Here is a 137,612-nt window from a genome sequence, read left to right on the forward strand (position 1 = left end):
CTGTTTCCATAGTGTTGCAGTTTAAGAAAGGTATTCCCCAATTTAGTGTTCACACTGAAACATTCCAAATTATGCGCCACCCTGTGGGTGGCTGGAGAGGAGAATTGGAGGCACAAAATGTAAAAATCACAGGCTGAGATAAGAATAATTTACTGGAAACAGCATTGAAATAAGAAACAGAACAGTAATAGAAACAGAATTAATAACAGAGTGTACAAGACAGGAACTATTCCCATGTGAATGCTCACCATGTGGAATCTGATGTTATCCTGGTCACAGGATTCACACTACTCCACCAGAAGAGACCCCTTCTGCTACCCTGTGTGTTATGAATAAAAAGTTATCTGTTTTTTTTTAAGGTTGCAGAGTTAAAACAAGTTAGTCCAGTGCTGTTAAGTTAGCTTCATTGTTAACAGTTCTTCTTCAATTACCTGTTAATGGTTGGTGATTACCATTGTCCCCCTGATGCTTGCCAGAGATCCTGCAGGTACCAGGAGAATGGAAGTGGCATCAGAGCTAGTATGCAGATGAGAAATGCATTGCAACCAAATTTTGCAGTTTTCCAGGAAAAACCCTAAAAATTATGAGCCAACATAGAACTGAGTGACCTAAGTGATGTCTAAAGATGGGAGTGTAGTCCAGTGCCTGCTTGGATCCTTTTTGCTTCTCACCCTAACCTGAAAAGATGTTAACTAGAGAGACGACCCAGGGTGTTGGACCGAAAAGGCAGAATCTCCTACTCTCCCGTGAGGATGGAATCCCCAGCTCTGCCTGCAGACCAGTGGACAAAGCTGCATCACCCTCCTCCTCTGTGCCACTCCTGGGAGCAGCGGCGGCGTGGGCGCGACCTGTCGAATGCTCCCCACCCGAGCTGATTCTTCTTAATAAAGGCATTAAAAAGGAGAAAGATCTCCTGCCCATTTATTTCACTGTGCATAATATGAGGTGGTACACAATAACCCTCATCCTGGCTGTTATAAATGAAAAATAGCCAGTTTTAATAAAAAAACTAAAAATAGAATTTATTTCACGACCATAGTACAGTTCGGACAGCGTACCACCCCGGACGGTGAGCTGGGTGGACGTGAGATTGGTCTCGCTAGCACCAATCTTTCCCCATCCACACTGGCTGCTCTGAGGCAGCAGTTCTTATACAGTTTATTTTGCCTGCGGCAGAGCCTCTTTGTTTCTTTCTGAGTTCTTCATATTCAAGTTGGTTTCTTTCTCTGGTTCGGGCTGCACAAAGCCTTTGTCCGGGAATAGAATGATACACTTCCCCGTTTCCTGGAATCTGGCATTCAGGTGGAAGGTGTAGATAGGTATCTTGTCTGGGCCATCATCACTTGGGGTCACTGCGTGCATGTTTCTGTGAATGCCCATTGTCTTGGTTTAGGGCAAGTTTGGGAGATAACCCCCAAAGGGGCTTCTCTGCAAAAGCAGATTCAATTGCCCCTCCCCCGCCCCCCAACCGGTTCGGGAGAAAATATCTCCCTGGAGAAAAAGTGGAAAGAAACCTGTTTATTAAACAATAGAACCCAAACAATATTAAACAATAAAACTTCTTGCTGCCCCAAGGAAAAAAAAAGGCAAACTCAGAACAGTCCCCTCCCCGGGTTGCAGCTCGGCTCACTCAGTCTCTGATCAGTCTCTCTGGTGCTGGAAACGCCGTGGCCCAGGCCCGGCCAGGGGCCACAGGTGGAGCTGCCGGTGCTCTTCTGGGTGTTCAGTGCAGAGCAGGCTTGAACAGGTCCAAGAAAAAAGAAAATCAGGAAAAAAAAAGTCCAGGGAACTTCTTTGCCTCAGCTAGCTAAAACTAACTAAAAGCAAAAAAAAAAGGGGGATAAAGAGCTCTGTCCTGCTGTCTGTCCATCTGCAGACAACACAGTCCAGGAGCAGGAATGTGGAGGAGTGAGAGCAGTCTGAAAACAAACTGCGCGCTTCTTCCCTCCCCTCCTCACTGTCTGGAAGAGAGTCTTAAAGGTGTAAAACTTATTATTCAGTATAAACAGAACAGGACGATTGGGAATAAAAGCATCATATAGTCAACCCAGGACACCCGTCTCCTGTGCAGCCGAGGTTTCCTTTGCATGTAAATGTTGTGGTGCCTCTCTGCCCATCTGCCGCGGTTTCGCCATCCTGGGGAAGAATCTCTCCCCCCCGCTTCTGTGTACCAGCCATTTATTTTATACATATATATTTGATACATCTTTTATTTCTACGAATTACTAACCACATTTTAACACTGGCCATGCCCCTTGTGGCTATTGCAAAAATTAACCCTGTCATGGCTGGAACCAGGACATGCAGCAATGTACTCTCCATGTGTTTCAGAGAAGGAAAAAATAAAATATGATTCATGAGGCAGAGGCCTCATTTCAACCCACAAATCCACAGAGAGGTGAGGAGCATGTCACCACGTCCCTGAAGCGCCTTTGAGCTTCCCAAACTTGTCATCTCCACTTAGGAAAGTCAAAATTATACCTGAGCTTGATCCAAAAAATCACTTTGTAGATCCCTGCTGCCAGAACAGACTGTCCTGCCCTGACTGGCATGTCCAGCAGCAGGAGATTTGGATCAGTGATGGCATTCAAATGGTACAAAAAGGAACTGACTTTGTGGATATGAAAAATGGGATTTAAAAATATTCTGCTGGTTTTCTTCTGAATGTGCAGCAGCTGCTATTGAGTCAGACTTTCCCTGAAGGTGCAGGGACCTGTGTGTCTTTGTTATTTTTTGTGGGTCTGTCACCTGGATCCTGTGGAGTCAGGTTGCCTGTTTGACCTTTCAGTGGATCCTGTTCAGTTTGAGTAAATAGGCTGGAGAGAAATGAGGGAAAGGTTTGATGTTGGGTTCAGATATTGGGTGCAGATGTGAACATCTGCAGTTTGCTGTGGCTTGTGCATGAGGACAGGCTTTTGCAGGCAGTCTCTGGAGCAGCAGAGACTCTGTCAGGGGGACAGACAGGTCTGAGGCATCAGCACTGGATTGTGAACCAAGGTCTCTTCTAGTAACTTCTCACCAGGTGTGACACTGGTTGTCCTCTGCTGGCATCTGAGTCAGCCATGCAGGGCAGGGCTGAGACTGGATGGTTCAGAGGACTTAGTGCTGCTCTGCACTGTGGGTTCTGCATTAAAAGGTCAGGATTTGGGTGTTGGTAAACCTGACTGCCCTTCAGCAGCAAAAGAAATCACAGAGTCACAGAATGGTTTGTGTTGGAAAGGACTTTTAAAGGTCATCCAGTCCACATCCCTGCCAGCAGCAGTAACATCTTCCACTAGACCAGGTTGCTCCAACCCCCATGTGACCCAGCCTTGGACACTTCCAGGGATGGGGCAGACACAGCTTCTCTGGGCACCTGTGCCCAGAAGCCCTGTGCCAAAAGCCCTGTGCCGGGGCTTCTGTCGTGCTTATTTCCACTGAGTTGTCACCTGGATCAGGTAGAGGTGAAAAGCTGGAATTGCACCACCAAGGAGCTCATGGGAAGTGAATTTAAGGTTGAACATAACCTTCTCCAAAGCACTCTGGGCAATGAGAAGATGGATTCTCCAGGACCACAAAGCAAGCTGTCAGTCAGGACCATCTCTCCAGGATCATCTTCCCAGATTTAAAGTGGTCCATGGAATATGGGCTGGTGTCTATCTTCTGCAAGATAAACAGGCAACAAGGTTTTTATAAGTTTCCATCAGTCTGCCCCTTCTCATTGAGGCTTTAGGAGAAAGGGAACACACACAATGAAATGTTCTGCTTTAGGTGCCATGTGTGTCCTAGGCTCTGGGGTTCAGAGGGCATTGCAGGCCTTTGGCAGCCTTCCTGAGGGCTCAGAAACTGGCAGATCTGAAGGTGGCAACATGGGACCATGAAAATTACCAGACTTCACCATGCAGTGTCCTGCTTGCAAAGCTCACACACCACATACTGAGATGCAGGTGGGTAATGTGTGAGTCCCCCTGGTGTTTGATTGTTGTGGTGCACCAGTTTAGTTGTTCTCTTGCACTGGGTGATTGGGAATTTGCACAGAATAGTCTTATATTGCACTGTATAGCTTATGTTATATCATGTGGTTTGTTACCCCCTTTCCCCATCACATGGTCTTTCCCTCACCTGTCCCAGTACCACCTGGTGGTCTCTCCCCTGGGTTACCCCTCCCCTCGCCACTCCTCACTGGTGTCCCATTGGCTGTGGACCTCTCCCTCTGTCCCCATCCCGGGGGTATAAAAGCTCCCTGCCGCCTGGGAATGCTGTCTTTTTCTCCCATGGGTTTGTCCACCTGATGTGTGCCTTGGAATAAAGGACAAGGTTTCCCACATGGAGGAGAGCTCTTCTCAATCTTTTACCTTCGTCTATGAAGTGTCGTGTGGGTAAGGGTCTATGGCTAGCCGGAGTGGACCCCAACAGCCCAGGCAACACGATTCTTCATTTGATCACATGCAGAGATGACATCCCTAGGGATGACTGGGTGAGAGGCTCTGCTGATGACCAGTCTCCTGGGTTATCTCTGGAGCACACTTTGCTATTAAGTGTGGCAGGCTAATATAATCAGATATAATAGAATAGGCTAGCTCTGACCTCTTGCATCTCACCCCGGAGTGGTTGAGGGGGTGGGCAGGCACAGCCGGCCAGCTCCTGTCCTGGTGGAGCAGGGCAGGGACAGCCATTGCCATCCACAGCTGTCAGAGGTGAAAAGGGCTGGAAACTCTCCCAGCAAGGCAGGTCTGACCTGCTGGGCTGTGATAGAGTCCAGAGGTCACCATAGTAGCTGGGAGGAGTGTGGGGGCAAGGAGAGGCTGGTGGTGTGGAGCTGGAACTTGGGACGTGAGAGAAAGATGAAAGATGCTGAAGAAAAGCAGAGGAACACAGGGAAGAGCAGGGGACTTCAGAGGAAAGGGAGAATTTGGACCTGTCTGGAGAGAGGTCTCCAAGGACCTGGAGAGGTCCTGGGAGGTTGACAGGCTGAAGGATGGTGGATTGGGACTCCCAGGTCCCCATGGCTGCTGTACCTGCGAAGTGGATGAAGTGGGGGAGACGCACCATCTGCACGACCCCGGGCTGTACTTCCAAGTGAAGGAGGAATATGGTGGGCACCTGGTCAGCCTTGCTCAGGTGCCTGTTTCAGGTGTATCTGTAGATGATGATCTGTAGACCTCTGCCCAAAACTGAGGCTTGTGATGGAGCACTGGAGGTCACCTGCACTAGGGAGATGGCTCTGCAGGTGGGAGGGGTGACTAGCTTCTGGAAGAGGCTCCTGCTTGGACTGATAGCTCTTATCAGGTGAGGTACCTCAGAAAGTGTTAGGTTATCTCCGGAAGATGCTTCTGGAAGATCCTGCAATACACATGTAGCCAGTTTGGGTCTGAATGGGGTGTTTTGCACTGGGTGCTGCTTGCAGGGGTGTGCTGGGACTTACAGAGGAAGCACTACACAGCCTGGCATAGAAAATCAGATGATCTTCTATGAAGATCATAGAAGATGGCATAGAATATCAGATGATCACTGATATCAGTGAAAAAATAATTGACTGGCACTTCCTATACCCTGAGACGTGAAACAAGCACTGGGCATGCCTGAGGCTCACCATCTCATTAATACAGATCTCTGTGTGCAGGCATAGGACCCATTTGGGCCAGTGCCACTAGAGGGAAGGCATTGGTTCATCCCTGCATCGCCTGGGCAGGAGAGCTACTGGGATGGCCATGCAGAACAGTTCCTGGAGCTCCAAGCTGTGTTTCACCCACTGATTTTTGGGTTGTATTTTGCTGTTGAAAGTTCCAGATAGGGAAGTTTCTGTTTCCCAAGAGAGCTGTTTCCCAAAATGTTGTTGGTTGCTCACTGTTTTTTTTCAGTAAAGCCTGTGTTGATTCCACTCTGCCTGGTTGTAGCAGCAGGGAGGAAAGTGGCCACAGGCAGTTGAAATATTTAGCAAGAACAAATTAGGGATACAAGCAAGTGGAATTTGCCTTTCCAGAAATTTAAAAAATGGTGCAGTGTGTGCTGAGTTAGTGCAGTGAAAGTGACAAGACCCATCTGGAGAAAGAAGAATTGCTGTGAGTAACAGGTTCTTATGGCACATCTGACCCTGCAGGTGACAGCCAGAATCAGTCTCAGGTTGCCTGCTCTGTTTGTGGGGGTGACAGTGCCTTACCAGGACCAGCAAAGGCCTGATCTGCTGGAGGCAGGAGGAGAAGCCTGAGAACATGAGCAGCATCCCCAGCACCAAGTGTGGTTCTGGCCCGGCTCCTTGCTCCTTCAGGATGGAACAGTCTGGCATGGGCACTGAGCCTGCCTGACCCACCATCAGGGTCTGTCCCTCTCCTGGGATTGAGGGCAGCTCTTGCCAGCTGATGTGGTGCTGCTGTAGCACTGGACCCCCATCCACAGTGACCCATGTGCTGCAGTCCTGCCTTCCCCCAGCCCTGCAGTGCTCCTTCCTCAGGCACCTTAGCTTCAGGTGAGACCTTCCCTCTGTGCTCCTCGAGAAGCATCTGCCAGAGGTGTGTGAGGGCTGATCACCATCTCCCCAGTTTGTGTCCTGAGCAACAGGAAGACATTGTCCTTTATGCCTCATATTTGTGAGAAGAAGCCATCCTCCAGTAATCTTCACCCAGCTTTCTGATCCCATTAGCTGCACAAGTTCCCTTGTATACTCACGTGTATGCTGTGACTTCCACATCCTCCCCATGACCCTGCAGTTCCAGCAGCCCTGCTCACCAGGCTGTCAGTGAGGACCAGGGCATGACCTCACCTGATGATTCCTTATCTTCTCACACCTCCCTGGTGCACACACAGCCACAGCCACCTGGCTCCTTCCCTCCTACCTGTTCTCCTGGCCAGGGTCCCTCTCCAGGAACCACCCCGATCTGCACCCACTCCCCCTCGCCCCTTTGGACAAATCTTCACTCACCTCGTCCAGCCCACCCTGCACTTACATGTTGGTATACTGCACAAAAAGCACTGATTTCACAGTGCTGCAGGGTCAGGTCATTCTCCATCTACCTGCTGCTGTAGTGCAGTGTTCCTGTTTGGGGGCCTGGGAGGAGCCCAGTGCCTGGAGCTCTTGCACAGAGACACTAGCACTGTGGACATTCTACTCTGCAAAGTCCTAATGAAAATGCAGAACTGACTGGGGCTATCAGCAATGGTCTGCTGCTGTGCCCTGGCATCTGTCCCAGCCATCTCAGAAGATCCAAGGCTCTGGCTCTGTTGCTTCCTAAGAAACTGAAAAGCCTCAGGTGACGTCAGGGCTGATCCTCTGTCAAAGTGCCTTCATGTCCCAGTTGAGCATTCCTTCTCTTGCCCATGGCCCTGCCTACACCTGCTCCCTCCCCTGGGCTGCTCCATTTGCACAGCCTCTCTCCCTTGTTCCCTTTCTGCTTCTGTCCCTTACAGGACTTCCCTCCCAGGGGAAGGCAGGGCAGGGCTGTGCAGGCAAGGGCAGAAGTTTTCTTGTAAGGAAACATTGAAGCAGAAGCTTCAATCCAGCCGGGAAAGCAGGGGATGCTGGAAGCTCCACCACTGCGTTATGGGGTCACCTCAGCACCTGCCAGTCACCCTGTTCCCTGCATCACCCTGGCGTCCCAGCGTGTGCCTGGTCTGGGCAGTCTCTGCCTGCCCCAGCCTGCGTGGGACACCCCCTGCCCTTGTCCCTGCTGCAGTGGCATGATGGGCTGTTAATTCTGGGGTGGTGGGAGGTGAAGGGCTGCAGGTTGTCATCTCCTCGAGACCTGCAGAGAAGGCAGAGAGCTGAGGGTTTGCAGTGCAGTGGGCAGCTGCTGGCGCTGCTGGCTCGGCCCCGTCGGGCGCGCAGCGAGGCACCACTGTCCCACTTGGGGCAGACCCACAAACTGCGCCCCAGAGCACCCCCTGCCACCACCAGCAGCGTGGCTGAGCACCCCACCAAGCACCACGGGGTGACTGGGTCAGCTCAGGAGCTAGGCAGGGCCTAGGAGGGCAGGACCTACCGGTGACATTTCAGTGACCAACACTGCAGTGCAGGCAGTGCTCAGTGAGGGAGTGGTGACAGGGTGATGGTGGCAGTGCCAGGAGCCCAAGAAACAACACTCATGGAGACATGCACCATCCAGTAGCTCTGTGAGGTTTCTGGGGAAGGAAGGACCTCTAGCCATCCATCCCTCTGGGTTCCTGTCCGGTCATCCCACTGCAAGCAGAGCTGCATCTCTTGCTGTTCCTGAGGCAGCACGGCCCCACAGTACTGCTCATGTCTCACAGTCCCATCCCTGGCCTGATGTCCTTGGGTGCGTAAGGTGCAGCAAAACAACCCCAAATGTTGGCCACTTGTGGCACCAGATAAGCATAGAATCACAGACTGATTTGGGTGGAAGGGTTTTTTAAAGGTCACCTAGTCCACACCCCTGTCATTGGCAGGGACACCTTCCACTATCCCATGTTGCTCCAAGCCCTATCCTACCTTGGACACTTCCAGAGATGGGGCAGCCATGGCTTCTCTGAGCAACCTGTGCCAGTGCCCCACCACCCTCACAGGGAAGCATTTCTTTCCAATATCCAGTTTAAGTCAACCCTCCTTCATCTTAAAGCATGGCCACCCACAGCTTGTGAAAAGCTTGCTGTCAGGATAATTCCCTGCAAACCCATTTACTGTCTCCTTCCAAGGCTCAGTCCTTGCTGTTTTGTTGCATAGAAACAGTTTTTCACACCACTGGTCAAAAATCCTGCATGCCAGGTAGGGTAATGGAGATCTGCTAGGGGTTCCTGCTGCCAGCAATACCACATGCCATGGAGCTCTGCACCATGCCCCAGGGAGGCACAGCACCACCTGCAGGGATGCTCCTCAGCTGCCTGCAGACACTGGAAATGGGATCATTTCTCCTGCCTTAGAATTGAGGCAGCTCCATGAGGACCCACTGTCGATCTCTCAAGGCTCTGGAAACACCTGGGTCCCTGGAGCTTCTACACTGGAATGCTTCATCCTTGAGTAGTTTCTTTTTTACCAGCAATGAGAACTGCAGATGAACAGCCCAGTTAAGCCACTCATCCCACTTGGAGCAGGGAACTGAAGCTGGATATTGAAGTGCAGTGATCTGCCTGGAAAGCATTGGGAGTTGTATATTTGGGGTGTAAGAGAGCAGCGACCTGAGACAAACTGTCTGGGGGTGGGGGAGAAAACCTTCCTTTGTACCCGGGGTGATCTCAAAAGTCATCCACTGAAAATAAAGAGCAGATGTGGCGCATGTGACAGAAAGAGGCACAGAGAGATGCTGACACTACTAGATGACATGATGGGGAGGGAAAGAGTTTTCTGGGGAGAAGAAAGGTTCCAGGCAGGAGGAAGCGGAGGGTGGTGCAGATTTTTGTCTTCGGGGGGGGGGGGGGGGTAAGGGCAGAGACGTGAATCCAGAAGGAAAATGTAAAAGCAAGTGACCTGGGAAGGGCCGGGCCGCGGTGTTCCAGGTGGGCAGGAACGGCCCCGGCAGCGGCGGCCCCGTGGCACCAAGCAGAACCAGCTGCCCCGGGGGCCGGCGCGGAGCCCCCGCCCGGCGCGCACGGAGCGCGGGCAGGGCCGGCGGGGCCACCGCCCGCAGCCGCGGCGGGGGCGTGTCCGCCCGCCCCGGCCCCGCCCCGGCCCCGGCCCGGCCCCGCCCCGGCCCCGGCCCGGCCCGCCCCGGCCCCGCCCCGGCCCCGCCCCCGCCCCGGCCCCGGCCCCGACCCGGCCCCGCCCCGGCCCCGCCCCGGCCCCGCCCCGGCCCCGCCCCGGCCCCGCCCCCGCCCCGGCCCCGCCCCCGCCCCGGCCCCGCCCCGCCCCGGCCCCGGCCCCGCCCCGGCCCCGCCCCCTCCCCGGCCCCGCCCCCGCCCCGGCCCCGGCCCGGCCCGGCCCGGCCCCGGCCCCGCCCCGGCCCCGCCCCGCCCCGGCCCCGGCCCCGGCCCCGCCCCGCCCCCGCCCCGGCCCCGCCCCCGCCCCGCCCCCGCCCCGCCCCGCCCCCGCCCCGCCCCGGCCCTGGCCCCGCCCCGGCCCGCCCCGGCCCCGCCCCGCCCCGCCCCGGCCCTGGCCCCGCCCCGGCCCCGGCCCGGCCCCGCTCCTCCCGCCGCGCCGGCTCCGCCGCTGCTGCCCAGGTAAGCGCGGGGCGCCGGGCGCCCGTTCCGGGCAGGTGTGAAGCGAGGGGAGCTCCCCGTACAGGGCCGCTGCCCAGGGCCGCACTGCTCCTTGGGCCGAGGGAAGCGGTCGGGGGGTCGCTGCTACCCCCAGGGGCGGGGGCACCGGGGGTATGTGGGGTATCGGGGGCACCGGGGTGCGCGGCGGGCCCGGGGGCTCCTCTACAGCCGGAGCTGCCGGCGGGGCCGGGGCAGGCGGTGCAAGAGCTCCGCATGTCTCCGCATCTCTTCTGAGATGCAGCAAATGCCCAGGAAATCAAAGCGGCATAAAAATGGGTCGCGGAGAAAAGCCGCGTTTGTCCTGAACGGCGTTTAGGTCCCTGTGTCATGTCCTCCCGCCAGCGTGTTCTCCAAGTTTGTTTCCCCCTGACCAGGGATCTTTCCTGCAGAGGGGTGAATGTCTTTGAGCTGAAGAAAGGTAGATAAGATTAAACATTAGGAAGAAATTCTTCACTATGAGGATGGTGAGGCAATGGCAGAGGTTGCTCAGAGAAGCTGTGGCTGCCCCTGGATCCCTGGCAGTGCCCAAGGCCAGGCTGGACAGGGCTTGGAGCAGCCTGGGACAGGGGAAGGTGTCCCTGCCCATGGCAAGGGGTGTGGAAAGGTATGAGCTTTAAGGTCCCTTTTAACCCAAGCCATTCCATGATCCTGTGTGTTTCTTCCAACTCATGACGTTCTATGGTTCCATGAACTGCATGGTCTCCTTTGAGAGGGAACATCTGAGTGTGAGGAATGGAGCTGGACTGTGGTGTTATACTGTAGCTGTTAGTCGTGGAAAACATTGCTGGGATAAACTCCTGCCCTGCTCCAGCTCCTGTGGGGAATGAATGCAGATTGCTTTTGTGCAATGGGGACCTGGCAGTGACAGCACAGCAGGGGCTTAGCTGCCTGTGGTGGAGCAAATGAGAATTAAAGGTCTCTCGTGTTGTGAAATGATTTGATTTTTGCATAGATCACTCTTCATCCGGGGAGAATTTCCAACATTTATGATTTTTATTAGCAGATCTTTATGATCTGAGCCAAATCCCATGATTAATGATTTCCAGTCTAGCTCACAGAGGTGTGTGGAGGGGTGGCAGTGATAGTGCTGCCGAATGAACCTTTAACCTGGAGCCGGTAAATTGCTGAAGCAGCAGCCAGGAAAACAATCCTGCCTTGATTGTGCTCTGACACGGCGTTCCCGCTGCACTTCTTCGGGAGCCGCGGGGTACATTGAACGGCAGCTTTGTAGCTGTCTGTGCGGCCGCTGACACAAACTCCTGGTGACAAGGTGAAGTGCACCAGGGCACGTCAGTCCCTGCCCGCATCCCTGCGCTGAGACGGGGCCGCGCAGCCCATCGGTGCTCCCGCCGTTTTGCAGCGGGACTTCTGCTTCTTGGGACTGTTTGAAAGGAAATCACCCGGCAAAGCCGAACCCGCTGCTTTCTCCAGGTGGGCGTAAATCAAATCTTGGATCCCACCAGGAAGTGGCTGGAGAGATAAAGCTTTGGCAGGGAGGGCTATACTGAGGGAGCTGGGCAAACAAGGTGGAGGCCAGAACAGGAGGCGAAGGAGGGGTCCAGTGCTGCTCTGGGGATGTCAGAGTTACCGTGTGTCAGCAGCTGAGGGACCCTGAAGCAGAAGTCAGGCAGCAGGATTGGAACAGGTATGGAAATAGCAGGAAAGTGGAAATGGGAGGGTTGGGCAGAGGGAAGAGGAAGCTAGCTGGAGAGCTGTCAAGGGGGATGCAATACAACAGGGGGAAGAATGGGGTGAAAAGCTAGAGAGTAAAGAGGAGGTTGGGGTACCAGGGAGACAAGAAGATGGGGTTCCTGTGTGCCAGCCCCCTTGATTTTGGCTCATCTGTTCCATGGGCAGAGGGTGGGCAGCAGTGCATTGCATGTCTGCACAGTGTTACCATGTCCTGTGTGCAGCATCTTTGAGGTGGAGGGACAAGAAGCGGTGACATGAACACAGGGGCAATCCCCCAATTGGGCACCCCATTCTGGAAGGCTGATCTGCTGGTCTGGGAACCACAGCTAGGGGTTGTGGGACTCTCTTTTCATCCTTTGTAGTGTGATTCCTGACAAAAACGGTAACTTCAGGATGGAGACCATCTGTTTTCATCCTCATATTATTTTAAAAATACGAGCTCTCCCTGTCCTAAAAACATCATCCCCTGTCACGCTGTCTTCTGTGTGACTTGATTCTCTTCCCACTGTCTCCTTTTCTCTTGGCAGGCAAGCCCTGTGCCCCTCCCTGGGGTCAGAGCAGGCTGCTGCGGGTGGCGTTGATAACACAGAGTGCACAGCATGGTCCACGGGGTGGGGGTAGAGCCTTGGGCTCCCCAGTGCTCCAACCATGCCTGGGCTGTGCTCAGAGTCCTGTGTCCTGTGGAGAGAGCTGCTTTTTTTGGCAGCAAAGTCTGGCTTGCCCTGGAGACAGGGCAGTTTGATTTTGCTGAGCCAGACCTTGCTGGGAAACATGGGGGTTCCTCATTGAGATCATGGGCTGTGGCACCCAGGGTGTTGCAATAGGTGGAGGATGGACCCCAGGGTGTGCAGAGAGGGGAGCTGCAGGCAACTCAGGGTGTCAGTAGGACTTTGTGCCAGTGGCTGCTGTGGTTTTTGGGGGAGTTGATCTCTGCAGGGTGGTGAGGACGGTAGGAAGATGCCTGTGGTCTGTGGGACACTGGTAGTGTAGCTGTGCTTGGACAAGAGCTGGAGCCCAAATACTGTTTCACCACCACTCTGCACCATGAGGAGTGTGGTGTCTTCACTGTGGGGTCTGTGCTGGTTTCTGCTCTGACAGACTTTGTGGAGACAGACTGGGACTCTGCCACACCAGTGGAGACTGGCTGATTTTGGGGAGGGAAGGAGGTAAGCTGTGGGAGAGTGCTGGTACACCTCTGGGCTGAAGCCTGGTCCCTGGCAGGATCACTAGGACCAGGAGGATACTGGAGCAGAGGCAGGTGTACTGCTTGGTGAACTGCAGGACTTGTGGGATCCACCTTATATATTTTTATTAATGTCCTTTGCCCACAAAGCAGCTGAAACTGGCTGAGGAGTTGGAGGTGGAAAGCACCACTGGTGGCTGGAGTTGCACCACTGAACACAGATGGAGGAGGAGTGAGCATGAGACTGTGCATGGTGGCACTAATGTGAAACAAGAGTGGGCCTTCAGGATACGATGGAGAAGGACAGTCTGGGTGTGCTCATAAAGGACAGGGGGATGTGGAGTCACCACTCTAAAGTCTTTCTAATACTGGCACAGGTATGGAAGAACCTGGTGAGGGTGATGGCTTAGTTCCAACTAAACACTGTGGGAGTCAAACTAGAGCAAATCCCCAGAAAAGTGAGAGAAATGGGCAGCCCTTGAAAGAGCACACCATGACTTGAGTCTGGTGCATGAGGGCTGGTGATGTGCCGGGGGTGTGTGGTGGGTCAGGGTGGGTATGTATCTGGCTGGGATGGAGACAGAAGGTGATGGTGGGGCTGAGGGATGGGGTCCTTGTTAGGTGCCTTTGTGTGTGGTGAGAAGGTAGATGGGAAAGAACGCTCTGGGTCCTGCTGATATTCAGGACCAGGTGGACCAGAGTCCTTGTGTCTAGGGACCAGAGGACATGGGACAGACTATGCTGTGTGGGATGGGCTGGAGAGGCTGTGGTGGGATCTGTGCTTCACTTTGCTTGTAGGGTGTGACCAAAACAGGTCTGCTGCTGGGACTGCTCCATGGCTCCTGCTGGCCTTGTGTTAAAGACAATATTTTGCATGTATGGAGAATTGGCAGGACTGTAGTGGATAGGGTATGGTTTGGGATCAGGGCTTGTTTTTTCCCACAGCAGGGACCAGAGTCAGAGCCAGCTCTTCTCTGCAAGCATGGATGGTAACACCAGATGCTCTGAGGCTCCAGCTGCCCCCTCCTCTTGTGTTCCTGCTTGGGGGATGTGGAACCAGCTTGCAGAGCTGGATGTGAATGGCTGGAACAGGCACATGGTACCCTTCATTCTGCAGAGCAGACAAGCAAGTTTTCCAGATGTTGAGCTCAGTCCTTAAACAGAGCAGAAAAGAAATTACTTGACCTGTACACTTTAGAGACATCCATGAAGGATGTCTCAATAAGAAAGTGCTGAGCTCTTCAATTAGCTGTAACACCATTCTGAGTCCAAAAATTATCTCAGGAACTGAAAAAGCTCCTGAAGGACAAAGTTCTCGGGGCAGAAATAAGCAAATGTTTGCAGACAACAGAATCCAGATTCAATAAAAAGAAAACTTTATTGTATGCAGGAGCAGTTAAAAACCAGCAGCTCCTGTTCAGTGCAGAGCTGTTGGACATTGCCTTAGAAGACCTATGGTACAAGTGACTGAAAGCTAGGAAAACAAAGCTGCCGTGGGGAAGAGAGGTGGAGAGATCACACACACAGCTGGACTCCTGGCCCTACCACAGCAGGGAATCCTGGCCAGAAACAGCCCTGAGGAGCCTGGCAAGGGGAGATGTTTAGAGCTGTAGAGGAAGGCAAACGCTCCCTGGCACTTGTGCCAGTCTCCAAGGGAGACCCTTCCTGACCCCAAACTGGCAATGAGCTGTTACCTGAGCATGTGAGCAACCCCTGTGCCTGACCCCTGTGGCTGTCATTGCTCCAGGGCACAGCACAGCTGCCTAATCCCTTTCCTTCCTCTACTGGAGGCACCTCAGGGGGGCTCAGCACCACAAAATACTTCAGAAATGAGGTATCTTGGGAGTAAAAATTAACTTCCAGTCCCACCACGAAACCATTAGTGCTCCAAAGTATTGAGGAAGTGAAATCTTTGAACATCTCCTTTTGTTCCCATTTTTAATGAGTGCTGCATCTGGCAAATGTGTGGATGGGTACGTCTGTGGTGGTCTCCAGATGCCAGGAATGGATTTTCTTGTTCTTTGTATACTATTGAATCTTTCCCACTGATACCCATCTAAAAAGGTCTTGTACCCTTGAGGACCCTCAGATGTTAGTGGGTCCTATCATGACCAGTGTTGGGTCCATTGTCCAAAGCTTAAGGCAGAATTAGAGTTCGATCCAGGCTGTTATGTCACCCTGCTCACAGCTGGAATTGGGTCAGATGACCACTAGAGACCTCTTCCGGCCTGAATTCTTCCATTATCATGGGCAGAAGGTGCAGAGCAAGAGGTGCCACACAGATGGGAGATGAATACCAGCCAGCATAGTCATGACCACAACTGCCTTGGGGCTGCCATGTTAGTGCTCCCTGCATTAAAAGCTGCTGAGAGGTGTAATGTCTCTTTCATTGGCCCTTTGATCCCACTCTCTTTGAGAAACAGCCATCCCAGGGCTCACACTGTCTACATCTCCTTTGTGGTTTTCATTAGTTCTCCAGTACTGAGGAGTTCTCCCTGGACCTTGGGGAAGCTCTCCTCCTCATCCTGACAGAATGTCTTTGGGACATATCTCTTGTTGACCTCTGCTTTGAGATCCTGGTGTGTATCTGAAAAGAGACCTTCCTCATCCTCACTTGTGTGGACCTTGGCTTTCCATGGACTTTCAGCCCTTCTCCTGCAGACTGGTGATGTCAATGAAGAGGCAGAAGTCATCTCCTTGAGAACAGAGCAGATCCCAGATGTCCCACTTGTTCACTGAATTCCATTGGTTCTTCAGAAACCTCCTCAAAGGTCTTCTAGGTGCTCTGCCAGGTTGTCCCCAGCTTTCCTCCAGATCCTGCTGCAGAGCACTGCAGAGGAAGCAGAGAGCTCACCTGTGTGGAGAAGAAAAAGTCCTTGTAGTCTGGTTTGATGGACTCATTCAGGCATTTCCAGCTGTGGGAGGAAGTCAGCCCAAGCAGTAGTGTCTGGACATGAAGAGAGGAGAAAGGCTAGCTGAGCATCTGATCCTGAGCTCCCTGGGAGAATGGATGTTGGATACTGGTGATGGCAGGATGGGAGGACCCATTGTTGTCTGGTTTCCTTGGAATGATGGGCATGTTTCTGAGCTTTGGGAACCTGAACTGTGTCCCAGCAGACCTAGGGCTAGCTTGGGTTGGTCCTAAGAGGAGGACAGGGCAGGAGGAGATGCAGCTGTGGGAGGACCAGGGCTGTGCAAAGCCTGGAGAATCTGGGATTGTAAGACCCAGGGACAGAGGTGTTTATTATTCTGGTAGCCATATCCAGGATCCTCAGGAGCTGGCAGCTGCTCTAGCATCCTTGTCTCCTCCATGCTTCAGCCCCAGAGCAGGGTCCCTTGTCTGAGAGCATGTGGTGAGTTGTCACCAAACCCTTGCCTTCTCTGGCACCCCCTGCTAGCCCCTGGTGCTGGGAGATCACATCAGTCATCTTCCTGATGACACTGGGAAGTCCCACATTACTGAGGAGAGGAAACTTGGGTCCAGGACTTGAGAGGTGGGGACAGAGGGATTGGGAGGGGACAGAGTTGCCTTGAGAGGTGGAGAAATCCCCTCTGTGTGTCCAGGGGACCGGGAGAGGGGACTTGTGCTGGGCAAGTGGGAAGGGAATGGGAAGCAGCCCTCTCGCCTCTTCTTCCTTTGGTGGCACCCAGAGCTGGTATGGCCAAGGCAATGGGGGTCAGGGTGATGTCCACAAAAAGGTGAGTGTGCAGACAGAAGCTCGATGAGGGGGTCTGGAGGAGCCTGGAGAGGGCACAGGGGCAGCTGGTGCCCATGTGCAGTAGGCCCCCCTCACACAGCAGATGAATCACAGCTGAGGCACTCAACAGTGGCACAAGTGTATCTCTGCTCAGTTGTTCAGTGCTCCACAGAGGTCTCCAGCTGGAGCAAGCTGGGATGGCAAACTGACATCTCTGGGAAATGTCCACGTCACAGGGCATGACCTGGTGCTCATATCTCTGCCAGATTTCTAGGCAGGTGATGCAGGATTACTTACAGCAGCAGGACAGATGCTGCCAGATGCTGCAGCTGGATGGGAGGGACCTGGGATGGGAGGGACCTGCCCCAAATGATACTGGGGCAATAAACACAAACTGATGCTCAGGGGAAAACCATTTTTTATACCTATGGTGTACTAATACAGCTGTGTAGTTATATAGTTGCCACATTAGCTCTTGGAAAGGATTTTGGAGTCACAGCAGAGCACTTGATTAAAACAGGAGCCTGGGGCACTGCAGAGAGCAGAAGCACAGTGCTAATAATAGCTCTGCCAGCACTGCACTGCTCAGAAGTGGTGCAGGCTCTGGATTCTGCTCTGAGCCCAGCAGGAAGTGCGGGCTGGAGTGTCCCTGCCTTGCAGCCCTGCTCCTGCCTGCTTGTGGCAGATGGGTGCTGTTTGCCATGCTTGGGCAGTGGTCACTAGGCTGAGCCAGGTGGGCTGTCTGATCTGATACCCCTGACTCGCACTGAAGCTTGATGTTGCCATATTTTACATATTTTGCTGCCGTGCAGGGGAAGCGCTCACGGTCATAGCACTAGACTGTTTCCCATGTTTCTCCTGTTAGATAATTTTCCCAGTTTTTCCTGTTGGCAAGCAGGCTGGTGTCCCTGGTTGTATGCTTGGGCAGTGCTCTCTGAGGATGATGGAGTTCTGCAGACAGCCTGGTGTAGGGGCCAGGTCTTCATTCACACTAGAGTTTTTAGGGATGGGACTAGTATGTTCTTCAGCACCACATCAGTTACCTCATATTTTGGTAGCCCACTCCTTCTTGCCCCCTCTAAGCAGATGCTGAAGGTGTTACTGTTCAGCTGTGTGCCACAAAGTGTTGTTTTGTTCAGGGAACAGATGATGAACTGGTTTACTGAGCATGGACACCTTGTTCAGGTCAGGCTGTCACCCTTCAGGACCAGCAAGGTTTTACAGGTGATCCTGTGTTCAGCTACATTGTGTTGTATATATGGCCTTATTTCCTTCTCCTAACAGAGCTTATGGTTTTGGCCATGAATCCTGCTGGATCCAGCTCTGGATCGATACCTCTGGATGCCACTAACAGTGACATGGCCCTATTGTGTCCCCTGAGGGTGGGTGGTGCCTTTCTGCAACCATCTGAGTCTCAGGTGATTCTAAAGCATCTCCATGTGCTTGCTGGGACTGAGGCTGGGAGCAGCCAGGTGGCTTCTCCTCTGATGTCATCAGCTGAAATCCTACCAAGAACCATTTTGGTTTTGCCAGGGGAACTCTAGGAGTGGAGAAGGGACACCTCTGATAGCAAACACTTCCCTCTGACCTGCTTTGGGAGGTGCAGATGTCTCAGTTCGTTGGAAAGACTGGAGGGACCATCAGTGAAGAAATCAGGAGATATGCAGTGGGCTTGAGGGGATGGCTGCAGATTGCCATCTTTAAGGTCCAAACAAAGCAAAAACATCTTGGATGAATGGGTGACATTCCAACATTCAGGAACTCTGACATCCTCCTAAGTCCTTGTTAAAACCAGCCAGACCAGCTGGAAACCAGTCCCACATCAGCATCTCTGGGAGGGTTGGAGAAGTTGGAATGCTTCTCTGGTGAGGCATATTTGGGAGCTACCCTTCTGCCATCTAACCCACCGCCTGTCCAGGGGTCCCTGCTGTGGTCCTCCATATGTGCAGCATCCCAAGGGAATGCAGCATGGTGCCAGGGCACTACTTGCGTGGGGCATGATCCTGTCTTGTCGCCACAGTGTCCACTTCTGTTGCAGGAAGTCCAGTGCAAAGAGCTGATCTGGGTTAGTGGGGACTTGGCTTGCTCCTGAGGCACCAGTGGCAGTATTTTATTATATGCACTATATTGTTGTCCTGTGTCACTGATACATCAATGACCCAAGACTTGGTTTGCCTGGTACAAAGCTATTTTTCCTTTCTTTCTGCTGGTTCTGGCAAAGGGCCAGCTACTGCATGTGACATCCCCACTCCGTTTTCCCCCACTGCTCCCAAATCTTCCCACGCATTTATGCACCTTCTTAAATGGTAGCTTTTTTTTGCATTTGCTCTTGTATAAACATTGTCATGCTACTTTCCTTGGATGCTCTTGGGAGAAGAGCTCTTCCTTCTGCATTTAATAATCTTTCTTTGTAGAGTATCAAATAGCACATGCCTGCTTTGCACCATGGGCAAGGCACCAGGCTTGTGTTCCTCTATAGCTTGGATTGCTTATTCAACATAATTCAGGCTCTGAAGCTGCTTCTGCAACACAGCTGGGAATGAGCAGAGGTGATGCTATGCATGGAAGAGGAGCTGGAAGTTGTGTTTCGGAGGGATGTAGCTGAAAATAGAGGGATACATCCTGATATTTTGAGTTGATGTTTAAGCTAGGGAGAGAAGGTGCTTGGTATCTCTCTCCTGGCACTTCTCTAATTTCTTCTCATTGTAAAGATTTTGAGGCATTTTATAAGCTACAGAAAAACCTACTTTGCCTGTCTCAAAATATAATTCAGAAATTGTATTTATCTTCCTGCCCAGATCAGAGGGCTTTTTGAAAAATATATGGCAAAACCATAGTAAATCAGTTGAATTCATGACTGAGTAAAACAAATGAAATATACTATTTTATTGCCAGTGTGTTGGATGACTCTTTGCTGTTTTCAGCCATGGAATGAAATTGGAAAGGTTTATCTAAATTCTTAGTCTGTACCAAATTTGAGAGCATCTCAAGTCAAAGCTAATAAGAGAAACACAACTTGACTTTAAAAATTAAAAAAAAAAAAGGTCTCATTAGTGTAAAAAACGGACATTGATGCAAATGGTCTGATATCAGAACCCCTTTCTCTAAATAATTAATTGTTCCTAAGCCAATGGCATTTCTTCAGGTACGAGCATAACTGGCATAGGGGAACTTCCAGGACAGTACAATAGAATAGAATTCTTTTTTCAATCCCCTAATAATAACACAAAACCCCCAACTGAAATGTATTTATGGTTCAGTCATTGTATTTGTGCTGTGACCTGTGTGCTTAAAGCTTTAATTCCCAAAGGCAGGGCTTTGGGAAGTTATTAAAGTCTGGCCATAAATGATATGAGGGTTTTTGTAATTAACTTTGATGACTGAATTTATAAACTTCATAACTGAATTTAGCGGTGTCTCCCAGCACGGCGATGTCCCCATGTGCCTCGGGGTGCCCACAGTGTGTGTCCGCAGTGCTGCGGGCAGCCTGGGCACGGCTTTGCTTCCCCTGCCTTCCGTACCAGCTCTCACGGAGCTTTTCTACCCAGCGCAGGTGGGGATCGACGCGGGAGCCGGGACTCCTCCTGTACCATGCGAGGATGTGCCCGCGCTGACTCGCCCGCCCCCGCTGCCCGTCCCGCCCGGCGCCATGGGAGGATGCTTCTCCAAGCCCAAACCAGGTGACTGCCCTCTGCGCCGGGCCCCAGCCACTGTCCCCCTGGGAGAAGTAGGTCAGCGGTGGACGCTGGCCCGGGGAATGTTAATGCTTGGCTCCTGCAGGGAGGATTACTGCACTCTTAATCCCCCCAAATTCCTCAGTGCTCTCACTCACAGGCAGGGAGCTGTGGGGGGTTGCAGCAGTGCCAGGGGGGTGGTAGGTGGGTGGGAGGGGACCTCACCCTGTACCGTGAAGGAGGCATTTCTGCCTGGTCACGCTGCCTTGTTCTTCACTACCCACCTGCTTCTACCTTTCTGCCAGATCTGGAGCAGAGTTGCTCCCCTCGTGCCCCAGTGTAGGTTTGGGTGACAGCTATCCCAGCATAGACACATGGGGCTCCTGCACCTTCCTTCTGCCACAGTTTTGGCACACTGGCCAGCCCTTACTTCTTTCCCTGTGGGAAGGGAATGACTTGGGAAGGAGCAGAGCAGGTCCTGGAGCTGCTCTGCTTTGGGGATTTTATTTTCTCGGTGAAGCTTGTCCATCTGTACTGCTTTCAGTGGGGAAAGAGGCTGTAGACACGTGGACATCAAGGATTCTCCCCTTGCCTGGCACATTCCTTCCATGGCTGGGCTGGCTGGGCTCCCTGCTCTCTACAGTTTGGGGAAGGTTGGGTGTATGTGTGAGGGGCAGGGGTGGTGCCAGGCAAACTGGCTGGTTGAGGGGGGCCTGGTGTGGAAGTGTCAACGGTCAGCCTTGTCCTGAGCAGGCTGGGCATGAGCAGGCACTGCGTGATCACCCATACTCTCACCCCTGGTGGCACCTGCACGGCCCTGGCACAGGACACCAGGGTGCGAAGGTTGGTCCTGTCAGTGTTCCTGAAGCTGCCATGGAGGAGTGCTCCCAGCTCCCATCCTGCAGCTTGTTTTGGCCACCTCAGAGGGAGCTTAGGGTGACCTGGTCCTTGTTACTTGCTTGTGTCCTAGGGCAAGGGGAATCAGAGAATAGTGATGATCTATCAGACTGGTCAGCATCCCCGTGTAGCCTTTGTGGGTGGAAAGATGTCTTTTGGGGACCCTTTCTTGGCAGTTCGCCTTCACTGTCTGAGACAGGAGGGATTTCAGGTTGAAGGACTAAAGGGGTCAGAAGGGCAATAGAAGTTGTGCCTCACTGAGCATCCATGGAGTGAGGTCCCTGCCTTTAAGCAAGGCACAATGAGAAAATAAAGGTGGCTTTCTGTCCTTGACCTGTACTGTGATTATGTTATGGGTCACTACTAAGGTAATATGGCACTGGACACTCTGACCTGTAAGTTTTCTCTGTGAGAGACCTGTTTATGTGTTTCCTTAAAATGTTTGAGGAGCAAAAAAACATCCAGGAATAAATGCCTTTGTTGGCTAAACTTGTGACAAACTCTGCTATGAGCTCCTCTTAATTTTGTATCCTATCAGCAAAACTGTTTAATCTTGGACCAGTGTTGGAACACCAATGCTCAGTTTTCCTTAGCTGCAGATTTTTGCAGCTAAGAGAGAGATCTGTATTTGCATAGCAGAGCCAAATGCCTGAAAATGCCACCCTGCAATGCACCTCCATCCCTCAGCTCTGGTTTGGATTAGCATCTTCAAAGGCTTTGCACAAGCCTTCTGCAGCCCTTGGGTAGCTCACCACTGGCTGCAGGGCTTCATCCCAGGCTTATAAAACCTGCAAATGCAAGGAGGTAAACAGAGGCATTTGAGGATACTGATTGTTCTAGCAAAGGGCTTCACTGATGCTTCATATGGGAATTGTACAGTTTTTGAGCTGAGTACTGGACTTTACTATTCGTCGTCTGAATAAGAAGCAGGGACAGAATAGAGCTATTTGCTCCATCAGTGCTCTTTCCACATGAAGGGAATATTTTGGATGCAGCCTGAAATGAACAGAATTGATTCAGGCACTTTTTCAAGGTGTACATGAGATCTTTATCCGCTCCACCTCCTTCATTACAAGAGAGACCCTGAGAACCCTCAAGATAACCTTGGCACTGTGCACATAACACCTTTTGATGGGCAGATGAGTGATACAAGAGCTCTGGGGAATGGAGTCCCTAAGTAGCTGTGCTGACTGTACTGCTGGCCAGCTGTGAGGTCTGGCTGCTGCTGCAGCGCCCATCCCTGTCCAGATATTTCAGTGTTTAATTAAGAGCTTATGTCCAAACAGTGAAGTAATCTGCTGTTATCTCCAGTGCTGCAGTCCCGTGATGCCAGATCCTCTTCTGAAGGCCCAGCTCTCAAACTCTCCTCGGGTTTGTCTCGGCTGTGTGATGCATTGGGGTGAGCTGCCCAGCTGGCAGCCTCCATGGTATCCCAGCACCTGCTCCCACAGTGCAGCCAGATCAGGATAATGGGTGTTAGGAACCATTATGTGGCAGCTCTGTGTGAGCTGCAGCAGCTCTGTCTTTGCCCTGGATATTGGGAGAGTGGCTTCAAAACCTATAAATTTTGATTCTTCTTCTGCTGGGCTCAGTGTTTGATGGCAGGGCAGTCGCTTCCCAGCACATGGGGTGTCTTGGGGTGGGCTTCACCCCTTGCATGGAGGATGCATTTATCAGGGGATGTGCTCCCTGCACACTGCTTCACACTGCTGGAGGGTGCTGGAGGGAGTGCCATTGGCTGTGTTACCTGAGCTTGGCTCTGAGCTTGTCCCCAGCCTTGCTTGATAAGTCCTACCTCATGGTTTTGGACTGTAGCATTTGCTGGCAGAGCATCTGCAGAGGGAGAGCAGAGACAGGCACATTTGACATGATGGTTTTGTCATTGGCTCTGTCATTTTTAAGAGAATGATAGAATCATGGAAGGGTTTGGGCTGGATAGGTCTGTAGAGACCAAGTAGTTTCAACCCCCTGCTTTGGGCAGGACACCTTCCACAAGACCATGTTGCTCCAAGCCCTGTCTAGCCTTGGAAGGAGGGGAGAAGTGGTCCATAGAAATGGTTTGGAATCTCTTTGAGACCACCTGAAGTCACTGTCATTGGAGCTTGCAGTTGAGGTGGGGTGGGCAAGCCCGGGGGATGCCTGGAGAGTACAGCTCTGGCAGGGCACAATGAGCCCTAAACATGTCCCATGGTGGTGGATTTACTCTGTGTTGGCTTTGGGAAAACAAACCCTACTGGGGTAAACAGATTTCTGGCTGTGCCTGCTGGTCCCTCCAACATCATCCCTTGATGCATTTCTCATTTCTACTGCTCCCAAAGCTGTTGGCACCATACAGCCAGCAGCAGATTGTTCCCTGCCCTCAGTGCTCCTCTGCCCTGTGCCTGCAGCCCTGAAGTGCATTGCAGGGTTTTGGGACTGGGGAAGGCAGACACACTGCTCTCCCCTTGCCAGCTCAGCTCCTCCATCCTCTGTAGCTAGGCATCTTCATCTTATTCAGACTTCCCTTGGCTCAGTTCAGCTCTTGGTTCATGTAAATTCTATCTTCCCGTATTAGCTCCATATTTTCCTGGTTTCTAGTATCTTAAATATCTGGTACCTGGAGGTACAACCTCTCAAATGGCCCCATATCCATAATTTAAATTTAGCCTCCAGAGGGGCTCTGAGCCATACTGGGAACCCAGTCCTGTGATAAAGAAGTATTGGGGCATCCATTTGCCCTAATTTTTTAAAAATAATGCCTGTGACCCTGCACTGCAGTCCAGCCATCTGTCAGTACCCTGCTTTGGGATCAATGTCAACAGTTCCAGTCTCATGTCTAAAGTACCTCTCCAAGAGCAAGCAGAGACTTTGACTAGTCCCACCAGGCTGTGAATAGTGATGGAGAAGGAATAAATTTACAGGAGATGCAATGGGATATTAAGGATTGACTGCTTGGGTGAATGACATCAAGGCAAACACAAGAACATTGTGGCCACAATAGAAAAACAACACCTGAGCCAACAGTGATAAATGGTGTTGGGACATGGTTCCTGGTTGCATGTGAAGGATGCTCAACCTAAAGGCTGAAAAACTGAGAGGAAAAAAAAAAAGGTCAAAATTTATAGTCTTGTCAAGAGCCTGCATTTTAAATGATTCTGTGACTTTGAGGAGCTGACTCAGGATTTTCGAGTAGTGAGAGCTTGCAGTGCTGAGGTATATATGAATATGTGTTTATGAGCTAATGCTCAGCTACTTTCTCTGCTTTTTTCTATATTCTTATAAAATACTTCCAGCCCTGGCCTTCTGGTTCTTCATCTATGTAAGTGTGTATCTATAGAGATATCTTGAAAATGTGCATGAACGTATACAAACACCTACACACACGTATGTATGTGTATAAGTGATGGTGGTGGCACAGGGCAAGCAGACACACCTCTGTCTCTTTTTGTCATCTATATCTATACCTATGCATATATACATTTCTATTTATATTTTTATCTATATCATCTATATCTATACCTTTATGCCCATACCTATGTATCAATATCCATATTTATATCCATATTTCTACCTATATTCCTGAGGAGTTGCCTACTGTCTAGATTTGTAGTAACATGCCTAAAATTTTCCAAACAGTTTGCTTTAAGGTCCAGACCCTCTTCTAGCAGTTATAGGATATGACTGTCAAAGAGCTGCAACACACTGGCCCCAGCCCCATTGTACCAGCTGGATTTGGTATTAAATTAAACTTGGGTTTATAAATATTTTATTTAAATGTCATTTTCCCTGATGGTAACTGAACCAGTTTGCTGGATCAGCTCAGGTGCTGCTTAGCCCTGGATTCCTGGAGGGATCACCCCTTGGGAATGCAGGTTTCAGGCCAGAGGGACACTCCATGAGAGGCTGAGAGGCATGAGAAGGAGGAAGAGATGGGAGTAAAAAGGGTTGCTGAGAGGCAAGTGGGATATGCCTCCCACAGAGGCAAGTGGTGAAATGTGGGGCCCGAAATAGGAAAGGGAAGATTTTACAACTCTTTTTCTTTTCCTCTGGACATTTGTACAGCAGTGTTGGTGGATGCCAACTGGGGATGGCTGAGTGCCAGAGACTTGCTGCTTCCTGCATATGTTTTTCTAACTGAGGACGAAGGGAAAAGCTCAGAGCTACATTTCCATCTTCATCCCTGCAGGTTCATTTGCCTGTGAATCAGTGGGCACTCCATGTGCTCACCTGACCCAAATGTGCTCTGTAAAACAAAGTTCTGGGGCATCAGCCAAGTAAGAGATGGGAGTTACCTGCAGGGTGAAGTCACTGATCTCTATGTCCCCCTCACCATTAGGGCTCAGAGCCATCAGCTTTACCCAACCTTTGTCTCATCCTGCGACATGGTTTGGCTCCGCAGTCTGGCTGCAAGGATGCACCAACACATTTACTGCAGATTGACTGTGAAATCATATGACATCAGCCTCCTGTTTCTTGGGGCAGAAGTATTTCACTGGGACTGGCATAAGTGGGTATTCATTATATTTCCAAACTCTGTCCTGGAAAATCCATGTCTGCTTCTCCCAGTGCCCTAGGAAAGAGGTGCTTATGGGGAGCAGCCTCTTCCCTGGGTGCCTGCAGCAGCCAGGCTGCTTCTCTAGAGTTCTAGGAACAAATTTTCTCATAGCAATGTGGGGTTTTTAATTTATGGTGCAAGACCTATTCATTTGCATTAACTCCTGCAGCTGCAAGAGCACAGCAGAAGGTGGTGCTTTCTGTTGGTTCAGCATTCATACACAGAAAATCACTTTCCTGGATCTGTCTGTCACTACCCTTGGTGAATCATACACAGGTGAGCACAGGGATTTGGCACTTTGGCAAAAAGCCATGCATCCCTTGTCTTGCTGAGCAGGCACAAACAGCAGAAACGTGAAGGACTCCTGAGACAGCTGCCTGCCTCCAGGGCATGAATGGCCATGGCCACTCCCTTTTCTCCCTTCCAAAATGAACGACTTTCTCCCTGACTTGTTCTTCCATTGTTCTCTCAATATTCTTGCAATAAAATGCTTGGGACAGCAGTTGAGGCTGGGAAGACCCAGCATCCCTATCATTCACAAGCCTTGCTGAAAGGCTTCCCTTCCTCTGCCTTTCCTTACCTGTTTAGTTTGGGCTTCAACTTTTATCTTCTACACAGATTTTCCTGTTCATGACATTTATAAGATGAGGGAAGCTCAATGATTTCTCATGTACTTGAGTCACTTCACCAGTGTCCGGCACTTTCCCCTGGCTTGCTATAGAACTCCCGGGCATTTATTATTATATTAATGGCTTTAGCTTGATGAAGTCCCTGGGAGATAAAGTGATGTTTTCCACTTTGTGATGTGAGAGCTCATCAGTGGCTTCTGATGCTGCTGTGACCAGCTTGGCCAGCCCAGTGGAACATAGGGGTGTAGCTGGGTGGGCCTGTGGCAGGGGCTGGGTGAGCACTGCCTTCAGGGAGCTCATATTAACACAGGACAGAATGTTTTGGGCTGGAGAAGGTCTCAAAGCTCATCCAGTTCCACTCCCTGCCATAGGCAGGGACACCTTCCATTGTCCCAGGTTGTTCCAAGCCTTGGACACTTCCAGGGGCAGGCACAACTTCTCTGAGCAAACCCATGCCAGGGCCTCACCACCCGCACAGTAACTTCTGCATGTCCTCACCTGGGTGGCTTAGAAGAGCACCTTTGCTCCCCACAGTCCCTGCTCCCACGTGTCTCTGGGTCTTCTGGTCACCAGAACAGGGATGATTTAATGTCAGACCTGTTCACTGGTGCACACCTGAGAAAATAGACTATCCTTGCTTCTTTCACCTACTGTTGAAGAGTCACTCCACACTCAAAACCTCATGTGGAAATAATTTTGGATATTTCTAGTTCCTTATTAATTGGTCTCCATCTAATGAAGCAGTTTTATGCACCATGCAGTGTTGGCTTTCTCTTTCAGTTAACATTACCTACAAACAACTAAAGGGGTTTTTGAAGTCTGTCTGAGCCCCAGAGACCTTAGCATGCCTCATATGGAGCTGCCTGAAGCTGTTTCCCACTAAACAGGACAAGAACTGTAACTGAGAGGTTGTTTTGCTTTCAATAATAAGCATGTCTGCTTTCAAGAATATGTACTTTATGAATGCAAAGTGCCTGATGCAGAAAGAATGGAGGAATAATGGGCTCAGGTCATCAAGCCAAGCTTGATGTTAAATGTTTTATCTTCCAAGTCAAGCCAACAAAAAATACCTGTTTTGATGTCTGTTTCCAAGTTCAGGGAAGGAAGGAGTGATAGAACAGTGAACAGCAGCAAAACCTTTGGCTTCATTTTAACAAAGGATTTGGGTTATTCCTGCAGTTGAAGTGAAAATTGAAGTTGTGATACCTGAGAAGGAGAGAAGCAAGGAGGAGATGTCACCCAATGGGAAAGCCAGCCCTCTGATCTACAAAGTCAATGGGACTGCCCGGCACTACCACCTTGAGGAGCATCCAATTGCCAGCAACCCCTACCACAACCCAAAGGATGTGGTAGAAGCATCTGTGTGCCACGTAAAGGATCTGGAGAATGGACAGTAAGTGCCGAAGGTTTTTGCAGATAAAATTCGAGAAACCTTCTAAGCTAATCTGAATGCCCTGTCTTGTTCTTTAGGGTTGTTTGAGATGATAATTTAACTTAGTAGGCTTTTTTTAATCTTAAAAAATTACATCATGGACAAGTGACAACTATTTTTACCAGAAGGTCTTCTGTTCCCTGCATGATCTGCACTGGGACTTGTCTCAGAAAGAGGTGGTGTTCTGTAGCAGAATTTCTCAGAAGGCTCTGCTCAACTTGTGTTAACCGACCTAGACATTTTTAAATAAATTTACAGCCTCAGTGATTTTACAAAACAGCAGGAGAAGCACATGGGTGGAGCTGATGGGGCAGGTCATGTGCTCCATCCTGTCTGCAGTGCCTGGCTCTTTCAGCTGAGCTCCTAAATTTGCTGTTTCACTAAGGATGCAGATCTTTTGCAAATGACAACACACTTCAGCTGGGCACATTCAGTGCCCTGATTTAATATTCTGAAGTCTAAAGAGTGCCTGTCCTAGTCACTGTGCTTTACAGGTGCCTCTTTTCTGGGGTAGAAGTATAGGTTCCATTGACATCTCAGAAGGCTCTATCTGTATGTAAAAGAAAATAGTTTGGAATAGCTTTTGTTCCAGTGAGGGAGCAATGTAAGATGTGTGGGACACAGCAGGAGTCTGGCAGCTATTTGCTTTAAATTGAAGTATTGCTTGTGATAGTATCCAAGAACAATCCATATACTATGGGCTACTTTGTGCTAAACTTAAGAGGTTTCAAAGGCCATAAATTCATTTTCTTAGGTAAGTTCATCCAGGAATAAATGTGTGTTTTTTTCATTGCAATGAGAATTTATGTATTATGCCATTCTGCAAAGGGATGCACTGGACTCTCTTGGATTAAATTTTCACATGATGTGGAGCAGTTGAGGTTGCTTGGCTTGTATCCTGGTTCCAACCAGGACAAGGCTAATTTCTGCAGTAGCCAGGAGGTGCATGGCCAGGACCCAGAGGTTATTCTATACAACCTCATCCTATTGCTGGGCCAGGGGAAGAGAGTCTCTTGTGGGAACAAGTGTTTCCTTCTAGCTGAGTAACTGTGGGGGACAGAGTGTGGTGCACACCTCTGGGTGAGCATTTTGGCATGTGTCTCGCTCTCTCTTTTGTACACTTGTGTTATTAATATTCTTTCTGTTAGTGTTGGTTTTCTTCTCTCATTGCTGTTTCCAGTAAATTGTTATCTGTGTTGTTATCTTTGCCTTTTGTGACTCCAATTCTCCTCCAGCCACCCACAGGTGGGGCAGGGGGGAGGGAGGGGCAGAAGCAGCATGGTTTTGGTGGGAGCACTAAATTGGGAAATTCCATTCCTAAACCACAGCAGCCTTATTTAACACCCAGCATGCGATGGGAAGTCTTGAGGTATCAACAGATCTGCCCAGAGAGGGTTGGAAACAAAATTTGGTCTAAGCATTTGTTGTATTAGGTGCAGAGCAGCTGGCCACAACATTGCTTGGTCTGTTCACATGGGCATGGTACCTCACCCTGTCTATATTTTCATATAAACTCTCTGTGCTGGGCACAGTGCTCCTTTTGAGAGCAGGGCGAGGGGTCAGGATCATTCTGTTGATGCACTGTGGGATATTGGTTTATGACATGATAACACGAAGGACAATGAGGGCTATTTGGGATGTGTGTTCAGTGTTGATCTCCTGCCTTGTCCTTGGGTGCTGCCTCTGACACTCCATTAATAATTGTACCCAGTCTGTGGGGAGCACAGGGGAGGAAGATTTTTTCCCAGGTTTCACCACCTTTTCTTCCTTCAAGCCCGTGACAACAGCTTTTGAAGGTTTTGAATTTCCCTTGTATGTTAAGGAAAGCCTGTTCTTGTTGCTTCCAGGTCTCCTCAGTGCAGTCCACACCATGTTTAGAGTACAAAAGAGATTTTTAGGAAGGTCATCTAGAGATCTGCCCCAGGGGTGAATAGTCATGAGTGGCATGTAATGTGGCAGAGACAGGACTGTTCTGCTCCAGTGGTTTGGAAGTTCAGCCCTGAACAGCTACAATAAAGTGTAATCCCAATAAAGTGGGAGAATATCTGAAAGAAAAATGCTATGGCAGTTCCAGAGAGGTGCAAAGTTATGCAGTGTGGTAGGCCTGGCTACTATTTATCAGACAGTGCTCCATACTAGACAGCACTCTCAGGGAGAGAAGGAGCAAGGAAGAGCAAGAGGCACCATGGGTACTCCAACTGCAGCTGAACCACAGGAACAGCCCACGCTGGGAACACTTGCCCCTGCATGGAAGAAGACATCCAAGGCAAAATCCATCCACTTAGTGAGGGATGAAGAGGAAGCAGGGCCCTCACAGCAGGGGAAGAGGCAGGGCTAGAGACAATCACCCAGTCCCTGTCTCCGTGTGAGTTGTGGCATATCCAAAACAACTTCAGCTGCCAGTCAGGAGAGCCCCTGGCGACCTGACTGCTCCGGTGCTGGGATATCACGGCCCATGACCTGGAACTAAGTGGTAGTGAAACCAAGGAACTGGGATCCCTGTTCAGGGTGTAGGCACTGACAACGTGTTGGGGGTTAGGATATTTTGGGGTTTTTTCCCCTGCAGAATTTAGTCCTGTAAGTTGATAGGAAACAAGAACGACTGGGTAAAAGAAGTGACTGGGTAAGAGAAGTGACCAAGCTCGGGGAGGAGAGCATCTGGCTGCACGCCTCTTATCTGAGGTATCTCTCAGAGGGGCTGAGATACCAAGAAAATTGGGCTGGTAAAAGACGGAGCTTTAAGAGCTCTAAGAGAAGGGGCAGCTACTAGTTCTCTCCCCTTCTCTCTCTCTCTTTGCTTGGAGAGGTAGGAGCTGCTGCTTGTGAGAGGGAATTTGCTGCCACTGCTAGAGCCCAGCCCAGTCCTGCTTTTTCTGCTGTGGGGTTAGCCTTTTGCTTGGGATAGCAGGCACTGAACCGTGACCTTATCAACTGAATAAAGGGCTTTCACCATCTGCTCCAGAGCTGGGCTGCCACAGCCCCACCCTCACCATTCTTTTACCACTGCTCCGTGTTTTCATGGCACTGTAACCTGCACCCCCTGCCCTGCCAGGATGCCCCGTGGTTCCAGCTACAGCTGCAGAGTTCAGTGCATCTCGTCTACTCCCTGGGGATGTTTTTGCTCATTCCTGCCGTTCACCTTGCTCTTCCCAGAGTCGTGCTGGGGCCCTGGGAGCGGCCGCCCCTTTGTCCACCCCGGCCCGGCCCGGCCCGGCCGCCATCGCCACCCGCTCCCGGGCACAGCGCCCCCTGCCGGCGCGGGGGAGCGCCGCAGCCGCCGGGCCCGGAGCCAGCAGCGCCCCTGGCGGCCGCGCCCGGAACTGCACAGAGGGGAAATGGCCGGCGGCCGAGAGAAAGCTGGGCCTGAGTCTCTGCGGCTGCTCGTGGCTAATGCCACAGCTGCTGTTGTTGGCCTTGCTGCACATACTCGTAAAGAGCTGCTGCTCCTTCTCCCATAGCTTTGCCTGAAAGCCACTTAATAATTTGGAGGGGAGTCATATATTCCATTTCAATGGAGGCTCCTGCCTTCCTTAGAAGACCTGTCTTTCAAACCAAGACACAAGGGAATTGGGAAGAAGACAGAAACTCTCATCTCTGGAGGTGGCTCCATCAAGTGTGAGGGAAAGGTATTCTCTCAAAGATGTCAGATTCCAATGGATGTAGCCAAAAAACCACCTGCTTTGTCTCCACCAGCCAACAAGAAGGAGACACAGGCTTTCCCAGGAGCTATGGGTTTTTGGAGGATGCATATTTCAGAGTACAGTCAGATTTTCAGCCCTCTCATCATGTGACATGGGAGAAGAATTATTTAAAGCGGGGGGTCTTGAAGAACAAGAAGCCTTGAAACAAATTAAACAGGAGATTGTTGATTCAGTAGTCCTTGGGCCAGTCAGAACATGACAGGGTGACAAAAATGTGCTCTACACTACAGCCAGGAAGAATGGTCCTTCTGGAGCCCCAGGCAGAAGGTACCTGGGGAGACTTGAGGACAATCCCTGCAGTTCTGGAGCCAAGTATGCAGAAGATCTGAGGCCTGTTACACCCCAAATGAAAAAGAGATACTTGCAGTTTGTTAAGAGGTTTGATCTGCTTCAGAAGTGACTAGCACTGAAGTACTGCTTCTTCTGGCATCCCAACTATCAGTGCTGGGCTGGGTGTTCAAAGAGAAAGTCTCTGCCATACATCATGCCTCTGATGTTACCTGGAGTAAGTGGATTGGTCTGATCACACAGCGGGCTCGGATGGGAAACCCCAGTACCCCATGGATCTTGAAAATCATCACAAACTGGCCCTAAGGTGAAAATTTCAGACTGCCATCAGAAGAGGAGGAGGAGAAGGTGACATGTGCTGAGGAGGCCCCACCCATATAACCAGCCATCTGAAAATGAGCAGCAGTGTGCTCTGTTCACTGACAGTCCCTGCCTTATTGCAGGGATGCACTGAACACGGGAAGTTGCTGTACGGGGCCCTACATGGCGAGTGGCAGAAGGTATTGAGGGACAAGGTGGATCAAATCAGGTTGCAGAGTTGAAAGCTTTTCAGCTCACTTTGGATGTTGCTGAGTGAGAGAAATGGCTAACACTATCTCTACAATGACTGTGGGGCAGCCTGGAACGATGGAGAAAGACCAACTAGCAGCACAGAGAGAAGCCCACCTGGGCTGCTGAACTGTGGTGAGGCATCAGTACCTGGGCAGAGGAGTTGGCTGTCAGAGTCCATCATGTGGATGCACGTGTCCTTAAGAGTCAGGCACTGAGGAGTGTTGCAACAATGGGCAGGTGGATTGAGCTGCCAAGATTAAAGTGTCTCAGGTAAGTCTGGGCTAGCAGCATAAGGGTACATTATTTCTGGCTCAGTGGGCCCATAATACCTCAGGCCATCAAGGCAGAGATGCAACATGGCCTCATGATTAAGGGGTGGACTTAACTATGGACACTATAACCTGGGTAGTCCATGACTGTGAAAAGTGTGCTGTGATCAAGCAGGCCAAGTGGTTAAAAAGCTCCTGTGATCAGGGGGTGGTGGTCAATGTGAGTATGGGAGGCCTGGCAGATCGATTGCATCACACTGCTGCAAGCTCACTGCCAAGGCAAGCATTATGTGCTGGCAATGGTAGGAGGCATGACTGGGTAGCTGGAGACATACCCCAGGCTTTACACCACTGCCTGGAACACCATTTTGACCCTTGAAAAACTAATCCTGTCAGAATGGAGTCAGACAGTGGGACTAATTTCAAAAATATCCTTATAAACACCTGGGCTCTGTTAAAGGTTCAGAGGAACTGGGCTTATTAACACTGACCAAGGTGTTATACCTTAACAATACAAGATATTGAGTGGGTATACCATATTCCCTGTCATGCACCATCCCCTGGAAAAATGGAACGGTGCAATGCACTGTTTAAAACTACATTGAAATCAATGGGTAGTGGGACCTACAAACACTGGGATCTATGTTTAGTGAAGGCCACATTGTCAATTAATGCCGGAAGGTCCACCAGTCGAGCTGGCCCTGCCCAGTCAAAACCTCTATGTACTGTAGAAGGGCATAAAGTCCCTATGGTGCATGTGAAGAAAGAACGTGTTGAGGAAGTAAGTTTGGATCCATTCTATCTCAGGCAAAGACAAACCTATCTGTGGGATTGTTTTTGCTCAAGGATGTGGGTGCCTTTGGTGGGCGATGCAGAGGGACAGAGAAATGCAATGTATCCCTCAAGGAGATTTGACATGTGGAGGCGTGGGTGACCTACTGCCACCTGTGCAGGTGAGCAGTGGCAGCAGGGCTGGAGGGGAGTAGGGCAGAGCACAGGCAGCAGCTGGAATTGCCTTGATGGTGGAGTGAAGAAAAAGGGGGAGACTTCGAATACTGGTTGCACAGGGAGGGTTCTGTTTCAGGGGCATACCTGGTCTATGGAAGGTGTCTTTGCCCATGGCAGGGGGTAGAATGAGAGGGTCTTTAAGGTCCTTTCCCACAGAAACCACCCTGTGATTCTGTGAAACCAAAATTGACTGGGGAGCAGGGAGTATGATGGACAAGAAGATTTGGAGAGCTCTTCTGGCTTCAGGGAAGGTGAGGAAGAGCTAGCTGCAGCCTGTGAGAACATACTTGGCTGCAGGTGGCCATAGCAGGGAGCTTTAGCTCCTCAGCTAAAGCCTGGGCTAGGAACTGTCATTGTTCTGGGAGCCGGTGTCATGTGCATCAGCTGCTGCAACATGCTATGAGCATGACAGCAGACGTGCCAACACTGGGCATTTTAGGTTGAGAATAAGGTGTTTTCTAGCAGGCTGAGTCCAGGTCAAGGTAGGAGTGCTGTGAGACGGTCCCACAGCTCATGTAAGCAGTAGGCCAAGCTGAAGGAGTCCCCTTGTGCTGGTACCCAGAGTGATTTTCTGGGATGTCCCAAGGAGTGTGCTGGGCAAGGGTGTGTGTGGGCATGGCATCGGCACAGGGCGCTGGCATGAGGCTTGGGGCACCACTGCCTTGCATTAGTGGAGTCTGCAAGCACAGAGTGTGCTTTCTGCCCAGCCTTTATGTGTTTCTGCTACCAGCACAATCTCAGCAGAACTGAGATGCAGAAAGATACTGGAGGATAAACTGGTGTTACTGTACCCATCCAGCCTCCCAGCAGGCTAACTGGAGGGACAGAAAACAGCCCCCCCATGCTCTCACAGCTCTCAAGCAAAGGTCCTTTGCAGGCCAGAGCTGAGATTTACCTGTGCTTCCTGAGTGGGGAGTGGGGTGGGACAACAGGACAAATTCCCAACTGAGTAAACAGCTCAGTGTACAGGGCAGTGTAAATCATTCTCTGGATTACTCTGGAGTGAGTGCAGGATGGGAGCCTTGCAGGTGGCTGTGTGCTGGCTTGAAGACACCAGGTCTTGTTTTTGACTCTCAGTTCACACAGCTCCTTGGGTAAGCTGTAAATTCTTTAACTTATCATATCTTCCCAGGGAGTTATGGTTGCCATTCAACAGGTTTTATCAGCTGAGGAATGCAGCAGGACTTGTACTGCTCCCTTCCCCTTGTGCAGAGAGAAGAGCTCCAAGTGCTGAGTGTCCTACTCGGGGAGGGAGCAGAGCTGCATCTCTGAGGAGCCAGGTGGCCAAATTAATGGGGCAAAGGGCAGGAGTAGTGAACTCTGCTGGTTTTCACCCAAAGTGGCAAGGAAATTAGGGAATTGAACATTTGTCATTGGTTGATGCAGGTGAAGCATTTGCCCAAAGTCTGGCTTGAGGTGGGTTTGAGAGTGGAACAGAAGCGTTGGTTCTGATCTTCATGGCTTCAAAGCAGAGTGGAGCAAGTGTCTGTGTAGCCTGGGGGCAAATAAGGGCATTGAATTGGGATGTTATCTGAGAAGGAATGAGCACACAAAGTCTGTCCTATTCTTCTGAGACCCTGGAACCTGGTGTGCATGACTAGCATTCCAGAATCACACATGGCCAGTGACTTCCTTGAGCAAGTGGGGTTTGCTATGGCCACAGTGATGTGTTTGGCACCCCAAAGGCAACGTGCTGGGATAGCTGTAGAGATGGTGCTCTTCATGCAGTGGTAGCAACCAGGATTTCCAGATTAACATCAAGCTGTGTAGGGATAGGCTTTCTGGCTGGAAGAGGGGAAGTCTCCAGGGAGCAGCAGCTCTGTGTTCCCTGTCCAGCTCTGTACAAAATGAGGGCTGTCTCCTCAGCTCTTTCTTTCATCCATGGTTAGCTGGAAGACTCTGCTCTGGGAAGCAGCTGCTGATAGTTGCACTGGAAAGAGGTTCAGTGCTTCAGGAAGACCATGGATTGCACAGAGTGTGTTGGGACTATTGGTTGGAAAGGGAGCATCTGAGAGGTGGGAAGAGACAGGATATGCTGAGAGGAAGGTCTCATGGAGCTGGTGGAGGCACACTGAGAGGGCAGAGAGTAAACATCTGCTCAGTGCAGAGCAACATCAGCATCACTCAGCAACACTTGGGCACTGCTCTGCAAAGCTGTGGAAGAGTCTCTGGCCAAGGTCTGGGCAGGTGGAGGAGTGGAGGCCTCAGTGCTGGAGCCTTCTGCACCCCAGTCTCCAGCCTGCAGAGGGGATCAATGAGCAGCCTCCTGGGAATGATGAATGGTTGAAAGACTCTTGCTCCTGTAGATAGTGCCACTGACTGGTGTAACATGGCTACCAGCACAGTCTGCAGGGCATGGGAACTCTGACAAATATAAGCACGCTGCAGTGCATAGCCTATGCTCAGACAATCTGCAGCAGGCAGAGCCAGAGTTTCTGGGCACCATGGTGGAGGCACAACATCCCTACGTCCCTGGGAGATGCTGTGGACAAATTCACCTGTGTGCGGGTGGTGCAGAGGCGTGTATTGCTCAGTTTATCCCTACTGGGAACAGAAGGCTATGGAGCATCTCTTGGACAACCCAAGGGTGGTAGAAAGGATTTTCTAAAATTCTGCTTCTGAGTGCTAGTGGCATCATCAATCACTCATTCAGCAGAGGGGTGTGCTCAGTAGCTCTTTCTGGCTTGCAAACAAGATGCATGGTCAACAAGGAGATGCTTTTGTCCAGGATGGGGCTGAATCTCAGCCTGGCTTAGCTTGTCAAGGAGGGATGTGTGGCCCAGTGAGCCTAAAAACTGCCAAGCTCTGTGTTGTAAACAATTCCTGCTGTGCTAATCATGCTTTGATCCAGGATCCCACACCATGGAATTATTGAATCAGAATGGTTGGGGTTTGAAGGGACTGTTAAAGGCCATCTGGTCTAACCCTCTGCCATGGGTAGGAACACCTTCCACTAGACAAGATTGCTCAGAGCCACATCCATAGAATCACAGAATATCCTGAGTTGAAAGGGACTCAGAAGGATCATCCAGTCTGACTCGCAGCTATGCACAGGACACCCCTACAGCCCCACCCTGTCCATCCCTGGCAGTGCTGTCCAAAGGCTCCTGGAGCTCTGGCAGCCTCGGGGCCGTGCCCATTCTTTGGGGAGCCTGGGCAGTGCCAGCACCCTCTGGGGGAAGAACCTTTCCCTGATATCCAGCCTGACACTCCTGGCACAGGTTCATGATGTTCCCTCATAATTGCACTGTACTTCCATTTACCATCAAAGTGTTTGGCTGAGGCATTGGTGAACCAGATGTCTTTAATTTCAGAGTATAATGTCACTGCAGGAACACCAAGTATAGCACTAGGCTTTTGTAGCTGTTGCAAAGCCAGCATATCTGGGATCATGGCTGTCTGTAATTTTGCAGGTTTTGTTGGGCCTTCAGTTATATCCATTAGACCTGTGACTCCTGAGACACGTGCACAGCATTTGTGCACTGTTTGTCTTTGTGCAATCCTACCTCGTGGAGCACAGCTCTTCTTAATACTGGCTAACAGATTAAAAGGTCTTTGGATTTGCACAGATTGGTGCTGTTGATTTTTTCTACTTGTTTAAGAGCTCAGAGATAGTAATCCCGTTTCCCACTCAGAGTGTATCTCTTCTCAGGATCTTTTAATGCTACAGAACTGAGCCCTAATGGTTGTTTAGGTCTGTGTGGGCCTTTCTGGAACATGTTACAGTAAGCCCCATGTTCAGCAAAACCCCATTCAGCTCTTATAGGAACATTGGAATGAACTGGCCCAAGTGATGAATATATTTTTAACTCTTCATTTAGCGTTTGTAAAGCCTTTTCTGACTATCAAGCCACCCCTAAGTCTGGCTTTTGCTCATTAATGCATACAATGGTCTTTTTCTATAGAAAATCCAGGAATGTGATTTCTCCAGTATCCAGAAATGGAACCATGAAGAACATGTATTTTACATCTAGAACTGCCATCCATTTGTGTGTAGCTGCTTGCAGGGTGGCACTGAGACTGGCAGTGTTTGGGATAAGTCTTTCTGTGTTGGCATTCAGCCACCAATAATCAATCATTAAATGCCACCTCATGTGTGGTTTCCTCACTGGCCAAACAGGAGGATTATAGGAGGTATGTGTCCTAAATATAATACCCCTTTGTTCTAATTTTTTAATAGATTAATTTTCTATTTTTTTCAGAAAATTTATTATATGCAGTTTTTGTTGGTTGGGATGACCAAACATTCCTGTTTTGCAATTGCCAAACTTCTTTTGAGGGCACCATATCTTAAAATGTTTTCTTAATGATTTGTGATTGCAAATGTGTGTGAGGTCATTCGTTTTTCCCCAGCTAGCCATAAACAGACTTTGACAGTGAAATATATAATACTTTGTCCTTTGAATCCTGCTAGATGGACTCTCTTTATTTAAAACTTAAATTTATTTTTCAGCATCTGTAGGGGTGATCAGAGATATTTGGGCTCCTGTAGTAATTAAAATTCAAATGTTGCTTTCTAGGTCCTACTGGTAAGTAGATATGGGGCCCATCCTTATCAGACCATTGATAAGTCATAGTGAGCTGGGTGAGAAGGCCCAAAGTTCACCTAGAGCTCAGTATTTTTTTCCTTTTGTGTTTCTGTTAACTCAAAATAACTGGGGAGGTTTTCCTGTGGAGGCTTTCCATTACTTGTGTTCTCCCCATCCTTCACCTCTTTGATAAAGTCTGCTGTCCTGCATTGGACTGTCCCCGAGGGCATCACAAGGGACTCTTGAGGTCACTGCTGTCATCCACATCTCCTTTTGCTCTTCCCAGAAATAAGCAGAGTTTTGATCTTTTGTTTCTCTCAAGTAGGGTATGTTTAAAAGTCCTCACCCAGCATTCTGGAGGTATCTGTATTTAAGTTTTTAGGCTCCTCTCAATAGCCTGAGTTTGCTCTCCAGAATGACTTTCCTAGCCCATTTTCCTTGTCTGGTTCCCAAGACATGCAAGAATTTTGCCCGTGTGGGGATAATCGCCTTCATTAGGCATTACATCTCTTCTAATTTCATGTCATCACCCCACTAAATAAATTTTTATCATTACAGGGGCAGCTCTCGATAGAAGTCTTAATTAGATTAATCTCTGTGGAGATTGGGGTGTTTCTGCTTTCACATCAAAGCTGCCTTTGTAACAGCAGCAGAGATTTCATTAGGTGACCATATGGGTATGGAAGCTGGGTCTCCTCTTCCCATAACATTTATTCCCCCTGCCCAATATGCAGCCTTGCTGGTCATTGAATAGGGTTGATTGGCAAGCTCAGGTGCAAGATTTAATAAGATTTCTGGCTCCCAGTGTCCCTTAGCTTGAGTTCCATTCAGCAATATTCTAGCTTCCCCAGAAATTCCCTCTCGAAAAATACTCGGTTTCTGACTCCCATAATTTTCTTCCATATTTTTCCTGTAGATTTGCTAGTTGCAGGGAGTCCCAGGCCATAAGTTCTCTCTGTGTTCCTCCTCTGACCTCCTTGGGGTTGTTTGGACACTTTGGTCTTAATTATGTGTTGCATTTTAAAATCTGGAACCTCTTCCTCTCTAGGAGGTGAACATTCAGTTGTTTCATCAGAGTTCCATTCTCCCCGTCTTGGTTTGAAAAGACCGGAGTCTGTGAAGGAAGGCAAAAGCCTCCTGTGAAATGGAAAAGGTAAACCCCCTCCTTCCGAATTATCACAATTTCAGAATTAAAAGGGCTCTCAGGCAAAGATATGGGAATGGGAATAACAGTTTTTTACTAGGAAGAAAAAAACTAAATAACAATGTAATTTAGCACAAGCAAAAAAACCACTGGCAGAGTGAGAAAATCCTGACACCCTGAGAAGTCAGGGTGTTGATAGTAGTCCAGCAGATGGTGGCTGCTCCTCCTGGAGCGGCGATCTGCAGAAGGGTGTAGATCCTTTCTGAAAATGTGGCGAAGGAGCAGCTGGGCCTTGGTTCCTGATTCCTCTGGGAAATCCAGCGAAGAAGGCTGTCTGTGGTCTCAGAAATGCTTGTTTTATGGTGGCAGGGATGCTTGGCTCCTCCCTCTGGGTGGAGCATCTCCCAATGGGATGATGTAACTAATCTTACCAGCCACAGTGAGTAATTCAATAGCCCATTAGCAGGAGATTATCTTCCTGGCAGTGTCATTGTTCTTGAAAGAGATAAGAAAAACTGCCTAACCCCCAACAGATGGCAAAAATAGAATACATGCTTATTTTACAAGCCAGGACATTATCCACCCCTTATTCTATTTCCATCTGTGTCACAATGAAATCTTATACTCAGTTCTCACTTAAGACCAGGTTTCCCTGTGGTACACAACGGGTTTCCCCATCTTTCTGCATTACCCACCAAGTGTAACCAGGTCCTTGAGGAAAAACAATCCCACGGATGGGTTTGTCTCTGCCTGAGGTGGGATTAATCCAGACAGTTTTCCCTAAAATACCCTTCATATGTACCACAGGGACTTTATCTCCATCTACTGTGTGCAAGGGTTCAGACTGGGCAGGGCCAGCTTGATTGATGGACCCTCGGGTGTTGACCATCCAGGATGCTTCTGTCAGGTTATTTTCCGAGTTTCTAAATGTTCCCCCACCAAGTGCCTTCAGGGTAGTCTTAAGGAGTCCGTTGCACCGTTCAACTTTGCCAGCAGCTGGAGCATGATAGGGGATATGATATATCCATTCGATACCATGTTCTCTGGCCCAGGTGTTGATAAGGCCGTTCTTGAAATGGGTGCCGTTGTCAGATTCAATTCTTTCAGGTGTGCCATGTCTCCAAAGGACTTGCTTTTCCAGGCCTAAGATGGTGTTCCGGGCAGTGGCATGAGGTACAGGGTAGGTCTCTAGCCATCCAGTGGTGGCTTCCACCATGGTCAGCACGTAGCGCTTGTCTTGGCGTGTCTGGGGCAGTGTGATGTAGTCAATCTGCCAGGCCTCCCCATACTTGTACTTGGACCACCGCCCCCCATACCACAGGGGCTTTACCCGCTTGGCCTGTTTGATGGCAGCACATGTCTCACAGTCGTGGATAACCTGAGAAATACTGTCCATGGTTAGATCCACCCCTCGGTCTTGTGCCCACTTGTAGGTGGCATCTCTGCCCTGATGACCTGAGGCATCGTGAGCCCATCGAGCCTTATGGTGCTAATCTAAGTCTATCTTTGACACTTCTATTCTCGCTGCCTGATCTACCTGCTCGTTGTTTCGGTGTTCCTCATTAGCCCGACTTTTGGGGACATGGGCATCTACATGACGGACTTTCACCGTTAGTTTCTCCACCCAAGAGGCAATGTCTTTCCATATATCAGCAGCCCAGATTGGTTTTCCTTTACGTTGCCAGTTGGCTTTTCTCCACCTTCCCAGCCAGCCCCATAGAGCATTGTCTACCATCCATGAATCAGTATAAAGGTAGAGCTTTGGCCACCTCTCCCTTTCAGCAATGTCCAGGGCCAGCTGAACGGCCTTGAGTTCAGCAAGTTGGCTTGATCCACCTTCTCCTTCGGTAGCTTGTGCAACCTGTCGTGTGGGGCTCCATACGGCTGCTTTCCACTTCCGGTTCATCCCTACGATGCGACAAGAACCGTCAGTGAAAAGAGCGTAACGTGTTTCCTCTGCTGGTAGTTGGTTATAGGGTGGAGCTTCTTCAGCTCTTGTCGCTTGTACCTGCTCCTCATCGTCAGTGAGACTAAAGTTTTCACCTTCTGGCCAGTTCGTAATTATCTCTAAAATCCCAGGGTGATTCAGGTTTCCAATACGGGCGCGCTGGGTGATGAGGGCAATCCATTTGCTCCATGTGGCGTCGGTGGCGTGGTGGGTAGTAGGAACCTTTCCTTTGAACATCCACCCCAGCACTGGTAGTTGGGGTGCCAGGAGGAGTTGTGCTTCCGTGCCAATCACCTCCGAGGCGGCTTGAATTCCTTCATAGGCAGCCAAGATTTCCTTCTCTGTTGGAGTGTAGTTGGCTTCGGACCCTTTGAAACTTCGGCTCCAGAATCCCAATGGTTGACCTCGAGTCTCACCAGGCGCCTTCTGCCAAAGGCTCCAGGACAAACCATTGTTCCCGGCTGCAGAGTAGAGCACATTTTTGACTTCTGGTCCCGTTCTGACTGGGCCAAGGGCTACAGCATGAGCGATCTCCTGCTTGATCTGGGTGAAGGCTTGTTGCTGCTCAGGGCCCCAGTGGAAATCGTTCCTTTTGCGGGTAACCAGGTAAAGAGGGCTCACAATCTGGCTATACTCAGGAATGTGCATCCTCCAAAAACCTATGGCACCTAGGAAAGCTTGTGTTTCCTTCTTGCTGGTTGGTGGGGACATAGCGGTGATCTTGTTGATGACCTCAGTGGGAATCTGGCGCCGTCCGTCTTGCCATTTCACTCCCAGGAACTGGATTTCTCGGGCAGGTCCCTTGACTTTGCTCTTCTTGATGGCGAAGCCAGATTCTAGCAGTATCTGGATGATCCTCTTACCTTTCTCAAACACTTCTGCCGCTGTGTTCCCCCACACAATGATGTCATCGATGTACTGCAGGTGTTCTGGAGCCTCACCCTTTTCTAGTGCAGTCTGGATCAGTCCATGGCAGATAGTGGGACTGTGTTTCCACCCCTGGGGCAGTCGGTTCCAGGTGTACTGCACGCCCCTCCAGGTGAAAGCAAACTGAGGCCTGCATTCTGCTGCCAGAGGAATGGAGAAAAACGCGTTAGCAATATCAATAGTGGCATACCACTTCGCTGCCTTGGACTCCAGCTTGTACTGGAGTTCCAGCATATCCGGTACAGCGGCGCTCAGCGGTGGAGTCACTTCATTCAATGCACGGTAGTCAACCGTCAGTCTCCATTCTCCTTCAGATTTGCGCACAGGCCAGATGGGGCTGTTGAAGGGTGAGTGGGTTTTGCTGACCACCCCTTGGCTCTCCAGCTCACGAATCATTCTGTGGATGGGGATCACGGCATCTCGATCCGTCCGATACTGCCGGCGGTGCACTGTCGAGGTCGCAATTGGCACGAGTTGCTCTTCCACCCTCAGGAGTCCTACTGCAGATGGGTTTTCTGACAGTCCAGGCAAGGTGTTCAATTGCTTAATGTCCCCTGCCTCTACAGCAGCTATGCCAAAAGCCCACTTGAGTCCCTTTGGGTCTTTGCAATAGCCATTCTGGAGGAAGTCTATGCCCAGAATACACGGGGCCTCTGGGCCAGTCACTATAGGATGTTTCTGCCACTCCTTCCCAGTCAGGCTCACCTCGGCTTCCACCAGGGTCAATTGCTGTGATCCCCCTGTCACACCAGCAATAGAAACAGGCTCTGCCCCCACATGTCCCGATGGTATCAGGGTACACTGCGCACCAGTATCAACTAGGGCATCGTATTTTTGTGGCTCTGATGTGCCAGGCCATCGGATCCACACCGTCCAGAAGATCCGGTTTTCCTGTGCCTCTCCCTGGCTAGAGGCAGGGCCCCTCTAACACTGGTTATTATTCCTCTCCTGGGTATACATACTAGAGGTCCCTTCAAGGGGATCTGACAGATCGTACCCAAAAGCTTGGTCATGGGAGGTTGAGGCTACCTTCACCTTGGTGGAACTCCCCCGGTTAGAGTTTCCCTCCTTGAGTTGACGGACCCGTGCTGCCAGGACAGAAGTGGGTTTCCCATCCCACCTCCCCATGTCTTCCCCGTGGTCACGCAGGAAGAACCACAGATTAGCCCTTGGGGTGTACCCTCTCTCTCTAGCTGGGGAATGTTGGGCTCTGATTTTGGGGCCTGTGACTCGTACAGGTGCTGCATTAACCTTCCTCATTTCCTCCCTCATCTCTTCTTTGAACTCCTTAATCACAGCTGAGATATGAGCCTGCATTGGGCCATTAATCATACTCTCATAATTCCTAAGTTTGTTGGCAACAGAGCCCACTGTCTCTCGGTTAGTGTCAGCATCAATTGTTGCAATGAAAGTGGTGTACTGAGATGGCCCCAGATTTGCCAGACTCCACAGCATTTGCCCTGTGCACCTGACCTTGTCGGGGTCATTATTATGTTGTCCATCCCTCCCAAAGAGTACCTCTAATACTGCCACTTCCCTTAACTGTTGGATCCCTTCCTCCAGGGTCTTCCAACGCATTCTATGGTGGTGCTCCTGCATTCTCTCCCTGTGGACAAACCTCTCTCTGACACTCATTAAAAGCCACTCCCAGAGAGAAAGGGATCCTGGCTCCCTTACAAAAATCTGATTCATACCTGAGTCCTGGGTTAAGGGTCCCAAGTTCCTTGCCTCACCACCGTCCAGCTGCATGCCCGTACCCATAAGGTCCCAGACCCGGAGTAGCCAGGTAGTATAAGCCTCACGCCCTCGTCGCACAATGTCTTTGTGCAGATTACGGAGACTTTCGTACGTCAGGGACTCGGTGATGATCGCAACTCCTGGCTCCCCTGTGGGTTGTGAGGTTCCTCCATTCCTATCTCTATCTGGGTGCTCTGCTTTCATCTTAGACCTCCTTGTTTCTACCGGGGCAACTGCTGCTGGCTGTGACTGCCTTTGTGGTTCAGCTGGAACCTGGACAGTTGTAACATTTGTGGGTTCCACAGCTGTACTATTAGACTGTCCCTCTTCAAGGTAAAGGGCGGGTTTCTCACCAGCTGGTGAAATGCACTCCTTCAGCATCTCTTGCATCTCCTGCATCTCCTTAACCAGCACCCTCACCCAATCTGGGTGGTTCGTTTCTGAGGCAGGCTGTGGGGCAGGGTCAGGCTCTGGAGCAGCAGCATCTCCAGTCTCTGGGGTAGTGTCAGGCTCTGCAGCAGCATCCCTAGTCTCTGGTGTAGGTGTCAGGGTAGTTATCCAGGTTAATCTTCTCTTATCTCTGAGTGCTAAACATAACAGGCATATCAGCAACACCACCCATTGTATGATATCATTAGCACTTAGAGTGGATCTTAACCCTTCAAAAACTGGTGGAGCAGACCCAAAAAGATGGTTAAAAGGTTGGGAGAAAGTTTCCCCCCATGTCATTTCCTCACAGTAGGTACCATTATTAAAGTAACTCCAAAAACATGCAGTTAGTGTGTGATAGCTCTGAATCCATGTACCTGCCATCCAGAGGAAATTAAAGATCCATGAATCCTTCACCCAGAGGACAAACTTGATAACAAACACAGTGGCCTTAGTTATAGGACCCATATTTAGATAAGGGCCTGTAAATGGGAAGTATACACTTGCGACCACATGCCACCCAAACCAGGGAAAACTAGACCACATGGCGGTACTTAAAAATTAAACTACCTAAGAACTGTTAATCCCTTTTTTTTTCTCAATGCCCTCATGCCTCACGTTGGGCGCCAAAATCTGTCTTGGTTTGAAAAGACCGGAGTCTGTGAAGGAAGGCAAAAGCCTCCTGTGAAATGGAAAAGGTAAACCCCCTCCTTCCGAATTATCACAATTTCAGAATTAAAAGGGCTCTCAGGCAAAGATATGGGAATGGGAATAACAGTTTTTTACTAGGAAGAAAAAAACTAAATAACAATGTAATTTAGCACAAGCAAAAAAACCACTGGCAGAGTGAGAAAATCCTGACACCCTGAGAAGTCAGGGTGTTGATAGTAGTCCAGCAGATGGTGGCTGCTCCTCCTGGAGCGGCGATCTGCAGAAGGGTGTAGATCCTTTCTGAAAATGTGGCGAAGGAGCAGCTGGGCCTTGGTTCCTGATTCCTCTGGGAAATCCAGCGAAGAAGGCTGTCTGTGGTCTCAGAAATGCTTGTTTTATGGTGGCAGGGATGCTTGGCTCCTCCCTCTGGGTGGAGCATCTCCCAATGGGATGATGTAACTAATCTTACCAGCCACAGTGAGTAATTCAATAGCCCATTAGCAGGAGATTATCTTCCTGGCAGTGTCATTGTTCTTGAAAGAGATAAGAAAAACTGCCTAACCCCCAACAGATGGCAAAAATAGAATACATGCTTATTTTACAAGCCAGGACAATCCCTCATCAGAATTTTCATCAGGGCTTTCCCAAAAATCACCATCCCAATCCTCAGGTGATACTATTAATTTCCACATTTTTTCAGCATTGGGGGCTTTTTATAATATCAGTTCTAATTTTTCTTCCAAGACTTTTGTCTTTTCTTTGAATTCTTTTAGCTGTTTCTTTAATTGGTCATTTTGATAACTGTAAAGACAGTTGTACATATTTTCTGTCTTTTATTTCCTCTCTCAGATTATTAGTTTCTTTTATGATTTGTTCTCTCCATTGCCATACAGCCTTTAAGCATAATCTCACTACATGGCACATGATACCTCCTCCTTTTTTATCTTCCAGTGATACCTCTTTTTATTTAATTCTCTTGTATCCTTTCCCTCTCATACCAATTGCTCACTGACCAAAGATTATCAGTGTCAATGTGTGTCCTGTGCTGCCGTAAATACTCTGTTAAGCCTTTTGTCTCTTTCTCAAAATTATTTGCCATCCTGCTGACTATGTCAATTTGTCACGGGTGGAGTGGGAGTTTCAGACAAAGTTTGTGAGAGAGGCTGTTGTTGAGTCAGGAGGTGCAGAAAGGACCGCCTGCCTTTCTAAAGTCCTTCTCCAGGAGAAGCCTTGGTGTGGCTGGATCCCTCATTGACAATGGTTTAAGTCTAAGGAATTACAAAGGTGTGATTGAACCTTTGTACAACTTTGTCCTGCAGGGATACGGATGGCAAATATATATTTGTATAAAAATAAATTATCTATTATGATAAAGATTAGACAAAAATGTCTTAATCAGAATCATGTACTATACAAGATAAAAGCTAAAACTAATAATAGCGTAGAGTAGAACAGAGTGTATTAAAGTAATTCTATTAAAGCTGGAACACACCATGATTATGAAATAGAGACTGATGTCACTCACCCAGACCAACAAGCATGGGCAAATCTCCTTTGCTCACTCTTGAGGAGTGATCTTGAAGGGTGTCCCCACCCCAGGGAGGAATCTCCACACACACTCCAAGAAGGAATATGTTAGAAGAACCTGTTATTTGTAAGAAGCAGGACTTTTAGAGTAAAAAGTGATTGTCAGTGAGGTATTTGCAGGCCAGCTGTTCCAGCTTAGCATTTTTAGGTAAGGATAATTCACCATATCTGCCCCATCTTCCTCTTGCTATCAGAATGTTTGACTTTGGGGTCAATGAGTCAGACTGGATTTAGCATAATTAAAGACCAAAAGCAGTGTGACACCCCCTCTCAGTTCACCACTGACAGCTTTGCAAAACTGAGTGTTGTTCGAGTTGTCTTACCCTATTCCAGGCAGAGCATCCTGCTACTCACATTATAAAAACTTATTTTTTATATTAATCTAAACTGATCCTCTTTTCATTTAAGACCATTTCTCCTTATTCTGTGAGCAACTGGGAGATTTCAAAGAGAACCTGACCCCCTCCACAGGAATGGCTTGAAGGTTTGCTGGCTCCTCTGCAGAGCAGAGCTGAACCCAGCAGAGCTGGGACCAGGAACCTGGTGCTGGTGGGAGGTCACTGTGTGAGCTCCACTCTGCAAAAGCAGCTGAGGAAAACATCAAGAAGGTCACACACAGGTGTCTGCTGTCCTGAGGGATTTATCAGGAAAAGTGACCCTGGGACATGGCCAGGACCAGAGCAAAAACCCCTGAGGTGTGGGAGGTAGACCCCCAGGTTCAGAGTCACCTCTCCTGGTTTTCAGCTCTGGGAGATGTGTTTGGTTTGAAAAACTAACACAAATCTGGCAGGGGCCTGCTGAGCTGCTGGGGCCAGGAGGGGAGCTGATGTCACAGTAAAACCAGTTTGCTTTCTTGCTCCCACTACCAGCTCCCCCAGCAGCTGAGGAGGTGCTTTGAGCTGCCTCTTGGCACAATGATGCGCAATGGGATAAATTAGATGCTGCCACTGAATGGCCCAGTTTGGAGGTGCCCCAGTCTGGGACAGCAGAGCCACCTCCAAAGCTGTTTGGTGACAAGGAATGACCCACATCTGTAGTCACCTGAAGCCAGTAATGAGCAGGTTGAAGGAGGAGGGGAGCCTGGTGGGACTAGGGCTGGATTGTAGGGTGGAGTGGTGGCATCTGCTGTGAGGTGGGTGCTCTGCCATCTGTTTCCATATTCCTCCTCTCCAGGATGCGGGAAGTGGACCTGGGCTGTGGGAAGGCTCTGCTCATCAAGGAGAGTGGGGAGTTCCACGCCGTGGGACACAAGTGTCCCCACTATGGGGCTCCACTGGTCAAAGGTCAGTCTGCATCCTGTCCTGGAGAGCAACCAAGGGCACCACAGGACAAAGGACAGCCCCCTGACTGTGCTGCCCAGCATGCAGCAGTGCTGCCCTGCACACTCAGCATCTTCTGGCTGGGGAAGGCATGGGAGCAAGCTGGAGTGGCACAAAACTCACCAGAGAACTTTGCCAGCTCTGGTTTGCAGCTGCCACTGCTGATCACAGGGCTGGGGCTTCTTCTCATTGAGGGGAAAGAGGACACTCTTTAAGCTGATGGGATCCTTTCAATAGCAAAAGGAACATTGCTCATGTTATTGACTGAAGTGAGATGAGGTGGAGTGGTTTCTCATCTTGGCACCTAAAAATATGCATCATGGTACTTTCTCAGCACAGGCTTCAAGCAGGTCTCTGCCCTGAGCCTAAGCACTGGCAGCAGTCTGTGTACTGACGTGCATCACCAAAACTGGGGTTGGGATGGCACTTTGCTGGAGGTGGGATCCTGGGGAAGACAGGGGAGCATCCTTTTGAATGTCTTCTGGCCCGTAAGCCTTGCTGGGTGTAGCAGCCATGCTCTCAGCCCCCCCACCCTGGGATGAGCCTCTTGCTGAGCAGGGCAGAGGAGCCCCACACTGCCCTGGAGGTGAGAACTCACCGCCCTTTCAGAGACCTCTGGTGCATTCCTCAGACTGGCTGTCACTCAAGGGTCTCTCTGGGGACTTTGCTGCAGCTGTAGGTGCAGGGAGGCTGCCCCTGTGCCCCACCCATGGTGGTGATGAGATCTTGCTTGTGTCTCAGCAAGCAGAGACACAAGCTCAAGACCACTCCATGGCCACATGGTGGTCTTTGCTCTGCCCTGGCATTGTAGCAGGGAAAGCTGAAGTCCAGTGTAGCAGCCTCTGAGCCATCACCTAGAGAAATGAACACATGGCTTTGGGCAGGCCTGTGCCTCCCAGGTGTGTGCAGGTGTCTTGCTGTGCCAGGGTCTGCTCTGCAACCCATGTACTCTAAATCAATGATGCTGTGCTTGAGGCACCACTTGTTCTGGGTAATAGTGGGGCTTTTAAGAATGACCATGAGACTCTGGGGATGGCAGCCCCATCCTGGCTGGAGAGTGAAGTTATATCCTAGAGCAAACAGCTTTGGAACTGTGCCCAGAGGTACTGGAGGACCCTGCCATCCAGGGCATTTTAGAAGGAATTGCTTGTATAGGATCCCAGCTGGTCCCAAACATGCCCAGTGCGCATGTTGAGAAAACTCCACTGTTGCCCATCCAGGCCCACATCAGCTGTCACGTGTCCTGTAGGAGAGGTGCCATCTCACAGGATGGGAGGCAGCTGCAGGGCAGCACCAACCCTGCTCTGCCATGTTCCCTGCAGGGGTTTTATCCAAAGGAAGAGTCCGCTGTCCCTGGCATGGAGCTTGCTTCAATATTGGCACGGGTGACATTGAGGACTTTCCCGGCTTGGATAGTTTACCCAGGTTCCAGGTGAGATCTTTGTCCTTGCAGCAGAGGAAACCACAGAATCATGGGATGGTCTAGGTTGGAAAGGACATTAAGGCCCACCTCATTCCACCTCCTTGGACACCTTCCACTATCACAAGTTGCTCCAAGCAACAACTACAACCTGGCCTGGAACACTTCCAGGGATGGAGTAGCCACAGCTGCTCTGGGCACCCTGTGTCAGGGCTTCCCCACCTCCCAGGGAACAATTCCTTCCCAATATCCCATCCATCCCTGCCCTCTGGCAGTGGGAAGCCATTCCCCTTGTGCTGTCACTGCAGGCCCTTGTCCAAAGTCCTTCTCCTTCTCTCTTGGAGCCCCTTAAGGCCCTGGAAGGGGCTCCGAGCTCTCCCTGGAGCCTTCTCTTCTCCATGTGAACAATCCCAGTCTGCCTCAGGGCTGCTCTCAACTCCTGCATCCCCCAGCCTGGACAGATAAGGCAAATTGCTCACATCTAGGTGCAGCAGCTTGCATTTGCCCTTATTGAAACCTTATAAGAATCCCATGTGGTCACTTCTCCAGCCTGGCCACATTCCTCTGCATGGATCCCTTCCCTCTAGAGCATCAACCATACCACTCCGTTCCGTGTCACCCGCAAAATGACTCTTTTATTTGGCATAAGTAACGGACTGTATGGCATGGAGCAAATACTTTCCAAGGTTGTGCTGGTGTCACCAGTGGAGGGCAGCTCCTCATCCAGCTCCTTCCCCCCTGCAGCTCCCTTGCACCCACCCACAGGCATCAGACACCTCCTGGGAACATGGGAGTGCCCAGTCCGGGAGGTCTCTGCAGTAGGAGTGGGGTGGGAATGAGAAACCATATGTAAGATTTGGGTAGAAGTCAGGTTGCACACCGAGCGTCGGTGTAGGGTTGATCCAAGGCAGGAGATCCCACAGCCTCGAGCTGGGATGATCTCTGCCATGGCCTGAGCTGCTGCTGCAGGTGACCTGGTGCCATCATCCCTTGCTCCTTAGCTGTTGCCCAGAGGGAGCCCTTGCTGCTCTGCAAACCAGCACTGTTCTGTCACCCTCAGGTGAAGATTGAGAAGGAGAAGGTGTACATCCGAGCAAGCAAGCAGGTGAGCGGCCACTGACATCCAAAAATCAAGGCCAATGCTTTCATTTTTTCCTGTATGTGCATGGGGGTGGGGGGAAATGCTTCTCTTTGATCCTCTGAACTGGGCAGAGTGATGTTTGAGTATCCAGTTTATATGGAGGCACAAGTGGAGCAGGGCAGAGGTGTTGGGTCCCCCTTCCACCCAACCTCCCTGCAGCTGCTGGATGCCTGGCCTGGGCTGTCCATGCTTTCAGGTCTTATAGGTGTTTGTCCTGCACTTGTCCTATGTTTCCTTAAGCTCTTAATTTTGCAGGCCCATGGGAAGAGGCCTTTTGGCATGGTGATGACAGAGGCTACTTGTGCTCCCTGCTGAGCCCACACCTCAGCTACTGCTGGAGTGGTAGAAAGGCTCTCCTGCCCTGATGGAATGGAGAATGAAGCCCATTAAGGCTGCTGCCATCTCTCTTTCCATGAAAACCCTTCTTTTGATGCATGGTTGTATGTACACATGTGCAAATCCAGTGGCTCAGAGCCCCAGTGGGCCCTTAGAGCACTTGGGTTATATCCAGAGATGTCACCTGAATGGCAGCACTTCAGCTGATTTGGGGATGTGATGAGGGAAAACTGAATATATTTACTCTACCAGGAACAGATTTTGTCCTCTCATGCCTGGGAACAGGGCAGCAGGGCTACACTGGCACAGGTCCATGCCTGTGGTCTGGTGGATTGGACAAGTCCATCAGCTTTGGATATCAGGTGTACAAGCTCTGCTCAGGTTCAGGATAAAATTCCTGACAGAGTTTCTTCATTTTTGTCTCACTTTTGGTGCAGAATTGCACAAGGACACACCTGCTTTTTCTATTGCCCCACCACTACCCCAGCTCTGAGTAGTTGCATGGCTTGGCAGAAGATGATGGATTTGTTTTTCTTTTGTACCTTGTAAGGGGCAGTGCACTGGACATTGAGATGGGATTTGGATGAGCAGGGGTTTGGAGTCCTTGTTCAGTACAGGGGTGTGGATGTTCCCTTCCTATCCAAGCTGGTTTATGACATTGCTACAGTTGTCCCCATCCCTGCCTGGCTGCCCAGGGTAATGCTGAGTAAAGATAATTGCTTTTCTTCTTTTTTTTGGTGGTGACACAGGCTCTTCAGACACAGAGGAGGACAAAGATGATGGCAAAGTGCATCTCCTTGAGCAACTACAACCTGAGCAGCACCAATGTGCTGATCATTGGTGCAGGTAAGGGTGGCACATGCTGGGGTCACTGTGTGTCCCCTCCCAGGCAGGGATGCAGGGAGGGGGTGTCTGTGTACCCTGCAGCTTCTGTCACCCCTCCTGCATTCCTCCTTGTGCAAAGGGTGACACCAGAAAGTCATCCTGAACTTTTTTGTACTACATGCTAATGATCCAAAGGTGCCCTGGGGTCCAGTCTGTGGAGCTTTACAGTTCCCTGTTGCCATGCTTTGAAGTGAACCCCAAATCCTCTTCCTGCTGTTACATCAGCAACCCCTGATTTTCACAGATGAAATGTGTGGATGATGATGATTAGTGTAAAGCCTTTTCAGGACCCTGTGGTGTTGATACACTTTTTTATCTTGGACCTTGCACATCACCATCTCATCCCATTGCAGCTCCAAAGTCCTCACCTCAAGATGCTTCTGTGAAGAAGCTTCTGTGTTCTTCCACCTTGCCAGCAAATGTCAGATCCCTGCCAAAAACAACAAAGCTGCCAAATTTTCCCTTCCCTTCCCTTCCCTTCCCTTCCCTTCCCTTCCCTTCCCTTCCCTTCCCTTCCCTTCCCTTCCCTTCCCTTCCCTTCCCTTCCCTTCCCTTCCCTTCCCTTCCCTTCCCTTCCCTTCCCTTCCCTTCCCTTCCCTTCCCTTCCCTTCCCTTCCCTTCCCTTCCCTTCCCTTCCCTTCCCTTCCCTTCCCTTCCCTTCCCTTCCCTTCCCTTCCCTTCCCTTCCCTTCCCTTCCCTTCCCTTCCCTTCCCTTCCCTTCCCTTCCCTTCCCTTCCCTTCCCTTCCCTTCCCTTCCCTTCCCTTCCCTTCCCTTCCCTTCCCTTCCCTTCCCTTCCCTTCCCTTCCCTTCCCTTCCCTTCCCTTCCCTTCCCTTCCCTTCCCTTCCCTTCCCTTCCCTTCCCTTCCCCTCCCCTCCTCTTGTCCCAGCTCTATTTGTGTGCTGCCGTTTTTGTAGAAAGCCTGATGGGGTGAAGTGTATCTGCCAAGTTTCTGGAATGGGTTAGATGCCAGGGCTGGGCCATGTTGGGGTGAAACGGAGGGTGGGAGGAGGACAGGAGCTTCTTTTTCTGGGGCTGGGAGGAAATATCTGCTCCTGGCACATGGGTTGTTCTTGAGTCTCAGGGGGACCAGATCCAAGCTGGATATTGGATCATCAAATTGGGATCATCTTAGGTGCATCTCACAATCTGAGAAGAGGGGAAAACCAGCTTGACTGTTTTTTTCCATGCTGCTGGGCAACATTTTTCCCTTCCTTGTGCCCTTGCTGATTGTTGACTGAATGCCAGGGTGGGACATACTGCTCCCTGAGGTCAGCTGGAATGTCCTGGTGTGTGGCAGGTCTGGACAGTTATCACAGTCCTCAGCAAGGTCACTCCACAGACAACATTAGCCACTGCCAGATAAATTTACAGGTCTGTTAAAGACCAGAGTCTATTCTGGTGGACACCAAAGGAGATTTCAAAGCTGGATTTGTGGGGAAGAAGTGTTGGGGAAAGACTGCCCATCCAGCCCTGTGTCAGGGACTGAGATCCAACCATGCCCAGCAGAGCTAAAAGCAATTGACTGCAGTCCCTTGCTCATGTGAGGGTCATCCTGACATCAGCACAGCATCAGCTCTGGCTCAGGATGCTCCTGGCAGCATGCACAGGATGTCCACCAGCCTGTCTCTTCTTCCACTGTCCCCCACCTCCATCACTGGGAATGTCTCGTTGACGGACCAAACTACATGGTCCAGGTCCATCTTCTCTCGGTGGTGTTACAGAATTTGTGGCCCTAAAAACACTTATCATGGAGTGAGGCTTCCTTGGCTGAGAAGAGACTCCAGACTTCTCACCTGAGCTCTCCAGTCTCACCAGTTCAGTCAGGGAAAAAGGGACGTGCCAGCCATGCTGCCTGGCTGGAGTGGGACAGCATGTCCCAAGGCAGCTTTTTGTTTGATTTAACAAGTTTTTTTCTGTGATTGAAATAAGTGAACAAAAAAAACCCCTTAAAGAAATAGCATGGAAAATGCTCTGCAGTGAATCACACAAACTAAACCTTGGCCATGGAGAAGAGAGGACTTCGTACTCTCTGTGCTTGGCCATAAATTCACCAGGAGCAGGGTGTGCAGACCCTTCTCTGACTAGAGGGGTCCAAGGTTCTAAGTGGCTGCTTATGCCCTGGAGTTTGTCAGAGTTTGTAGGCTTTAGCAACACTCCTCAGGTGTGCTCTTTGTGTGCTTGTGACAGTTTAGGGACAGTCAAGAGGATTAATGTCATGGTCCATAGACAGAGCATCCCTTCTGCTGCCTCATGCATCTGCTCCAACTGGCTTCCCATGTGAGCTGTTTGAGTTAGGAGAGGCTGTGAAGTGAAGCCAGGGCTGGTGGAGGTGGTGGTCTTGGAGTCAGCCCCAGTGGGTTTAGCAGTAAAGAGCACAGACCTCCCAGGGCCACATACACACAGCTGTCACTGGTCTCCTTCTCCCTTAGGGGCAGCTGGGCTGGTCTGTGCAGAGACCTTGCGCCAGGAGGGTTTCTCTGACCGGATTGTGATGTGCACCATGGACAGACACTTGCCCTATGACAGACCAAAGCTCAGTAAGGTTTGTATCACTGGGTACGCCACAGTTCCCTAGTTTTAAAATTTGCTCCCCAGTTTTAAAATTTGCTTTAGGGCATTTCCCCGCTATTATTCATTGCAGCAGCAAGGTTGTGTTTCATTAGTTGTCCTGTCTCTGTTTCCCTTGAATTTTCTTCCCTCTTTGTGACTGAAATATGAAACACAAAAAAGGAGTTGTTCAAACTAAATTAAAATGACTCCAGCAGAAAAATTAAGGTATTCTTCCTTGTGTGGGTGGTGAGGCCCTGGCACAGTGTGCCCAGAGCAGCTGTGGCTGCCTCTGGATCCCTGGCAGTGTCCAAGGCCATGTTGGACATTAGGGCTTGAAGCAGCCTGGTCTAGTGGAAGGTATCCCTGCAAATTGAAATGAGATGAGCCTTTAGTCCCTTGCAACCTAAACCATTCCATGACTCATATGATGATTCTTCCACAGATGTAATGGTAGCTGTCTTAGCCAGCTTGTACTTGGATGGATGTACACTTCTTAAAGTGTTTCTGGATCAAAAATATTTAAGGCAGTGAAATGGAGCATGTGGAAAAATGGTGTTGTCTACCAGAGTTTTTATTAGTGTCTGTTTATTGCTGCCCAGGGATGCTCTGTGCTGTAATTATGGTGATTCTCAGCTGTCATCACAGCTTGATAACTTGATGGAAGTGCAAAGGTTGCTTTTTCTGGCACACATCCCATTTTGCATTCCAGTTTATAGACACAGGATGATCTTTAATCTGATTTTTTTGCTGCTGATTCCTGAGCCTTCTTTGATGTCAGACAGCAGCTCAAGTTGAACAGCAGCATTTGACCTTGGAGCCTGAAGATAACATAAGGTGAACTCATCCTTATATCAGGTATGCTTACCCATGGGGAGTACTACAATCATAGCATCTAACTCTCCTTCCAGCACCCAAAAAAAGGGATTTTCAAAGACAGGCAAACATGCACATGGCTTTTTGGGAGCATTCAGGTCATTCCTGTGCTTCTGCGAGTCCTGCCTGGGGTGAAGAGCAGCTGCTTGGTACTTGCATCCAAGCATCACAGGGGTTGTGTTGAGGAGCTCAGAGAATCTGAGTGTCCCTCTCCCAGGCAGACAACTCTTCCAAACACTTATCCTCATGTATGAGTCTTAGACTGGCTCTTCTTCTCGCTGTTAAGTAATAAGAACAATTCACATGCCAGAGATGTTGTACATGTTTTGTTAAATCCTCCACTGAACACCTCTGGCTGTAGTTGCTTTTGGAAGGTGCACAAAGCCCATGGAAAAGAAGGCAGAGTTTTTGGGAAGAGGGTAGGAAAAATGGAATTTCTCTTAGTCCTATTGTGTGTGGGACTACACCTGTACAAGCCACTGGAGAGGGAGTGCCACTGCTAACTCTGTAAGCAGCAGAGCTCTTGCTCCCTGAAACTGCAGCAGTGTCCTTCCTCTGCCCTGCTGAATGCCTGTTATCAGTCTGCCCTCAGGTCCTGCCAAGCTGTTTTCCTTTGTCTCCTTTGGACCATGACCTGTGCGTTGCCACATCTCTGTTACTGTCTCCAGAGCACTAAACAGCAGCAAAAGCCATGGTGGTTGTGCACTGTTGTGCTTTGCCCTTCCTGCACACTGTCACAGAGGAGTCAGGTGTTTCTCTCTGTACATGTGGAGTATTCAAAGAATTTGCAGTAAAACCTGTATGACCCTGCCCCTGCCTGGAGTCCTGTGACACCAGTCTCTCCTGAGCAGAGCACTGTCTGAAGTCAGAGTAACGGCTTGTTCTCGTTGGGCTTGTTCCAGCCCCTGACCAGGCCACCTCCAGGGAGAAGGATCTTGCACATCCATCTCCATGGGCAAATAGGAAAGCCCTTGATTCCTGCATCCCCTGTCACTCCTGGGTCAAGCCCATACACCATCCCTGCGTGGCATGAGTAGATGCTGCTGCTGGGCACTGTGTGATCTATAGCAGAGCTTGACCATGGCATCTGTGCCTGTTCCTGCTACGCTGCAGGCAGGGAGGGGTGCATCAGCAGGGAGCAGCCTGCACACCCAACAGCTCACTTGATGCTCAGCTTGTTCTCAGCCTGAGTCCAGGCTTGTGTCCACAGAGTCAGGAGGACAGATGTGCTAGGGCTCAACCCTGTGTATAAAGAAAATTTACATCTCACCCCAGTGACCGGGGAAGGCTGGGAAAAGCATGAACTTTATCTTGCAGCTGAAGATGTGCAGCTATGGGCTCCTTGTGTATCCTTGTGTGTTAATGCTGCTTGTTCTTACTGCTCTTCTAGCTTCCATTTGCCCTGTTTTCCAAATAATCATAGAATGGTTCGAGTTGGAAGGGACTTCTAAATGTCATCCTTTGCCACGCCCCTGCTGTGGTTTTTTGTCCTTTTTCTAGACCAGGTTTTGCTCTAGTCCAGCACTTTCAGGGATGTGGCAGCCACAGCTTCCCTGGGCGACCTGTTCCAGGGCCTCACCCCCTGTATTGTAAAATGAGGCTTTTCTCTTGCTCCTGTGAACCTGTGTGTGCTGGGAGGGGCTGCAGTTATGTCTGCTTCTGCTTTGCTGACACTCTGAAGCACTTGCTGTGATCTTGCCTGAGCTGCTCAGCACCAGCCCCACACCAAACTGGCAGAGAAGGCACCAGAGCCCAGACCAGCCTCTTGTGACAACTCCTACTTGAACAGGCTTTATTCTAGGCCTGTAGAACCATTCCCTTGACCCATGCAGCAAGTGCTGACTTGTGCTGGTAGCAGCAGTTTCTCTACTCACCTGTTCAATCCACAGCAGCTGACAGAAAAATGGCTTTTTTTGCAGTCAATGGATTCCCACCCTGAGCAGATCACCCTGCGCCCCAAGGAGTTCTTCTGCACCTATGACATCGAAGTCCTGACTGAAATGCAGGTAAGGAGAGTCCTGTGTGTGCCTGGTATGCAAAGGCTCTGTTTAGGGAATGTGGCTGTCTCTGTTCTTGGCTTACTGGATGCCACTGTATGAATACTGGGTCTCCTCCAGCCCCCCTCTTTTCGTCCCAGAGTGTAGGTTGTCTGTGCTTGTTCACAACACAGCTCCTGTGTTCAAACACAATCCTCCTGTGGTAGGAAGGGCATGCTGGGTGTGACCATGGTGTGGCTATCTGTGGTGACCATCATGTGTTACCTGCCATTCCTCATGTGGATCTGGGGAGCCAGGTGCCATTTGATAAAGATAACCAGCCTTCAAACAGTGCAGACAATGATGGCTTAAATATTTCTCCCCATTATTTTATTTATATTGGGACACCTTCAAGGATTTGTGAAAAGGCAACTTGGATAATTTAAGGTGTGTGTTGGCCAAGCTGTGGACATGGGGGACTAAAACTAACAGACTAACTAAAAGCAACCAACTAACTAACTAAAACTGTCATGGAGGACTAAAACCAGACAAGCTGATTGGGCTGGGACCTCGGTGAAAATCTGGGATTTCTTCCCTTAACGTTATTTAGGAATGATTTTAGGTGGCGGCTGTGGATGTCAAGAGCAAGATAGCTGTGTTCAAGGATGGGTTTAAGATGGAATACAACAAGCTGCTGATAGCAACGGGAAACACGTAAGCTTTGGCAAACATGTTAAAGATCAAGAGAAACTGTTTTATTTGAGAATGTGAGGAGCTAATGCCTGGGGATAAGAGATGAAATGTGGCAGGTGAATTTAAACACTGAATTTGTTTGAGTATGGAAGAGTCAAGAACACAAAAGATATTGGAAATGTCTGTATGTATCTACATCTACATCTACACATCATCATCAATCTATTTCATATATATCTACATCATGTATTATAGAATCACAGAATAACAGGATGTTTTGTGTTGGAAGGGATTTTAAAATTCATCCAGACCCACCCCTGCTGTGGACAGGGAACACTTTCCACTAGACCAAGTTGCCCCAAGGCCCATCTAACCTGGCCTTGGACACTAACAGGGGTGGTACCAGCACCTTGAACATATTTTCTTTAAAAAAAGCTGCAAAGTGGAAGTATCCTAATTCTTTTAGCGGGCATTTTTGCCACATTTCTCTTCTTTTCACCCTTGATAACACTCAACCCTGACAACCAGGTAATTCATCCCTCTGAATGTCCATATTTCATTTTCTGCCAACCTTTAAGATCTTTTTCAGCAATTAAGGCTTAACACTTTGCAGTTGCAGCCTTAATTAGGTGTTGCTGTTGCCCCATTCTAACAGACCCTTTAGGAGCTTTGGCCCCAGAATAGGAATTTTCAGGACTGAACTTGGTCCAGCCATAGGGAAAGGTGGTATTGATGTGCTGGGATGCCGAGCATCACTCCAGATTGCTGTTGTCACTTGTGCCCCTGAAGTAGTGGATCAGTTTGTTTTCGATTGGAGGTTTGTCAAAATCAGCAGTTTAAGCTGAAAATGAGGCATCCTGGCTCTCCTTCCTTGTGTTCTTTACATCAAGCCATAAAATGAAGCAGGAGAAATGCAGCCCCTGCATAATTTATCATCTGGGGAAGGAGTGCTGTAGATCAGCCAAAACAGGGACTCATGCTGGAAACCAAAGTGTCATAGCCAGTGCCACAAGGTGTGAATAGCTGGTGCTAGGATGTACAGCATCACAGCCAAAATGCCATATGCACCAGCCACCCAATTACATTCAAAAGAGGATTAAACCTTTGGCAATAATTTCAAAATCCTCATGCAGAAGCTCCAGGTACACTGGGTTTTTTAGGGTACCTAAATTATTTAGGCGCTTCTGTCCTGTTTCCAGATGTGAGTCAGGTTTGCAGGGGCCAGATATTTAAAAATATATGGGCTACAGTAAGTGCCTGGGGAGGGCACAGTTAAGCTGCTACAGCATCAGCAGTGTGCCCTTGGGAATGGAGAGTGTAGCCTACATCTGCAGAGCCTTATCAAACTTTCAATATCTGGCTCCAAAGTACTGATGGAGGTCAGAGTGAGTTTCCTGTGTCCCATTAAGCTTCTAAAAAATTTGTGATGTGCCAATAATTAAGCATAGGCTTGTAAAGCAATGCCTGTCCTGTGCTGGCTGCACTGCCCTAGCAAGAAGCTCCCCTGGACCTGTGGGTACACCAGTCCACTGTGGGGTCTGGGGTGGCTGCTCAGCATCCCCTGCTCCACTACTGGCCACCAGCATCTGGGTTTTTCCATGTTATGTCTCCAGCCCAGAGAAAGGTAAAAAAAGGAAAATTGGGAATGTTCTTGGAGCCCTGGAAGGAATGTCTGCAGTCCTGACTGGGCACTGAACCACACAGAGTTGAGAAAAGCAGCTGTATCACCCTCAGTGTTTTTCAGGCCCAAAACTCTCAGCTGCAAAGGCAAGGAGATGGAAAATGTTTTCAACATCCGGACACCCGAAGATGCCAATCGTGTGGTGAAGCTGGCCACAAGCAAGAATGTGGTGATCGTGGGAGCATCCTTCCTGGGTGAGTGCTTGCCTGGCCTGTGTCCCTGTCCCAGCTCTCCACCTCTGCCTGCAGATGGGTAAAGTCCTTTGCCCAGTTACAGGTAACACCCCCATGAAATCGGACCTGGGGTAGTCCAACCTCCAGCCCCAGGTGTGTGCAAGGACATTTCCATGCCACAGCAATTGATTTTTTAAAAGGCTGGGCTGGCATTGGCATAGATATTGCTGTCCCAGTCTGAAAAGCACATGGCAGGACAAGTAGTGGTGCTCATGTGGGTCCAAATCTGGTGTGTCTAGAGTTGGCTTCAGTCAGGAGAGCCTTGTTGGTGGGTGGGAGCCTGTGGGCTTTTTCTCTTTTACATTTTAGTAGTGTGGTGAATTTTTAAAATGCACAGGAAAAATCTTGTTTCTTTGATGGCTCTTCTTTTTGCTTGATATGGTTCCAACAAAATTATTGTGGGTCCTAACAAAATAAGAGTGGGTCCTGCAAGCCTTTAATATAAATGGTTATTAGTCAGGGAATTAATTGTAAGATATTAATGATTTGTTTTTCTTCTTTTATAAAAGATAAATCTGTTTTAATGGTTGAATCAATATGATCTACAGAAAAGCGTGTGATGTGGGGGGGCCAATTGCAAACTGCAGGTCATCAAAAATATTCATTTCCAAAAACACCCCACAGACAGAAGATGTCTTGGTGGAGGTTCCCATGCAATTCCCAGCACCAAAATTCTACCATTCGGATGGGAGAAAGCAGCTACTCCCAAGAGCAGTTTTCAAAGCACAGCTGAGGTTGTTCCAGCTGTAGGAGGAAGGTTTCCCATGGCTGAGGTCCCTTGTTCCATGTTTTTCCCAGGGCACTTTGGGATTTCCCGGCTAGTTCCTCCCTTTGGTCTTTAAAACCTACATCTAAGAACCTGAATCAGTGTGACCCCTGGTGTGATCAGGTCGGGTGCCTCCCCAGTTCTCCCAGGAGTGCAGCTCCAGCCTCACCCAGTGGGTGAGGCTGCTCCTCATCTGCAGCCAGGGACACAGGGCAGTGCTGGGTGGGTTAACGTGGCTGCTTGGACCTGCTTCTCTTCCCCAGGGATGGAGGTGGCCGCCTACCTCGCGGAGAGGGCCCACTCGGTGTCCCTGGTGGAGCTGGAGCATGTCCCCTTCAAGAAGTTCTTTGGGGAGAGGGTTGGCCGTGCTGTCATGAAGGTGACCTTGCTTTCCATCTAGTGGGGGTTGGCAACAGAGCAGGTTTTGCTTGTTTCACTTACTGCACTAATTAATTTACTTCACATTTATTGACAAAGCTGTGATGGCAGCAGTCAGTGAGAATGGGCTGTATTTTCCCTGTCATGGTCCATGTGCTATGGAGCACCTTCTAGAGCTGTGTTGGGGATGTGGGGATGCTGACCCCCTTAGCAGTGCAGGTTGAGACAAGCCTGCAGGGTGGGCAAGGCAGTGTAGGGGGCAGCAGGACATCAGGATCAGGGTGGTTCAGGGTCCTGATGCCCCCTGCTCTGTCCCTTGTCTCCTGTCCAGATGTTTGAGAACAACAGGGTGAAGTTCTACATGCAGACCGAGGTGTCAGAGCTGCGGGAGCAGGAGGGAAAGGTGAGTGGTGGGCAGGGGCTCCCTGGGGGAGCTGCTGTGGCATCCCCCAGAGCTGCTATTCCCTTCCCTAGTGGGGTTTTCTCTCCCCTCTTTCCTATCCGCTAAATTCATGTTCAAATGTATGCCAGTGTGGTGTGTGGGGTGACTTCATTGCTCCCACTCACCTCCCGCTGCTTTTCTAAGGAATTATGGTCAATTTGCATTTCACAAACGAGGTGAGCTGCCAGCTTGGCTTCCTCCTGCTACAGAGGGGCTTTGTCCCTAAAATAACTGTGATGTCTCCTGCAGCTGAAGGAGGTTGTGCTGAAGAGCGGGAAGGTCCTGCGTGCTGACGTCTGTGTCGTGGGTGTTGGTAAGGGTTGTGTGGGGGCAGAGCCACGGAGGGAAGGCAGAGAAGAAGTTGGAGGGGACGTGACAGCAGGAGGTCACTGGGGCTGGGTGGCCAGGGGTACTGGCAGTGGTCTGCCAGCCCTGCTGGACTACCACACATGAGTCTGCATATCTAAAAAAGGCATTTCTAGAGCTCCCACCACAAAATGCAACTGAAAATATATTTCAGAAGTAATACTTTTTTTTTCCAGAAAAAAAACCACAAACATTTAAAGCAGTTTCATCCTCTCTAGCTTTTTATTAAATCTTCCCCAAAATGAATTTTTAATGTGTTTTTTTTTCTTTTTAATTGCTGCTGACAGCAATCAAAAATATATCCCATACTATAAAATAAAAGAAAATATCCCATAGAATATTATATATTTCTCCTTTATACTTGGGCAGGGGGAATTCCCTTTCCTTTCCTCTTCAAAACGCTGTGGAGTGAAGGAATCACAGAATTAATTTAATTCTGGTTTTGTTGTTTTTATTGACTACTCTGAATTGTGAAAAGGCTAAAAAAAATTTTAAAAGGAGAAGGAAGGTGAAGGAAATGCACAGGCTGGGGGGAGGCTGAAGAGCCCTGGCTGGAAGCTCAAAGGTTCCCTTTTAAATATAATTTTTTCAAAATATCTATTAAAAATAATTAAATTGAAAATTATCTCTAAGCACTAGAAAAGAGCAGGTTACAGTGATGGCTTGGGCAGAACAGAGATCCTGAGGGACCAGAGGCTGATGCAGTGGGGGCTCTGTAGGGTACCTGGCCCTGCTCCCCATTCCCAGAGCAGCTGCTGCCTGTCCCTGGGGGCAGCCCCAGTGTCCTGGCAGGAGGAAAGGCCTCAGGATCAGCCCCCAGGGCTGTGGAACACTGGACACTGCAGTAGCAGCCTTTGGCTTCCCCCCAGGTGCAGTCCCAGCGACAGGCTTCCTCAAGCAGAGTGGCATCAACATTGACTCCAAGGGCTTCATCGTGGTCAACAAGGTGAGCCCAGGGGCAGCCCCTGTGGGAGGGAGAGCACGAGGAGCTGGGCCAGCTCTTCTGATCTATGAGCTTCCCTGGGGCTCCAAACTGCTGCCACAGGGGCTTTTCATGGCATTTTATCTGCCAAGATTGACAGAATTGGAATTTTTTAATTCTTTGGGTTGGCCTGTGCAGGGCCCGGAATTGAACTCGATGACCCTTGTGGTTGCCTTTCATCTCAGGATATTCTGTGAGATGGTGAAATTCTGGAAGCATCACCAGGAGTGCCTGGGAACACCCTCTGCAATTTGGGTGTTCCCAACTTGCAACCCCAGACCTGGATGCTCTGGCTTGGGTCTGGCTCTGAGCTGTTCTGGAGTGGTATGGATACTTAGAGGGGAAAAAATTGAGATAGATCCATCTTTTCAAGGATCCTAAAGGATCTAATCCTTTCTCCCCACCACCAGTGATTGTGATGGGGGGAGTGGTGTTGGAGCCTTGGGCAAAGGAGCATGTCAGGAGGCTGGGGCTCAGTGCCATGCAGTGCTCATCCCTGCAATAAGCTGGGCTCTATCAGCCAACACCAACAAACCCCAGACTTCTGAGAGAGGCTCCAGGACAACCAGTTCATGTGTCTTTTTACTGGATAACCCACTGGCTGAGGGATTCTGTAGGTCCCTGCATGTGTGTTCTCATTTGGAAGTGAAGAAGTCTGAGTGAAATCTCCCCTGGGGGTCCCACAGCCAAGCAGAGGTTTTCCCTGTGTTCTGAGGGACCGTGGCAGCTCTGGACCACTCCAGTTGTGGAGTTTCTGTTCATGTAGGGTGCAAACCCCACTAATGCCCACCTCTTCCCCCCTGCAGATGATGCAGACCAACATTCCAGGGGTCTTTGCTGCTGGAGATGCTGTCACATTTCCATTGGCCTTGAGGAATAACAAGAAGGTGAATGTCCCCCACTGGCAGATGGCCCACATGCATGGTAGGTACTTTGCAGAAAAGAGCCTTTTCCAGATTCTCAGGAAATTTCCAAACCCTCCAGGGCAAGAATGAGACAACGGTCAACAGAGAGACTGCGTGGTTGTATGGAACGTTTTGAAGCATGTGTATCTTATGCTGCCTGTTGTGGCTTCAGCTGTCAGCATTCTTGCCAAGCGTTGCCTAACAGTGCCTCATCACCAGCACAGAGGGGCCCAGGGACAGGCTTTCCCATGTTCCCTTTGCTCCCTGGCACTGCTGCAGGAGCCTGCTCTACTTCTTGCCCTAGGACATTTAGGAGCTCACATCCTAAGCTCAGGTTCCAAGCCTGGGCTCAGGTTCCAGCTGGGCTTCCCACACTGCCAGGCTGGCCTGGGAGTGTTCAGCAGAGCTCCCTTCTCACCTCTCATCAGCCTGGAACTCCTGGTGTGATGGCTGCCCTCATGGCCACAGTCACACAGGGAGGTTTCCTGTGTGCTGGGTGAGAGGTTTTGGAACCACAGCTCCAAACTCAGCCTTTGGACACCTCTCCCATGTCCAGATATGCTTCTGCAGCAGGGACTGTACCTCAACAGTCTCCATGCCCTCCAAGGGTTTGTCCATCCCATCCCATCCGGGTAGGAGCTCACCACACTCTCAAGCCTGTCACTATTGCACAAGTTGGGGGGAAAGAGTCTCATGGGTACATGGCTCATGGCAGTGAAGGTGACAAGTAGGAGATGCACTATAGGAAGGAGTCGGAGCCCATCCTTTTGTGCTTCCTGCTTTGTCTTGGTTGCTGTGTGGGTTTTCTCAGCAGCAGTTCTTGGTATCCCCATACTCTGTGACTGCTGGTGTTGATGCTGTGACCTGAGTGCAGAGCACGGAGCTTGCCCTGGAGTGGCAGTTCCCCCATCCCTGTGCTCTCTTGCAGGCCGCATCGCCGCTCTGAACATGCTGGCCCACGGCACGGAGATCAGCACTGTCCCATACCTGTGGACAGCTATGTTCGGGAAGAGCATCCGATATGCAGGTAAGGGGCTCCCTGGGCTGCTGAGAGTTTGTGCTGGTGGAGGTGTCTTGGGAGAGAGAAGCCAGGGTCACCTCCTTCACTGTGAACCCTCCCCACCGACCTCTGCCACAGGGCTGCTTCCCTGCCTGGCTCCCGAGGGGGTTCAGTGTCTCCTCTGAAACCCATCTGCCATGAAGTGCACATCCTTAACAGGATGGAGGATTCACTTAAATTAGATATTGGGAAGTAATTCTTCCCTGTGAGGGTCATGAGTGCCTGGCACAGGTTGCCCAGAGAAACTGTGGCTGCCTCATCTGTGCAAGTGTTTAAGGTCAGGTTGGACAGAGCTTGGAGCAACCTGGGATAGTGGAAGGTGTTCCTGCCCATGGTAGAGAGTGGGAACAAGGTGTTTTTCAAGGCCTCTTGCAACCCAAAACTCTCCTGTGATTCTGTGGTTTTTGGTACCTGCATCTCCTGGTGCTGTTCTCTTGGTTACTGCAGGACATTCTCCTTGTAGTGCTGGCATGAAACATCCTATCTTAGAGCTGGATCTGGAGGAATTGCTGCTGATTTCACTTCTTTGCCTTCCAGGCCATGGGGAAGGATTCGATGATGTTGTCATTCAGGGAGATTTAGATGAACTGAAGTTTGTGGCATTCTATACCAAGTAAGTGTTTCTCTTGTCCATATTCCTACACAGGCATTCATCTGAGATTACTCTGCTAGGCTGGAAAATAATTCTGCCAGAGCTTCTGTCAGTCAGTTTTGTTCATCTATGCACAATGAGTTTGTGGAACACATATACAAGGCCCTGGAGAAATGATGTTCTGATTGTACAAGTTAAACTGGTCTTTGGACCCGTTGTCTCTGCTCTTTGCCCTCATAATTGCTGTGAGCAGATGATGGCTTCTACTGCCAATTCCTATCAAATATTGCCTTCCCATCTAATCACCATGTTAATGATTTGTGACCAGTGCTGGACAGAGTGCTCAGGCATCACTGTTTCTGCTTTTGGTTTGACAAATTGAGCTCAAAAAACTCTTCTGTCTATCACAAGCTGTGAAGGTTTGAAGGAACACGGGAGCTTTTTTCCATCTATAGTGAAACCCAGCTCTCCCCCAGGTTGGGACCCTTCCTGGGAATGCATTCTTGAGATGTGTTGGCAGCTGGGATGTGTTGCCTCAGCTGTTCTGGAGCCATGCTGGCTGTTTAGACTGGAAAGTCAGTGCACCATGAATTTATCCCAAAAATATTTGCTGCTGTTTATTCTTCTGTTTCCTTTGTCCATCCCAGTCTGAAACCGGTGGCCACAGAACATCCTCATGCTGGAACCAGAGGGATTTCTCCAAGTGCTTTCTGATATTAAGGATAGGGAGAGGGAAACCAGAGAAGCAAAGGGCTGCCCAGCTCAGCTGTCAAATCACTTGGTAGCAGCATCCAGGCAGGGATCAGGAGGGAGTTCAGGACAGGAGCCAGCTCCAGCTCTGCAGACATCATCTCACTGTCCCTCTGTCCCATCTCCAATGTACCCCATGCCTTCTCCCTCCCTGAGGGTGGCCCACTTGCCCATGTCACTCAGAATGGAGCCTGGCGGTTGGATGTGTGCATTGGGCTTGAGGAGGTATGGGGCTCACTGCATCACCCTGGGGAGTGCTCACCCTCCTCTCCCTGGTACCTGCACACCTTGGGTAAACACCTGCTGCAGGGATGGAGCTCCAGCTGGCACCCAGGGGCCTTTGCACACTGGATACAGCTCAGAGTGTGCTGGAACCTTGGTCAAAATTACCTAAAGGGGTGGGTTTGTGCCAAGGCACCACCTGTGCTGGGGAGAGCTGCTGTGAGGATGTTCCCCTCCTGCAGCCTTTCGACATGAGAGCCTTTTATCTCTTTATCCCACCCCTAACTTGAAAGGAAACATCAGGTTACTTTAATTAAACATCTGAGGAGGCTGTTCAAAGGGAACACCCTGAGCAAGGTGCATAATCCCTGCTCCATGCCAGGGCCCCATGCTCCGTGTGCCATGGTGGCTGCAAGGGACAGGGGCTGCCAGGGGATCTGGGCTTGCTGGGCAGACCTGGAGGTCCCTGCTGAGCGCTGTGTTGTTCTGCCACCCAGGAGGGTCTCCCGGAGCTGGCGTGTGGGTACCAGGACGGCATGCCATGCTGAGAGCCGGAGGTACTGGGAAGCACTGGCTGCTGGGGGTCAGCCAGTGTGTCCCCCACTGCTTGGCTCCCTGTCTGTGAGAGGCAGAGCTGGAGCATTTCTTTCTTTTTTGGTGGTGGTTCTTCTAGTTGGTGCTAATGCTTTTGGACTGAGGACAGTCCCAGGCTGACCACTTCCTCCTGCTTTCTTCTGCTGTGCCCACACTGTGTTTGGACTCTTCTCCTCCTCCTGGTCCTCCTTAGTAGTTGCAGGAACCACTGGTGGTTCCCGCTCCTACAGCCTGTCCTCAGCACTGGCTTTCACAATAAGGCTTCTTCTGCCCCAGAGTTTGAAGAGGAAAGGAGTCTTGTCAGAGCTATGCAGAGGCCAATAAAAGGCCCTGTGCTGGGAGGTGTAGGGGACAGCACTCTGCAGATGTCCCTGCCTTGACAACAGACTGATATCCTCCTGCCCCTAAGACCTTGGAGACCAGGGAATTGCTGTGGTTGTCTTCTTCACAGTTCCCCACCTCTGTTATGTTGAACGCTGCAGAGGAAGGGAAGACCATGTAGACACATCCCCTGTGCTTCCCTCTTCCATCAGTCTTCACAAAGACTTCTGATTGCTCCAAATCCCAGGTTCAGGATGGGAGTTCTTGTTACCTTTGAAGACCTTTTTGAAAAAGGGATTCCTCCTGGCTTCCCCCATCTGCCTGACAAAGTATTCAAAAGCCACTGCTGATGCTGGGTGCTCCAGCTCACCAGCACCCCATGAACCATTTTGCAAAAGGAGTAGCTACCCTATGTCCTGCTGACAGAAATGTTTGGGCTGCATCTGCCTTCCTGGCTGGCCCCTTTGGGCACTGTCTGGGTTTGAGGCTGAGCCAGAGGGCAGCTGGTGGTAGTGCATCTGGTTCCCTTGCACACCTTGGTTATTCATTGCTTGGAACAGCACATCTCCCCCAGGTTTTGATGGGTAGGTCTCTCCAACCACTTTGTGTTTCCCAGTTTGGAGCTGGCTCTGCTCAGGAAACTGCTCTTCTTTATTTGCCATGGGCCTATTTAGGAATGGGAGTTTTTTTAAACAGTCTGTGATGGAGCTGCCCCATGGTTTAGTAGACAGTTGTGAGAGATACCTTTAACTCTCATGGCTGCACAGTGCTGAAGTGTCCTCTGAAACATGGCTTTGCTCTCCTTGTCCTGGGAATTAGGCACATATCCCTCCCCACCCCACCTCAGCTGCTCTTTGCTCTGTTGATCCCAGAGTTCTTTGGCAGTCAATTTAAGAGCAGATCTTGGTTTAGTGGGTGCTTCTACTTTTCAGTTTATTCAACAATATCACCAGAGTTTAAAATCTTACCCACACATCTTCCCTGATTTCACATTGTGCATTCAGTTATCTCTTCATGGGTCAGGCTTTGAAGGTTTACACTTGGATTGACCTCGGCAAACCCCAAACAAGAACCCACCTTCTCGTTTGCTTATGACCTTTAGCCAAAGCTCCTCCAGCAGTTTTATGTCCTCTTCCTTCTCCTTCATTTGTTTTCCTCTCAACCTTTGAGGCTGCATTGGGATCCTACTAGGGGAACAGCCAGCCAATCTGGACATCCTATATACATGAGGACTTCCTTGCTGGGGCTGAGGACCCAGGGGTTGGACACTCCAGCTGTCCCAGTGGCCGTGGAGCAGCTCAGAGCGGGGCACTCTGCTTGTTCAGAGGTGGGGATCAGGAAGGGGATGTGGAACATCCCAACTGACTGTTCCACAGGGAAATCCTGACCACCCCTCCACTCCCTCAGCACAGGGCAGAAGCACAGGGATCACAGCGGGCATCCTTCCTGTTGTCCAGGTTTTTATCCACCATCAGATCTACCACTGGTGGTGTTTTCCCACAGATGCCAGGGTGCCAGAGCTGGCTCCATCACCCAGGCACCCTAGTTGATGCTCATGACATCACCTCCAACACTGGTAGGACCAATGGGGCCTGCTGTGCCACTCTGTACCCTCTCCTGACCCTTATTCCAGCCATCTTGTTCCAGTCCCTGTGGTGCTTATGCCTTGGGATCAGGCCTGGCTCTGGAGTGGTGTTCCTCTTTGCCTCCCTCCTCTCTCCATCATGATGGGTTTTGGGTGGTGGAGCTGTGGCCATCCAGGCTGTCCTAACTGCTCTGCTCTGCCCGGCCCTAGGAGTGACGAGGTGGTGGCTGTGGCCAGCATGAACTACGACCCAATTGTTTCCAAGGTGGCTGAGGTCCTGGCTGCTGGCAGGACCATCCGGAAGCGTGATGTAGAGTAAGTAGACAGGCAGTGGGAAGTGGCAGTGCCAGGGCAGGGGCTAAGCACAACCATGGGGTGCTGGGCAGAGCTGAGCCTTTCACACTGATCCATCTCCATACCACTCTTGCATCTCCCTTCCTGTTCCTGCTTCCTCCCTGTGCTACTTCCCAGCTGCCTCCAGATCTGGCATCCCCCACACATGGGGTTTGTCTTAAACACCAGGACCCAAATCCTTGCACAGAGAGGATGGGATAGGGATACTCTCTGCTTTTGGGCACTGGCACGTCATCAAGGAAGCAATGCCTGATGCTGGGGCACACCTGGGCACACAGTCAGTCAAGGAGACCTGCAGAGAGGGACTGGGTGTGTAGCCTGTGCATAACCCCCTATGCACAACCCAGCCCAAAGAGCTGGTGTTACCAGGATGCTGGCCTGTGGTGTCTCAGCCTCTGATTCCTTGGAGCAGAGCTCATAGGCAAAGGGCATTTTTCTCCCTTCACTTTGTTTTTAAGACCATACAGAGGACAGAGCATAACTTTTTGGTGAGGGTAGGTGCTGGAAGGCAAATGCCAGGGAGGTGATAACAGCCAGGAAGAGGCCTTTAGAGTGGGAATCAGAGCTGCTGAGGAAATGTGGGTCTCTGTTCCAGGGATATTTATCTGGAATAAAAGCAGATCTTTTCAAAAGCTCAGGGAGAGGAGCACTCCCAACCCCCAGGAAGTTTTGTCTCAGACTCCCTGGGAATCCCTGGGATGGGAAGCATGTCGTGGGTCCCCTCACCTGAAACAGGGTTCATAAAATGACAGAATAGTTTGGGTTGGAAGGGACCTTAAAGTCCATCCAATTCCACCCCCTGCCCCCTTCCCTCCCACTATCCCAGATTGCTCCAAGCCCATCCAACCTGGCCTTGGACACTTCCAGGGATGGGCAGCCAGAGATCCTCTGGGCAGCCTGTGCCAGGGTCTCACCACCCTCAAAGGGAAGAATTTTTTTGTGCCATCACCCCAGTACATTGGGAAATGGTTGCTCATGTCCCACTTTGTGGCTGGGTGCTCTTGTGGGCACCCCAGGGGTGGGGAGGAGCTGCTGGCCCTGTGGTGGGGCTCAGGGGCTGGAGGAAGCCAGATTAAACCTGAATGTCTTTTCTCTCTTTGTCTCCCGCTGCTTTCACAACTTTAGGCTGTTTGTCCGTCATGGCAAGTACGTTCGGTTTGGGGTCTGAGTGTGCTGGATGTGAGGGGCTGGCAGGAGGGACAGCTGCACCCCTGACTGGGCCATATCCCTAATTCCCATGTGGGGACACTGGTTACGGCGGGGGGATGTCTTTATTTTGCATCCCCCTCACATGGGGGGCAATGCTGGTTGATAGAGCTGGGGCTGCCAGGAGCCACATCAGGCACAGATCCTGTTGGTTGGGACCTTGCTTGGCTGGGGTTTAGTGGCTTTCCATGGATTTTCAGCTGAAGGGCAGCTTTTAAGTATAAATAAATAAAATGTTTGAACTCAGTTTTACACAGAATTGAGGACCTGCAGGTGACTTTTTGGACAGTTTAGTGACAGGTGAGTGAGGGCAAAGGAGGCAGCTGATTGCTGGGGTGGACACCAAGTACTGGACTAGCACCAAGCACACCAAGAGCATTTGCCTGTGCACATTGAGAAACCCCTCACAGCACTGTGGTTTTTCTCTCTTTTAGAACTGGAGACATGTCCTGGCTAACAGGGAAAGGCACCTAAAGCCACAGATGGCTGAGCTCTCCTGATCCTGCACTCGCCGTGGGGAGATGGGACAGCAGCTCCATGGCCTGGTGGGAACCCCATGGCTCAGCCATTTCCCTTTGAGACCTCGATAAACCTGGCATTGTGACCTTCCAGGAGGATCTCACACAGCTCCTCTGCCCCTGTGCCTGCTGGGCTGGGACTGGGGCTCTGCTGTTGCAATTGCTCTGGCATGCTGGAAAAGCAGTCCACAGAGAGCGTGAGGTTTGGCACTGGCAGCGGGCATGGGTGCCATATGGCTCTGGGTGCTGCCATAAGGGCTGAGGGTCCCCAGGCGGGTCTGCCCCACGCATGTCCCTCACTCCCATAAGCAGCACGAGTGCCTTTGGTTGTCCTGTGCTTTCATGCATGAAGCTCCTTTTCAAATGCTCTTCACTCCCAGCAGAGCTCCAACGTCCATCCCTGCAGACCCTGACATCTGCTCCTTTCCTGCATGGCTGCAGTGTTTGCCACAGCTCTCCCTGTGCCCACCCACCCTGGGGGGCACCTGGGCGGGCCAGGAGATTACCCTGGGTGACTTCTGTGCAGCTGGTGCAGTGTTGTCCAGGCTGGTCCTGTGCAGCCCCACCAGTAGAGGTGGGTCCCTGTCCATGCTGAGGGCTCTGGAGCTCATCAGTCCCCATCCCAGCATCTCCTGTCCTGGAGCAGCCAAGGGGCTGGGATTCCTTCCCTGTCTCCTGGGGCTTGGTTTGGGCCAGGGCACTGGCAGCTCTTGGGCCCATTCCTGGGGTGCATTGCAGGGATACCTGAGAGCTGTGATGGCTCAGCTACAGCCCTGGGCTGGGTGGCCACCCTTCCAGCCAGCCTTGGGATATCTCTCCTTGATGCTATCATGGGATCAGTGCTGTTGCTGAGGTGTTACTCAAGGAAAAGTAGCTGGGGGGGCATTTCTGGCTGTCCATACTCTGGCACTTGTCCAGTGTAGTGACAAAGCTGCATTTCCCAGCCCACCATGCTCGTGCTCTGCTCTCCTGTTTCCAGCCCCATGCTGAAGAAGAGCCATGTCTCCAGCTCAGGAGTGGGCCTGGCCAGCCACAGCCCATCAGCCCAGCAGAGTGGGGGTTGGGGGCCCCCACTGGAGAGACTCCAGTGCTTTGTTCTGGGGGAGACTCCTTCCCCAGCAGTCAATGTTTTACCCTGAGTCCCAAACAAGAGGATTTATATTTTTAATTTGATTCAGCCCCTGTGAATTAAAGCAATACTATTCTTGGCATCTGGGTCATTTCTGATTTCTTCCAAGACCTTTGGTCACCTCTGCATGTTGGCCAGGTTGTTCAAGAACCTCTTTGCTGGAGACTTCCCACCTGTGTCCAGCTCACCTGTATTTCCAGTATTTCATATCTTGGCTTGGTAGAAATGCACCTCTGGCTGGTCTCTCCTGGTTTCACTACAGAGCTTTTCCCAGATGGAATGACCAGGAGGGATGGTAGCAGGATGTGCACACTCGAGCACACAGGGAACTTGCAAGTCTCATCTCAGGTTCCAAAAGACAAATGTCAGTGTTCCTGTCCACAGGTCATCCTCTGAGGGCAGGGGTGGCTGGGGCTGTTCAGCTCCTGGTGCCCCAGGCAGGGCTCTTCCAGAGTGGCCTGGGGCTGTGGGCACAGCCCAGGTGGAGGCAGCTGCCCAGGTGCTGCCTCAGCTCTGCCACTACCCACAAAGACCTGGGTTTGTATCTGGTGTCCTGCTGCTAGGATAGTTGGACACAGCTTTGGTAGCTCCCCAGGGGACCCAGCTGGAGTGCCAGGGGACTCTGGGGCACCACAGGGTGGCATTCCCTGCAGCTGTGTGTTTTCCCCAAGCTCTCTGTCCTATTCTCCATGCTGGCTGAGACTGGCAGCTCCCTCAGCACAACTTTGCTATGCTGGGGACACAGTGGCAGAGTGCTTTGTTTTTCAGGAAGATGCTTTTTGACCTCCTTTGCCTCTGATCGGGCCTCATCCAGTATTGTGCATGAGCTGCATAAAACGGGCATCACCCCCATGGTCACAGGGCCGAAGACCATTCAGGGGATGAGGAAGGACCTTCTGTCCCAGTCTACGGCTGCAGTGGGGGTAACGAGTCCCATTCCCTGCTTTTTACAGAGGAGTTGTTTCAACCAGGGCTGGTAATGTCACCCATGACATGAGAAATCCCAGTCACCACTGTAACTTTCCTTGGGACATGTGTCAGCTCATGGGCAGGGCTGGCTCAGATGGGTATTGCTCCTCTGCACAGGTGTGGGGTGGTGTTGAACCTGAGACCCCTTATCCAGTGCCTTGGCAAATGCTTCCCAGTGGCGAGTCTGTCCTGGAACTGGGCAAGGCTGGGTTGTGTTCTCTGCTACTTTTCCAAGCTCATCTCACCACCTCTCATGCCAGGACAGAAAGTTCCATCTCTTCTTAAGAAACTGCCTGTTCCCATGAGGAATGAAAGCCCAGCTGGGGCACATGCAGTTACCCCCAGCTGCACTGGCCCATGTCAGTTACCTCCAGCAGACTGCCCAGGTGTCATGGTTGCTCACCTTGCCTGCCCATGCAGACTTGATGCCCCAGATCCTGAGCTCTCCACCAGCTCCTGCTCCTCAGATTCTGGGCTGTGCCTGTCACCCTGCCCACGTCTCACCTGTGTGCTGGCAGGACTTGGGGGACAGCTGGGGCTTTGCCTTTGCCCCATGCAGGTGAGACCCCATCTGGAGAACTGCATTCAGCTCTAGGGTCCCAGCACAGGAAGGACCTGGAGCTGCCGGAATGAGTCCAGAGGAGGCCAAAGGGATCCTCTGAAGGCTGGAGCCCCTCTGTTCTGGAGCCAGGCCAGGAGAGCTAAGGGTGTTCACTTGGAGAGGAGAAGGCTCCAGGGAGACCTCGAAGTCCCTTTCAGGGCCTAAAGGGGCTCCAAAAGAGCTGGAGAGGGACTGGGGACAAGGGATGGAGGGACAGGACACAGGCAGGTTGGGATATTAGGAAGAAGATGGTATATAGTGAATAAATTCTTCCCTGGGAGGGTGGGCAGGCCTTGGCACAGGGTGTCCAGAGAATGCCCCTGGATCCCTGGATGTGTCCAAGGCCAGGATGATTGGGGCTTGGAGCACCCTGGGATAGTGGAAGATGTCCTTGCCCATGGCAGGGGGTGGGATGAGATGAGCTTTGAGGTCTCTTCCAACCCAAACATTGTGTAATCCTACGACTTCAGCCAGTCAGGTGCTGATTTAACCATGCCTTCAGCCCCAGATGGTTTGGTTTTAGCAGCATATGGCAGTGAGCTCTGCAATTTCATTTTAGCTTTATCCAGGAAAAGAATCATCTCTTTCTTTGGTTTCTTGTGTTCCTTGACCCTAAGTTCCTGGCCCTTAAGGACCTCATTTATAGCACTTGCTCCCACTATTTGAGGCAGCTTCTCTGATGCACCTTATGGGGCGAGTTGGAGGCTGAAGATCGTGAGGCGAGACCAGATCTGTTGGGTAGAACTGACTGACACTTATAGAGTGTGTCCAGAGAAGGCAACAGTGCTGGGGAAGGGGCTGGAGCCCCAGCAGAGGCTCAGGGAGCTGGAAAGGGGCTCAGCCTGGAGAAAAGGAGGCTCAGGGGGGCCCTTGTGGCTCTGCACAGCTCCTGACAGGAGGGGACAGCCGGGGGGGTCGGGGTCTGCTCCAGGGAACAGGGACAGGAGGAGAGGGAACAGCCTCAGGGAGGGGCCAGGGGAGGGGCAGGGTGGATATTGGGGAATATTTCTTCATGGAAAGGTTTGTCCAGCTCTTATACAGCCTTCCCAGGGCAGTGGTGGAGTCCACATCCCTGGAAGTGCTCAAAAAATGTGTAGATGTAGCACCTGGGGACATGGTTTAGTGGTGACCCTGGCAGTGCTGGGCTAATGATTTGACCTGATGATCTTCGAAGGGTTTTTCCACCTTAATAATTCTGTGATTTTTAAACTTGAAGTTCCTGAAGAACTTTTCCCTCCCATTCTCCTCTGGCTCAGCCACCCCCTAATACATCATCCCCCACTGCCCTCCCCAGCACCCCTGAGCCTGGATGGGGCTTGAGGAACTCACAGTGATGGCTAAATCTCCATCAGCCTGGAGGCCTTGAAGAAGCATTTCAGGTGAAGAGTGCCATCCTCTCATGAGGCATCCTCGTTTGTCAGGGGTCTTTGAGCAATATCTGTGTTGATAAAGCCCGATTAGGAGAGGGTGCAGTTGCTGCAAGTCACAGTGACAGGTGACAAGTGACAAGCTGCTGTCACCCCCTAAAGATGCCGTTGAGGGGAGATGCTCTGTGACTTGTGATTTCCTTGCAACTCCACCTTGTGATTCCTGTGTGGGCTTGGTGTTCCAAGGTGGGAATTCTCCTTCCCCAGAACCCCCTTCCAGGTCAGCAGCCCTGTCCCCAGGCAGCCAATGGCCGTGTGGCCCTGCGCATTAGCCTGGCCTGTCCTCTCACTGATTCCCTCCTGGCTAATCCGGGCTGAGCCGGGCTGGGTGAGCAGGGCTCAGCTGCTGTCCATGGCTGTGCCCACCCCGCTGCCCCCCAGCCTGCGCCGGGGCTTGGTGGCCTTCAGTGGGTCCCTCTTCATCAACAACAAGACGTGGGATAGCGGCACTGCCCCCAGCTACCAGCCAGGTATGGGCAGACGGGCTCTGCAGAGGGGGCTTGGGAACAGGGGCTGTCCATCCCCATGACCCTGCTCAGCACATCACCAAAGCAGCTGGGTGCCTCTGAGGCAGCAGCACCCAAAGGGTTCCTGAACCCACCCACCAGGGAGGGAGCAAAAATAAGAACATTTGCTGCAATCAGCTGCTTGTGGGACCCAGGGCCTGTTGCTCCCCTCCACAAGCTGTGAGGGGGGGTCCCTCTGGGCAGGGGGACCCCGGGACTGGTGAGCAGCCTGCCCATCCCTGCCTAGCTCACAAGGTGCTGTCCAGCCTGCCTCTCCAGGTGATGCTCTACTTCAACGTCTACTACTTCCCAGTCTGGTGCCTGGCTGAGGGGATTATGCTGCACCTGAAGGTACCATCCCATGGGGCACGTAGGGGCGGGGGGAGCTGCTCCTGCCAAGTCTCCCTGGGCTTGGGTGGGGGACAAAGTGGGCAGGGGACAGAGGAGCCTCTTCAGAATTAATGGATCCCCAAAATGCCCTCACCCCCACAAGAAAAGATTGCTCATCTCTCTCTGCTAGAGATGGAAATCATGAACTTTCCAGGCAGGAATGGTTAAAATGGGGGGGGAGAAGAGTAGGCAGAGCTGGGCACCAGCATGGTGAGAGCTGGCAGAGCATGGAGAGCTGGGTATGGGGAGGAGGGAATGGTGCACAGGGAGAGGGAAACTGGGCATGGACAGCTGGACTTGGACAAAGCTGTGCCCCCATAACAGTACCACCTGCTGCCTTGGCACTATCAGTTCCTGCTGGTCACAGCCTTCCTCATCCTCTCACTGGCTGAGGGCTCCCGCCTCTACCTGGGCTACTTGGGGAACCTCCAGGAGAAGGTAAGCACTGCCTGCCCTGGCCTCTGTGCTCAGAAAGGATCAGCCCAGCTGGGGGAGCTGGATGTCCCCTCACTTAGGACCCATGTGCCCATCACTGTCCTTTCTCTGGAGGTCTACCTGGAGCTGTCCTAGAAGAGAATCATGTGTGAAGGCATGACCTGAAGAAGGGGACCCATTTGCCCCCCTGCTCTGTCTCTCCACTGGGGGGGTTTGAGCATCTGACCACAGCTCAATGGAGCAGGGACATCCCTGGTCCCTGGGTTCCAAGGCCAGCGAGGCTCTTGCAGAAAGCTCCAGGGGCCAGAGGGTCCCCCCAGCCCACCACTGCCTCCTTGCCCTATCTCAGAGGGTTCTGATCCTGCAGGTGCCTGAGCTGGCTGGGTTCCTGCTCCTCTCCTTCCTGATCCAGCTGCCCCTCCTGCTCTTCCTGCTGACGGACAGGCAGGTCATCCACCTACCGCTGGAGGTGCCCATGCACAGCCTGTTCCTGGTCTTCCTCCTCCTCGAGATCGTGGCTGCCTTCCTGGTGCTGAGGACCATGACCAAGCAGCTGGCAGCACAGTTTTACCTGCGGCAGTTCCAGGAGGGTGGGAGGGGCCGGCTGGAGCCTGGGGGCACAGGGGGACAGGCAGCCAAGATGGGGTGATGCTGCATGACCCCTCCACCCCACACAGCTGGTCCTGGCAAGGAGCATTAAACAGTGCTTGAACCCACAGACACTGTTTCTGAGCTTTGTGGAGACCCCAGAACAGCACCCAGGCACATCCCAGCTGATCCCTGCCTTGCACAAGCTAACACAGCCTAGGAGAGGTGGGAGTGAGGGGTCAGCACCTCTGAAACATTCTGGCTCACCCCAGGGCTGTGCCTGTCCTTGCTGAGCATCAGCCCTGGCAGGAAGCAGGAATCAGGGTGCAGGAGCCACTGCACACGCCTAGGAAGTACCAGCCCACAGCTGGAACTTTAAACTTGGCTCCTAAACCCTCCCTGAGCTTCCCAGAGAGCTTCTGAGAATCCAGGTGGCCCACACGAAGCCATCCCAGCTGGAAGCATGCATGGGTGCCATGAGGTGCAAGAGCAGCACTCCACAACTTTACAGTTCCTCGAGGGCTAGAGACAGAGTAAAACCTCCTCCCACTTCCAGAACAGCTTTATTCCATTGCATCCCTGTTTTTCAAGGGAAATCAAGGTCCATAATCATTGGAACGTGGAGAAATGCAAATGCTTTAAGGCTCTTGTGCCAAGCAGGACCAGCTGTTCCCCAGCACACTCTGGGGTGGCTCCAGGGGCAGCTCTGCTCCGGCTGTCAGCGCTGGGAGCTGCCCCTGGGATGGCTTTGTGCTCCAGGAGCCAAGAACTGCTGCTACCAGCGCTTCTCCAGGAAAGGCAGACCCTAACCCCAGCAGTGCCCACCTGGGCCAGGCCTGGCCCACCTCTACCAGGGCTGCAGCCGGGTCCCCATCATATCTACCTGCAGGTGGCTCTGGGGGGAAGGCAGTTTGTGGTGGAGCATTCCCGATGTCCCTAAGCTGTGGCCTCAGGCTTACCTTTAGGGGGTCTTGCCTGCAAAATGAACAGGGACATCAGGATACAACAGGCATGGAGGCAGCCCAGGTGGCCCTCAGCTACTCTGCTTGGTTCCATGCCCACTCTGGATTCAACATCAGGCATTAGGAAAGTTTACCCCCCAACAGAATGGTGCAGCTTTGGGACAGTTCACCAGGAGATGGGGAATCTCAGTCCTCAGAGGCTCCAAAGACTTGACAGACAAAGCTGGAAATGACCTGAGGCAGGACTGCCAGCTCTCCTGGTCTGCAGGGGACTCCCTGTGACTCCCTGATTCACCAGGGCAGTGAATTCCCACAATGGAATAATGTTTGGCACATAAACCTGTCAATGACCCACAGAACAGGATGTGCCCTGAAGAGCTGGCCCCTCTCTGCATGGAGTCCCAACAGATTCCCTTTGGAAGAGGGTGAAAAGCAGAGCTGGGTCAGTTTTCCAGATTAAGGTCTCCATGGCGACCCACTGATGGATGTTTTGACAGTAGCTGAGGTCATGACACAACTTTCCCTGATTCCCAGCAGCAGCTGGATCCCTCTCCCAGGTCAGACTGGCAATCAAGCCCAAAAATTGAAAACTAAGAGCTGCTCCACTAGGTTTTTCCCTGATCTTGGGAACTGAGTTTTAACCAAAGGGCAGAAAATCATTAAATCCAAAATGCTTCACCTCAAAACCTCCTCTCTCCCATGTGGCCCTATCCTTACCTCCTCAAACTTCTCCTTCCAATAAAGGTCAGCCTTTGCATCCAGGTAGAGCAGAACCAGGTCACAGATCATTGTAGCCTGGAGACAGACAAACATTGAAGACTGCAAACTTCCCACAGGAATGCCTGGCCTTCCATCCTGGCTCCCACTGAGCCCTGCAGCCAGCTGTGGGCATTTGCTGTGGCACCAAGCCAGTCCTGCCTCCAGCCAGCTCCACTGGCTTCTCTCTGACCCAGCCCAGTCCCAGGGGCTGCACAGGAGGTCAGACAAGATCCCCAGACTGCAATGGATGGACAGGGAGGGCTGTTCCAGCACCTCCACAGTCACATACGGACTGGGATGAGCATGTCAGGGAGGAAAGGGGGGAAGGTAGGGGACCTCCCTGTTACTGTGCTGGAAGGGAAGAGCCACAGAAGGGCTCTACAAGGGGCTGCCCCACCATAGTGATGGGACACTGCATCCCTTCAGTCAGAGGAGAAGTAGAGGAGCTGCTCTCCTGCCAGCAGCATCCCAGTGATGCTCTATCCCAGGTTCCACACAAAAACCTGACCACCATGAGACATGACTCTGACAGCACTCAGGATCCCAATCCAGTGGTGTCATTACTAATGGGCACAGGGAGACCTGAGCTGACACCCTGCCAGACCATCTCCCCTCTGTGCTGGCTGCCACTAGGGAAGCCTTGTGCCCAGGCAGGAAACAACTGAGAACTGGCGAATCCCAAGCCATGGATTGAAGGAGAAGAGTGTATCTGGAGTACTCACGGCACCAAAGAAGGCGATGCTGGTGCCAAAGCTCACGGCAGTAGGAACAATGCTGAACTTCCCAGCCTGGTGAGAAACAGTGGAGGGGCAAGAGAGAGGGTGAAGAGGGGTCAGAGGGGTGAGGAGGTGGTGGGCTGAGCCTTGCGGGGCAGCATGTTCCAAGTCAGGAGGTGCTGGAAGGAGCCAGGGATATTTCCCCGTGCAGATTTGTAGGAACTGCTGTTGTGCTGACTCCACCCCCCTTTGGTTGTCAAAGAAGGGACTGAGGTGCCAGACGACCTGGAAGCAGCAGAGGTTACTGTGACCCACCTGCTCCTGCAGGCACAGCAGGAACCTCCCTCTTGCTGCAGCTGCCACCCATGGAACCACATCCCAGCAAACACAACCCTGATGTGATGTGTCCCTCCCTTTACAAATGAGTGGTGGTTTCTCTTCTGGTTGTTCTCTCCTGTTCCACAGCTCCTGGACCTGCTCTCTCAGCCTAGAAGTGGTACACCCTGTCCTGCACTGTGTGCTGCACCTTCTTCAGGTACAAAGGGCACTGCTGAGCATGAAAGACCAGCTGTGGACACCTCTCAGTGTGGGAAGTGCTCTCAGCACAGGCTCCCTCTTCAGAAAGCTAAGCACTGAGTTTGTGAGTGATGCTGCACAGAGTAGCATCAACAATCATGGAAACATGGAATAGTTTGGGTTGGAAGAGACCTTAAAGCTCATCTCATTCCACCCTCTGGCATGGGCAGGGACACCTTCCACTACCTCAGGGTGCTCCAAGCCCCGTCCTGCCTGGCCTTGGACATTTCCAGGGATCCAGGGGCAGCCACAGCTGCTCTGGGCAACCTGTACCTGGGCATCATCACCCTCTCAGGGAAGGATTTCTTCCAAATATCCCATCTAACCCTGAGAAGCCATTCCCCTTTGTCCTGTCCCTCCATCCCTTGTCCCCAGTCCCTCTCCAGCTCTCCTGGAGCCCCTTCAGGCCCTGCAAGGGGCTCTGAGAGCCTTCTCTTCTTCAGGTGAGCACCCCCTTCAGGCCCTGGAGCCTTCTCTTCTTCAGGTGAGCACCCCCAGCTCTCCAGCCTGGCTCCAGAGCAGAGGGGCTCCAGCCCTTGCAGCATCTCCATGGCCTCCTCTGGGAGCTCCAAATCCTTCTGTTGTTGGGGACAGCAGAGCAGGTGCAGCACTGCACCTGAGCGGGGCAGAGAAGCAGAATCCCCCTTTACCTCCTGCCCACAGTGGTGAGGATGAGTCTAGGACACAGGGCACTTCTGGGCTTTCAGGCACATGGCTGGGGCATGTCCAGCCTTAATCATGCCACACCTTTTCCCCCTGAGGTACTTTTAATCAAGAAGGGATTAATTGTCCAGGTTCAGAAGAGTTCAGGTTGATCTTTGTCAGGGTGCTCCTACCATAACACCCTCAGAGAGAGACACCCACAAACCCAGACCAGCTGATCTTGCCTACTGAACACTTCATGGGCCCCATGTCAGACCCTCAGAGAGGGAAATCTCCCTCCTCAGGGCATTACCAAAAGGTTTTTCTTCAAATAGGAGAGACTATTTTCTCCTGCTCTGCTTAGAAAACTCTGGGAAGAGGCAAAGAGCTCACCCAGGTGGGGAGAAGTGATGGCAGCAGAAACCACAGGGGCAGAGTGGGAGCAGTGGTGTGAGGAGCCAGCCCTGGGCTGAGGAGCTCGCTGTACCTGGCCATGCACGGAGAGGTCGAAGCGGATCCCGTAGAGCTTCAGCAGGTTCCGGTAGAGCTGCTGCTGCGAGCCCCAGTAGTAGGAGGCAGTTCTGTGGGAGACATTGGCCATGGCTCAGAAAGGCACCTGCATGCAGGCAGGAGGGAAGGGGTGCCAGTGCCAAAGGATTGTTGGGTCTCTGGGTTCCTGGGTGTCCTCCAGGCTGGGAACTGGCCATACACGGGCAGCAACGACTCACTGGCACCAACAGTGGGGCACCAGCATCCCCTCAGCACCCAGTCTGGGTCACTGGGAGCACACAGCTCTCCGTGTGCCCAGCTCAGGTGGGGACAGTCACAGGTCCCTGCCCTCAGGCAGGTAATGCCCTGCTCAGCTCCAAACACAAAAGAGCTACAAAGTGTGAGAACTGCCACAGCATCCCTGTACTCACAGGCCCTGCCCTGAGTTACCATTTCCCAATGCCTTAAAGGTCTCTAAGACCTTTAAGTTCAAGTAATTAACCAAGCACTAACCCATGTCCCCAGGTGCCACATCTACACAGCTTTTAAATCCCTCCAGGCACAGGGACTCCACCACTGCTCTGGGCAGTTTCACCAGGGCTGGATAAACCCTTCAGTGAAAAGATTTTTTTAACATGCAATCTAAACACTCTGTTAGTGCAGCTTCAGGCTGTTCCCTCCAATAAGGCTCCTGGTTCCCTGGAGCACAGCCCGACCCCCCCGGCTGTCCCCTCCTGTCAGGAGCTGTGCAGAGCCACAAGGTCCCCCCTGAGTCTCCTTTTCTCCAGGCTGAGCCCCTTTCCAGCTCCCTGAGCCTCTGCTGGGGCTCCAGCCCCTTCCCAGCTCCGTTCCCTTTGCTGGACACGCTCCAGCCCCTCCAGGTCTCTCTTGGCAGGAGGGGCCCAGATCTGCCAGGACTGGAGGTGCCCCAGCAGTGCCAGCTCAGATCAGGTGCCCCTGGACTTCCTGCCCACCTGGGTGCACCTGGGTTCATGTTCACCTTCAGGTCCTTTTCTGCCTGCAGCTTTCCAGCCATTCTGCTCCAGCCTGGAACATTCCATGGCATTGTTGTGTCCCCAAGACAGAACCTGGCTCTTGACCTTGTTGAACCTCACACCACTGGCCTCAGCCCATGGATCCAGCCTGTCCAGTTCCCTCTGCAGGGCTTCCTGCCTTACAGCTGATCCACACTCCCAGCTCAGCATCATTTGTGAACTGACTGAGGCACACTTCCCGTCCCTGCTGCTCCTTTCAGAGCATCCGTCAGAACTGAAATCTCAAACAACTGTCAGGTGCTGATCCCACAGGCCTGTGTGGCCACTGTCCCAGCATCCTCACCTGAAATTGTACCTCATGTCCTGCAGGCTGAAGGAGTACTGTGGTTGGCACTGGGTAGCGGGGTGGTCCAGGTCGCAGTTCCACTCGATAAGAACTCTGATACTTCCCCCCTGAAAAACACATTTCATTCCAGGAGAAGCATGGAATCAGATTAGCCAAGTCATTAACTGTTCAGACATTCCCAGTTCACATATTCCCTTAGCATTTCAGGTCAGTCCTCTGCTTCTTGCTCACATCCTTGGGGAATTTTGAGTCGCCTTCCATAGTTATATAAAAAACAAGTACCAGTAGTGCGAGGTCTCCAAAGTTCTCTCCAGCTGCCTCCACCATGTCACGGACACGGAACACAGGGCAGGAGGGGTTGAAGACTGGATCATATGTGCAGCTCTTGAAATAGCTGGGGTCACTGGTTTGTAAGGTGTTGCACCTGAGACAGGAGAGAGAGGGGGCAGGGGTGTGGGAGGTCATGGAGCCCAGCTGTGGGACTGCAAAGGGGACCCTCTCATTGGACTGGGCCCACCAGTGCTCCTGCATCAGTGGGGGGACAGTCAATGCCTCGCCTAAAGCCTCAGATGGAAGAGAGTGGAGAAAAACCAGCCCAGAGGAATCTCACATGGAGTTATCCTCTATAGCACGTGCCACGGCCTTCCCTTCCACCTCTTTGTGCTCCTTTGTTTCTTCCCAGCACCCAGCTCTGGTCACTGTTACGGGTGACAGCAGGGACAGTTCATGCCATGTCTCCTGCCACGGTAAGACAGCACAGTCAGTGTGCCTGGGACTGTGGGGTCAGTGCAGCCTTTTTCTTGCCTTCTATGAAACCACTTTGCAAGGACTAAAAGACAAAAATATTAGTTTCACTTCCAAATGAGAGCTGGGAATGTCTGGCTTTGTCCGGCTCTCCGCAGTGCTCTACATGGGCAGGTGGACATCAGTCCCTCTCTCTGGGGTGTCGCCATCCCACTGCTCTTAGAGCTGCACACCCAGCACAGCTGAAGTGACCTGTATTCACCTCAACACCTGTCCTGCCCCAGCTGCCTCAGCACCACCTGCCCTGGGTGCCACTGGTTCCACGAGTGCTTCAGCTCCTCAACCCCAGGACAGGCTCGGTGCCCAGGCTGGACAAGGCTGCATGCTCAGCCCAACTGGCAGTACTTACTTGGAGAAGTTAAATTTGGTGAAGTGGACAGTATTTTTTATAAAAAGAGTGAAATTCTCTGCCTCAGCCAGAAGAGGTTTCCTAGAAAACAACCACCAACAAAGTCAAGTCTTGCACAGTGGCCAAGGCCCCATTTCCCAAGCTCTGCAGTCTCTCCTGCAATCCCAAGATTTTGTCTACAATGGACAGATGCAAGAAATGCTCTTGGGTGACACCCTCTGAGTTTAACTGACCAGAAAGTCAATGTCAGAGGTCTCCCAGAGCCTGGCTGTCCCTTGGGCATGTGTGGTCAGACTCCTGGTAACACAGAGGGAGAGAGACAAAGCTCCCAATATCTGCTGTCTCCTCATGTGTGATTACCTGGGAAGGGTGCTATTCTCCACAGGACACCAGCCATAGATCTCACAGGTGGAATGGGTGGCATTGAACATCAGACATTTCCCAGTTTTTATCCCTAGAAACAAAACAATATAAGACAGGCTGAGAGAGTTGGGGTTGGTCACCTGGAGAAGACTTTGGAGAGACATTAGAGCCCCTTCTGGTGCCTAAAGGGGCTCCAGGGAAGCTGGAGAGGGACTTGGGACAAGGGCCAGGAGAGACAGGATAAGGGGGAATGGCATCCCAGTGCCAGAGGCAGGTTTAGATGGGATATTGGGAATTAGGAATTGTTCCCTGGCAGGGTGGGCAGGCCCTGGCACAGGGTGCCCAGAGCAGCTGTGGCTGCCCCTGGATCCCTGGCAGTGCCCAAGGCCAGGCTGGACACTGGGGCTTGGAGCAGCCTGGGACAGTGGGAGGTGTCCCTGCCATGGCAGGGGGTAGAACAGGATGAGCTTTAAGTTCCTTTTTAACCCAAACCATTCTAGGATTTTGTTTCTTTAGCAAAACACCCAGTACCATTGCCATGAACCACAGGGTTTCCCATGGGACAATCTGCATCTTCTGTGCACATCCCGTCGAGGACAGAGGGGCTCTGGGAGGGACAAGAGAAGTGCTGTCACTGTGCTGTGAGGCTGAGGCCATGCTGCCACTTCCCCCCATTGTTGCACTGCTGCTCCTGCTTCTCCAAGTGCTTCCCAAACAGTTAGAGATGAACTTTCACCAGCCTCTAGCCAGTCAGAAGAGAGGCATGTCCAAAGGGCAATCCTTCCTCCCCAGAGCACTTGTGTCCTGCTGCTCAGTGGCAGAGGAAGCCTCAGGAGCTACCTCAGACCTTTCAGATGGAACTGGGAACCAGCACAGAGGGATTCAGGAGGGCCCTAATGACTGAGCCCATTAAGCACCTTGTAAAGTACCATGATGAATTCCCTGGGGGAGAGCTTAGTAAACCCTAAATCCAGCATAACACGAGTTTTACAAGAGACAGGGAAAGCTTCACCCTTACTCTGGACCTACCTGATTGTCAGAAGCAGTAAAAATCTCTTATTCAAACACAGAGTTGGGGAAACACCACTAACACCTCCCCCAGCTACCCCAGGCCATGACAGGAGTCACCAGCTCATCAGAAACCCACTCCCCAAGCTCTGAGGGTACAAAGGCCCAAACGCAGGAAGGGAATGCTCAGTTATGGAGTCAGAAGTGGGGGCCTGTTCAGGCCTTCCCTGGGCTGCCCCAGGACAGCCTCAGCCACTCATTCAGGTGTAAAACCCACCAACATGATCTGAGAGGAGCAGTATCTTTGGGCTGGGTAGGGTCTGCCTAGGGGCTGGAGTCATTATGGGATGCAGGAGAACATCTGGGGATTGCACCAGGTGTTTAGGGAATGGGTTATTTAGGAGAGGAAGGGAAGGCATAGGAAGGAGGGAACTTGGTAGTCTGAAAAGGAACATAAAGGGATAAAAGGATGCAAAGACTTAAGTGCATGTACAGCTGCTGAAACAGCTCATGTTCTATGCTGCCTCTGGCCACAGACAAATTCATCTGCCAGAACCAATACTCTGGTCATCAAGAATATTAAGGCAGCTCAAACTCCCTGAAAAGCCAAAAGTTGCCACTGCTAAATATTCAAAGCTTTCCAACTATGAATGTCATCTACAGCCCCAATGCCAGGAACTGAGGAACTCTTGGAGACCAGCATGGGGTGTAGGCTGGGACAGGCACCCACACACACCCCAGCTCTGGAACAGAATGAAATCCTCATCTCTGTGTGTCCTTGGCTTGCACACTGCAAACCCAGCACCTAGAGGTGCCTGTGGCTGCCTGTGAGAACCCCAAAATGCCCTACAGCACTTGTCTTCCTCCCTGCTGGGACTTTAAGAGTTCTCAGCATTTAAAAGATGGATCACTGGTGCCATTTCCCCAACCCAAACCCAGTGTTTCTCCTCCTCTGCAGCATTTGGCCACAGCAGGAGCTGAAGGGACCATTAGGATGATTGGTGCTTGGCTTAGGTACAGAGTGCCTGCAGCAGTCCAGCTTAAAGGACATTTGCTCCCATCTGCTGAGCTGGGCTCAGCTTGCGAGAGCTCAGCAGAGGAGCTGGCCTGACTCCAGCCTTAAAGGGAAGAGTTTTCCCAGAGAACATATACCATTAAGTGTTGGATAGCTGGAAAGCCATCTGCACTTTATGCTCTGTTCCTCCTAAAAATAGGACACTAGTCCTGCAGCAGGGAGTTACCAAGGAAAGATGACACAGGTATCCATGGAGTGTGTGTCAAAGCATCCCCTTATTCAAGGGCAGCAGAAAGCCTGGAATGGTCATGCAGTGCCACCACACAAAGAGCTTAGAGCTGGAGAGGCTTCATATCCCTGTCCTCTGGTAGGGCACACGGATACACATCTTGGCTCATGAAGGTATGACAGAGGAAGGGCAGATGTGCTGGGGAGTGCTATGATCCAGAGAGAATGAGGGGAATTGGGTTTTGTGGGAGTATAAATCCATTTCCCCCTTTTATCTGGTCTTCCACTGGGTTCCACTGAGCAGCAGAACCACTGGCTCCATCTAACCCCTGCCAGGCTGGGGCAGGTCCATTCACTCACCTCGGGACAGGTGCCTTGGGCTTGCTGGATTGTGGCGATGAAATGGGTCACCAGGAAAAGCACATTTTCTCCCTGGGAAGCAAGAAGGCTCTGTCAGAGGGAGGCTGACACCAGGGGAGCCCAAGGGGACGCCCCGTGACACCACGGGCGGAACAGGCACTGATGGCCTGCCAGGGCTTTGGGAGGCCAGCGGTACCCGCGGCATCCCCTTGTCAAGGTGCCTGGCCACATGTGCGACCCCCTGTCCCCGCCCGGGGCCCGGCCCTACCTGCGGGGGCCAGGTGAGATCCGCAGCGTCCCAGAGCCGCCGGCCCGCGGCCTCGGCGACCGCCGCCCCCTTCACCTTCGTGACCACGGCGACACGCGGGGCTGTGTCGCGCTCCTGGTACCCCTTGCGCAGCAGCAGCACCCACCTGCGGAGGAGCGGCGACTCTGAGGGACCCCCGGCCAGCGGGGAGCGGCCAGCCGAGGGCGCGGTCCCTACCCCAGCAGGTAGCCAAGCGCGCCCAGCTGCAGCAGCCGGTGCAGCAGCCCCACCCGCCGGTTCCGCGTCAGCGAGAACTTGGCAGTCTTGTAGTCCAGCAGGGACCCGCAGGGTGGGCCCGGCATGGCGGCACGGGGGGGGTTAGCGGCACTAAGGGCAAAGGGGGCACGGTGAGGACAGCGGCACCAGGAGGGAAGGGCGGCCAGGGAAGGCAAAGGCAGCCGCGGGGCCGGCGGCCACTGCGAGCCCGGCGCTGCCCGCCGCGGCACAGCAACGCCCCGCCCCTCCCCGGCCCCGCCCCCGCCCGGGCAACGCCCCGCCCCTCCCCGGCCCCGCCCCCGCCCGGGCAACGCCCCGCCCCTCCCCGGCCCTGGCCCCTCCCCCGGCCCCGCCCCGCCCCGTTGCCATGGCGGCGGGGGGAGCCCCGGGCCGGGCCGGGCCCGCAGCCCCACACCGGGACGGGATCGCAGCGGCCGCGGGGCCTGCCCGAGAGCCGGGCGAACCTCCGCTGCCTCCAGCCGCCGGCTCTCCCCACAGCGAGAATCCCAGAATGGTTTGGGTGGGAAGGGATTTAAAGCCCTTCCACTGCCATGGCAGGGACCCCTCCCACTGTCCCAGGCTGCTCCAAGCCCAGTGTCCAGCCTGGCCTCGGGCACTGCCAGGGATCCAGGGGCAGCCACAGCTGCTCTGGGCACCCTGTGCCAGGGCCTGCCCACCCTGCCAGGGAACAATTCCTAATTCCCAATATCCCATCCATCCCTGCCCTCTGGCAGTGGAAGCCATTCCCTGTGTTCTGTCCCTCCATCCCTTGTCCCCAGTCCCTCTCCAGCTCTCCTGGAGCCCCTTCAGGCCCTGCAAGGGGCTCTGAGCTCTCCCTGGAGCCTTCTCCTCTCCAGCTGAGCATGCCCAGCTCTCCAGCCTGTGCTAAACCAGTACGGACCAGTTCCTGATCAAGTAATGGACAATTTTTCTTTCTGTCTAATGAAAATGATGTCATTCCTCTGGATGATGGAGCCACCCAAGTTTTACACCAAGGATACATCAAGGACCCATTCCAGCCTGTCTTGCTGGAGGTTCAAGGACCTACCAGAGCCCAGGGCTCACCACATGAGATGTGATGTTGGCCAGCAGAGCGGATTTGCCAGCAGAATGCTTTGAAGTGCTCAAGAACCAGAATTATCTCCTTCCCTGGATGCAGGTGGGAGGATGGGATGTGTAAATGGGTCAGTACACCTCAGAAAGAACTTTTCTTTATGTCATCTCCCCTGGAGTACTCCACATTTTAAAGTTAATATTTTTAGGAAGAAATTATAAACCTTCTGTTTTAAATTAATATTTTTAAATTAATATTTTTAGGAAGAATTATAAACCTTCTGTACATTCATGTCAGGTAGTCCCACCTGAAGCTGCTTTCAGCAGGCACAGCATCTTAGAAATGTGTCGTTTGGACCATAAAAAAGTACAGTCTTTCCTACTCATTTTTGATGATAAAACTTTTTCTTAAGTTTATTTTGTCTGGAATAGTTCTCTGAAGTCCCTTCCATTAATTTTCCTGTCTCTAATATCCATAGATGGAGAAAATAATCTGATTTTGTAGTATCTTGTATAATCACAAGGTCATGGCCATGCTTCTGTTTAGTTTCTGTAAATATTTCTGAAACGCTGTGTGCCAGATCCATGTTTTCCCTGGGTGGTGTCTTTCATGCAGAAGTCGAAGTCCAACTCCATCCACTGCTTTACAATCCTCAGTCCTCACACATCTCAGCTGCTACAGCCTCCTCCTTGAACGTCCTTCATGTCTTCAGTGGCCTTTTTTGGCTGACAGGAGAGAAAACAACCTTAATCCTCACCAGTTCTGGCCACCAGGAACACCCCAGCCATCCACCTCATTCGTTCCCAGTTCCATGCTGCTTGCTTTCCTTGGGTTTACCTTTGAAGGCTGCAGTGGCTGCTTGTCACCTCCCCTGTCCTCCTCACCTCCCGTTCCTTTTGCAGTCCAACAGTTCTCCTCAGCTGCCTCAGCTTCAGGTATGGACATGTTTTCCTTTTCATTTGTCCTCGTTGACACCCTCATGTTTTTCCTGCCCCACTGGAAATTCACAGAACACTTGCTGAGCAAACCTATTCGGATTTCCAGCGTCTCTGGGAGGGGTTCCAGGAGGCTGTGGGAGCTCCCTGGCTCTCAGTATCGGCTTTCAGGCTCCACCAGCTGGAGCACAAGCAGGGCAGTCACAGCTGCACTGTGAGCACAGCCCCTGCCTTTGTCACGGTGATTGCACTTTCAGTCCCTCTTTTCTGTCTTGGCAACATGAGGTCAAAGAACGCAGGTGCTTTGCTGTCTGGCAGCTTCTGCTTTGGACTTGTGGTAAATGAGGTAGAAAAATATGTAGTTTTAATCACCTAGAGGTAATGCAGACAGTTGCAGAGAAGTATATGAACCAACCCAAGCTTCCTTTTAACTCTTAAACTGGTTTAATGTATTTTTTCTTTGGGGAGATTTTGAAATGGCTATAGCAGAAAACATTGGATTAAACTTAGAATCAGCTGGAACCATTTCCATAGCCAAGGGCAGCTGCTTTGGCCAAAGGCTTGGAGAAGGGAATTGTTTTCACTCCTGTTCTTAAACTGTGAAAGCTCACATGAAGCTGATGTGCTGTTGGCCTTGTGCCTGTCCCTGTCCAAGAGTCATCTTTGACCTGGGATCACATGGACCTTGGAATTAAGAGGGAAAAAACATCCTGTATCTATGGACATATCACAGATGTTTTCATTTCTCTGTTTCTAGTTTTTTTCCTTTTTAGAGTCAAAATTACTATAATGAATGTTTTGAGTGGTTTAATTTCTGATTCATAAATCAACACAGATATTGTTTTGTAGTCTATATATTGTTTTTATTGTACTAAAATTTTACTCGCCAAAATAAAAACCAGTTCTTCCAGCCTCTGAGGCTGAAAGAGACCACATGTTGGTGGTTAGTGGTGAGTTGGCAGTGCTGGGTTAATGGTCTTGGAGGTTTTTTCCAACTTGAATGATTCTGTGATTCTATAAAGTTTATCTTCTTTATTTGAAAAGAATTCTATTATGTACCTAGTGGGGTCTGTCCTATAAATGTGCAAATCATTTTATAGTTATGTGTCTAATAAATCAAGACTGTGCTTTTGTCTCAGGACTGTCTGTCCAAACCATTTGCAAACACCATTTGTAAATACAGGCTGCAGTCTTTAAATTTGGGCTGTCTCTAAAAACATCAGAACCATCCTGACACTCCCTCAGTCTCCAGATGAAAACTTTATGTATTGAACACAGAAGCTTTATAGGGCTTGGTTTAAATCAGTGTAAGCACTTATATTTTAAAATATTTTTTACCATTTATTGCTTCTGTGATGTCCTTTGCCCCCTCCTGTGTTCTCTCAAAGGAGAGATGCAGATTAAAATCCTATGAAACAGTACACTCCAAGTCTGTCCTTGTTCACCAGCTGGAGAAGATCCACTTGCCTGTGTTTTGACACATTAATTTGTTTGTCATTAGAATCAGAGCTGTGTGGTTTTAGGCTCAACAAACCATTTGGGAACCTAAGCACACAGGTGAGCCGGCGGTGCTATACCAGGCAGTGTTACTGGGATGGGGACCTTGAGCATCCCGCTGTCCTGTGGTTTGGTGAGGGGGCTGAGGGACACCAAGCACAAGCCTGCCTTGTGCCCAGGTGGGATTTGCATTCCCGGAGGGCTGCCAGGGGAAGAGGGAGCAGGCAGCTGGAGCTGGCCTGGAGGATTGTGTGGGAAGTTGGAGGGATTTGCTGTGCTTTGGCAGCTGCTGCCAAAGGTTGTGAGGAATTAACATGTAGGGACTTACTCTGAGAACTGTAGTTCTGTTAGACTGAAATACCAGTTACTCCAAATTTACCTGCTCATCTCCCCTGCTGGAATCACTGTTCCTCCTTCCTCAAACTCAATTGTGTTCTCTCTATGTTGGAAACCAATCTTGGAATTATGCACCAGAAGACTTGTTGAATCCCTGTTCACAAGGGATTCAATGATTCTAGTACTGAGCCTTTTGTGTGTGTGTGTAAGTGTCAATTCCATATTGTTCCTTTTTGTTTTCTTTGCAAAAGTGCCAGATAGCAGTTGGATGCCTCATGAAGGTGTTACAGCACACCAGCACTGCAGCCTCTGTCCAGGTCCTCTCCCAGTCAGAGCACAGAGGTTACACAAATCCACATTGATTGCCACTAATGGTATTTCTCCAGAATCCTTGAGTAGCTCTCACTTTGCTCAGTGGCCTCTTGAAGCCTTGACTGTCCTCATCTCCTGTCACCTTTCGGAAGGATCTGCCAGCTGGTTTTGCTGCAGTGCTCTGGGACTGTTCCAGCTGCCTGTTTCTGGAAAATGAGCATTACTACTCCAGGGAAGCTCACTGCCTGATTCCATGTGGAATTTCTCTGGTGTAAGTTACAGAGGTGATCCCAAAGTTCTAACTGTAGCAGCTACTAACTTTGGAGGCAGGGCTGGGCAGCAGAACCTCCAGTGTGTCTCCAGCTGCTCCCCCCACACAGAAAAGGGGTTTTTGTGTTTTCCAAGTATTTTTCTTGAGCACTTTCATCTCCTTTAGGATATCAAGTGTGCTGCCATGCCCAAGGGTGCATAGGCTCTTGTCTCAGCAAGGATTGGCTGCCCTAGAGTGCTTCCAGCCTAGCAAGAGAGGTGTGGGGTAATGAGAAATCAGCCATCCTGGCTCCAGAGGAGCTGCTCACTGCAGCTCCTTCCTGCCAGCATCCGACAGATGTTTCACAACCTCAGGCCAAGCTGTCATTGCCTCAGGAAACATTTCTGGTCTCCTGCCTAAATCTTCCTCATGGCATTTTCAGTCCACTGCTTCATTCCATGCCACCTGTGCATGTGGGGAAAATTTATTCTTCTTTTATAGAATCTGTAAGGTTGGAAAAAACTGCTAAGATCACCAGGCCAGTAGCTGCAGTTTTGTGTCTGTGGCGTGTTACATGTGGGGAAATGGCCGCTTCCTCCCTTGCCCCAAAGCAGATGCAACGGATGCATCTGGTGTTGGAATGAAACCTCTGCCACAGGGATGGGGCCACACCCTTTGTGCCCTCACTTACAGAGCTCCTTGGAAAGTGCTGAGACAGGGAAGAGCTGTGGCTTCGGAGACTGCTGAGACACAGCACAAACACTCCTGGAACCCGGGGACCCGTCTGCCTGACCACCAGCACATCCTGCAGGGACAAAGGAACAACAAGACCACCTTGCTCTGTGCCATCTTTTAAGGCTCTGCCATTCCCTGACTGATGGCAGGAGCACTGCTGGCATCCTGGAGTGCTGCGTGATGCTTACCTCATCCTCGGGCTGTGTCTGCAGGAGGAGGAGGGGAGCAGGGCAGGATAATGAGCGGATTACTTACAGCCAGCCTCCCTGAGCCCTGCAGCTCATCTGTGTGCTCTCAGAGCCGGGGGCGGAGGGGAGGACTGGGGAGGGATAATTTAGGAACATGAGGCTGGGAAGTGATTTAATTAGGACGTGGAGCTGCTCTCTCCTGGGTGCAACACACCACCCCCTTCCAGTGCTTGGGGCTCCCCTTTTCCTCCCCCCAGCATGGACAAGGCTCAACTTTGCAAGCAGCTGCTTATTCCAGTTATTAAACTGTGCACCTGCGACTCCTGCTCCCCTGTGCTTTCCCAAATAAGAGCCCAGCAATCCCTGTGGGTTCCACTAGCCAGTCATCTCTGTAAGAGCTCCTGCAGCCCAGACATCTCTGCAGCTCCCACTGGTCCTGTCCCCAGGGCTGCATGGGCTGCAGCAGTGATCCTGTACCCTGAAGCCCCAAAAATCATCACTGGCTCAGTCCTTGTGTCCATCCCTGGAGCATCCCTGAGTTGCACCTGGGGCTAAGGTCCACAGGCATGGTTACTCACTGCCATTTAATGTGGCAGCCCCAACACTGATTTTCTCTGTAGTACAAATCCCATGTTATTTCCCTCTGGATTTGCATTTCTCCTTGTCCTGCTGCACCTGCTTTTTGGGAACTGTCCTCCCAGGGCACAACAAACCAGCACTGCCCTGCCAGCTGCTCTCCAAGTCCAGCAGCATCACTGGAGAGGCTCAGCCAGCCCACTCCCATGCTCTCTGTGGGGATTATCATCCAGGACTCACATTAACCCTCTTAATCCAGCCCAGAGCACGTGTGCCAGAGCCGCTCCTGCCCCATGGCCCATAAAGCCCTTCCCAGTTCCTGGAGCCCCAGCACTGGCCACTCCAGCACTGACCCACACACCTCCCTGCAGTCTGGAAACAGATTGATTTCCTGCAGCCTGACTACATCACTGCCATGGCTCTCAGAAAATAGAGGACTTTATTTATATTTTTAAGGTAATTTGGAGAAGGATACTGCCCTGCAAAACAGGTGTATGGTCAGTCACAGGGAAGCAGCAAGTAGCTGCTTCTGGAGCTCCATGAAACAGAGTTCTGGGAGCTGCACATGAGAATGGTTTCATTTTACATCTGTTTGGAATCGAGGGTATGGATGGGGCAGCCAGTGTTTTCTCTTACAATTACAGGCTGCCATCTTAAAGCCTGCTGAATATTTGTTTGGATTTTTTTTTTCTCTGCTGATACAATTTTCAGGAACAAATTCCTGTAGAAGGGCTGTCTGGGTGCCAGTGGCTGCTGCCATCCCCCTTTTCTTCTGTGTAGATTAAGGAGTAGTCAATTAAAAATCAATTAATACATGTTCTGTACAGAGCATGTTACTGCTGTAGGATAGTGTATGACACATGAACCAATCAATTTTGTAATCCTATTTTTAACAAAACCCACAAGTGTGCTTGGGAGGCTCCACTGGCCTTCCAGGTGCCAGAGAATTATACTCCAATCCTTTAATACCCTGTGGCTGCATCCCCGGCACCTCCTGCTATGCTGGGGAGGACCCCGTGCTTTGTGTGCCACAGCCTAACAGGGATTTCTGTGCATTTTTAGAAATGAATGTTTTTACATAGAATAAATGTCAATGGTTACAAGGCTCATTCAATAACTCTTTGGTCTTTTGCAGCTTAAAATGCTGATTGAGACCTCTGCCAGGAGAGCTGAGAGATGTGACTGCCATTGACTTTCCTCCACAGGGGAACATAAAAGTCACCCTCAGCCCATCCCTCTCTGTGAGGACTTTCCTGCCCCTCCCCAGTTCTGTGCTGGGCTCCCTCCTCCTGTGTCCCTGTGGATCTTTTTACTTGCCTTTGTCCTGCTGACAATGGCTTTATTACCAAGATTAAAGCTGAGCCACTAAGGAGGGTTCAGCCTGTGCCTCCCTGGGTGCCTGTTGAACACTTGCTTTTAATGAAGAAAGACTCTGTTATCTCAGGAATGACATTTCCCTAGAGAACAACAGTGTGGGGATGGGGGTGACTGTGGGTTATAAATAATTCCTATTAATTGCACAAGTTCTCACATCCTTTGGCTCCTAACCTTGGGCAGCTTTAGTAAGCCTGCCCTGGTGCTGACTCAGCACTTTCCTCACTGCTCACAGTGCTCAGTCCTATCTGGGTCAATATCAGGGTATTTCTGTGCTATAAGGCTCAAGTCCCAGCCTACCCAGCCCCGTGGGGTCCCGGTTTCTCTGGGTCTGGCTGGAGCTTGTCCTGTGACTGGAACGCCAGTGGCAGCAGGGTGGCAGTGGGCACCCTCCCTTTCCCCACTTTCTGGGGGGGCTGTCCTGAGCGTTTCCCACCTTGACTCCTGGGGACACAGAGATCACAACCAGTCAGAGCCATCACAGAAACAGTGTTTATGAGGATGACCAAATCAGCCCGTTGCTCACAAGCCACGACACAGGGTTCCAAGCGGGGCCACAGCGCCGGCGGCAGCAGCGCGGGGACAAGGTGGGACACGGAGCAGTGCTGGCAGACAGAGGGGTTCACCGGAGCCAGCGTATCCCACTGAGGGTCCCCACAGCCTCTCTAGGGTCCCCCAGTGACTGGCCAGCAAGAAGTAATGGAACAGCTTGCCCACAGTCCCCAGCTCCTCGCAGCACGCAGAGGATGAGGATGGAGCAGGGTGTCCATGCTGAAAGGCCTGTCAAGTTGGCAGCCTCACACTTGACTGACCATGGGCTCATGGGCAAAACAGCCAGGGGTGGCTGCAGCACTGCTGCTGGGGACCCCCCATGACACCCTTGCAGCTGGGGTGACCCCAAAGCATGGGGATGATTGCTGGGGAGGGAGCAATATTGAAAAAGCCCCCTGAGCCTGTCCCATGCCCCAGAGAGCCTGGAAGGGGTGTCATGGAGGGTTGAGTCCCCAGGGTAGGGAGGTGGTGCTGCTGGGGTGCAGAAGAAGTAGGGAGGTGGCTCCAGGCCATCCCCAGGGATGCCACTGGGGACCTCCAGGGGCAAGCCAATGTACTTGGGGTCCTAAGGACCCATACCCTGCTCAGGACTGGGGCAAGAGCCTGGCCATGGCATTATTTTCCTGGCATGGCCACCAGTCCACCCCTCAGCCAATTCCAGCGACTGGGAAGATGCAGCTGGGCTTTTGCTGTGCCAGCCTCCATGGGCTTTCCTGAGGCACCTTCCCAGCCACCCACTCTGGCCATATCCCTTCTCCATGTCATGTCTCCAGCTGCCCCTCAGCTCCCTCAGCCCCAGCCTTTGAGGAGAGCAGCCCTGGGCATAAGGGACGGCAGGAGTGCCTGTGAGGATGTATGGTTGGCCCATGCCTCCTTCCAAAGGGGATTCTGCAGGAGGCAGGGGAGCTGCAGTCAGGATGAGAGTCAGGATGGGCAGCACTGGGCTGCCTCTCCTGGTCCCTAGGGAACCTCTGCATGCCCAGCTGCATGGATGTGCTGGCAGATAGGAGATGTACTGCACAGTGCCAGGGTGTGCTCGGGGAGAGGTGAACAAGGACACAGCTCCTCATAAGTAGGGCAGGCACTGGGCTGAGACCCAGCTCTCGAGTGCAGGGGATGGGCAGGGAGGCAGCTGGCTCCTCCACACTCTGTCAGAAGCCTGTGGGGAAGGGTGAGCATCCTCATCCTCTCCAGGTGGAGCCCCACACCCAGGGCAGCCCCACTGGCTCTGCTGTCAGAGGGACCAGGAGGAGGGGGGTGGGTCTCTCGCCTCACTGCGGGAGGAGATTCCGACGCTCCCATCTCCGGGTGCCCCCGTTGCCAGGGGTGTCATCTCTTGCAGTCATCGGTGTCGGTGTCTGGCAGCCCGGCGGCAGGCTGGGAGCTGGGCTGGACTGCTTGCACCCTCTCCTCCAGACTGCCACCTGGGAACACCACGTAGCGGGCGCTGACACGCTGGGGTCGTGGCTCCCGCAGGTTCTCCTTGCTGTGCCAGATGCCATAGCCAAAGTAGACAAGCAAGCCTGCAGCAGGGACAGAGACAGCAGGGGCTGCAGCACAGCCTGGCTGCTGGCACCATCATGGCTGGCACCACAGTGGAACGCGGCACGGATGTGGCCAGTAACCCAGCAGAGCAAAAAGCTAAAGCACCACGGGGGCTTAACTGAGCTGCACACAGGAGGAAAAGTGTCCTGCCCAAGGTTATAAGCATGGTAAGAGCAAGGGGAGCACCCTCAGTCCCTGGGAAAGGGAAGGACATCCTGAGCCCCAGGAAGCTGCCTCAGGAGCAGGGGGGTGGTTCTGGCCCAGAACTTTAAGGAGGATCTGAACTTTTAACAGGAACAGCTGTAACACTCTGGGAAACAGAGAGGCTCAGGAGATGCTGGGAGACCTCGCCTTGCGTGTCCATAGGGGAACTGGAGGCAGAAAGGGGCAGGATACACTTTACAGACCCATAAATGGGGGAGAGGAACTGCCAAAGCAGCTGGAGAGTGCCAAGACAAACCCTGTTCCCCCTCCCCTGAGCAGCCATGGGAGCACTCACCCAAGAGGAGCCAGACGGCGAAGCGGAGCCACGTCATGTAACTGAGCTTCAGCATCAGGTAGATGTTGAGGATGATGCTCAGCGCTGGGGAGAGGGGTACCAGGGGGATCTGCAAGAGAAAAGGAGTTGGCAGGGGTGAGACCTGCAGGACCACATTCTCAATCTTTAAAATCATAGGGACAAAAGACAGCACTGGCAAATGCGTGGGACAAAGGGACTGTCACCTTGGGATTTCTAGAAGTGGCACTTTTTTAAGAAAAAGGAACAATGGAGCCAGGAGCTGGGAGCCAGGCTGGCAGGTGGGCACAGGCATCATCATGAGGACCGAACAAGCTCCTGGAATGATCCTGAGCCAACGTGGTCCTTGCTAGAGGAGCCAGGGCAGGGGCATGGCAGGGAAGTGGTATCACCACTGGTGTTATGAAGCTGCACTGACTACATCAGGGATCAGGTGGGCTGAAAACAGGAGAGGGGAAGCACAAGAGGCATAGAAGTGGTTTGGAGGCTGAAAATGGGCTCCACCACACAGCTGAAGGGCAGCCAAAGTAAGGAGCTGAGGCAGCAGAGGAATTGTGGGGATGCAGAGAAGGGAGCCCAAGATGGACAGAAGCAATCCCTGGGATCCATCCCATGGGATGGACACAGAACTGCTGGGGATGTCCCCTCCTGGGAACCAGTGGCCACAGAGTAACAGCAGAGGCACCAACACTCCCCACACACAGTGTCCACAAACACCCTTTTCCTCCTCTCCTCCTCCTTCAGCAGCTGTGGTGCTTTCAACCAAGTGCTGTGCCTGGGAGCCCTGCAGGTCCATCAGAATTACTCCCACCTCCCCTTCCCCTGCAGAGGGATTTCCTGGCTGGGCCCTGGGCATACCTGGAAGGTCTGGGTGCTGTGCTGCTGCTCATGTGCCCAGATGAGGAGGAGGCTGAGCAGGAAGCCCAGACTGAAGAGGACCAGCAGCAGGGAGTAGCTCCAGGTGGGCAGGTGGAGGTGGGTGTTGCCAAACACTAAGATGGAGCAGAGGCAGATGGCAGACACCATCAAGGTCACCACAGCCACCATGACTACCTCACCCGGGTAGAAGTCGCTGAGGAACTCCAGGTAGGGCTCAAAAGCTGCCTTCAGCTGCCCTGGCTCCCGCTGCTCTTTGCTCTTGTCCCTGTCCACCAGCTGCAGCTTGTCGGAGAAGGACTCATACTCCTTCAGCTCGCCCCTGGATGGGCCCTCATGGGGCTCAGGGTTGGGCTGGCCACTGGCCGCGGGTGCGGGGACATCCCCCTTCTGCTGCTGGAAGCGCAGGACGATGATGCTGGCGGCCACGAAGGTGTAGGCCAGCAGGGTGCCGATGGACAGGAACTGCACCAGGGCCTCTAGGTCAAAGACGAGGGCTAGCAGGGCCATAAGCAGCCCGAAGACCACGATACCAACCACGGGCACCTGTGTGCGGGGGTGCACTCGGGAGAAGACCTGAAAGAAGAGCCCATCCTCGGCCATGGCGTAGACAATGCGTGGCAGGGAGAAGAGGTTGCTCAGTAGAACTGTGTTCATTGCTGAAGGACGGGTAGAAGAAGGAAGACCCCATCAGACCCAAACCCAAACTGGAGATTATTCCCAGCCCCCAAGGCAGGAGAGTGGGCAGCTCCCTCCCACCACTGCCTGTACTCACCACAGATGGAGCCAGCAGCCACCAGAAACCCTGCCCAGGCATAGCCCCTCCTGTAGAACGCATCAGCCAGGGCAGAGTCAGGGTCCAGCGTGTGCCAGGGCACCATCAGCGTCAGCACAACTGACACCAGGATATAGGCACCAGTAGCCAGCCCCAAGGAGAAAGCAATAGCCCTGGGGACAGCTCTCTGCGGGTTCCTGGCCTCTTCGCTGGAGGCTGCGATGACATCAAAGCCCACAAAGGCGTAGAAGCAGGTGGCTGTGCCAGCCATGATGCCTGACAGCCCATATGGGGCAAAGCCACCCTCCTGCGTGCTCCAGTTCTTGGGCTGTGCAAGAACAAAGCCCATAATGAGGATGAAGAGGATGACGCCCATGCTGATGGCTGAGAAGACGTGGTTGAGCCAGGAGGATACTTTAGCCCCAAAGGAGATGAAGGCAGTAGCTACCAGCAGGATGGCAGCAGCCAGGAAGTCTGGATAGCGGGCCAGGAATGGCACCTGCCAGGCACCCACATGGGTCTCGGTGAAGTTCTTGATCTTGTGGTTAAAGATGGAGTCCAGATAGCCACTCCAGGCCCTGGCCACTGCAGCCCCCCCGATCATGTACTCCAGCAGCACGTTCCAGCCGATAAGGAAAGCCCAGATTTCACCCACGGACACGTAGGTGAACATGTAGGCAGAGCCTGTCTTGGGCACGCGGGCTCCAAACTCAGCGTAGCAGAGAGCAGCCAGGAGTGAGGCAAAGCCGGCGATGACGAAGGAGACAATGACGGCGGGGCCGGCGATCTCCTTGGCCACAGTGCCTGTGAGGACGTACAGCCCGGAGCCCACCATGCCCCCGATGCCCAGCAGCGTCAAGTCGATGGTGGAAAGGCATCTGTTAAAGGACGTCTCCATCATGTCGTCCTCCAGGGTCTTCACCCGGTTGAGCTTCTGGCAGAAGCGGGTCAGGTCGGTGGAGCGGGGCAGCCATCTTGCCATCGTGGAGGCAGCGGGCCCTGCCCTCAGCAGAGTGAGGCGTCCTCGGCAGTGAGGTCCTGCCCGGCAACCTGGTAGAGGGGCAGGAAGGGGTGAACATTCCCTTGGTACTGAGGTATCAAGTGCTGGGGACAGGGTGCAAAAGCCATGAGGGCACATTCCAGGTGTCTCTGGCTCCTCAGCCAGCATAGAGCTCAGCACAGGGGTGGCATAGGACAGGGACATGTGTCAGTCTGCCAGGTGGCAGGCAAACCACAGCACTCGCAGGGCAGCATCTCCCCATTAAAGCCCAAACCAGTCTGCTCTGGCCCTGATGAAGGTTTCCTTGCTGCCTCCTCTCCACCTTATTCAACATCTACTTGAACTTCACCCTGCTGTGCCAGGACCCCACCACGGGGACATGCAGCCTCTCCCTGCTCCCAGAATCCTGCTGGTTCCCCAGAGGCTGTGGTAGAAGTCCAGGGCAGCTCCCATGGGAGTCCCCAGAGAGACCAAGAAACAGCCAGTGCCAGGGACCAGCCACACTGGCAGCTGCCATCATGACAGTGGGAGGACACAGCGCTAGGGACATTCAGGTGCTGCTTCCCAGCTGCTCCATGGGGTGATTGGTGACTTTAGGGACGCTCTCTGCTCCCAGTTGCCCTCCTTCCTGTCCCAGAAGCCCCACACCTACATAAAAAAAACCCGTCCTGCTCGGAGGGCTAGTGCAGCCACACTCCAGGGTCCACATCTCAGAGGCCAAAAGGTCACGGAAAGCCTACGAGATGATGGAATGACAGGGCCGATGATGGCCCGTGAGGACAACGTGCACAATCCCTGCTGGTTGAGACTGCCACCCCTGCACATCCAGGTCCCCGCGACCGGAGGCGCTGGCAGTACCGGGGTCCCCAATCCCAACAAACGCAACAGGCGCAGCTGGGAGGATGCGGAGCTCGGTGCCCACTGGACACGGAGCATCCCGGGAGTTCGGGGGGTGGCCAAGGGTGGGGACCCCCGGACTGAGTGGGGGGGTTCCGGATTAATCCTGGGTGGCGAGAGGCGATAGAGCCCCTGCTCAGCCCCGCCACGATGCCGGTTCCGGGCGCCGCCGAGCCCCGGCCCCGATCCCGGCCGCGCTCCCCCAGGACGCTCCCCACAGCGCCGATCCCAGCCCGGCTCCCGGTCCCAGCGGTTGTCGCTCACCTGCGAGGGTGGCCGGCAGCCCCGCAGCGGCCCCGGCCTCACCTGCTCCGCGCCGCCGCCGCCGCCCGGCTCCGCCTCCGGGGCTCGGCGGAAGGGCGGGGGCCGGGCGGGGCCGGGCGGGGCCGGGCGGGGGCCGGGCGAGCCCCCGGCGCATCCCACCTGTGTCTGCCGGAGCGGGGAGCAGGGGCAGGGGATACCGGGGCTGCGCCTGCAGCCCCTGGACAGGGCAGGCACAGGGGCGTCCCCACGACCCCAGGGTGGGGAGCCCCCGGAAGTGTGTGCCCGGCTGGAGCCGCACAGACACGGGATACAGGGTGGTCGTGGAGATATTCCGAAGGCTGCAGTCTGGGGTGGTCCGGAGACACCCTGGGAGAGCTGAGGGTGTTCAGCCTGGAGAAGGCTCCAGGAAGATGTTAGAACCCTTTCCCATGCCTAAAGGGGTTCAAAAAGAGCTGGAGAGGGACTTGGGACAAGGACCTGGAGTGACAGGGGGGAATGGCTTCCTGCTCACAAACGGCAGGATTACATGGGTTATTAGGAAGGAATTCTTGGCTGAGGGTGGGCAGGCCCTGGCACAGGGTGCCCAAAGCAGCTGTGGTTGTCCCTGGATCTCTGGAAGTGCCCAAGGCCAGGATGCACAGGGCTTGAAGCAACCTGTGATAGTGGAAGGTGTTCGTGCTCATGAGCTTCTAATCCAAGGTCTGTTCTAACCCAAACGACTCTGTGACTCTAATGGAGCAGTTATCCCAAATCCCATCCACTGAATGCAGTTCTGGCTGGAGCAGGGGGCTGAGATCTTGCTCCTCCGCCTCTACTCACTCTGCTCTGGAGCAGCTACCTGAAGGGCAGGCACATCCTCTGTGTTCAGGTGTTTGTCATGAAGAAACTGAGGTGTGGAGAAAGCTGTGGGAGGGGGAGCTCCTGAACAGGCCCCTCCAGTTCACAGTTCTGCCTGGCCAGGAGCACAAATCCTGAGCAAAACCTGTGGTACTTCCACCTGGCTCTGCAGGGCAGTGAAGGGGAATCACCTCTATCCATCTCTAAGTCAGACAGTGTTTCTTTTCCAGAAGTGCTTCACCTCCTCTTGAACCACTACAAACCTTCTCCCTCTCCAGCCCCCTGGGACAGGAGTTTCCCAAGCAGTCACCCATCCCACCCAAACCTGCCTGTTACAGGTACCCTGTAATGCTACTACTTTTGTATTTCTAGAGAGTGAAGTCCCTCTCCATGTCGCCCATAGTTTTAACTCCACCCTGGCCCCTCTTGTGCCCTTTGCCAAAGATAAAGGAGGCCAGCTCAGCTGGAAGGTATTCCAGATCCCTGGTGTCCCCAGGGCCTTTGCAGAGCTTGTTCCATCCCTACCATGCCTTTGTCAGGTTGAAGGAATTTGCATTTAGGTGTTTCACAGCAGCAACATGTTTTTCATTTTCTTCTCTGATCCCCTTCTCATGTCTCATTTAATTTTCTGATGGCTCCTGGGCACTTAAACTGACATTTTCATGGACCCACCAGTCACCACCCCAAATGTCACCCTCAAGTTGCACCCACAACTCAGAGCCCACACTGCAACTCTTGAGGGCTCCCACCTGAACACACGCGCCTTTATCCACACTGGATCAAGCTCCTTATATGGAGGAGACCTTGCTCTTCTCCTCAACAGCCCAAAATATAGGAAAAGGAAGGAATAAACAGGACTTGTCCCTTCCTGCCACCCATTACTCACCTTCCACCAGCTCCTAGGTGAAGATGGGGCTGGCATGGAGCCATAGCTCTCATGTTAGTCACCTTGCACCTGAACAGGGAACTTGATCCTGGGGTTGCAACTCCTCTCCATGTCATTTCTGGCATACATGGAGCTCTGGGGAGGCACCTTTGGTCCAGGTCTGTGGATGCCTGAAGCCAAACACATGTTCCTGGAACACCAGTTGGGAGTTTGGGAGCTGCACTGCTGAACCAAGGAGATGAGACAGCCAAAACCCAGCAATTTCCAGCCTCCTCGGGATGCTCTCACCAGGTCTGCCCTGTGTTACTGGCAGTACCACAGCTGCAGTGGCTGGGGCACAGCAATGCTGTGGGATGGTGTCACCCTCTGGTGACACAAGGACACTTGCTTAGAAAAATATCAGCATCCTCCACATTGTACTGTCCAGCTTCAGGGGCTAAGCAAGTGTTCCTCTGCTGAAATCCTGCTGATCTGATCACAAGCCATCCCAGGGGCTTTGCTCCCTTAGGATAACCTTTCCCACCAACTACCCATGTGTAACCCCCTGCAGGTCTCCACCCCGGCCTTTCTGAAACCCAACCTGACCACAGGCATGGAAAATTTCAGCTTGGATGCAATCAGCTGCCTGGCAGAGCCATCTGCAAACAGATGGCAGAAGCAGGAAGCCTGAGAACTGCTGTTGTCATGGCAGTGCCAGAACAGCCCCTGGCACCGGCTCTCCTTGTAGACAGCAGCAGCCCTGGGTCACGGGGGCTCTGGACCAAGGTGGACTCCATCCTTCACCCCACAGGGCAGCACAGGGGGGCTGAACCCACGGGCAGTAGCCTCGATCCCAGCTCCTCCAGCCACACCCTCACTCTGCTGCTGCTCCAGCCATTCCAGAGAGCTTGTGTAGAGGAAAGGGAAGCTTCTGGGACGCAGTGGGATGCGCCCAGCACCTGGGCATCCTTTCCTGCCATAGAACCCACTGTTCACCCCTGCCTTCCCTATCCTCACCTCAGGAAGCAATTTCTTTGCCAATTGCTCTGGTTACAAACCTGACCAGATGCCAACTTCACCCAGTCTGCACCAGTGGCTACCCTGTGTCCTCCCAGGAGGATGAAGATGTCTCCAGAGGTGACTGTTGACCACCTTGCCCCTCACCACTGCTCAGTAATGTAGCACAGAGCTTCCACCTGAGGGTCCACTGGCAATACAGCTCCAGGAGCTCTGTGGGGACTTTGCAGTGGTGCAGGTCCCATACCAGCCTGCTTTCCAGATTAGGACTTTCATCCAGGAGGTGAAGACTCCACACAAGCAGTAGGTCTTGTCTCCAGCTGCTGAATCACAGCAGCATCATCCCCATGGGGAGGGAACACCCACACATGACGGAAATGGGAGAGGGACTCAGCCCTGAATTTCCAAAAGCCTCCTTGGTCCTTATAGCTCTGATCTTGAGTTTGTCTCCTCCAGGACCAGCTCTCCCCATCATAAGGCCACCCACAAGCTCTTCCAACACAGTGAAAGATCTCAGAAACACTCCAGGTTCCTCCCCAGCTTCCATCTAACACACCACAAGCCCCAGATTCATCAACTAAGGACAGGACAAACACAACCACTGGCATTCAGAAAGCTGCACCCCGAAAAAGAAAGTGTTTTATTTCTCTTAATTTGGAAACTGGTTTAAAAGAACAAAGCAAAAGCTCTGCTTTCTGAGTCAGTGGGAACACTGCAAGCACCAGTCCAGTAACTCTAGGCCGGGGCCTGAAATCCTCCTTTAATACAGATAATGCTGGCCAGCATACAGATAAACGAATACAGATAATGCTGGTACTGGCCTGGAGGAGACTCTGGGAAGGGTCTGCCTGTCTAAGAGGTTGTTTCTGCCTTAACACACAGAAACATCCTTGTAATTCTTTCCCCCCCGTTATATCATCTAAACACAGGGTCACCCTCACACAGCGGGGTTCTGTGTGCTCGGTGCTCAGCCCAGCCTGGGCTCAGTGATGGCCTCAGCACCACTGCAGGACAGTCCTAACAGGTGACCATGCTCCATCAGCTCCCAGCTGAGCCAGATGCAGCTGACACTACTGAGGATCCTGAGAGCCATCCCCAGGCTCCCAACCATCCCTGTGATGGGCTCTGCCGGCCCCAGCTCTAATCTAAGTGTCTCAGCAATTTCTTCTACTCCTGTAGCTTCTTCCTGACACAATATAAAGCAAATGCATGGACAGTCTGTTGTTTAGAGGGAAGTCAGAGGAAAAACCCTGGGAAGTGAACAGCAGATTTGCTCTTTCAGGAAAAAGTCTTCTCAGTCTCAGCTTCCTTCTGCTGCAGTTTCCGAATCAGCTCCAACAAATTCATCTGTAGAGTCAGCTCCTGCAAAGGGAGAAAAATGTTAGTGCAAGTAGATGATTCCATTTCCTGCTGCAGGAAGGACTGGCCTGTACCATCTCCCCAAGAGCTTCTTGTTCTTAGGGAATTACAAAAAAATCAACCAACTCAAAAAAGTCAGCTAAAAACCAAATGCTTCATCTTGTTCAGGTGTTTCTCTAAAACACGGAGCAGTGACATCTTACCAGATCTGCTGCAAACTGTGACTGTCTTAGGAATCCCAGGACTTGAGGATTCCTTAAGGATCCAGAGAGGCTCTTTCTTGACCATGATAAATGTGCTAGGGGCTATGAGGGCTGGCCAGTTCTGCAGGCTGAGGAAGGGCAGCAGCCCCAGGAAAGGTTCTCCAGGCCTCTCCCCACACCGTCTCCAGCTTCCTGACCCCTTCCCAGTACAGAAGGGCAGGAAGAGGAGGGATTGCTTTGGGAACCCTCTTATTGGGATCCAAGGCAGGTGCAACACATGGCTGTGCTGGTGCATCAAATTCCCTGCAAGCACTTCATTCCCTATTTCTGAAAAACTCCCTTTTCCAGAACCACAGTCTAGTGGAGACATCAACATTAGCTCACAGTTCCTTTGCCACCTGCTTGCTCGTTCTTTAGTTACATCTAGCTCAGAGAAAACATGGTGGAGCCAATAATTTGCAAGTGTAGGTCTGTGACTCAGCCCTGTAGACATGGAGCTATGGAAACAAAAATCTGTTTTTGTAAAAATATATCCCTGCACAAGGAAGCATTTCATACAGACTGGGGGGGTAACACATCAGCTGATGGGAACCACGTGAACAGATTCCAGCAGGGATTTCTTCGTGGCACTCACAGGCACAAGCCAAGATCCGGGTTGAGCTTGGCACCCATCCTAAAGGCAAACATACACAAACCCAGCAAAGAGGAACCCTAACAAGGTTTATTACTTACAAAAACAACATGAAGGGCAGGGCAGGAGGGAGAGAATGGGCTCTCTGCATTATACAACCAGGGAATAGAAATACTGGAAAAATGAGAGGCTTGTTCAAGCTCCACAACTGGGAATCATGCTGGTGGGTGTTATAAAATGTGTGTTTAGCTTCATTTAAGCTGCCTTTTCTCAGCAGTAGGTTTTTATCAAAGTGACATTTAATCAGCTGAAAAAACAGAGTTAAGAACAGCCTGTCTCTGTGTCCCCTGCAAACTTGTATGGCTTTACAACACGACTTGGGAATTTTGAGTTTTTTTGTTCCTGCGGTGGCTGGAACGAAGTACATAAAGGAATAAATAAATTAGGACAATGTGGACAAACCCAGGTGACTCCTCAGATAGTTTGAGAGCAAATGCCCTGGGGAAACTGGGAACAAATCTTTAATCAAAGCCTGAGATCATCAGCTCCAGCAAGTCACATGCAAGAATGAACAAGGTGCCTAACAAACAGTCTTGAAGTCAGTTTTATTCAGCTAAGCTGAATAAAAATGCAGTAAATGAATTCTTTTAGTGCTTTTCAGACCCATTTGAGAGTCACAGGACTGCAGGCTGTTGGCACAGTGTTTTGCCCCTCCACAATGGAAAAAAATACTGCAGGAAGTTGAGAATGCTGCCAAATGGTACCTGGGTTTCTGCTCTTTAGTTATGAACTGAGTACAAGTTCTGTCCAGCATACACCACCCACCAGCAGGGAGGCAAAGGACAGATTGTTCTGTCTGAAACACCCATCCCCAATTTATCTACAGTAAATTTTAAAAAAATAATTAAAGATACCAACCCAACAGCACTGTCAATCAATCATGGAGTGGTTGGGGTTGGAAGGGATTTTTAAAGGTCATCCATTCCCACCCCCTACCATGAGCAGGGACACCTTCCACTATGCCAGGCTGCTCCAAGCCCCATCCAGCCTGGCTTTGGACACTTCCAGGGATCCAGGGGCAACCACAGCTGCTCTGGGAAACCTGTGTCTTACCAGCCTTCCAGAGAATAATTTCTCCCCAATATCCTACCTAAGCCTGCTCTCTGGCTGTGGGAAGCCATTCCCCCTTGTCCTGTCACTCCAGGCTCTTGTGAAAACACCTCCCCTACCGTGCCCAGACACCAACCTGGGGGTTGGTGGTGATGTAGAAGCCAGACACCCCGGCCTTCTCCAGGGTGCTCTGCTGGTCAATTACTTTTTGGTCCAATTCCAAGACTATTTTCTCATCCATCATTCGCTGTTCTTCTCGGATCTGTTGCTCCATAGCCTGGAAAACATTAAAGCCAGTGAAAAAGTGAAATATCTGCCTTCCTCCCATCTTTTTCTCATCTCTAAGATTTTTACTTGGAACCCAAGAGCAAGCAGGCCCTGAATCTCTCCTGATGAGTCCAAGGATAGCAGTGGGCAACCGGCACAGCCCCAGGTCTTAACACCTCCAACTGCAAAGCTGCCACTCAAGAAAATGCAGGGAAGTCATGGGAACAGCCTGCTCTCTGAGTGTTTGGAGGCCAGGAAAGACCATGAGGAACTGATCAGTGTCTGAATCACTTTCTCTGATGAGTCACCACCTGAGCTATGGCTGAGCTCAGCCCAAGAACTATGTGCCCCTCTCAGGTGAGGCTGAAGGAATCCTTGGAGGAATAACCTCAACAAGATGGCTCCCTGGACACTCATATGGAACTGGAACTGTAAACCCCATACAGATCCTATTTATTTGTGAAAGGATCTGAATGCTGGGCTCAATTTTTGACAGACTAAGAACATTATGAAAGAAGGACTTTGCCAGAATTGCTCCAACCAGGAGGACATGGCCACTCTTGCCTCACCAACATCTGCCCAAACTTCAGCAGAGTTTCTGTGCTGCCTCCAGAGAAGAATGGAGCCCAGCAAACAAATGCATGCTGGAAATCAGGAGTGGAGGCAGAGAGCAGGACAGCAGGGGACAAGAAGAGAACATATCAAGTAAAGAGCCCCATGTGTGCAGAAGTGATACAAGCTCACCAGGCTGCACTGAACAGCAGACTTCCTTTGCAAGCCACAGGGAACACCAGGAATCATGAAACCCCATCAAAAACCAATGACAGGCTCATTTTTGTAGTGTGGGCAGCAGAGTGAAGGGGCAGATTCTGCTGCTCTGCTCAGGTGAGACCCCATCTACAGAGCTGCCTCCAGCTCTGGGGGCCTAGCACAGGAAGGACCTGGAGCTGCTAGAGTTAAGTCCAGAGGAGGGCAAGGAGATGCTCCAAGGGCTGAAGCCTCTGTGTGACCTCAGAGCCCCTTCCAGTGCCTAAAGGCGCTCCAAGAGAGCTGGAGAGGGACTTGGGACAAGGGATAGAGTGACACAACAAGGGGAATGGCTTCAAATGAAGAGGGCAGAATTAGATTGGATGTTGAGAGGGAATTCTTCCTTGTGAGGATGGTGACCCACTGACAAAAGTTGTCCAGAGAAGCTGGGGCTGCCCCATCCCTGGAAGTGTCCAAAGCTAGGTTGGATGGGGCTTGGAGCAACCTGGAATAGTGTCAGGTGTCCCCACCCATGGCAGGATGTGGGACTGGATAAACTTGATGGTCCCTTCCAACCCAAACCATTCCATGATTCTGCGCTTCTCCTGCAAGAAGTAGGAAATAAATAAACCATTAGAGAGTATCCAAAGGAAGGCAACAAACATGGTGAAGTGCTTTGAGGGGAAACCATATGAGGAGTATATGGTCTGTTCAGCTGGAGACTGAGGGGAGACCCACTGAAATTAAAACTTCCTTGAAAGGGAAAGAGGAGGGGCAGACACTGATCTATTCTCTGTGGTGATCAGTGATAGGACCTGTGGGAATGACTTGAAGTTGTGTCAGGGAGGGTCAGGCTGGATATCAGGGAAAGGTTCTTTCCCCAGAGGGTGCTGGGCACTGCCCAGGCTCCCCAGGGAATGGAGAGCTCCAGGAGCCTTTGGACAGCGCTGCCAGGGATGCCCAGGGTGGGGTTGTTGGGGGGTCTGGGCAGCAACAGGAGCTCACTGGATGGCCCTTGTAGGTTTCTTCTAACTTAGCTTATTCTGTGATTCTGTGAAAAGCTTAAAGTTACAACATTTCATTCATGTAATGCTGCCCCTTTGTAACAGAGAACACAGGCAGATGTTCAGCTGGAAACATCCATGTGGTTAAACTACCCCCACTACACAGAAAGGCAGAAGTCACAAACCGCAGTGGCTGGTGGTTAAAATGGCCTCGGGGGGGAGCTGAACACCTCCATCCAGCCACAATTCCTGGTGGAAATCCAGAATTTGTGTGACAGAACTCTTGGTCATGAACAGTGTGGGGAAGGGCTGAGGTGTGTCTGCAGCAAAGGTATCCATGGGTCTCTGGAAAAGGTGTGACCTAACAAAGAGCAGTTGTCACTCACATAGGGCAGGAGCTACCTCTTGGAACCTCTCCTGGATGTAGAGCCCACAATTAGCACGTCACAGTGAGAAACCTTCACAGAACCACCTGCAGTTAAGGAGGACGCAGAACTTGGATCCACTAGAAGGTGACTACACAAAATCTGCTCAGAGAAAACATTCAGGGCAGAATCTCATGGCAATAAATGGGAAGAAACTCAAGACAACTCCAGCCCCAACAGAAGGAAAGACACAGTGATGACTGCTCCTTCACCAAAGGATGCTGAGGAACAAACCTAAGCAAGCTCTGTCCTCACACTTTCTTCAGTCCAGGGGTTCACTCCCTTTGTGGGAAACACAAGAGATTAAAACGCCTCATTTCCCAGATTTTCCTTCCTCCCACCCACCTCAGTGTGCCATTGCCTCCTTCACTTACTATGCTGGAGGACTGACTTTCTTTGAGCTTGAAAAAACCACCCAAATTTAAGTGTCTCACATTGCTTAGTGTTGGCATCTAATTCTGGGTTAGAGAAAAGTGCCGTATCTTGGACAAATCTGAAGGTACACAAGCTTTGCTTCAGCCCTGCTGCCCAAGGACCCTGCACGATGGGCTAAGCTTTTCTAAATGCCATGAGGACCCAATCATCTAGATCATACACCTTGTATTACCTGTGCTGGGAGACCAATCCCAGGCTATCTCATGGGAGGTGGTCATGGGAACTTTTAACCACAGAGGACACCTCCAGTTATACACATATCAGATATAACAGAGATGATCAAACTGTTCCCAAAATGCTCTACAGCAGAATTGTCAGTGGATAAAGACAGGAAGTGACTCTATTAACACCTGGGAGAGGAAAACAGAAGAAAGGTAGAGGGCAGGTAGGAGGAAGTTGCACAGCATGTAAGACAAGGAGAAGTGAGACATATTTGGGCAATTTAATGAAATACTGGAAGTGTTTAAAACTGGCAGTAGAGATTATTGCTGGAAGTCTAATTTACTTAGAGACAGAAGTAACAAGGACAGGTACCAGAGGTCCAGCCTGGTTTTAGTTACCTTAACAGGAAATGAGGAATGTGGAAACACCAAAGAATCCAACAACAGCAAGCACTGACATGGTGCTTGCCATAGGCCAAGGCAGGAAACTGTTCTCATTCACCTAATGTGGACCAAAGCAGTTTACCCCACATTTCAACTCCACTGATTAACATAACCAGCTACTTGCCATTTTCTTACATTACAAAACTGCCTCTATCTATCAGCAAGAGGTGACAGAAAAGTCCTCTGGGACTGAATCTTTTTGAAATGCCTTGGGATGCTCTCAGAAATCTTACTGTAATTATGAAACTGGAGGTGCTTCCTCTTTATCAATGGTACTCCTATAGGACAGGTACACCTATCCCATACAGGCTTCAGCCCATCAGATAATGATGGATCATTAAAGTGCTGTGGAGAGCATTGCCTTTGGAGCAGGCTCCTGAGCTTCCACAATTCTCAGATCACACCAGGGATGGCAAGAGCCTTGAGGGGACAAAAGGTAGAGCAAGAGGAGGTGGCCTCTAGACCCAGGTGGGGAACCTAGGTCTGTGCTAGCACAGCCAGCCAGGACAGCTGGTGTCTCCTGAGGCTGCAGGATAGGAATATCCCAACCCTCTGGAGATGCTGCAGAGCTCCTGCAGCAACAGGGCTGTGAGAGCCCTGGGAAGGGACACAGCTCTGCACCCCTGCCACCCCCACCCCATCTCCAGCCCAGCCCCTCTCACCTCCATCTCGCGCTGCTGGGCTGCACGGAGCAGAGGCAAGTTGTGGGGTCTGCAGCACTGCTGGGCCTCCTTGTGCCGATGGAACAGCTCCTGCTTCAGCCCTGCCAGGGGCACGGGGGGGGCTCAGGAGGGCATGCTGCTGCCAGGTGCCCCGAGTGCCACTCCTCCCTCCCTCCCCGCAGTGCCCTCCCCACAGCGTGCAATGTATTCTCTATAGCTCCCTTATGCCCTTACAACCCACCCCCAAACGCCCCAAACCTGCCTTTCCAGTGCCACCCCCAAACACCCCCAACCTGTCCCTCTCAGCGTCATCCCCAGCCCCCAGTGTCCCCACCACAGTCCCCCAGTGCCCTCTAGTGCCACCCGCAGTGTCCTCCACTGTCTCATGATCTGCCCCCTCAACGTCACTCCCCACTCCGCAGTGCCATCCCCAAGCCCCCACTGCCCCCACAACCTGTCTCCGGTGTCCCCCCACCGCCCCCACAACGTCCCACCCCCAGAACCCCCCGAACTCCTCCCCACCCCAGAGATGCCCCAGGCCCGTCTCCCCCCGCAGGATCCCCATCACTTCCCTGGAGTGTCCCCCCATTTCTCCTGAGCTGTCCATCCCCCCGTCCCCTCCCGTGCTCCAGGCCGGCCGCCCTTGCGGCCCCCGCCCCAGCGCTCCCCTCCCCGGTCCCCGCAGCGCCCCAGGACTACGGCCACGGCGGGCCCGGTACCGCGGTGCTCGCTGTGCAGCTGCCGCCGCTGGCTGTACAGGTTCTTCTCGGTGAGGTGCTGGATCTCCAGCAGCCCCTGCACGATCTCGAACACGGTTCCGTCCAGCAGCGCCAGCGCCAGCTCGGACAACGTCGTGTACGAGAGGCGCTGCTGGCAGGCGCTGCGGGCACAGACCGGGTCAGCGCCGGCACCGGCAGCGGCCCCCGGCCCCCTCGGGCTCCGCTCACCTGGGCAGCGCCTTGACGAGCGCCTGCAACTCGGCCAGCAGCCGGTAGTGCCGCTCCTGCTGCCGGGACAGCACCTCCTGCTGCTGCTGCTGCTGCTCGGCCGCCTCGAACCCGCCGGGCCGCGCCACCGCCATCGCCCCTCGCCCTCACCGCCCTCCTGCGATCTGCGCCTGCGCAGGGCAGCGCACCCTCGCCCTCCTGCCGCAACTTGCGCATGCGCGAGGCCGCCCCACATCTCCCTCGCCCCGCCCCACCCCGCCCCCGAGACGCTCAAGCCTCGCCCCTCCGGCCTGCACAAGCCCCGCCCCCGGAGTCAGCCAATCCCGACGCAGTTCCTCCCTGTGACCACGCTCATTACCCCGCCCCTTGCCGCTCCCGGTGGCAACTCCCGCCCGTCCCGCTCCGTGACCCCCCTCCCGCTCCCTGGTGGCGATTCCCGCCCCTCCGGCTCCGTGCCCCCCCTCCGGCTCCGTGCCCCCCCTCCGGCTCCGTGCCCCCCCTCCGGCTCCGTGCCCCCCCTCCGGCTCCGTGCCCCCCCTCCGGCTCCGTGACCCCCCTCCGGCTCCGTGCCGCCCCTCCCGCTCCGTGCCGCCCCTCCCGCTCCGTGCCGCCCCTCCCGCTCCGTGCCGCCCCTCCCGCTCCGTGCCGCCCCTCCTGCTCCGTGCCGCTCCCGCTCCGTGCCCCCCGTCCCGCTCCGTGCCGCTCCCGCTCCGTGCCGCTCCTGGTGGCGATTCCCGCCCGTCCCGCTCCTTGCCGCTCGCGACAGCCCCGGGACCGCCCCGGGATCCCCCCGGGCCCCGGCCGGAGATTTCCAGGCGCTTCCGCCCCGTGGGATGCACGGGGAGGAATCTCGGACTATTCCCCTGCTCCAGCTTGGAAGCAGCTACAGATGTTTTAAATGACTTTATCAGGAGCGTTTCAGACGTAATTTGTTCGCTTTGGAGTGGATGAGTCAAAAGTGGGCGACAGGGTGGCTTCAACCACGGCCAAAAATGTGGTGCATCCCCAGCACTGTGGGATTGCCCTCTGTGAAGTAATTCCAGCCTGGAGTGGGGAGCATCCTCTGTGGACACTGCGCCAGGGTCGGGCTGGGCAATGTTTGTGGATGCCTTGGGATGGATGAGGTCGCACGGCTGCCCAGATCCCTTCCAATCCCTGAAAACACACGGAGAGTTGCATGCTGGCATGGTGATGGGTCCTTCCCGTGCGTGCTGGGGTGTGGGAGATGAGAAGTGGAGAAGGATGAGCTGTGCATTCATGGCAGCAGAGCACAGGAAAAGGTTCCTGTCTTGAATTAGTAAGAGGAAAGATTCATTGAAATGGGTTAAAAATGTCTTAAAAATCCTGGATGTAATAGGACTTCAAAGCCTACAGAAGCTGCACTGCTGCTCAGGGAGACTGGAAGGAGCAGAGAGAGCACAGAGTATCTCCAGCAAAATGGGGTATCCTGAAAACATCCCTGAATGGAAATTACTTTCTTTCCCCCAGTTCAATGCCTTAAATTTCCATTCAAGGATCCCTAAATCCCAAGTGCTGGAGAGGCTTTGGGTGGGCTGACTGCAGATTTCTCTGTGCCTGGTCTACTTAGACCTTATGGAGTTGACCCTGCTGTGTCCATCTGTCCAGCCTGTCCCCTACCCATCTTTCCCCCAGCCTGGTAGCAACACCTCCATGGAATGATTTCCTCAGGAGCCACCACGAGGTTTTGCTGTACTGGAGCAGCGAAGTGCTGCAGCCTCTGCTGAGCTGCTGAGTAATGGGAATGGGTCCTTTAAAACAGAGCTATGAGCTGTGCTGCCCAGCTTCGACTGGGACAGTGGCCTGGATCAGGATGAAAGCATGCCCAATACTTTGCCATACTCCTCCATGAAGATTTGATGGCAGCTTTTGCTAAATATCCCCTTTTGTGTGTCACCTGCTGTCACAGAGTTTTGCTGTCCCGGGGAATACCCCCAGCAGCACAACCCAAAATCCCATTGATAGTAATGCTCAGATATGGTGATGAAGGCTTCACCTGAAGCACCAGAGACCAGCTGCCTCCCCTGGCACGGCTGCCTGTACTGCTGAGGGTGTAAGAGCCACCTGCCTTGTCCCCTTCAGCGTCACAGTGTCATGGGCATGGCACAGTGAAGGCAGCCTCTGCCTTTACTGCTCTCATGGCTTCACTGGGCTTCTGCTCCCTGCCCAAGGCTGCTTCGGGGGGCTTTCAAGCCTGGGAGTGTCTGGCTGTGGGGACCCTGAGCAGCAGCAGGCTGGCGGCTGTGCAGGAGGCTCCGGTGGTGCGTGGCCGTGGCTGTGGGGAGCCTGTGCATCCCTGCGGGTGGAAAGCGGCGTGGCCGGGCAGCTAGCTGAGGGAGGCTCAGCCCAGGGAAGAGGAGGGCACATGCCCAGGGACACCCTGCAGCAGTGCCAGCAGGGAGCAAGCACCACCTGGTGCCCCTGCATCCCTGTGAGGGTGGAGGGAGGGGGGCCAGGGCCTCTGCTCTGCCACGGACATTCCTCTCCCTTCCTTTGTGCTGCAGGAAATCTGCGCTTCCTCCCTTCCCAGCGCTGCTCCCGGCTCAATCGCTACCAGATGTGGGTCCCATGCATTTCTCATTAGCCCGGCAGCTCTGGGCGCTGCCTCTGCAGCCTGCAGGGCTGGCGACACAAACGCTGGGATCCTGGGGCTCCCGCAGGGAGGCAGGGATCGGGGCTGGCGTGTGCTCCAAGAGGTACCTGGCCGTGCTTTGCACTGGGATATCGTAGCCGGGCCAGGATGCTGCTGGGGATGCAGGGCGAGCTCTCTGTGGGGATGGAGCTGGGACAGGGTCCTCTGCCAGCACCTGAGCAAGTGCCATGGGCACAGAGGCACGTGGGGTTTGGGTTGGAGGAAGCACCTAAGTGAGCTGGACTGCAGCTGGGTCAGCCATTGGGGACAATCTGCAGCCCTAGGCTGGCTCTGGGAATGTAGGAGAGGTGGGTGGGTGGCACATGTGGGGACTGGGGCTGGAGAGCACAGTGACCTGGGGTGTCCCATGCTCTATATCTCTGGACAGGGAATTAATCAAGATATGTTGGGATGTGCAGAAGGCTCCTGAGGGATGGGTTCAGGCTGAGGTGGGATAGTCCCTGACCAGCTAACAGTGTTTGCAGTGGTGCCACAAGCAGCTCAGGTGACACAGCATGGGTGGGGGAAACACAGGTCCTTCCTGAGCTCCCTAGAACGTGCCAGCACCAAGGACAAAACCACGGCCGCTGCACCCAGGGGCTCCAGAGCAGAAACAACCCTGCACTTACCCAACTGATGCCCAGGAAAAGCCTTAACTGAGGCTGGATTGAACTGTGAAGGGACAGACAGACCTGAGAAAGCTCCTCTGTCCTTCCTCACCCTGTCACCCCCACCATGGAGCGAGAGAGTGGCTGGGGAAGAGCCCAATGGGACTTTTCCTGCTGGGCAGGACGAGGCCACAGTTGGGTGCTCATGGCCATGGGATCTCTGCACTGGGAGAGTGAGATGTTCCTTGCCTTGGCACAGAGGAATCTGTGGCTGATCTTGTCCAGCTGCTGCTTCTTGAGAACCCAAACCAGTTGTGGGGCTTTCCTCATGCTGCTGGTGCAGGGGAGGCTGGGTGGGAGCAGGGGGACAAAAAATACAACAGGAGTGGAGTGTCTGTGGAGCCTGGGGTATGGGAGTATATTGCCATGGGGAATAATCCCCAAGAACCCTGAGCACACACCTTCCTGCAGGAGATGTCTGTCCAAGCCTGGAGTCCCTGGGAGAGCTGCCACATCACCATGGCTCTGAGTCACCACTCCAGGGCTGGAAGTGGCCTCCCCAACCTTTGGTGAGTGTGGTGTCACCAGACAGCCAGCTGTCACTGGAAGAGGCCAATGCACTGCCAATTCTGCAGGAAACATGGCTTTACTGCCTTTCCTGTGGAGTCAGGGACAGGTCAGCATCATCTGGTCCTTGGGCTGAGAGCTGGCGAGCATCCCAGCAGTGGCTCTGCTGCTGTGGCTTCAGTATGGACCGAGATGGCCTGGGCTGGTGCAGGACTGCGGCTCAGCCCAAGCCACGGTGCCTGCAGTGAGTCCCTGGCTGGCGCCGGAGCCAGGGCTGCAGCCAGGGTTTTCCTGAAGCAGCAACCCCCCTCAGGGCCAGGCTCCTCTCCTCAAGGCTGGATCTGTCTCTCCTCAGCCAGCTTGGCTTGGATGGTTTCCTCAAGTCTCCTCCAACTCCTCTTTGGACCCTCTAAGAGCTGCACCAGCCCTCTGGGGCAGGGTCTCCAGCAGCCACCCTCTGACTCCACCCTGCACTGGCTGCATGCTCACCCACTGCACTAGCTTTGCCACCTGTCCCCAGCCTTGCCCCCTCCTTTTTCAGGCCATTTGGGGCCCTCCCCTCATCCCTTGGGCAAGGGGAGGGCATGGCTGGGACTGCCAGAGCCTCAGCCTCAGACTCACCGGATTTATTCCAATTTAAACACTGCAGAGTAAAAGTGTTTCCCCTGCTCTGGCCTCTGGAGCTGAATATCTGAACGGGAATTTCACCCCTGAGCTGCAGCTAAAATAAGACCTGGATCGAGGTGGTCACTGGCTCTCGGAGGTGCTGGGTGAAGCCTACATGCTCTCCTGCCCGCTGGCTGCTGGTGTAGCTGGGACACCAAGGGCTACTGGGCTGGAAGGGTAGCGTGCAGCATTGGAAACATGTCAGAAAACATGTCCAGGTTTTGGTTGTCTGGGCCAAGTTCCATGGGGACTCAGAGGAGATGCCGCAGCCACGTGTCCTGAGTGAACATTGTTCCTGGGATGGGACATGGATGCTCAGCCAGGGCAAATTCACATGGGTTGTGGCTCAGCAGCTCAGGAGCACCTCATGTCTTTGCCTCCTGCAGAGAGAAGGGTGTCAGGTCTGTTTGAGGTGTCAGGTTTGTTTGAGGTGACAGGTCTGTATCACCCCATGGACAACACCCTGCCTGGTGAGCCTGGGCAAGGGGCAGGAAGGAGCTGCTTCCCCTGGACTGGCCAGAGAGGCTCCCAGCTGGCTGGTGCAGGTGCTCCCAGGTCACTGCACAGGGCTTCGTAAGCAAGAAGGACCTCGGGTGAGACTGTAAGTGTGTGGGCTGGGCTGGGAGTTGTGTGCAGGGGCCATGGGCTGCAAGGGGTGAGTGCAAAGCATGTACAGGATGTAAGTGACACAGCAGGCTGCAGGGGACACAAAGGATGCAGCGGGACATAAGAAATTCAGTGAGCTGAGAAGAATGTAAGGGATGTAAAGGATGCTTAAAGGGCTACAGCAGGCTATTAATAATGCAAGGCATGCAAGGAAGCTGCAAGGGATTCAGAGTGTGCAACGAGATGTAAGAGCTGCAATGGGATGTAAAGGATCCAAAAGATGCAAGAGCTGTAAAGGATATGACTGTATGCAGGAGTTGCAGCAGCCTGGAGCCAACCCCTTCTATCCCTTGGCTGGGGCTGCCCAGTTGGCACCCGTGTCCCTCTGAGCCTGCAGCCTGACTTGGACAGGGACCCCAGCTCGTGGGTCCTGGAGTCCCCCTTGCCCCCTACAGTCACCAGCTGAGCAGGGGGCAGATGCAGGCTGCACTCCCTTGCACTCAGGATATGTCTGGGGTCTCCAAGCCCCTCAGGGTGACAAAACACCCATCCCAACGAGGTGGCTGTGGCTTCTCTGCTGCAGACAAGGGGCCCATTCAGCCCCGACCCCCGCCCTGCATCCTGTGCAGCTCCTCGGGGGGAGCGCGGCCAGCCCCCGGCAGCAGCCAGGGCTGATCATGTGGCTCTTAATGAAATCCAGATCCGGGCAGAGCGATGACATTGAGCAGTGATTTGTGCTCCCACCCAGACTAAACACGGGCAGGCGCGATGCGGCGGGGAGCACAGGCTGGGGATGAATCTGGTACCTGGAGCCTCTGCCTGACTTCCACCTGATTATTCCTCCTCTCCTGCTCAAAACACTTGGATAGAGTGCTCTCATGCTTTCCCTGCAAAAATATGATTTTTTCCCAAATGGTGCTTGCAGAGGCTGAAATAAAGGCTCAGGCTCTTGGATTTGCCCAGCGATGGCTCCATGTGTTAGAAGTCCCTTTGCTCTGTGCAGCTTGTTGTGCAGCCAGGGATTAACTGGGGTCCTGGATCACGTGGAAACATCTTCACTACTCCATGGGTGAGGGAGAGTCTAAAATGGAGCCAAGGCGGGTTTGCAGAGTGTGAGGTGTGGCATGCCCCCGATGCCTGCAAGGGGGTCCGGCTGCAGCCCCCCTGCACACACCTGAGCAGGCTGCCCTGTGCCCTGTGCCCTGCTGAGCACACAGTGATGGGAACCCATCCTTCAGCATGCACGGGTGGGGCTGCAGAGGCACCCCTGGAGGTCTCGATGAGCTGAAAGTGCATCCCCACTTTGAAGGCCATGCGATGCACGGTGGTGCAGGACAGGGCAGAGGTGACCGTGGCTTTGCCCAGCCCTGAGTGCCCATCGGTGGGGACAAAATGGCTTTAGAGTGGCCCTACTTGAAGAGGCTGGAGCTGCTGCTGGGATGGTGCTGGGAGGTGAAGTCCCTGCCAGACATCCTGCTGCCCTGCTTTCCTCCAGGTCTGTGCTGGAGCCCCCTGAAGCCCAGACCCTCAGGGAAGGACCCAGAACAGCACTTGTTGGATTCAGCATCACAAAACCTGGTGTGTGGGCACGGCATTGAGAGGTGCCTGGGTGGCTCTGCCATGATGCCAGCAGGAATGGGGCAGGCACCTGGTTTCTGTGGGCAGGCTCAGTCTCACCTCAACGTCCTCACCTTCAGCTCCTGGAGCTTAGAAAAACAAGTAAGTACATAAGTTTTTGTATATATATAGATATAGTACTTGTGTGTGTGTGTATATATATATATTACTGTATACATGAAACTACAAAAGTGTACAAATCTGTTATAAATTTGGAAGTATATGTACCATGTACTGTGGGAGTATACAGGAGAATGTAGGTGTCTATATACAAAAATAAATATAGAAATAGAAAAATGTTTACTCCTGGAGTGTATAGGAGTGCATACAAACATATATAATATACACTCCTATACATTCCAGGAATAAATTTTATATATATAATGTATATTGACTTATAAAAGTTACGTATATAATATATACATATATTTTTGTGTGAGTGCATATACTCCTGGAGTATGTATTTTTATCAATGTCCTGTGTTTTGTGGCATCTTGGGCACCAGGTGCAGAGACAAACCACTCCCCACCCCCCTGCCCCACTTCCTTATGAGGGAAAAGGCTGCAAATACCCACCCAGAGACTCCACCATCCCAAGCAAAGCTGCGGGTGCTGGATCGAGGTGTCCATGCCAGCCCAGAGCCACCACCCATGCTCACAGGGATCCCCGGGGCACAGGTTTCTCCTTCTGCCTGGATGCTGATGCTGGAGCTGCCATCCTGCAGAGCACAATGCCCATCCTTGGCTCTGCGGGTTCAGTGCTACTTGCATCAGGAGCTGGTGGGCACTGAGAGAGCACAACAGCAGCAGCTGATGGCCTGCAGAAGGCTTCTACTGCCTGCCACTGAAACAGCCCTCCTCAACCCCAAGAGATGTTGATGAGGTTGCCGATGGCTGTGGTGAGGAATGGGAAATGATTCGGGTAGTGTTGCAGTGACTGCAGCTCTTTGGGGTCCCATGCAGCCTGCCAGTGGAGAGCCCAGTGCCAGCTGGATGGTGGCTGCATGAGGACATCAGCCATGAGACCTGGGGACATTGCAACATCCCCAGTGTGGCCATCCCGGGAGCCAAGTGTCCTGGGGAAGGCAGTCAGGATGCTGCATCCACTTTGTGAGGCAAAGAAGGAAATGGCCAGTTCCCCACGTATAATGCAGCCACAGGAAGTGTCAGCTGCATGTGTATTTATATTCCTATAATTCTGATGGAGCTGCCCAAACCCCTTCACAATCCCAACATCCAGCATGAAATTCCCTCTGACACCACTGTTCCCCTTCCTAGTGAACACTGAGAGAGAAATTTCCTATATAGTTTTGAGAGCTCTGGATTGTCTCCTTTGTGTTTCGTTCTCATTGGAGCTTCCCTTCTGAGTTTATTTTTGGTAGGGCCTGAAACAGGAAATGAATTGTTGGCAGGAGGCTGGCTTTTATTGCTGCTTGCTGGCCAAGCCAAAAACACGTGCTGTTGTCCAACCCAACAGCTCCTTCTCTGCTTTGGGAAATCAGGAGGAAATGGGAGGAAGATCAGTCTTGCAGTGTTGGTGGAGGAGAGGATAAGCCAAAAGTGTCACCGTGCTCCTCTGATCCCACGGATGATATGCTGGTGGAAAGGAGGGCTGGTGGCTCCATCACAGCCACTCCCACAACTTTTCCTCAGCCATGGCCACCACGTTGTCACCAAAAGTCCTACCTGTCCATCAGGGAAGGCGGATCCTACTCTGTCTCTGGGGAAGCAGAACACCTGATTCCTCCACATTATGACTGGGTTCAGCTGGTTTTCCCTTGAGGTCAAATTTTTCTGCCTGCCCAAAACAGCCCTGAAAACCAGCCCAGAACAGCAAGTATGTATCATTTCCTGGTGGAACTCACAGCTGCAGGAAAATTGTTTGGTGGTTTTCAGCCTCTGCTGATTTGTGACCCCCTGAACAAGACCTCCTCACCGGTGTCTTTCATGGGGAGCTGTCAGTCAGAGATATCCAACATGCAGTGGTGGGAAGAAAGCCTGCAGGATGCCTGGAAAAGAGATTCATTAGCCCTTCCTGATACTGAAGTGTGGCAATGCCTCTTCCATGTCCTTCACATGGATGGCATCACAGGACATTACAGGAAGATTCTGAGCTGTCTGAGCTGGAAGGACCCTGTTGAAAAGACCCTGGAAGCAACAGAGAACCTCAGGGTGGACATCAGCTTGTTGTTTTTCCTCAGAGTAAGGCAAAGCCCATAATGGGAGCTGCTGGGAAGGGCACAGGCAGATGTCTGAAGGAAGTGTCCAGATGTGGCTTCCTAGTTCAAGGGGGATGTGAAGAAACTGGAGAGGCCTGGACAAGGGATATCAACATGCTCATGGAGCTGGCACACATTGCACCAGGAGGAGGGGGCAGGGCTGGGCTGGGGGAAGGATTCCGAGAACAGTCAGTGACTAAGGTCACAGAATCACAGAATATCCTGAGCTGAAGGGACCCACAAGGAACAACCAGCGCAGCTCCTGTCCCTGCCCAGACCCCCCAACAACCCCACCCTGGGCATCCCTGTCAGTGCTGTCCAAAGACTCCTGGAGCTCTGGCAGTCTTGGGGCTGTGCCCATTCCCTGGGGAGCCTGGGCAGTGCCAGCACCCTCTTTAGCTGTTAATCCTTGTTAATCAGCTTAAATTTCCCCTAACATAGCTTCATGATAAAGTTGAACCCTTCTTGGTGGTACTGAATGATGCAAAGGGGTAAACAGTCACCAGCTGAAGCTTGGAAAATTCAGGTTCAATCTTGGAATAAAATTCCTGCCCAGGAGAGTGATCCTGGAACATGCAAAGGGAGCTGGGGTATCTCTACCCTTGGAGAATCCCAAGACTTAGCCTGATATTGTCACGGCCACCCTGATGTGATGGTTGGGCTGGAGCCTCTGGTGACCTGCCTGCCTGTCTGTGACATGGGATTTTTGCACTTATCCATAGGCTGCTCACTTGCAGGCTCTCCTCTGGCTGGCTCGGACTGTAATGGGAGCCCATGGATGGGCTTATGCCTGGGTAATCCTCAGCTGTGCCAGGATAGCCTGAGGACCACAGGGAGGTTAGTGTCCAACTTTCCTGAGGCACCAGCCCAAGCTTGACTGCCTGCATGTGTGAGAAAGTGACCCGAGAGGAGGCTGGGGCAATTCCCAAATTCACCTTCCTGGGCCACCATCATGAGCATCATGGGGGCTCCCCTGAGTGCTCTTCAGTACTGACACAAAGAGATGTGTATAAGGATCATGTGATGTCTGTGACAAACCTTGCCTCTTAAACTGTATTTAATTTTGCACTTTTATTGCCTGGATTCAACTCCTTTACTTCTCTTTTACTAACCTATGAGTAGTTATCAATCTGAGTGTCTTGGAAGCCTCTTCAGTTTGTCCAACAGCAGCCTCCATGGTGGAAGGAAGGGCTTGGATGCCATCCCAGGTCTCATGGATTCAATGTCTCAATATTTCTATTGAATTTCTCTGTTTTATCTCTGGCAACATTGAGCTCATCCATCCACTCCTTTTTTTTTTGCACTGTGTGATGTCCCAGGACTAGTTTCAGCCACTGTTCTTCATCTTCCCAAATAAAACCTGAAGAAAAGGGGAGGGAGAGTGAAGGAACTCTGAAAGGTGACCAGGAGCCTGTGAAATAACACTGTGATGTCATTCTTCAGCTTTGATAATGTGATAATGCTTCTCCAGACAGTGTCAGGTACTGTGCTGGCTCCAGCTACACAATGCTGAGCCATAGCCAGGTGTGGGCCAGAGCCCATCCCCTCCTGAGTGCTGTACTGGGCTGGTTGCAGTCCTGTTCCATGTGGTCTCATCCCATTCTGGTGTTCACCAGCTGCCTCCATCACCTCGAGATTGCTGTGGTTGACCTTTTGGTCTGATGGTCTTCTGGGACATCAACCCCCACTGTGGGAACAGATCAGGATGGCTCAGTGGTGGGCACCAATGTTTCCAGCTGCCCTGGAAGCAAACAGCCCCAGTTCTAATGCCAGGGAGAGTCCTGCTTAGGAATCTTGGGCAGAAGCTGTGTGGGAGAAGCCTCAGCTTCTGGGCTGCCCTTGGGCTTGTCCCAGCCTTGTCCTCTGGCAGCATCCTGTCTGGGGCTGTGTGAAGACCCCAGATGCTGAGAGAGCTAGCAGCCCCTGGGCAAGGGGTTACTCCCATGCCCCCCCACATTTCTGTCCCAGCACCCTGAGCACCCAGAGGTGAGCTCTCTGCTCAGTAGCCAGAGATTTCCTGAACCTCAGGGTCTGACCCAGGCTACACTGAGCAGTGTCTGACCACGGGACCAGTTAGCCATTGGGACAAATCTGGTACTGAGGATGAGAAGCTCTCCTCTTGTCCTCAGGGCTCATCTCTGATGCCAGGTGAGCATGTGTAGCACCAGCCCCAGTGGAGACCTGCCTCCCATTGGTCTGCTGCTTGTTACCACCTGCCTGTACTGCTGCGAGGTCATCCATCTCCCCACTGCACCTCACTCAGGACCAGGTAGCACCCAAGCAAGGCTAGGCATGTTGCCTGCCCACGGGAAGGCTGGGGCAGGGATAGATGGCACCCAGCTATGGACGAAATACATTTTTATTAGGAAAGCGCTCTGCAGAGGTGCCAGGCTCTCTCATACCAAACTAATCCCTCCAACTCCATTGGATGGGATGTAGGGAACCCGAAGGGCATCCACCTCCATCCATAAATAGTGCTTCCTTCTGACCAGGAGCAGCGCCGCGGCGGAGGGAGGGAGGGAGGGAGGGAGGGAGGGAGGGAGGGAGGGAGGGAGGGAGGGAGGGAGGGAGGGTGGCATCGGTCGAAACCAGCTCGACCCCACTCCGGCATGCACCGGCAGTGGAGAGCTGTGCCTGGAGGGCGCCGGGGCAGGGCAGCTGCTGCCAGCGATGGATATGGAGAACATCTCTGGCACTGCCCAGGGCACTGAGCAGCAGCTCCCTCCCTCTCCCGTGCTCCACGACCCCGACAGACCGGAGTGGAGTGCGGGAAGCGAGCGGCTGGGTTACTGCAGAATATACCGTGGGCACGTCTAGTACAACAAGCGCTGCTTATGCGGTCGATAATACTGCTACAAAAAAAAGGGGGGGATACGCCACACACGGAGCCCCCGGGCTGGCGGCCGGGCCGGCTCCTGCGGTCCCACCCGCGCAGGGAGGGCAGGCGAGCTGAGACCCGGGCAGAGAGCAGGAGCAGGGCACAGATGAAGGGACCAGGTCCCTAGGGCAGGGGGGACTAAGGCAAAAATGGGGATGAGTGAGATGGAGGGGGATAAACGGAGGATCAAGGCTCTTCCAGTGCCCCCAGCCCAGTCCAGGCTCCCACGTTCGCTGGTTGTGCTGGCAAATGTCCTTCTTCCCGGCATGCGGCCGGCGCGGGGCCGGTGCCCGGCTCCTGGTCACTGCACTGCCTGAGCAGGCACAGCAGCTGCCCTGGGTGGCTCCAGGCTCGCTTCCCGGCTCTTCTTCCTGGGAGGCTTCTTAATGGGGGTTTTCTTGGCTGTCTGCTCAGTGGGGAGAGTCTGATCCTGGCCACTGCTGGCACTTGGCTTCTCCATCCACTTGGGCTCCCCGGCTGCCGTCTCGGCCGCCGCAGGGATCAGTTTTTGCAGATGGGGAGAGGTGGGCAGCAAGGGCTTGCTGGTCTTCTGGCCGCCGGCGGCCGCCGAGCGCTTGGCTTTCTGTGGAGGGGTGGGCTTCTCCCTCTGGGCACCGACCCCGTTCGACCGGATGCCTCCGTCCCCCTTGTTGAGGCTCTGAGTCTTTTCCTTCAGTTGGGCGGCCAGCTCGGAGGCCAGCTGGGGATGCAGCGGCTCGGAGCGGGGTTTGCTGGTGCCGGGGCTACAAGGAGCATCCCTGGTGTCCCCGGCCCGCCGCTCCGGCTGGAAGGCACCCATCTTTCGGAAGGCGTTCTGCACCGCCCCGTTGATGGTCTCCATTGGCTCGGAGCCAGCTTTGCTCCTCTGCTTGGGTTTGGAGGGTGACTGCGGCTCCCCGCAGAGGCTGGATTTGCCCTCGGGGACTCCGGGCTCCTTCGGTTGCTTCTGCGCTTTTTCCTTGCTCCGCGCGCCGCTCTTCTCCTCCGCTTTGCCCTGCACGTGGGCCGACGTCTCGCTCGGACTCCTCTTCCTCTTGGCCAAACCCTGGCCTTGCTCGGGGCTGCCAGACTGGGTGGCCACTTGCTCTGGGGACTGGCCGGGTGCCGGCAGCGAGTTGGACTGGCCAGAGTTGTACCTGCCATGGATCCAGGAGACTTTGGGCTTCGTGGCCGGGTCTGGAGGACGGGGCTTGGTCCTTTCTGGGGATGGAGGCTTCCCGGGGCTGCGGGGCTCCACAGTGGCGTCCTCCTCCTCCTTGGACTGCTTGGAGAGGCGGGCGACCCTGGCGTAGAGCGCGGCGCTGGCCGACCCCGAGCCGCAGGAGGAGCGTTCACTGTCCGAGGACTTGAGCAGGGGGGTCTCGCTGCTGTCGGTGGGGAAGGCTCTGACAGAGCCTGTCTCCTTCAGGAATGTGTATTCTCCTGCTTCCTCCCCGCTGACTGGGGCCAGCAGCTTGTCCCCGGGGCTGGCAGGTGTCCCTCTGTCCCTGCTGTCACCTATGCTCTCTGCGGGAAGAGAGCACAGGAGTGTCAGGTGGGATGTGCTTGAGGAGGGGAAGGACTGAGATGCTCCCGCAAGACAGTGTCCTACCAGTTAGGCTCCCAGTCAGAGATCTCCTGCCTCTTAACCTTGGAGCAGCAAATGCTGGAGGAGGGAGCTCTGAAACCGTATGGGAGGCATGACTGGAAAGCACACTCCTTCCTGGGGCACCAGGAACCAGGGTGACACGGTCCCCACCATGCCAGAGTGACAGCTTTCCATAGAGTAGGCCCCTGGTATTGTCCCCAGAGTCCCCTGGGGATGCACCCTGCTCACCTTCATGGGGGACACAGTACACAGGCCCCTCATCCGTGGTGTCAAAGGAGGAGAAGGAGCCGCGGGATGACCAGGACGGGGAAGGCTGCTCCACCACAGAGGGTGGCTCGATGAAGCTGCAGTTCAGGGTGTTTTCCAGGTCATGGTGGGCCACTGTGAGGGCAAAGAACTGTTGTCAGTGTCAGTTCTGCCAAACCCCCCAGGCCCAGGAGGGTGGGAGGCTGCACAGTTCCCCACTGCCCAGCTTCCTGCTGGGTCTCAGGGACAGGGACAGCATCCCAGGCATGGGGACACTTCTTGCTGCACAGTCCCACCAGATACCTCAGCCAAGTGTCCACAAAAACCACCAACCAGCAGTGGTGGTGACCAGTATCCCCCCATGCCTGGGCTGTGGGCAACAGAGTCTGTTCAAGCCTCACACTTCCATCTATCTCCGTCTCCAGCTGCCTAAATTGAGGATGCACATGGTGGAGGGATAAGCCACCCAAACCCTGGGTCTCATGAGAACTTGGTGAGTGTCCTGGTGGTCACCCATGAGCTGTGCAACCTGGCACAGCCACCCTGCAGAGTGTCCTGGCACTGTGACTGTCCCCTTCCCAGGGAGAAAATTAGCTGCTGGCTTTAATTCCACTAATTCCCACTTCAGCATCACTGACTGCATTTTCCTTTCCATGTGCTTTTGCACATGGATGCAGGATGATCAAAGGAAGCCTGCAGCAGGGGGATGTACATTTTCCCTATTCTGCCTCTTTTCAATCCCTTTGCCAGCTTCTTCCCTCCTGAAGCTGAGTAAGAGTATCCCTCCCTTCATGCCCTGGCACTGCCCCTCTGCCAACGGGCCACCCACAGAGAAGCCAAGTAGAAGACAGAAACCAACAGAAGAAAGATGGTGTTAATAAAACAAAATAGAGAAGATGAGCAGTTAGGAGTTGTCTGGGCTGGAGTGCCTTGTTTTTTTCAGCTTGATAATTTTACAGGCTTTTTTCTGCATAAGCTCATGTCCCATCACATCCTGAGGTGTTTTCCCAGGTGCCCACAGCTTGAGCAGCCTCCTCAGGTACTCACAGAACTGAGCCAGCACCCAGCTGGGAGGAGGCACCGATCCTCCCAGAGAGTCCTGCAGCAGTAGATGCACTTGTCCCCATTGCCTTCCACTGGCTTTTGTCCCCTGGGACAGTGACAAGCTGCCTTCAAAGCACAGCAGAGCCTTGCTTTGGATGAAGGGCTGCAAAAGGGTGGTCCCAGAGGGTGCTGGGCACTGCCCAGGCTCCGCAGGGAATGGGCACGGTCCCAAGGCTGCCAGAGCTCCAGGAGCCTTTGGACAATGCTCTCAGGCAGAGGGTGGGACTGTTGGGATGTCTGTGCAGGGCCAGGAGCTGCACTGATGATCCCTGTGGGTCCCTCCCAGCTCAGGATATTCTGTGATTCTATGAAAACCCCATGCACAGAGAGGGTCACAGCTGTACATGGTCATTGCCAGGTATTTTTGACCTTTGACTGAACATCCCAACTGCATCCCAGTCATGCTGCAATTGCCTCCCTGGACTGTTTGAACCTTGCAGCACATCCCTGATTTACAATAAAATAACTTTTAGAGTAATTGGGATGCCCACTGGAATGTTTATCCTTTACTGGGGAATCTGGCTTCAGACATGTAGGGCTCTTAAAATGACAGCAGTGCTACACACTCACCCCTGCATAGTTTGGCTTCTTAGAGCAAGGAGGAAAAAAAAGCCAAGCAGAGATATTTAAAGAGCAAATGGCCCAGAGAGGGGGAAGCGACAGCTCCAACATGGCTTTCCTTGTAATAAAAACCAAAAAGAGAAAATTAAAAGCAGCCGTCTGGAAGCGGATGAAGGGAGATGCTTCCTGAGAGGAGGCGTGCCGAGCAGCTGGGACTCACGGCCAGGAGGCGACTCCAGGACTCCAGGGAGACCCAGGACACAGCCAGATTATAAAATAAGGATATGTAGTACACCTGGAAGCTTTGGGAGGCTTGGGGGCTCCAGCATGGTTGCCTGGGATTTTTCTTCCCTGGCTGTTGGGGCTGAGAGAAATGCAGATGCTTCCCACATATCACTACCTGTCACTGCTCCTCAAAATCTCCCAGAGCCACAGCATCAGGGTAACAACCCTAGACCTGCCTGCACAGTGGCCAGTTTGTCTCAAGATTGAGATGAGGCAGAGAAGAGCAGCAGAAGAACCATGAGAGAGAGATCCCAGAGCCCTCCTGGCCACCCCCTCCCACTCTCCCAAGCTCCCCATAATCGGCATCACTCTTGGGGCTGGTTGAGCTTTGCTGCTTGGGGAGGACATGTGGTGGGGTGCTGGGCTCAGATAAGCCTTGGCATCTTCAGGGTGACGTGAGCAAATCCCACACACAGGGTACCCAAACGCTGGCCCTACGGCTGCTGGTGCGAGCCCAGGGTGGCCCTGCAGGCTGCCAGCTCAGGTGCAACCCCTGGGGAGATGCTCTGGATCCAAAACTGGTGCCAAGGCTGGGGAGCAGCTTTTGAGAGAGGAACCTGAGGCTCCAGGCACCTGATGAGCTTTAGCGGGGCTTCAAGACCTGCAGTCACATCTGGGAATGTTCTACCACGACTAGGTTTGTGCTTACTGGTGTTTGAGCCCAGAACAGAAAACCCACCTGGTGTCAGCAAGCACATGGCCAGGACTGTGGGCAGATCCAGAGTGACCACTGCCCAGGCATCAGCCAGCAGCAGTTTCACTGTGACATCCCCACAAGGTCCTGGGCACCTCCAGCACTGACCTGACCCTTGGGATGGGGCACTTCAGCACCCCTGGGACCCCACTGCTGGGGCAGGACCAGTGTGGGGAACAAATGGCCTCCTCAGGTGGATACTGGTTGTTGTGGTTTCCACAGCACCAGGTGCGGTCATGATGTGGCACCCTGGTCACTGGGCATCAGAGAGGCAGCCTCTACAGGCAACCCAACAGGGCACTGTCACCCTGGGGCCCCCAGACCCTGTGGGGCTGGAGGCACTGCCAGACCATGTGTCAGTGGGACTGGGAGCTGCTGGAGCCCACATGGACTCCCCTGTGCCAGGTAACACAAGGCAAGCCCTGACCAAAGCCTTTTCCTCCAGGGAGATGCCAACTCTCAGCTCAGTGACAGACTCCAGGAACAGCCTCAGCTCTGCTGGGACCTGAGACCATCCTGAGCACCCTCAGCCTTTCCCGGGGCCGCTGCTGCCCTGTGTACACAGAGCAGCTGGACTGCTGCCAGCTGCCTGCAGGCAGCCCCCCTTGCCCTCGCTGCACACAGGCACCCTCTGTCCTCCCCAAGCCCTTCCCCGGCCCCTTGCACAAACACAGCCTGTATGATCCTCTGTTATCCTTGCAGCAGGAATGTTTCTTGGCCCTGGCACACCCTGCTCCAGGTAGGGCTCTGCTGTGCCCGACATGGTGAGGGGTTATCCCCCCAGCTTGGATGCTGAAGGCAGTGCATGGTGTGCAGGGATGGGGTCAGCTCTGTGTGCTGATGAGGGTCTAGGCTGAGGCACTGTGTGCCAGGATGTGGCTGCTCTGGGGGTTCCACCAGCATGGCATGGCCAGGGAGGTGCTGGGCTCAGGAAGGGGGCTGGGGTTGAAATGCATCCCAGCACAGCGTGGGGATTGCTGCCCTCACACGAGGTTTAGTTAATGGGGTTGCAGCAGACCCCCAGTTCCCCATGCTGGGAAGAGTTGCAAGGAGAGTTCAGAGAGTGCAAGGGACAGCATTCCCCAGCTGCTGGGATGCAGAGGGTCCCCAACAGCCCTGACAGTGCCAGGTCAGGGGCTTTGCCAGGTACGAGCAGCTCCCTACAAGCCAGTTCTGCTCCTGGGCAATGTGAAGCTTAACCCAAATTTCTGCCCCTCCATCCTCAACTCTGCTGCACATGGCAGGAGAGAGGGCATCTGCCCAGATGCTCTGGCTCCTGGGGTTACTTCAGGATCAAAAGCACTAACAAGGCATCTTGTTGAGTGACAGGGACCATTCCTCTTCAGAGGAACGTCAGGAGAATAAACCCAAAACAACTCAGCAGAGCTCCAGAACCAGGTACAGCCTTTGCGTTCTCACAAAGCAAAATGTGCCTGGATATCCAGAAGCTGCAGACAGAAAGGGCTGAGCTCCTGCGAGCCAGGCAGCTCACACCATTGAAATGCTCCCAGTGATCCGTGTGTTCCTGCTCTGCCATGCTCACTGCCCTCCTTTGGGGCTGCAGAGGGTGCTCTGAGCCACACGTGCTGCCCTGACAGGAGTAAAACCTGGCTTTCTGCACCTTCCCCAAACCCCAGTGCCTTACCCATGACCTTGGGCAGCTTCTGGCGGCGCAGAGGGATGCGTGGGAGCTTCATCCCAATCCGGCTGAAGCGCCCACACAAACGTCTTGGAGGCTTCTTGGCTGCTGCTGGGTCCTGGCTGGAGCTGCAGTAAAGTAATGGCACTGTCAGAGGCACTGTTCCCCTCCTGTGGTGGGGACAGTCTTCATGGGCAACAGAGAGAGGCAGCAGCTCAGGGATGCTGCAAGTGTAAAGGGGTTTTGGAGTGATAATGGGGTGGATGAAAAGCAGTGGCGTGCCCAGGCTGAAGGATCTGAGGACCCACAGAGGCTGCTGCCAGCCCCAGGAACCCAGCTTGCACCACACCAGGATGTAGAGCAGTGCCAGGGAATGGTGGGAAGGTTGGATCCAACCACGGCCATTGGCAGTGCAGAGCAAAAATACCCACAATTCCTGGTCAAGAATCTTAAAAAAAAAAACAAAACATACCAACCCAAAGCCAAACATGTGGCTTCTCTTTATTTGCTCTATGGTTTTGAAGCCTCCTGGGGCCACGTTTTCAAGCAATTTTCTGCAGCCATGGGAGTGAGTGTCCTTTTGTGTTGACTCAAGGGAACATGTGCCATGCCCACCGTCCCCTGCAAGGGACCACGCTGGGACACCTCGACGGGTCACCCAGCAGTCTGGGGACACTGTGGTCTGGGCACCCTGGGAGAGAGAAAACTGTCTGGAGCCATTCCCCCTCTCCCTGGGCCATTCCTCACCTGATGGGTTTGTGCTTTATCTGCAGGATTATGACCTGCAGCCCACAGGCTCTCCAAGCCAACTGTGCCTGGCTGGGATCGAGTTCGCAGGGCTGCAAGGGGAAGCTTCTTGAAAAATTCCTGTGCAGTGGCTGGTGGCATGAGGGGGTTTTCTTTACATCTGGAGGAGCTCCAACAGCCCTCTCATCCCTTGCTGAGCAGCACAAACCTTTCCCCCTGCCTTGGGTCTGTCCCCACTCCCATTATTATGGTAGGATGTTAACTTGGTGCTTCTAAAACACTGTCAGCATCCTGACCTTGCTGCAGGAACCCACCCTCCCAGCTCTGACCATCCATCCCCATGTGGGACAGTCTGCACCCCCCTGTCCTCCAGGCCTCATCCCTTTGCCCAGGGATTTGTTCTGAGGGTTTTGGCCGTGTCGTGTAGCCCTTGCTGTATTTCAGGCCCCCCTTTGCAGATCAGCTCCAGACCCTAGTGACTGGAGGGGACTTGGCAGGTGACCATGAAATGATGGCCCACAAGAGAGAAACAAAGTCAGAGCAGGAAGGTGTTCCCCTGGAAGGGCTCATCCTGAGTACCTCCATCAGCCCTGATGATGCAGCAGGACTGCTCAGACCCTTGTACCCACATGGTGTCATGTGAGCAGCACAGTTCTGCCTCAGTTTCCCTGCACAACTGCTGTCCCAGCAGGGTCTCTGCATCCCCCGTCAACCCCAGAACCTACTGGTCTTCCGCATTCCCAGCCTGGTGAGATCCCTCCTGGCACTCACCCGCTGGCTTCATCCTTCTTGCGGCAGACACAGCAGCAGCAGAGCAGGGAGAGCAGGAGGATGAGCAGCAGCGCCAGGAGGGCCCCTGCCCCAATCACCCCCATCCTCTGGTTGGCCTCTGCAAGGCAGACGCGCGGCTCAGCCCAGGGCCAGCCCCGTGGCAGAGCCCAGTCCCGTGGCAGAGCCCAGGGCCAGCCCCGTGGCAGAGCCCAGCCCCGTGGCAGAGCCCAGAGCCCAGCCCCGTGGCAGAGCCCAGTCCCGTGGCAGAGCCCAGTCCCGTGGCAGAGCCCAGCCCCGTGGCAGAGCCCAGTCCCGTGGCAGAGCCCAGAGCCCAGCCCCGTGGCAGAGCCCAGTCCCGTGGCAGAGCCCAGAGCCCAGCCCCATGGCAGAGCCCACCCCTGTGGCAGAGCCCAGCCCCATGGCAGAGCCCAGCCCCATGGCAGAGCCCAGCCCCGTGGCACAGCCCAGAGCCCAGCCCCGTGGCAGAGCCCAGTCCCGTGGCAGAGCCCAGAGCCCAGCCCCATGGCAGAGCCCACCCCTGTGGCAGAGCCCAGCCCCATGGCAGAGCCCAGCCCCGTGGCACAGCCCAGAGCCCAGCCCCGTGGCAGAGCCCAGTCCCGTGGCACAGCCCAGAGCCCAGCCCCATGGCAGAGCCCAGCCCCATGGCAGAGCCCAGCCCCGTGGCAGAGCCCAGAGCCCAGCCCCGTGGCAGAGCCCAGCCGGTGCCCAGCACTCACCCATGTGGCAGGCGCCCGTCAGGGGGTCGCAGGCGCCGTCGTGGCAGCCGCAGACTTCGGCACAGTTGGCTCCGTAGCGTCCAGGAGGGCAAGTCAGGTTACAGCTGGAAGGAAGGGCTGGATGAGAGTAGTGCATCCCCCACCCCAGGCACAGTAGTGGGAGCCACTCGGCTGCCACCTTCTCCCAAACCCTCCATGTTCCAGGGAGCACTCTTCCAGCTTGCTGCGACACAGCTCCTCTGCACCCTGGGGAGAATCCTTAACCCTCAGGGATCAGGAGCCCATCACCCAGGCAGTGGCTGTGCCCATTGCTCAAGGGATTCGGCCCAGCTGGATCTCAGACACTCTTACTGCTCTCTGCATGTCACTTTGCCATTAGACACAGAAATTAGGAAAGGTCATCAACCCAGCAGTCACGTCTAAAGACACCCTGGTGTCACACACAGGGATTCCAGCTCAGCTCAGTGGTGATGTGCCCATGGCACCCCAAGCCCCATCCCCCACCAAGCCACACAGTGGCCACAAGCTGGGAACGTGCCCAGACTGACTTTTTTTTTTTTTTTTGCCTCCAAGAAGGAAAAACAACAGAGCAGCCCTAAGACCCTTCCAGTTTGGCTATGCCTGGTGCCAAATCTCCACTGCTGGTAAAATGACTTCCTGATAGTGTCACAGATGATGGGAACACGCATAAATGGGCAGCAATCCACAAGTCTCAAGGGCTTGAGCATGGAAAACATGGTGTTGGTAGATCCAACCCAACCTGCCTCCCCAGCTATGGGACAGACACCACAGAGCAGGACCCAGCTGGAGCTGGGAGATGTTGGCAGTGTTACTGGGCACCAAACCCTCTGCCAGCTGCATCCCAGCTGGAGTGGCTGCAGCTGGAAGGAGCCAGTGGGCCCGGGCCCAAACCCACTCCCCTGGGGACACAGCTGCCCCCAGCCCTAGGCACTGTGCCCTGAGGCGGCTCAGCCCATTTCACACTCCAACAACTTGCAAAGTGCCACCTTGGCCAAGCCTCATGCCTGCTGTGTGCCTGTCATGTGCCAGTTGTGTGTCTATAATGTGCCTGCCAGGATGGGTGCTGAGCTTCTGCGTCTGCTGTGCTGCAGCAGGCAGCTAAAGCAGCAGAACAGGAGCAGGGACAGTCCCCCAGCAGGGCCAAACCCTCACCCCACCACTTGGCCCCACAGTTCTGCCCCAGGCTGAGATTTTGGGAGAGCAGAGGAGGAGAGTCCTGACACTTTTGGGAAAGACAGAGAAGATAAAGCACTTTCTGCACACATAAATATTTTAGCAGCTGCTCCTTTAGCCTCCTCCTGACACAAAGCTGAGAGGACATGCTGTATGGCAAGGATGTTGCTTGTGCCTTCATTGCAGAAATTCTCTTTTTAGCAAAGTTGTACCCTGCTGACAAAAACACTGGCTTGGATATAGTCACAAGGATTTGCCTGAGCACCCAGAACATTCCTGAGCCTGCCTGAGTGCACCACCTGGCACAGCTCAGCTCAAAGTTACAGCACAAGGCTGCATCCTGAGCATCCCCCATCCCTACCTTCCCAGTGCTGTGCCAGGGTCTCAGAACAGGTTAACCCACACTCTGCCCTCTGGCACTGGGCTGAAAGCATCACCACACCCCCCTGAGACCCTCTCACCTCTGCCTTTGCTACCAAAGGTGACCATGATGCCCAGGCTGGGCATCCTAAACTGGTGCCAGTGTCCAGCAACTGTTCCAGCACCACAGGTAGTTGGCAAAGTCCCACAATACCACCCCCCAAAATGCAAATGCTCCTTGTTTTTATGCCCTGAGTGAAATGCCAGCATGGGCAAGATGCCAGCTCCAAATCCCTGTCCTTGCTGTCACCCTCTGTTAATTGCTGAGAAAACCTGAGCACCAAGCAGCAGGACCTGCGGGAGCTGTGTGCATGTCCCAGCTGGGTGGAAAATGCTTTCCTCATCTTTTCAAACAACATTTCAGTCCCACGCTGGGAAAAACTACCTGGGGATGTGAGTAGACCCTCGATGGCCCTTGTGTCTCTGGAGTGGGGGAAGGGGGAGGCCTGGGAAGGCTCCAGCCATAGGCAGAGCTTTAAGTGGGAGCCCCCCAGGAATGCCATGCCTGTGAGGCTGTTTGTTTTTCTGCTATGTGGTTTTCTCTCTGTTTTCGGATAGAAATTCCACCCTGGACTTAAAAACCCCCAACAAACCACCGCTTTGATTTGTTTTTGCCAAACAGGCCTTTTCTAAAGTGCAACAGCCCTTGCTGCTCTGTGAGCTTGTCCTTCCCCCCTCTGCTCACCAAATCATCCAAACTATTGCCCAAGCACGCTTCCACTGCAGGAAACCTCCCAGCTGGCAACAGCACAGGACACAAGGGGCAGGAGGTGCCTGAGCATCACCTGTGCCATGAGGTGCCCCCAGGCATGCCTCACTTACTATGTGCCATGGGAGCCGGGGTGGCAGAGGCACTGCCCAGTCTCGAAGTGGCACTGGCCGTTGACGCAGTCGCTGCAGACGAAGGCGCAGTTCTCCCCATATGTCCCGTTCCGGCACTTGGTTTCACACCTGGGAGGGATGAGGGCAAGTGGCTGGAGTACCCATGGCACTTGGGGACCTCCAGCATCCCTCCACATGCACGGACACGGGGCTGTATAGCACCGTGGTGGCATGTGGTTTCTGAAGCCAGGAGAGGGGTACAGGGCCCACTGACACGGCCACGGAACTGGAGGGAGTCTGTGAGACCCCTGCCTATGCCCCTTGGACCCAGGATGGGTCAGCAGGGCTCAGCTCTCAAGCTGGGATGCTCTTCTGCAAACTCTTGTGCCCAGGATCGGTTCCAGGCCTGCAAAACCCTTCAGTGACCCTGTTCCCTGGGAGAATCAGGGAAGCCAGGCACTGCTCTTCCAGAACCCAATGCTGCACCCAGCCGCACTCACCGGTCTCCGATCCATCCCGGGTTGCAGTGGGAGCATTTGCCATTTATGTGATTGCAGGTGTGGCCATCCTTGCAGGGGGGACAGAGCTTCTCGCAGCCCTCTCCGTAGAAGCCAGGCGAGCAGGGCTGGTCGCACTTGGTGCCATTCCAGCCTGCCTCACACGTCAGGCAGCGCCCATCGGCCACGGTGCACGGCTGCAGGCTCTTGCACTGCCCACACCTGCAACGAGGGGAACCCATCACCCAGCACACCCCAAATCCTCCTGCTGCCGCCTCCCACCGGTGCCAGATCAGACCCAGCAGGGATGGGCACTCACCGCCTCCTGCAGCCCTGGCCATAGAAGCCAGCCGGGCATGGCTCGCGGCAGTACTTGCCCCGGTAGCCCGGCTCGCAGGTGCAGGTCCCGTCCACCTGGTTGCACTTGCCCTTGTAGCACTGGCAGTAGCGGTCGCAGCGAGGCCCGAAGGTCCTCTCCCGGCACTGGCAGCGCCCCGTGAACTGCTCGCAGGGCGAGTTGTTGCAGGAGCACTGGTTGTTGCAGCCACGGCCCCACCAGCCAGGCTGGCACAGGCAGTTGCCTGTCTGCTGGTCACACTGCGAGTTGTGGCTGCAGTAGCAGGAGCTGGAGCACTGTGGGCCCCACCAGTTGGGCTCACAGGTGCATTTGCCCGTCTTCTGGTCGCACTTGCCATGCTTGCAGAGGCAGATGTTCTCACACTTGGGGCCCCAGCGGTTGGGGTTGCAGGTGCACTGGCCCGTCACATCCTCGCACTGCCCGTTGGGATGGCAGGTGCACATTTCCTTGCAGTCGGGACCCCAGAACTGCCGGGGACACTCTGTGGGGAGAGCCATCAGCCTCAGCACTGCCCACAGGGACAACCCCCTGCGAGGCACCAATGGAGACCCCCAGTCCCAACAGCATCTCTTGACCACAGCCCTCTCTCTCCTCCCCCCTGTGCACCGGATCTAAGAGGAGACCCCGGCAAGGGGACAATGCCCTGGGAAACAGAGCCAGGGAACAGGCAAGGGCAGAGCTAGAGCATTCACAGTTCCATCCCTGATTATCTGCTCTGGAAAGTCACCCCAGGATGAGCCGGGTCCACCCCAGTGACCCCCCTGAGGCCCCCCAGCACCCTCCAGTACTCACTGGTGTCGCAGTTGGCACCAAAGTAGCCGTGGCGGCAGCGGCACTCGCCGGGCCTGACGCACACCTCGTTCTCCTTGCAGGTGAAGTTCCCCTCGCACACAGCTGGACAGACGGACAGACAGCAGGCATGAGTACAAGTGCTTGCTCCCTAAAGCCCCCCAGACCCCTCCAGAGCAGAAAAAAGCCTGTGCAGTGACCCTCTGAGTGCTGCTGAGCTGCAGCACTGTGACCATCGTGGCAAGCAGCTGCCTGGGCTGCATGGGCGCCCTTCCAGAAAAACTCCCTCCTGTCACCCAGCTCTGCTCCATCTCTGCCACCCAGAGAGGATGCCACCCATCCTGGCCACCAGCCTCCTGCCACCCAGCCAAGCCGTGTCCCTGCCAGAGGCTGTGCCCAATGGTGTTGTCCCCTGCTCAGCTCTGCATTGATAGAGGGGAGAAGGGGACACGCAGTAGAGGGGTTGTGGGCACTGCCATCCCAGCACTGCCTCTCCCATGTGGCCGCCTGCCCCCAAAGGCCAGCAGCCCCTCTCCTGCTGAGACCGATGCCTGGAGCCAGGCAAGCACAGGATGTGGTGCAGGCAGCACTCGCAGGTCCCACACCGCCCTGGACAAGCTTCCTTAGGCACTGGGACAGGGAGAGACAACCACCCATCCCAGCCACCTTACCTGGGAGTTGTTAGACCTACGGTGATGGATATTATAGAAACCCCTAAAATAGACAGATTACACAGGTTAGGAGCAGTGAGTCTAAAGGTTAGAGCAGGTTTGGGGACAGGAGATGGGAACTGCTCACTGTGGGACCATCCTCCCCCCACTGTCCTGCCAGATCCTGTCCTTCTCCCTTCCAAACAGGCCACATCCCATTCCCAAGGCATGCAGCGAGTGGTTACAGGCCTCATGCACAGTGGGTTAGTTGGTTATGTGGGCTTTGGTCCCAGCTGCAAAGTGCCACCTCCAGTTCTCCTGGGGTGTGGTGAGCCCTGTGGCCAGCTGAGACTGTGGGAGAGCTCCAAAGCAGCTGTCTCCATTGTGGTGGCAATGCAGGGAATGATGCTCCCAAGGGTTTCATGCTGAGCATCCATGCTGGGCTTGCTGTGGCCCCCAGTAAAGAGCTATGACACCTTTTACGGCCCAGTCCAAGCTCAGTGGTCTTTGGCACCCCCAGCAGCCTCTTCCCAGTGAGGCCACGAGAGACCATGTGCCTGATCTGGGCTGCTTCGGCTTCACTGCTGGCTCTGGCTCAGGTCCCCATGCTGCTGCAGCATCTGTGGGAAATCTCTGCACCTTCACCCTGGGGGACACTTCACTGTCCCTTAGGACCCCGAGCAGCACCCCCAAGTCCTCAGACCCAGAGCTGGCTGGTAAGGAAAGAAACCCATACAGCTCTGTGACCCCTGGCACTGGGGCTGAGCACCCATTCCATCCACACAGTGCTGTCCCAGGGCACTGCAGGGAGACAAGACTCTGGCTGCAGGTCCCCAGGACAGGGGGTCCCAGCCACAGGACACATCAAGATGGCCCCTGACAGTGGTGGTGAGGCCAGTGAACGATGGGCAGAGCCCAATGAAGCAAAATGCTGGTGTTTAC

The 137,612-nt window shown here is 52.9% G+C and overlaps 6 protein-coding genes and 2 long non-coding RNA genes across 15 annotated transcripts in view; 3 read left to right on the forward strand and 5 right to left on the reverse strand.

Moving 5' to 3' along the window:
- The first annotated feature begins 10,004 nt into the window (after nt 1-10,004).
- On the forward strand, nt 10,005-71,990 carry AIFM3 (apoptosis inducing factor mitochondria associated 3). Of its 6 annotated transcripts, XM_064392865.1 has the most exons (22): nt 10,005-10,083; nt 20,249-20,375; nt 27,609-27,822; nt 47,805-47,914; nt 49,273-49,382; nt 50,431-50,475; nt 51,597-51,693; nt 54,164-54,276; nt 57,077-57,163; nt 57,756-57,847; nt 59,571-59,701; nt 60,770-60,885; nt 61,216-61,287; nt 61,576-61,639; nt 62,562-62,638; nt 63,481-63,598; nt 64,508-64,606; nt 65,177-65,252; nt 66,701-66,760; nt 68,914-69,018; nt 70,183-70,203; nt 70,698-71,990. In XM_064392865.1, the coding sequence occupies exons 2-22, from the start codon at nt 20,345-20,347 to the stop codon at nt 70,735-70,737; spliced, it is 1,878 nt and encodes a 625-aa protein (XP_064248935.1). In that variant the 5' UTR covers nt 10,005-10,083; nt 20,249-20,344; the 3' UTR covers nt 70,738-71,990. The 6 variants fall into 6 exon arrangements, with proteins under 6 accessions (XP_064248935.1, XP_064248936.1, XP_064248937.1 ...); XM_064392866.1 differs by lacking the exon at nt 66,701-66,760; XM_064392867.1 differs by lacking the exons at nt 66,701-66,760; nt 70,183-70,203.
- LOC135282787 (uncharacterized) lies at nt 21,194-31,094 on the reverse strand. The gene is made up of 3 exons (XR_010348832.1): nt 31,001-31,094; nt 27,500-27,635; nt 21,194-23,099 (listed from the first exon to the last, which is right to left on the reverse strand). It is a non-coding gene; the product is annotated as an uncharacterized LOC135282787 (long non-coding RNA).
- Nucleotides 71,991-75,259: 3,269 nt separating the features above from the next.
- On the forward strand, nt 75,260-76,887 carry LOC135282854 (transmembrane protein 17B-like). The gene is made up of 4 exons (XM_064393044.1): nt 75,260-75,377; nt 75,478-75,764; nt 76,128-76,241; nt 76,606-76,887. The coding sequence occupies exons 1-4, from the start codon at nt 75,260-75,262 to the stop codon at nt 76,885-76,887; spliced, it is 801 nt and encodes a 266-aa protein (XP_064249114.1).
- Nucleotides 76,708-87,207, reverse strand: P2RX6 (purinergic receptor P2X 6). 2 transcript variants are annotated; one of them, XM_064392871.1, is made up of 12 exons: nt 86,923-87,207; nt 86,707-86,851; nt 86,439-86,510; nt 84,359-84,434; nt 83,825-83,918; nt 83,465-83,545; nt 82,594-82,735; nt 82,309-82,418; nt 80,969-81,062; nt 79,270-79,335; nt 78,506-78,583; nt 76,708-77,801 (listed from the first exon to the last, which is right to left on the reverse strand). In XM_064392871.1, exons 1-12 carry the CDS (start codon nt 87,045-87,047, stop codon nt 77,763-77,765), a joined length of 1,122 nt encoding a protein of 373 aa, XP_064248941.1. In that variant the 5' UTR covers nt 87,048-87,207; the 3' UTR covers nt 76,708-77,762. The 2 variants fall into 2 exon arrangements, with proteins under 2 accessions (XP_064248941.1, XP_064248942.1); XM_064392872.1 differs by having other exon boundaries at nt 76,708-78,128.
- Nucleotides 87,208-87,349: 142 nt separating this feature from the next.
- LOC135282391 (uncharacterized) lies at nt 87,350-93,659 on the forward strand. Its single transcript, XR_010348586.1, has 2 exons — nt 87,350-88,120; nt 88,631-93,659. It is a non-coding gene; the product is annotated as an uncharacterized LOC135282391 (long non-coding RNA).
- Nucleotides 93,660-94,687: 1,028 nt separating this feature from the next.
- Nucleotides 94,688-100,799, reverse strand: SLC7A4 (solute carrier family 7 member 4). The gene is made up of 5 exons (XM_064392124.1): nt 100,645-100,799; nt 98,484-99,533; nt 97,691-98,367; nt 96,815-96,923; nt 94,688-96,293 (listed from the first exon to the last, which is right to left on the reverse strand). Exons 1-5 carry the CDS (start codon nt 100,796-100,798, stop codon nt 96,100-96,102), a joined length of 2,184 nt encoding a protein of 727 aa, XP_064248194.1. The 5' UTR covers nt 100,799; the 3' UTR covers nt 94,688-96,099.
- Nucleotides 100,800-103,970: 3,171 nt separating this feature from the next.
- DGCR6 (DiGeorge syndrome critical region gene 6) lies at nt 103,971-111,953 on the reverse strand. Its single transcript, XM_064392126.1, has 5 exons — nt 111,759-111,953; nt 111,531-111,691; nt 110,812-110,912; nt 106,803-106,943; nt 103,971-104,725 (listed from the first exon to the last, which is right to left on the reverse strand). The coding sequence occupies exons 1-5, from the start codon at nt 111,890-111,892 to the stop codon at nt 104,642-104,644; spliced, it is 621 nt and encodes a 206-aa protein (XP_064248196.1). The 5' UTR covers nt 111,893-111,953; the 3' UTR covers nt 103,971-104,641.
- A 9,793-nt stretch (nt 111,954-121,746) lies between these two features.
- Nucleotides 121,747-137,612, reverse strand: part of SCARF2 (scavenger receptor class F member 2) — a 21,348-nt gene continuing 5,482 nt past the window's right edge. The window contains exons 3-12 of one of the 2 annotated variants that reach the window (XM_064392243.1): nt 136,692-136,734; nt 136,024-136,125; nt 135,193-135,712; nt 134,877-135,095; nt 134,377-134,505; nt 131,941-132,044; nt 131,204-131,321; nt 129,692-129,813; nt 125,385-125,537; nt 121,747-125,074 (exon numbers count right to left, since the gene is read on the reverse strand). In XM_064392243.1, coding sequence (XP_064248313.1) covers nt 123,870-125,074; nt 125,385-125,537; nt 129,692-129,813; nt 131,204-131,321; nt 131,941-132,044; nt 134,377-134,505; nt 134,877-135,095; nt 135,193-135,674 — 2,532 coding nt within the window. In that variant the 5' untranslated portion in view covers nt 135,675-135,712; nt 136,024-136,125; nt 136,692-136,734 and the 3' untranslated portion in view covers nt 121,747-123,869. The remainder of the gene's footprint in view (nt 125,075-125,384; nt 125,538-129,691; nt 129,814-131,203; nt 131,322-131,940; nt 132,045-134,376; nt 134,506-134,876; nt 135,096-135,192; nt 135,713-136,023; nt 136,126-136,691; nt 136,735-137,612) is intronic. The other variant, XM_064392242.1, reaches the window with a different exon arrangement.

The sequence above is a fragment of the Passer domesticus genome, chromosome 17 (genome assembly GCF_036417665.1).
Source record: "Passer domesticus isolate bPasDom1 chromosome 17, bPasDom1.hap1, whole genome shotgun sequence".
Taxonomy (NCBI): Eukaryota; Metazoa; Chordata; class Aves; order Passeriformes; family Passeridae; genus Passer; species Passer domesticus.

Excerpts from the sequence above, each read along its gene's own strand:
- AIFM3 (XM_064392865.1), top strand. The coding sequence starts at position 20,345 with ATGGGAGGATGCTTCTCCAAGCCCAAACCAG. Across the intron at positions 49,383-50,430 it reads ATAGTTTACCCAGGTTCCAG|GTGAAGATTGAGAAGGAGAA; the intron begins GTGAGATCTTTG and ends TGTCACCCTCAG. Across the intron at positions 50,476-51,596 it reads ACATCCGAGCAAGCAAGCAG|GCTCTTCAGACACAGAGGAG; the intron begins GTGAGCGGCCAC and ends GTGGTGACACAG.
- P2RX6 (XM_064392872.1), bottom strand. The coding sequence starts at position 87,047 with ATGCCGGGCCCACCCTGCGGGTCCCTGCTGGACTACAAGACTGCCAAG. Across the intron at positions 86,852-86,922 it reads GCGCTTGGCTACCTGCTGGG|GTGGGTGCTGCTGCTGCGCA; the intron begins GTAGGGACCGCG and ends GCTCCTCCGCAG. Across the intron at positions 78,129-78,505 it reads GGAAGGAGAAGTTTGAGGAG|GTTTATGTGCCAAACATTAT; the intron begins GTAAGGATAGGG and ends GGTCATTGACAG.
- DGCR6 (XM_064392126.1), bottom strand. The coding sequence starts at position 111,892 with ATGGCGGTGGCGCGGCCCGGCGGGTTCGAGGCGGCCGAGCAGCAGCAG. Across the intron at positions 110,913-111,530 it reads GCTGCACAGCGAGCACCGCG|GGCTGAAGCAGGAGCTGTTC; the intron begins GTACCGGGCCCG and ends TGCCCCTGGCAG. Across the intron at positions 106,944-110,811 it reads CCCAGCAGCGCGAGATGGAG|GCTATGGAGCAACAGATCCG; the intron begins GTGAGAGGGGCT and ends AATGTTTTCCAG.
- SLC7A4 (XM_064392124.1), bottom strand. The coding sequence starts at position 100,798 with ATGCGCCGGGGGCTCGCCCGGCCCCCGCCCGGCCCCGCCCGGCCCCGC. Across the intron at positions 98,368-98,483 it reads GGCTGCTGGCTCCATCTGTG|CAATGAACACAGTTCTACTG; the intron begins GTGAGTACAGGC and ends CCCGTCCTTCAG. Across the intron at positions 96,924-97,690 it reads ACAGCACCCAGACCTTCCAG|ATCCCCCTGGTACCCCTCTC; the intron begins GTATGCCCAGGG and ends TTTCTCTTGCAG.
- LOC135282854 (XM_064393044.1), top strand. The coding sequence starts at position 75,260 with ATGGCTGTGCCCACCCCGCTGCCCCCCAGCCTGCGCCGGGGCTTGGTG. Across the intron at positions 75,765-76,127 it reads GGATTATGCTGCACCTGAAG|TACCACCTGCTGCCTTGGCA; the intron begins GTACCATCCCAT and ends CCCCCATAACAG. Across the intron at positions 76,242-76,605 it reads TGGGGAACCTCCAGGAGAAG|GTGCCTGAGCTGGCTGGGTT; the intron begins GTAAGCACTGCC and ends CTGATCCTGCAG.